The following is a 137,360-nucleotide window of genomic DNA, read 5'->3' as shown; positions in this document are numbered from 1 at the left end:
ATATCTGTATGTCCTGCATTGTGCTCTCCCCCTATATCTGTGTGTCCTGCATTGTGCTCTCCCCCTATATCTGTATGTCCCTGCATTGTGCTCTCCCCCCCATATCTGTATGTCCTGCATTGTGCTCTCCCCCCCATATCTGTAATGTCCTGCATTGTGCTCTCCCCCCCTATATCTGTATGTCCTGCATTGTGCTCTCCCCCTATATCTGTGTGTCCTGCATTGTGCTCTCCCCCTATCTGTGTCCTGCATTGCTCTCCCCCATATCTGTATGTCCTGCATTGTGCTCTCCCCCCATATCTGTATGTCCTGCATTGTGCTCTCCCCCCATATCTGTATGTCCTGCATTGTGCTCTCCCCCTATATCTGTATGTCCTGCATTGTGCTCTCCCCCCTATATCTGTATGTCCTGCATTGTGCTCTCCCCCTATATCTGTATGTCCTGCATTGTGCTCTCCCCCTATATCTGTATGTCCTGCATTGTGCTCTCCCCCTATATCTGTATGTCCTGCATTGTGCTCTCCCCCTATATCTGTATGTCCTGCTTGGCTCTCCCCTATATCTGTATGTCCTGCATTGTGCTCTCCCCCTATATCTGTATGTCCTGCATTGTGCTCTCCCCCTATATCTGTATGTCCTGCATTGTGCTCTCCCCCTATATCTGGTCATCTCTCTGTGTCCTGCATTGTGCTCTCCCCCTATATCTGTATGTCCTGCATTGTGCTCTCCCCCTATATCTGTATGTCCTGCATTGTGCTCTCCCCCTATATCTGTATGTCCTGCATTGTGCTCTCCCCCTATATCTGTATGTCCTGCATTGTGCTCTCCCCCTATATCTGTGTGTCCTGCATTGTGCTCTCCCCCATATCTGTATGTCCTGCATTGTGCTCTCCCCCTATATCTGTGTGTCCTGCATTGTGCTCTCCCCCTATATCTGTATGTCCTGCATTGTGCTCTCCCCCCCATATCTGTATGTCCTGCATTGTGCTCTCCCCCCCATATCTGTGTGTCCTGCATTGTGCTCTCCCCCCCATATCTGTATGTCCTGCATTGTGCTCTCCCCCTATATCTGTGTGTCCTGCATTGTGCTCTCCCCCTATATCTGTGTGTCCTGCATTGTGCTCTCCCCCCCATATCTGTATGTCCTGCATTGTGCTCTCCCCCTATATCTGTATGTCCTGCATTGTGCTCTCCCCCCATATCTGTATGTCCTGCATTGTGCTCTCCCCCTATATCTGTATGTCCTGCATTGTGCTCTCCCCCTATATCTGTATGTCCTGCATTGTGCTCTCCCCCCATATCTGTATGTCCTGCATTGTGCTCTCCCCCTATATCTGTATGTCCTGCATTGTGCTCTCCCCCTATATCTGTATGTCCTGCATTGTGCTCTCCCCCTATATCTGTATGTCCTGCATCATGCCTTGTGCTGTCATCCCTTCTGTGTCCTGCATTGTGCTCTCCCCCTATATCTGTATGTCCTGCATTGTGCTCTCCCCCCTATATCTGTATGTCCTGCATTGTGCTCTCCCCCTATATCTGTATGTCCTGCATTGTGCTCTCCCCCCTATATCTGTATGTCCTGCATTGTGCTCTCCCCCTATATCTGTGTGTCCTGCATTGTGCTCTCCCCCTATATCTGTGTGTCCTGCATTGTGCTCTCCCCCCCCATATCTGTATGTCCTGCATTGTGCTCTCCCCCTAATATCTGTATGTCCTGCATTGTGCTCTCCCCCTATATCTGTGTTCCTGCATTGTGCTCTCCCCCCTATATCTGTGTGTCCTGCATTGTGCTCTCCCCCCCATATCTGTATGTCCTGCATTGTGCTCTCCCCCCATATCTGTATGTCCTGCATTGTGCTCTCCCCCTATATCTGTATGTCCTGCATTGTGCTCTCCCCCCCATATCTGTATGTCCTGCATTGTGCTCTCCCCCTATATCTGTGTGTCCTGCATTGTGCTCTCCCCCCCATATCTGTATGTCCTGCATTGTGCTCTCCCCCATATCTGTATGTCCTGCATTGTGCTCTCCCCCTATATCTGTATGTCCTGCATTGTGCTCTCCCCCTATATCTGTGTGTCCTGCATTGTGCTCTCCCCCTATATCTGTGTGTCCTGCATTGTGCTCTCCCCCTATATCTGTGTGTCCTGCATTGTGCTCTCCCCCTATATCTGTATGTCCTGCATTGTGCTCTCCCCCCCATATCTGTATGTCCTGCATTGTGCTCTCCCCCTATATCTGTATGTCCTGCATTGTGCTCTCCCCCCCATATCTGTATGTCCTGCATTGTGCTCTCCCCCTATATCTGTATGTCCCTGCATTGTGCTCTCCCCCTATATCTGTATGTCCTGCATTGTGCTCTCCCCCTATATCTGTGTGTCCTGCATTGTGCTCTCCCCCTATATCTGTATGTCCTGCATTGTGCTCTCCCCCTATATCTGTATGTCCTGCATTGTGCTCTCCCCCTATATCTGTATGTCCTGCATTGTGCTCTCCCCCTATATCTGTATGTCCTGCATTGTGCTCTCCCCCTATATCTGTATGTCCTGCATTGTGCTCTCCCCCTATATCTGTGTGTCCTGCATTGTGCTCTCCCCCCCATATCTGTGTGTCCTGCATTGTGCTCTCCCCCTATATCTGTGTGTCCTGCATTGTGCTCTCCCCCCATATCTGTGTGTCCTGCATTGTGCTCTCCCCCCTATATCTGTATGTCCTGCATTGTGCTCTCCCCCTATATCTGTATGTCCTGCATTGTGCTCTCCCCCCCATATCTGTATGTCCTGCATTGTGCTCTCCCCCCATATCTGTATGTCCTGCATTGTGCTCTCCCCCTATATCTGTATGTCCTGCATTGTGCTCTCCCCCTATATCTGTATGTCCTGCATTGTGCTCTCCCCCTATATCTGTGTGTCCTGCATTGTGCTCTCCCCCTATATCTGTATGTCCTGCATTGTGCTCTCCCCCTATATCTGTATGTCCTGCATTGTGCTCTCCCCCTATATCTGTATGTCCTGCATTGTGCTCTCCCCCCTATATCTGTGTGTCCTGCATTGTGCTCTCCCCCCTATATCTGTGTGTCCTGCATTGTGCTCTCCCCCTATATCTGTATGTCCTGCATTGTGCTCTCCCCCATATCTGTATGTCCTGCATTGTGCTCTCCCCCTATATCTGTATGTCCTGCATTGTGCTCTCCCCCTATATCTGTATGTCCTGCATTGTGCTCTCCCCCTATATCTGTGTGTCCTGCATTGTGCTCTCCCCCCTATATCTGTGTGTCCTGCATTGTGCTCTCCCCCTATATCTGTATGTCCTGCATTGTGCTCTCCCCCCCATATCTGTATGTCCTGCATTGTGCTCTCCCCCTATATCTGTATGTCCTGCATTGTGCTCTCCCCCTATATCTGTATGTCCTGCATTGTGCTCTCCCCCTATATCTGTGTGTCCTGCATTGTGCTCTCCCCCTATATCTGTATGTCCTGCATTGTGCTCTCCCCCCCATATCTGTATGTCCTGCATTGTGCTCTCCCCCTATATCTGTATGTCCTGCATTGTGCTCTCCCCCTATATCTGTATGTCCTGCATTGTGCTCTCCCCCCCCTATATCTGTATGTCCTGCATTGTGCTCTCCCCCTATATCTGTATGTCCTGCATTGTGCTCTCCCCCTATATCTGTATGTCCTGCATTGTGCTCTCCCCCCCTATATCTGTATGTCCTGCATTGTGCTCTCCCCCCATATCTGTATGTCCTGCATTGTGCTCTCCCCCTATATCTGTATGTCCTGCATTGTGCTCTCCCCCCATATCTGTATGTCCTGCATTGTGCTCTCCCCCTATATCTGTATGTCCTGCATTGTGCTCTCCCCCTATATCTGTATGTCCTGCATTGTGCTCTCCCCCCTATATCTGTATGTCCTGCATTGTGCTCTCCCCCCATATCTGTGTGTCCTGCATTGTGCTCTCCCCCTATATCTGTATGTCCTGCATTGTGCTCTCCCCCTATATCTGTATGTCCTGCATTGTGCTCTCCCCCTATATCTGTGTGTCCTGCATTGTGCTCTCCCCCTATATCTGTATGTCCTGCATTGTGCTCTCCCCCTATATCTGTATGTCCTGCATTGTGCTCTCCCCCCATATCTGTGTGTCCTGCATTGTGCTCTCCCCCCATATCTGTATGTCCTGCATTGTGCTCTCCCCCCATATCTGTATGTCCTGCATTGTGCTCTCCCCCTATATCTGTATGTCCTGCATTGTGCTCTCCCCCCCATATCTGTATGTCCTGCATTGTGCTCTCCCCCCTATATCTGTATGTCCTGCATTGTGCTCTCCCCCTATATCTGTATGTCCTGCATTGTGCTCTCCCCCCCATATCTGTATGTCCTGCATTGTGCTCTCCCCCTATATCTGTATGTCCTGCATTGTGCTCTCCCCCCTATATCTGTGTGTCCTGCATTGTGCTCTCCCCCCCCATATCTGTATGTCCTGCATTGTGCTCTCCCCCTATATCTGTATGTCCTGCATTGTGCTCTCCCCCCATATCTGTATGTCCTGCATTGTGCTCTCCCCCTATATCTGTATGTCCTGCATTGTGCTCTCCCCCCCATATCTGTATGTCCTGCATTGTGCTCTCCACCCCATATCTGTATGTCCTGCATTGTGCTCTCCCCCTATATCTGTATGTCCTGCATTGTGCTCTCCCCCCTATATCTGTATGTCCTGCATTGTGCTCTCCCCCTATATCTGTGTGTCCTGCATTGTGCTCTCCCCCTATATCTGTATGTCCTGCATTGTGCTCTCCCCCCCATATCTGTATGTCCTGCATTGTGCTCTCCCCCTATATCTGTATGTCCTGCATTGTGCTCTCCCCCTATATCTGTATGTCCTGCATTGTGCTCTCCCCCTATATCTGTATGTCCTGCATTGTGCTCTCCCCCTATATCTGTATGTCCTGCATTGTGCTCTCCCCCTATATCTGTATGTCCTGCATTGTGCTCTCCCCCCATATCTGTATGTCCTGCATTGTGCTCTCCCCCCATATCTGTGTGTCCTGCATTGTGCTCTCCCCCTATATCTGTATGTCCTGCATTGTGCTCTCCCCCATATCTGTATGTCCTGCATTGTGCTCTCCCCCTATATCTGTATGTCCTGCATTGTGCTCTCCCCCTATATCTGTATGTCCTGCATTGTGCTCTCCCCCTATATCTGTGTGTCCTGCATTGTGCTCTCCCCCCATATCTGTGTGTCCTGCATTGTGCTCTCCCCCCTATATCTGTATGTCCTGCATTGTGCTCTCCCCCTATATCTGTATGTCCTGCATTGTGCTCTCCCCCTATATCTGTGTGTCCTGCATTGTGCTCTCCCCCTATATCTGTATGTCCTGCATTGTGCTCTCCCCCTATATCTGTATGTCCTGCATTGTGCTCTCCCCCCCATATCTGTGTGTCCTGCATTGTGCTCTCCCCCCATATCTGTATGTCCTGCATTGTGCTCTCCCCCATATCTGTATGTCCTGCATTGTGCTCTCCCCCTATATCTGTATGTCCTGCATTGTGCTCTCCCCCCCATATCTGTATGTCCTGCATTGTGCTCTCCCCCTATATCTGTATGTCCTGCATTGTGCTCTCCCCCTATATCTGTATGTCCTGCATTGTGCTCTCCCCCCCATATCTGTATGTCCTGCATTGTGCTCTCCCCCTATATCTGTATGTCCCTGCATTGTGCTCTCCCCCTATATCTGTGTGTCCTGCATTGTGCTCTCCCCCCATATCTGTATGTCCTGCATTGTGCTCTCCCCCTATATCTGTATGTCCTGCATTGTGCTCTCCCCCCCATATCTGTATGTCCTGCATTGTGCTCTCCCCCCTATATCTGTATGTCCTGCATTGTGCTCTCCCCCCTATATCTGTGTGTCCTGCATTGTGCTCTCCCCCTATATCTGTATGTCCTGCATTGTGCTCTCCCCCCCTATATCTGTGTGTCCTGCATTGTGCTCTCCCCCCATATCTGTATGTCCTGCATTGTGCTCTCCCCCCTATATCTGTGTGTCCTGCATTGTGCTCTCCCCCTATATCTGTGTGTCCTGCATTGTGCTCTCCCCCTATATCTGCATGTCCTGCATTGTGCTCTCCCCCCATATCTGTATGTCCTGCATTGTGCTCTCCCCCCCCATATCTGTATGTCCTGCATTGTGCTCTCCCCCCATATCTGTATGTCCTGCATTGTGCTCTCCCCCTATATCTGTGTGTCCTGCATTGTGCTCTCCCCCCCATATCTGTATGTCCTGCATTGTGCTCTCCCCCTATATCTGTGTGTCCTGCATTGTGCTCTCCCCCTATATCTGTGTGTCCTGCATTGTGCTCTCCCCCTATATCTGTATGTCCTGCATTGTGCTCTCCCCCCTATATCTGTATGTCCTGCATTGTGCTCTCCCCCTATATCTGTATGTCCTGCATTGTGCTCTCCCCCTATATCTGTATGTCCTGCATTGTGCTCTCCCCCTATATCTGTATGTCCTGCATTGTGCTCTCCCCCTATATCTGTATGTCCTGCATTGTGCTCTCCCCCCCATATCTGTATGTCCTGCATTGTGCTCTCCCCCCATATCTGTATGTCCTGCATTGTGCTCTCCCCCTATATCTGTGTGTCCTGCATTGTGCTCTCCCCCCCATATCTGTATGTCCTGCATTGTGCTCTCCCCCTATATCTGTGTGTCCTGCATTGTGCTCTCCCCCTATATCTGTGTGTCCTGCATTGTGCTCTCCCCCTATATCTGTGTGTCCTGCATTGTGCTCTCCCCCTATATCTGTATGTCCTGCATTGTGCTCTCCCCCTATATCTGTGTGTCCTGCATCCTGCTTTGTGCGGTCACCCCTTCTGTGTATCCTGCATAGTGCTCTCCCCTCATATCTGTATGTCCTGCATCCTGCTTTGTGCTGTCACCCCTTCTGTGTGTCCTGCATTGTGCTCTCCCCCTATATCTGTGTGTCCTGCATTGTGCTCTCCCCCCCATATCTGTATGTCCTGCATCCTGCTTTGTGCTGTCACCCCTTCTGTGTGTCCTGCATTGTGCTCTCCCCCATATCTGTATGTCCTGCATTGTGCTCTCCCCCCATATCTGTATGTCCTGCATCCTGCTTTGTGCTGTCACCCCTTCTGTGTATCCTGCATAGTGCTCTCCCCCCATATCTGTATGTCCTGCATCCTGCTTTGTGCTGTCACCCCTTCTGTGTGTCCTGCATTGTGCTCTCCCCCTATATCTGTGTGTCCTGCATTGTGCTCTCCCCCTATATCTGTGTGTCCTGCATTGTGCTCTCCCCCATATCTGTATGTCCTGCATTGTGCTCTCCCCCCATATCTGTATGTCCTGCATCATGCCTTGTGCTGTCACCCCTTCTGTGTGTCCTGCATTGTGCTCTCCCCCATATCTGTATGTCCTGCATTGTGCTCTCCCCCCATATCTGTATGTCCTGCATCATGCCTTGTGCTGTCACCCCTTCTGTGTGTCCTGCATTGTGCTCTCCCCCATATCTGTATGTCCTGCATTGTGCTCTCCCCCTATATCTGTATGTCCTGCATTGTGCTCTCCCCCATATCTGTATGTCCTGCATTGTGCTCTCCCCCCATATCTGTATGTCCTGCATTGTGCTCTCCCCCCCATATCTGTGTGTCCTGCATAGTGCTCTCCCCCTATATCTGTATGTCCTGCATCATGCCTTGTGCTGTCATCCCTTCTGTGTGTCCTGCATTGTGCTCTCCCCCCATATCTGTATGTCCTGCATCATGCCTTGTGCTGTCACCCCTTCTGTGTGTCCTGCATTGTGCTCTCCCCCATATCTGTATGTCCTGCATTGTGCTCTCCCCCCATATCTGTATGTCCTGCATTGTGCTCTCCCCCCATATCTGTATGTCCTGCATTGTGCTCTCCCCCCATATCTGTATGTCCTGCATTGTGCTCTCCCCCCCATATCTGTGTGTCCTGCATCATGCCTTGTGCTGTCATCCCTTCTGTGTGTCCTGCATTGTGCTCTCCCCCTATATCTGTATGTCCTGCATCATGCCTTGTGCTGTCATCCCTTCTGTGTGTCCTGCATTGTGCTCTCCCCCCATATCTGTATGTCCTGCATCATGCCTTGTGCTGTCACCCCTTCTGTGTGTCCTGCATTGTGCTCTCCCCCCATATCTGTGTGTCCTGCATTGTGCTCTCCCCCCATATCTGTATGTCCTGCATTGTGCTCTCCCCCCATATCTGTATGTCCTGCATCATGCCTTGTGCTGTCATCCCTTCTGTGTGTCCTGCATTGTGCTCTCCCCCCATATCTGTGTGTCCTGCATTGTGCTCTCCCCCCATATCTGTATGTCCTGCATCATGCCTTGTGCTGTCACCCCTTCTGTGTGTCCTGCATTGTGCTCTCCCCCCATATCTGTATGTCCTGCATTGTGCTCTCCCCCTATATCTGTATGTCCTGCATTGTGCTCTCCCCCCCATATCTGTATGTCCTGCATTGTGCTCTCTCCCCCCATATCTGTGTGTCCTGCATTGTGCTCTCTCCCCCTATATCTGTATGTCCTGCATTGTGCTCTCCCCCTATATCTGTATGTCCTGCATTGTGCTCTCCCCCATATCTGTGTGTCCTGCATTGTGCTCTCCCCCCCATATCTGTATGTCCTGCATTGTGCTCTCCCCCTATATCTGTATGTCCTGCATTGTGCTCTCCCCCCTATATCTGTGTGTCCTGCATTGTGCTCTCCCCCTATATCTGTGTGTCCTGCATTGTGCTCTCCCCCTATATCTGTGTGTCCTGCATTGTGCTCTCCCCCTATATCTGTATGTCCTGCATTGTGCTCTCCCCCCCATATCTGTATGTCCTGCATTGTGCTCTCCCCCCCATATCTGTATGTCCTGCATTGTGCTCTCCCCCCATATCTGTATGTCCTGCATTGTGCTCTCCCCCTATATCTGTATGTCCTGCATTGTGCTCTCCCCCCATATCTGTATGTCCTGCATTGTGCTCTCCCCCCCATATCTGTATGTCCTGCATTGTGCTCTCCCCCCCATATCTATATGTCCTGCATTGTGCTCTCCCCCCCATATCTGTATGTCCTGCATTGTGCTCTCCCCCCATATCTGTATGTCCTGCATTGTGCTCTCCCCCCATATCTGTATGTCCTGCATTGTGCTCTCCCCCCATATCTGTATGTCCTGCATTGTGCTCTCCCCCTATATCTGTGTGTCCTGCATTGTGCTCTCCCCCTATATCTGTGTGTCCTGCATTGTGCTCTCCCCCTATATCTGTATGTCCTGCATTGTGCTCTCCCCCTATATCTGTGTGTCCTGCATTGTGCTCTCCCCCTATATCTGTGTGTCCTGCATTGTGCTCTCCCCCTATATCTGTGTGTCCTGCATTGTGCTCTCCCCCTATATCTGTGTGTCCTGCATTGTGCTCTCCCCCTATATCTGTGTGTCCTGCATTGTGCTCTCCCCCTATATCTGTGTGTCCTGCATTGTGCTCTCCCCCTATATCTGTGTGTCCTGCATTGTGCTCTCCCCCTATATCTGTGTGTCCTGCATTGTGCTCTCCCCCTATATCTGTGTGTCCTGCATTGTGCTCTCCCCCTATATCTGTGTGTCCTGCATTGTGCTCTCCCCCTATATCTGTATGTCCTGCATTGTGCTCTCCCCCTATATCTGTATGTCCTGCATTGTGCTCTCCCCCCCATATCTGTGTGTCCTGCATTGTGCTCTCCCCCCCATATCTGTGTGTCCTGCATTGTGCTCTCCCCCTATATCTGTATGTCCTGCATTGTGCTCTCCCCCTATATCTGTGTGTCCTGCATTGTGCTCTCCCCCCCATATCTGTATGTCCTGCATTGTGCTCTCCCCCATATCTGTATGTCCTGCATTGTGCTCTCCCCCATATCTGTATGTCCTGCATTGTGCTCTCCCCCATATCTGTATGTCCTGCATTGTGCTCTCCCCCCATATCTGTATGTCCTGCATTGTGCTCTCCCCCTATATCTGTATGTCCTGCATTGTGCTCTCCCCCTATATCTGTGTGTCCTGCATTGTGCTCTCCCCCTATATCTGTATGTCCTGCATTGTGCTCTCCCCCTATATCTGTATGTCCTGCATTGTGCTCTCCCCCCATATCTGTATGTCCTGCATTGTGCTCTCCCCCCATATCTGTATGTCCTGCATTGTGCTCTCCCCCTATATCTGTGTGTCCTGCATTGTGCTCTCCCCCTATATCTGTGTGTCCTGCATTGTGCTCTCCCCCTATATCTGTATGTCCTGCATTGTGCTCTCCCCCTATATCTGTGTGTCCTGCATTGTGCTCTCCCCCTATATCTGTGTGTCCTGCATTGTGCTCTCCCCCTATATCTGTGTGTCCTGCATTGTGCTCTCCCCCTATATCTGTATGTCCTGCATTGTGCTCTCCCCCTATATCTGTGTGTCCTGCATTGTGCTCTCCCCCTATATCTGTGTGTCCTGCATTGTGCTCTCCCCCTATATCTGTGTGTCCTGCATTGTGCTCTCCCCCTATATCTGTGTGTCCTGCATTGTGCTCTCCCCCTATATCTGTGTGTCCTGCATTGTGCTCTCCCCCTATATCTGTGTGTCCTGCATTGTGCTCTCCCCCTATATCTGTATGTCCTGCATTGTGCTCTCCCCCTATATCTGTATGTCCTGCATTGTGCTCTCCCCCCCATATCTGTGTGTCCTGCATTGTGCTCTCCCCCCCATATCTGTGTGTCCTGCATTGTGCTCTCCCCCTATATCTGTATGTCCTGCATTGTGCTCTCCCCCTATATCTGTGTGTCCTGCATTGTGCTCTCCCCCCCATATCTGTATGTCCTGCATTGTGCTCTCCCCCATATCTGTATGTCCTGCATTGTGCTCTCCCCCATATCTGTATGTCCTGCATTGTGCTCTCCCCCATATCTGTATGTCCTGCATTGTGCTCTCCCCCCATATCTGTATGTCCTGCATTGTGCTCTCCCCCTATATCTGTATGTCCTGCATTGTGCTCTCCCCCTATATCTGTGTGTCCTGCATTGTGCTCTCCCCCTATATCTGTATGTCCTGCATTGTGCTCTCCCCCTATATCTGTGTGTCCTGCATTGTGCTCTCCCCCCATATCTGTATGTCCTGCATTGTGCTCTCCCCCTATATCTGTATGTCCTGCATTGTGCTCTCCCCCTATATCTGTGTGTCCTGCATTGTGCTCTCCCCCCCATATCTGTGTGTCCTGCATTGTGCTCTCCCCCTATATCTGTATGTCCTGCATTGTGCTCTCCCCCTATATCTGTATGTCCTGCATTGTGCTCTCCCCCTATATCTGTGTGTCCTGCATTGTGCTCTCCCCCCCATATCTGTGTGTCCTGCATTGTGCTCTCCCCCTATATCTGTATGTCCTGCATTGTGCTCTCCCCCTATATCTGTATGTCCTGCATTGTGCTCTCCCCCTATATCTGTATGTCCTGCATTGTGCTCTCCCCCTATATCTGTATGTCCTGCATTGTGCTCTCCCCCTATATCTGTGTGTCCTGCATTGTGCTCTCCCCCTATATCTGTATGTCCTGCATTGTGCTCTCCCCCTATATCTGTATGTCCTGCATTGTGCTCTCCCCCTATATCTGTATGTCCTGCATTGTGCTCTCCCCCTATATCTGTGTGTCCTGCATTGTGCTCTCCCCCTATATCTGTATGTCCTGCATTGTGCTCTCCCCCTATATCTGTATGTCCTGCATTGTGCTCTCCCCCTATATCTGTATGTCCTGCATTGTGCTCTCCCCCCCATATCTGTATGTCCTGCATTGTGCTCTCCCCCCCATATCTGTATGTCCTGCATTGTGCTCTCCCCCTATATCTATGTGTCCTGCATTGTGCTCTCCCCCTATATCTGTATGTCCTGCATTGTGCTCTCCCCCTATATCTATGTGTCCTGCATTGTGCTCTCCCCCTATATCTGTGTGTCCTGCATTGTGCTCTCCCCCCATATCTGTATGTCCTGCATTGTGCTCTCCCCCCCATATCTGTGTGTCCTGCAAATAAATATTGCTTAAGATTTTTTTTTATTTATTTATTTTTTTTTTTTTGGGGGGGGGGGTATTTTTATTGGAACTTGTGGGGTACAGGAATAAAAGGTGCTTAAGAATTGCTATACAGAGAGATACTCACAGACCTGGTGACCTTCAATCATTAGCTATAACAGTAATAAGCAACAACAACATGTATTAAAAGCTTGACGATGCAAACATTGTATGCAAAGCTGCTTAATAAAAGCAACGTACGGAACTCTGTCTTTGCGCCATCTTAGTTAGTACTATCGACATACCACTTACGCCATTCACCATGGGGTGGTGCTGGAGCTCAATATTAAACCCATTTTGGAATTCCTCTGTATCTTGGCTATTAATTTGGCTGAATAGGAGGGGTATGGGATCTTACAATTGCTGTGGTGAAAATTATTTAACTATTTGTCAAAAACTTCATTGTGTAAATTGTTAAACTGGTATAATCACAGTTGCCCTTATACTTATTAATTTATGTACATCTCCCAACAGCGGGAGGTTCCAAATGGTCACGCCCCTTGGGTGTGACTATATCATAGTGGATGTGGTAACAGAAATAGTAAATTATTTTGTTGCACGCAGGGGAGGCATTGGCGGGGTATATACCTGCTGCCAGGACATTGGGATGAAAGTGCTGACCGCAAGTCAGTCCCCACAGATCGGGACTTTTACGCCATAAATCGGAACGGTTGGACGTGTTGCTTTAAGTACCTACCACCAGCCAGGCCTATAATGCAGTATCCAAGTTAATAATGTAAAGAGAAACAATTGATAAGGTTTTTGAGAGAGATGCAATAAACTGATATTTACCTCAGAAAACAATCACTAATACTAGAAGTAAACGCTAGGAAGTGAAAGGAACATGGTCACCAATACACAGTACTGGCAGCCATTTTGTGGAATGTACCAATGTTCATTAGAATGTAACAGCCACCATCATCACTACCCATAAGGCACCAGCTCCTTCTGCATTTATAGGCTGAGTTCCCATGAACATTGGTACCACCAAGATGGCTACCTCCCCGCTGTGTGACAGGCTCTGGTACGTTTCAAAGACAACGATAATTATTTAATGTAAGAGGAACCTGAAAGACTGTATAACACACAGAAACAAAAGATAGTTGATAAATGTATGTTTTTCTAGTAGGAATTAATCTGAAAGTACAGTATATTATAGTGGAATTCAAAAAAAAAAAAAAAAAGGAGGGACTGAATGCTATATCGTTCTGACGCCTAATAAAACAATGGGCTTCTATTATATACAATTTAATTTTCTTATACAGTTAATTTATGTAAAGTCAATGACCGTCCATCAGAGCCCCCTGCCCCTGAGATAATTTCCGTCAAGCAGTACGCTCCCTCCTACTGTCTTCTTTTCCTCTCCTCTGCATTCTAGTATTATACCTTTTGTTATATACTATGTTTAGATTTGTATTTTACTTACACCTACTATATATTATGCTTAATGTATTGGCAATATTGTATTTATGCTTTTGGAATATTCTGTATTTTGCTAATTGAACCACTATTACCCAACTGTATACCAGTGCGGAATTCTGAAGTCAGAGTATTAAGCCCTCTAACACTCGGCAACGTACGAGTAGACAAATTAAATTGCATTAACTATAAACAGATCAGATTTAAAGGGACTTTAAGTTGGAATAGTAGTGGGACCAAAGTATCAGAAGCAGGAACTCTGCTGTCGAGTGTCAAGAGTGCATTAGCGCAAAACAATGCCAAAATTACCTATGCAGGGGTAAAACAAAGTGTATAACTTACTGTACCTTACCCCAGATGTAGTACAGCCACCGAGTGCCACTCCTGTGAGTGAAGGACAAGAACTTGCCCCTGTAATGGAATAAGGAACAAATACTGGCTGATAGGAAAACATGGCCAGGTCTGTGATTTCCCAGTTCCGTGCGGATATGAGGAATATCATACATCAATCCTGCCGAGTGTCCATCACTGCGGGCTAGCAGGGTACTGGAGCGGGTTGAGGTTTGGATGCATGCATTGGCCACGTGCGATGAGGAAAGTACACGATATCTGGACATCTTCGCCCATCAAACACATCCCCTCATGGCTACAGAGCAGCCTTTTGCAACACTTCATTTCAGAAGTTCAGAAAAGTCCATCAGTGGCTGCAGGAACGTGACAGCGGATCCATCCTAATGCAGCGACATTCCCATACTCCTCCAATCATGACCGCTCAATCCAATCCAGCATGTGTGAGATATGGAAGAAGCTAGTCGGAGCTTAGTATGGAGAACACCATGGAGAAGACATGGGTCAGCAGCACTGTGCTGGACCTTATAGACTGTATGGAACCCATGACCTTAAGAATTCAGGCTGAGAACAAGTGAGTAACTCACTAATGAGAAGGTGACTAACTGAGTGGTCACCAAGTCTGTATGAAGCTATGAGGACCAGCATTTAAATATCAACAAGTAGATCAGGCTTCTGATATTGTTTTATATTAAGAGTTATATTTTTAATTCATGAACTTTTAAAATTCTTGATAAAGATGGACGATTTTGGCTGAGTACATTAGCAAGTGCTTAATAAATACAAATAATGGAGATTAGCTTTCTCACAGCTGACAATCACCAAAAGCGGCACCTTTATCCTTCATGTGCAAGTCACTAAATCTATATAATTATCCACTATGGTCTGTCCTGTCTCCAACATGCCTGCACTCCACCAACGGCTCCCACTGCAGCGAAAGATGGCGCAGACCTGGAGGGGTGATCGTCCTGTGTTGGGAAGGATTAAGTATATACAGCGGGGAGGGAGCAGGACAGAGCAGGAGGCCGGACTGAGGTAAACCCGGGTCTGATATACTAGTAAATTAAGAATTTCCTTAAAACCAGCACTGTCTTCTCATTTTTGCCTGAAGAAACAGTAAGGACGGAAAACCTCCTGCCCGGGGTCCTCGGAATCATTTGGTCGTCTGGCCCTCTGAGCTTTTTTCTGCTAGCCTCATCTGGCTAGCAGGGAGCCTAGAATGGCATCCTGTAGCCAGAATCTATGCCGCAATGCCGACAGGAGCATCCTCAGGACGCTTCAGGCAGTCACACCGCTGCCCTTACAGCTCCCCGAAGCATCTTCAGGATGCTCCGGGCATTGCTGTAATCACTGGCGATTGTGGTCCCACCCCCAGTGTGATGTCACACGGAGGGGGCGTGGCCTGCACCAGCCAGCAAATAAGGTTATATATGGCAAAATGGCCCACGGCATTCTAGGGGCCCTACCTGGGACATGAGCGATTTCTATATACTACACTGAATTGTATTCACAAATATGAGGGTATTTGGGGCCCTTGGATTGCTTCTTCCCACTATGTTGCTGGGGGGGGTGGGAATTCAGACGCTGATGGATTGGCACCCGGCGGGGCGGCACAATGATAATTTGGCATTCTGCATCTGTATTTGTAGTTCTTCTGCTGTTTTCTATGGTTCAGAGGTATTGCGCAGATATTTTAATTATGATTTTATTCTCAAGAGATTATATGATAATGGATGTATAATGCAAATGTTTTGTTTTTTTTAAGGTTTATGGGGGATTATGTTTTTGTGTATTGGTACTGTGTTTTGTTATGGAAACCAATGTTTTTCATAAATAAACTCAATTTAAAAAAAAATAAAAATGGCCCACGGCATAAAAAAAAAAAGGTTCCCCCCACCCTTGCTGTAGGCCTTCCCATGTATACTTTTTGTATGTACCTTCCTTGCCCACCAGGGGGCGCTGCAAGCCAGGATTTCAAAGGACAGAATGAAAAGCACAAAGCAGCAGGTTTTTACGTCACATTTTACTCTATTAAAAAAAAAAAAAAATCATGCCTGATAACAGAATAAAGACAATGGTTTAAAAATAATACACATGTAATGGTTACGTAACAACTATGCTCTTAAGCCCTCTGAGGGAATATCAATATAACAGGCGTTCTCTTAGTGGCCGATTTCATTTGCCATGTGGGACTGTTTCTGTGCGCAAATGCCACAATTTGCGAATATGAAGACATCGCTCATTTTCGTCTGTGCCCCAGTGAGGCGTGAGGATGAATGCACAAAGATTATTACCTAGAACTTTGTGCAGTAACACAGCCGTCGGGTGACTACAGAAGCTTGTGGCTAATCGGACCGGCACCACAGAATACAATGTAATAACTGTCCAAAAAGGGATGTTTGTCCCGTATCACAGTACGTCAGGACCACCATAAACTATGCATCGTAACTGTACATCAGACAGTCAGTGCAGGGTAAAACAGGTCATGGTGCTGGAACTGACTCTTATTGTTTAATTAACAACCACAGAATGAAAAAAAAAAAAACTACAATATGTTGCTATATCTACAGATGTCTGCGTGCCGCAAGCCGTCCTCTCTCAGTAGCGTTCCTGATGTAGGTAGAATGTGACCTGGAATGAGAGTTTGAGAAGAGATTGTCAGCTGCAGCAGGGCGCTCTCATAACGTCATTACTACAGGTTCTCTCAGACACTGGTTACCAGTTATGGCACACGTTCTCCGGCACTGGTCACCATGTTAGGCAATGTTGGAGAAGGTGTGCCATAATAACTGATGACCCTGGTAGCCAATGTCCGAGAACGTGTGCCTTAATAACTGCCGGCACTGGTAGCCAATGTCAGTGCCCCTGAATGTGTGCTATAACGATGGATGACCCTGTTAGGCAATTTTGGAGAAGGTGTGCCATAATAACTGCCAAACAGGGTCATCCGTTGTTATAGCACACATTCATGGGCATGGACATTGGCTACCAGTACCGGCAATTATTAAGGTACACATTCTCGGACATTGGCTACCAGGGTCATCAGTTATTACAGCACACATTCACGGGCACGGACATTGGCTACCAATGCCGGCAGTTATTAAGGCACACATTCTCGGACATTGGCTACCAGGGTCATCAGTTATTATGGCACACATTCATGGGCACGGACATTGGCTACCAGTACCGGCAGTTATTAAGGCACACATTCTCGGACATTGGCTACCAGGGTCATCAGTTATTATGGCACACATTCACGGGCACGGACATTGGCTACCAGTACCGGCAGTTATTAAGGCACACATTCTCGGACATTGGCTACCAGGGTCATCAGTTATTATGGCACACCTTCTCAGAGCAATAATTTCACTGGGACAAAGCAGTTGGAATGGAAGAACCAGGGAAGTGCAGTCAGGGTAGGCAATCAATTTTATAGTCAAAACTCTGCACTGTCAGACTGCAGAGTTTTGATTATAAAATTGATTAGAATAATACAAAGATATTGATAACTTATAACTATATCCTTTGTATTAGTCTGATCGTTTTTATAGGCAAAACTCCACAATATTGCAGCACTCCCTATAAATACAGGGAGAGACGAGAGATGAGGCAGTAAGAGCTCAGCCTCACCTCTGATAGCTCAGACACTGCCTAAAGCTAGGGGCTGGGCCATGAAGCAGCTATTAAAACACAAAGAAAAATGGAGGCATGCCCCACTGTGAGGGGGCGTGTCTTGAGCTCTGATGGACACCTATGACGATCAGGCGCCTTTTTAAAACGCTTTTGAAAAGTCTTTTTAAATGTGATTAAAGCCTTCATAAGTGCGGTTTATCACAGTACGGCAGCGTACGTTATTCATTGTACCACATTGCACCATTGTTAGTATGTGTGTTTATTAAATTGTACCTTTTATTGTCTATTAGCGCTATGTAGGTTTTCCTTCTTCTTAGTATCTGCCAGTGGGTTGCGGATCCCACTTATTATTGCTGCTTAGATTAGACAACACTAACCCATCCACGCTGAAGACTGCACACCCTGCCCCTCTTCCTTTGATATTTTATTATACGGCAATGGCCAAAAGTTTTGAGAATGACACAAGTATTGCTTTTCACAACATTTGCTGCTGCAGTGTTTTTAGACCTGTGTGTCAGATGTTACTATGGTATACTGAAGTAACATTACAAGCATTTCATAAGTGTCAAAGGCTTTTATAGACAATTACATAAAATTTATGCAAAAGGTGTTGACCCTTCTTTTTCAAGACCTCTGCAATTCGCCCTGGCATGCTGTCACTCACCTTCTGGGCCACATACTGGCTGATGGCCGCCCATTCTTGTCTAATCAACGCTTGGAGTTTGTCAGAATTTGTGGGTTTTTATTTGTCCACCCGCCTCATGAGGATTGACCACAAGTTCTCAATGGGATTAAGGTCTGGGGAGTTTCCTGGCCATGGACCCAAAATTTTGTGCCTTAGACAAAGTTTGTGTACATTGAACCATCAAAAATCAAAGTTTTCATTATCTTAGTCATGCCAAAATAATTCCGTATTTCGGAATATTTGGATATGGGAGACTCAACCTGTATACCATGGTAACATCTGACACACAGGTCTAAATACACTGAGGCAGCAAACTTTGTGAAAACCAATACTTGTGTCATTCTCAAAACTTTTGGCCATGGCTGTACACTTTAGAACTCCACTATATTCTGTGCCTCATTCAGAACTCTTATTCCCTCTGTCTCGTCTGTCCGCCCTCTTCTTACGATTCCCTTTAACCCTGCGTCAGGCGCAGCTGGCCTGACAGGCGCCACAAAGCTGTTCTCGCTCACCTCTCCGCCGCAAGGGGGCGCAGGGGCTTGCCCCTCCTAGTACCTTCCTATCTCTAGGTGCTGTTTGAAACCCCCCTAGTCAGTTTTCCCGCCGCCTGCGTGGAGTGCAGTAGTGACCTTCCTGGCCTCTCAGGCTCATTTGCGCCCGAACTCGTCCGGCTTTTGAAGGTATGTATTTATTTTTATTTTCTCACAATTTTGTGTACTTTGCTCATTTTATGAATGAAAATTTACAAAGGTTGTGGGTATTTTGCGGCAATATGTAGGTTTGTCCAGGGTGGCCTCTTAGGCACACCGCGCCTCTTAAAATTTTGTACTTTTTGTTTTACTTGCTTTAAGGTTAATAAATGTGGTTTTGTGAATCAGCACTGCGCCCCAAACTGGGAGTCCCAGAGGTGTGCCTGACGCAGGGTTTAATAAAGGATAATATGAAAAAGAATAAATCACTTTCCATATACAGAATCAGAAACCATTACCGGAGGCGAGCTAAGATTAGAGGTGTGCGGACTCGGATTGGTTCGGATTTTCAAGCCAAATTTCGGGTCTCAGAAAGAGGCAAAATGTCATCTTTCATGGACTTTTGTCGAAGATGTTTGTCCATGAAAGATGAGACACGAAATTTGCAGGGAAAATTTGAATGTGGCGGGAACATTTGGACCGATCAGAGTCTGCACATCTCTAGTTAAGACGCACAATAACTTCATGGCGATGGGTCGGCTTTTAAAAATGTATCCCATATACGGGAATATTACAATCAAATGTTACTACTGTTGAAAGAGTACTTCTGGCCTGAAGTATTTTACCAGCCTGTCCATAGGGGCCTGTACAGAGCATTGGTTTACAGCACTTACACTATAATTAGACGAGGCCTGCGTTAGATGGGGAAGCCTGCAGGTAAACCTCTTCTGCCATCTCCAAGGCCTCTGGCGGAGAAGGAGCCGCCTCCAGGAGGAACCTGGTTGGGCCACTGGCCATGACGCACGTCAGATAGGAGCCCGATGGAGTCTGGAAGCTGATGGCTCCTGGGTTCTAAAAAGTATTATATAAAACTTTAAAGTCACATTTACATCATAGGATTCCGATTCTTCCTATAATCCAAATCACAAGAGGCCACACCCCTGTTGCAGCCAGCCACACCTCTGATTTGCTCATTTGTAATGGCCACGCCTCCTTTTCCCAGAAAAAAAATATAAAGTGACCATCCACTGTGGAGAGTGATAAACGACCAATCAATCAGCTCCCGTCATGTCACAGGCTGTGTTTGAAAAATGACAGTTGGGAGCTGATTGGTTGGTCGTTTATCACTCTCCACTTTATCACTTCCCAGAGCTTCATACATCTGCCCCCTTGTCTTCTCCAAGGCAGCCAGTGGCTGCAGAGGTCAGCGACATACCAGTGCCATCTGGACATACCAGTGCCATCTGGAATCCACACAGATACCATGACACCTATGTGTATGTATTAGACAGGCAAGTTTGCATTGAAAAGGACAAGGACAACACAATGCCAGCAAAAACAGAGCAGTGATGTGAGGACCCTCCATGCATCTCAACATGAAATCAGTACAAAGCATCCACCATGCTGCAGCTCTAATGCCCATACCGCCCGCTCATGTAATCCCACCCGCCATGTCCTGACACCCAATGATAATACATGACCACTGAAGATCACCTAATGTAGGAGGGCTGGCAGGTGCTGTAGAGCGCTAATATAAGGAGGGCGTGCACAGACCAAGCTGCAGACACGGCGATATTACAGCGCGCGTTACCTTCAGGCCGGCCTGCTCCTGGTCCAGGAAGCAGCCTTTGCTCAAACAAGGATCCTCGTTGGCCAAGCTGGTTTCCGAGGAGCAACGGATTTTGGCCAAAGTGAGATACGGGGTCTGTGAAGTAAGATATACACATATAACTTGCTTAGAAAAAAAAAAGATAAATTACAAAAAAAGATATAAAAAGTCGTATTCATGAAATGAAAATCCCCCCTCTCTCCCTAAACAATTTTGTTTGGTGCTCGAAGCACCCTAAGGGGTATATTTACTAAAGTGAGATTTTTTAGAAGTGGAGATGTTGCCCATAGCAGCCAATTAGATTCTAGCTATTATCTTCTAGAAGGTGCTAGTTACATTTTAAGTAGAATCTGATTGGTTGCTATAGGCAACATCTCCACTTCTAAAAACTCTCACTTTAGAAACTATACCCCCATGATTGTGCACAGATGATATAATCAAACCGACCAAGGAACTAAGTCACGTCTGATTAAGCATGGATATCCTTAAAACCTGGACTGTTAGGGTAGCTTGTGGACTGAAGCTGATCACAACTAATATTATTAATTTATACTTAGCCAGTTTTTGTGCATCTAGACTGTAACTGCCTGTCTGTGGGACTAGACTGTAACTGCCTGTCTGTGGGACTAGACTGTAACTGCCTGTCTGTGGGACTAGACTGTAACTGCCTGTCTGTGGGACTAGACTGTAACTGCCTGTCTGTGGGACTAGACTGTAACTGCCTGTCTGTGGGACTAGACTGTAACTGCCTGTCTGTGGGACTAGACTGTAACTGCCTGTCTGTGGGACTAGACTGTAACTGCCTGTCTGTGGGACTAGACTGTAACTGCCTGTCTGTGGGACTAGACTGTAACTGCCTGTCTGTGGGACTAGACTGTAACTGCCTGTCTGTGGGACTAGACTGTAACTGCCTGTCTGTGGGACTAGACTGTAACTGCCTGTCTGTGGGACTAGACTGTAACTGCCTGTCTGTGGGACTAGACTGTAACTGCCTGTCTGTGGGACTAGACTGTAACTGCCTGTCTGTGGGACTAGACTGTAACTGCCTGTCTGTGGGACTAGACTGTAACTGCCTGTCTGTGGGACTAGACTGTAACTGCCTGTCTGTGGGACTAGACTGTAACTGCCTGTCTGTGGGACTAGACTGTAACTGCCTGTCTGTGGGACTAGACTGTAACTGCCTGTCTGTGGGACTAGACTGTAACTGCCTGTCTGTGGGACTAGACTGTAACTGCCTGTCTGTGGGACTAGACTGTAACTGCCTGTCTGTGGGACTAGACTGTAACTGCCTGTCTGTGGGACTAGACTGTAACTGCCTGTCTGTGGGACTAGACTGTAACTGCCTGTCTGTGGGACTAGACTGTAACTGCCTGTCTGTGGGACTAGACTGTAACTGCCTGTCTGTGGGACTAGACTGTAACTGCCTGTCTGTGGGACTAGACTGTAACTGCCTGTCTGTGGGACTAGACTGTAACTGCCTGTCTGTGGGACTAGACTGTAACTGCCTGTCTGTGGGACTAGACTGTAACTGCCTGTCTGTGGGACTAGACTGTAACTGCCTGTCTGTGGGACTAGACTGTAACTGCCTGTCTGTGGGACTAGACTGTAACTGCCTGTCTGTGGGACTAGACTGTAACTGCCTGTCTGTGGGACTAGACTGTAACTGCCTGTCTGTGGGACTAGACTGTAACTGCCTGTCTGTGGGACTAGACTGTAACTGCCTGTCTGTGGGACTAGACTGTAACTGCCTGTCTGTGGGACTAGACTGTAACTGCCTGTCTGTGGGACTAGACTGTAACTGCCTGTCTGTGGGACTAGACTGTAACTGCCTGTCTGTGGGACTAGACTGTAACTGCCTGTCTGTGGGACTAGACTGTAACTGCCTGTCTGTGGGACTAGACTGTAACTGCCTGTCTGTGGGACTAGACTGTAACTGCCTGTCTGTGGGACTAGACTGTAACTGCCTGTCTGTGGGACTAGACTGTAACTGCCTGTCTGTGGGACTAGACTGTAACTGCCTGTCTGTGGGACTAGACTGTAACTGCCTGTCTGTGGGACTAGACTGTAACTGGGGGCTTCTCACCTGGAGTCCACTGCAAATACTTCTCATCACTTTCGTTACTATTTTCTTTAATCAGCAAAATATGTTTCACACACTCAAAACCTGCAGGATCCTCCTCCCCTGCCACAAAAACAGGGGTCACGCGGAACCTGACCAAACTAATAGAGACAACTTGTTCTAAGAAAGCCTCCTCTCTCTTCTAACGGGCAGGCATGACTGTTGTGTTGAAAAACATAGAAGTCTTGTCGATGCTGCCGACAATCGACAAGTGTGTACGCTTCCGTCAGTGCGGCACTCCCGCCCGGGACCCCCCCGCGGACAACATCGTGCTGGGTGCACATCGTTAAGTGTGTACCCAGCATTAAAGACTGGAAGTTCCTGGTGGAAGAGGGGGTGAGTATAGGGTGGAGGAGCCTATTTGTTACTTCTCTGCCTTACGGTCTGGCTTAAAAGGAGTATTCACTTTAAATATACCACATGCTAAACCTCCCTCCCCTTCAGAGTAACAGGGATGTTCGCTCCACTTGGAAAGGTGATCAGCAGGTGTCCGGGCTGTATATTAGTGCTCATTCCAGCACCCTGCACCTGTTAGAACCCGTGCAGTTCCTAATTCCTGCCTGGGGTGTCGCTCTCTGATCTGGTGCTTCTAGCACACTCAGCTGATGCAACAAACCTCCGAAGCTACAGACCAGAGTGTGCTAGAAGCACCAGAGAGCAAAACCCCAGGCAGGAAACAGGAACTGCACTGGTTGTGACAGGTGCAGGGTGCTAGAATATACACTAGTACATCAACGGGATTCTGCTAAATAGAGGGAGGTACCCACAAAGTACTAGTATTGAAATGTAAAGGGTTCATTCATCCTTCCAAATGGCTACTGGAGATCAATATGTATTCACGATGAGACATCCGGTGGATGTAATATGAAGTGTATAGGAAGGTGCTTGTAGTCTTTCCAGCCCATATTTTACCAGGGACTAACAGAGAAGTAATCGGAGCGAGGCATTTTCTGAAGGTTACTCTCATAAAGTAGTGTTGGCTAAAAGGTGAGTGGGACCTTCAGCACGTACAATTGACAGCAAGATCTGGCAAGAACAAAAAACTGAGTTTTTGCCTTTAGACTTGAACTCAATAACCAGTTACATTGACACCCTAAGTGATAGTGCAACAAGAAATTACCTCCAAGCAGGCCTGGTGCTAGGGATGGTGCTAAGGATGGTCTAGATCCATCACCGTACAGGGAGCCGGATAAATGTGGATTTTGGTGGAAACGAGTGTCAGATTCTGTAAAAAGAACATAAATTATTTACTTTGCTCCACACAATCAGCCAAGCACTTCAACTTTGCTTCTGGTATCTGTGGTCAGTGCCTCAGAGTCTAGGAACTACATGGGATGAACCCTGGACTGATGAGACACTTTCAACTTTTAGTCCTTCACCTATCGAGACAAAAAACGTGCGACTTGTGAGAGAAGGAGCTATCCCACCTCCATAACAGCCCTCTCTGCAGGAGGCGCAGAAGGACGTTGGTGCACTACTGGAGATGACATCTCTAGTTATGCAGACACCTGGTCTAGTAGCCTATGACTATTCTCCTGAGGAGTGAAAGCTCGGGAAATAGTGAAAAAAGGCCATCACCTTCCTGTCATTCCTAGGGCTGATGTAAAGTTACCTGGGATGGTCGAAAATCGTCCTCTCTCACAGTGAACTCTAGAAACCTCTATGTCTGTTGGCATCATGCAGTTCATTTTAAGTGCAAAGCTTTGATGACTTTTTGAATTTTTTCCTTTTTGACAATGTGGGCTTTTGGGACCCACGCAAGATGTAAAAAAAAACCAAAAAAACAAACAAACACACACCTGACCTCTGGCACTAAAAATACATTTTGTAAAATCAAGAGCAATGTTTTTATTATAGGAAGATTGGGGCTATGACTTGAGATTCTAGAAGGGACTGAATACAAAAAGGTGGAGCAAATGGGTGTTCAAGGCCCATGGCTGTCTGTGAAACAAGGAAATAAAAGTAGAAGGGACAGGACAGCCAAAGCTTCGAGTTCCAATGAGAACTTTCCTTCCCTTGTGAGGGTCTTGAAAGAGAAAGAGATCGGAGCTATCCTCTAAATCCTTTTTTTGGGAGTTCAATGGAGAAAACTGGAACGTTGAAGTACACGCGGTATCAGGAGCTCAAGTCCCTCCCCCACTATACCTTGGAAGACTGTTGGGAAGTTTAGCATTTTTCAAACAAAGGCCGGAAAACCGAACAAGAGGGAGAGGAGTACACAACGTTCTCCAATAACCAACATCTCCTCCGCTTTCCACAATTGCTCTTTGATTATTTTCACTCCAAGGCCCATGCGGCCCTTAATCCGGCCAATGTGGCCCTTAATTCGGCCCCAACAGTGTGTTTCGACCAGCCGCTGCAAATCTGTCTACAGGGTACATGAAAGTGATGCCGGCTCCCAGGCAAACAAAGTAGGAAAGACAGAGGAAAGGTGGTTGTGGAGGACTTGACAAAGACAGACTGCCAGAAGACACGGGACACCCCAGTGCCCCGAACCTTTTATCTGAGGAACGTTACCACCTGGCTGGGAAGGGCCCTATCAGCTTTGAGCCCCCCTTCCCTGAAGCAGAAATATTCGAGGTGTGGCCAATAACGAGACTGATGCTTTAATTTATGCTTAATTATATGAAGTACATTTTAACTCTGTTCCCCTTCTGCATCCAGACACCGCTGCATTCTTATTTTTCATTGGTCAAAGCCGCGCTGCAGCTCATTATCCGTCACCTGTCTCAACCGCTCCGTCGTTTTCTTCATAACCTCAGTAACTGATACCAAATGGGTTCCCTTTGAGTACAGTTCTGACTTTAGGGAAAAGAAAGAAGTCACACAGTGCTAGGTCTGGCGAGTATGGAGGTTGTTCTAGCACTGCAATCTGTTTCTAGGTCAAACACTACTTCACAAAGTAGCTGTGGGGGCTGGTGCGTTGTCCTGGGGGAGGATGAAACCATTTTTCTACAACTCAGGCCTCTTTCTTCTAATTCTCTCCTGCAAAGTTGCTAGAACTTTTTTGTAGTAATGTTGGAGTCACTGCTGCTCTTTCTGGTACCCAGTCTTCCAAAATAACACCCTTGGTATCAAAGCAAACAATTAACATGGCTTTGAGTCCGCTTTGATGTGCTTTCTTCATTCTTGGGGATGACGGTGTTTTCCGGGGCATGAATTGGCATTTTGTCTCAGGATCGTTTTGGAAGATCCATGTTTTATCATAGGTAATAACTTTATAAAAAAAATGTAAAATAAGTGAATCCACTAGAAATTTGTACCAAAATGTCTGTACAAATTTGCTTCTGATCTTTCTGCTCGGCAGTGAGAAGCCTTGGAACCATCTTAGCACATACTTTTGTCACGTTAAGATCTTGATGCAAAGCTTGCCTAACAGTTTTCTCGGTCGATGTTTACCATTTCTGCCACTAGTCAATCTGAACAATTTTCTCAAATTTTTTTTTACACATTTTCATTTGTTTTTGATGTGCAAGGCCTTCTGGGACGTTCATCGTCTTCGACATCCTCACGACGGTCACCAAATATTTTGTGCCACTCAAACTCAATTGCGCGTGACTTGCAATCTGTCCTGTAAGCCTTGGTTAGCATGCGGAAAGATTCAGTGGGTATTTTATTCAATTCAAACTAACACGTTGCTCTACTTTTGAACTAAGCATTTTTACGACGCACGGGAAAAACACAACTTGTTTGAACGCTGTGTGACAGCAAGCTATCTGCTCAAGGGGTGGGGGGTGGGGGTGAAACTTGCAAATCCGTTTTGGGATAGTCCAATGTGCCCCCACTCTCTTTAAATGTACGCAGCATAGTTTATTTTTTACAAGTACAGTCTCACTCTACCTTAGCTATCAAACCATTTGAAAGTTGCAATGCTAAAGAATACCTGGATATCGGTCTGATATGGAACCAAGGAGCTGTCTCGGCTCATTCAAGGGGTCTTTGTTGTTCACCTGGGAGCTAAGAAATTGCTGGATTCTACTGGTCATAGTTTCAGCGGTCATAGTTGTACCTGTAAAGTTAACAACTACTTTATTAAAAAGATCTTTTGGTTTTGTAATGAACATAAAGATGAATACACAATACATATACTGCTTGCCTCTATTACAGCGCCATCATGTGGTTGGTAAACAGTACTGCAGGTTTAAGGGCTTTAGGACTAGAAAACAAAACTAAACAGATGTGTCCACATACACTACTACCGCAGTCGCGCCAAGCAAACCCTTCTCTGTGCGCCAAGTCCCATGTGACTCGTCTCACGTTGAGCATCTTTTTCGCTAAAGTGTGAGTTGTAGTCGCAATCCAATGTGACCGAACCCACTTAACGAGCCTGTGCTGATTAATTTGATATGTGACACTTGTACATCTGTGTGCAAATGAGTCTGGATCTGTATATGAAGCACTACGATGTAGCGGTTGCGGCTCTTTTTCACGCCAGATTCCGTTGTGCTTCATTGGCGACTTACATATTTAAAACTAATTTTTGTGCAATTAAAATCTTAGCCCGGTATCTGGTACAGACTGAGCGGTGTTTCACTGCATCTGCGGAGCGAGTAAGACGCAAATTTAAAGAAAAAGTAACTACACTGCTCGGAACTCACTGGCGTCTCGTGCCGCATCGTATATGGAGGCTTGGCGATTATAGATGCTGGTCTGCTATTTTAGTTTTTTTTATTTATTTGGTTAGGTCATAGTAAAATAGGCATAACAGCACACAGGTAAGAGGAAAATAATAATTAGCTTTACTCAAATGCTGGTAGAAATTAAGAGACAATGTCGACGTTTGAAATGCTGACATTCTGCACTGACTGGAGAGTTAGGGTTAGGCTGCGGGAATGGAGGTTTAGGGTTGGACTGTGGAAGGGTCAGGCTGCGGGAAGAGGAAGGGTCAGGCTGCGGGAAGAGGAAGGGTCAGGCTGCGGGAAGAGGAAGGGTCAGGCTGCGGGAAGAGGAAGGGTCAGGCTGCGGGAAGAGGAAGGGTCAGGCTGCGGGAAGAGGAAGGGTCAGGCTGCGGGAAGAGGAAGGGTCAGGCTGCGGGAAGAGGAAGGGTCAGGCTGCGGGAAGAGGAAGGGTCAGGCTGCGGGAAGAGGAAGGGTCAGGCTGCGGGAAGAGGAAGGGTCAGGCTGCGGGAAGAGGAAGGGTCAGGCTGCGGGAAGAGGAAGGGTCAGGCTGCGGGATGAGGAAGGGTCAGGCTGCGGGAAGAGGAAGGGTCAGGCTGCGGGAAGAGGAAGGGTCAGGCTGCGGGAAGAGGAAGGGTCAGGCTGCAGCAGGGGGGGGGGCTAGCGTTAGGCTACGGGACTAGAGGGTAAGAGTTAAGCTTGTTAGAATGGGCACAAAATGGTCAGTGAACAAATGCCACAAATCACCGTATGCTCGGAAAACAAGAGATATGGTAAGAACTTACCTTTGTTATCTCTGTTTCTACGAAGTCCATAGGGTCCACAGGGTTGACCTTGGGGTTATAGCTGGAACAGGATCCATGGGCACCACACAGTTAAGCTTTTAGCTCCCAGGATGCACTTGGGTCCTCCTCTATACCCCGCCCCCGAGCCACAGGCACCTCAGTTGGTAAGCAGCCTAGGCCGGAGGAGAATATGGAACAGAGAGAAGGAAGACTGGAACACACAAGAAACCATACTCACAGCAATAGGAGACGGAAAACCGGTGACCAGCCACACAGCCCATTTGAAGCCAGGTGCGTCAGGGCGGGCGCCCTGTGGACCCTATGGACTTCGTAGAAACAGAGATAACAAAGGTAAGTTCTTACCATATCTCTTGTTTTCTACTTCAGGGTCCATAGGGGGTCCACAGGGTTGACCTTGGGGATGTCCCAAAGCAGTTCAACTAAGGGCGGGGACGCTCCTGTGCTGAAAGGAGCACCCGGCGCCCAAAGGAAGCATCCTGAGAGGCGAAGGTGTCAAACGCATAGAACCTCAAAAACGTTTGAATAGAAGACCAAGTGGCCGCCTTACACAGCTGAACAGCAGAAGCGCCACGTCTAGCAGCCCAAGAGGGACCCACAGAACGAGTGGAATGAGCCTTAACAGAGGCTGGCACAGGTAAACCCTCTTGTGCATAAGCCTCACAAATAACGGAACGAAGCCAACGGGCTAACTTTTGTTTGTTGGCAGGCCAACCCCTCTTGTGAAAACCAAAGAGGATAAACAAGGAATCAGACTTCCTAACCGAAGCCGTCCGGTCTACATAAATTCTAAGCGCCCGGACCACATCTAAGGAAGTCTCACCAGCTGAAAGATCAGGGGACTGAAAAGCTGGCACAACAAGTTCCTGATTAATGTGGAACTTCGAGACCACTTTGGGCAAAAACTCAGGACGAGTGCGGAGCACCGCTCTGTCCTGGTGAAAAATCAGGAAAGGAGGGCGACAGGAAAGCGCCCCCAATTCAGACACCCTCCTGGCCGAAGCAATTGCCAGGAGAAAAACCGTCTTAAATGTCAGCCACTTGAGCTCCACCGCCTCAAGAGGCTCAAACGGAGGACCCTGCAGGACCCGTAGCACCACCGCCAAGTCCCAAGGAGCCACAGGAGGCACAAAGGGAGGCTGGATCCTGAGAACACCCTGGAAAAAGGTGTGAACGTCTGTAAGTATTGCAATCCGCCGTTGAAACCACACGGACAAGGCGGACACATGAACCTTCAGAGATGCAAGGCGTAAGCCGAGATCCAATCCTGACTGAAGAAATTCCAAGATCCTAGAAACTCGGAACACCTGAGGATCATAATGTCTGGACTCACACCACTGAAAGTAAGTGTGCCACACTCTGTGATAAATCCGTGCTGAAGCAGGCTTGCGTGCCCTGAGCATAGTACCAATAACCGAACTGGAGAAGCCCCGAGACCTCAAGACGGCTGTCTCAAGAGCCACGCCGTCAAAGACAGCCGACCCAGATCCGGGTAAAGGCAGGGCCCCTGAGACAACAGGTCCCGACGCTGAGGAAGAAGGTACGGAGCGTCGATGGAGAGGCTCCTGAGATCGGAGTACCAAGGACGTCTGGGCCACGCCGGAGCTACCAGCACGAGCATGCCGCCGTCCTGCTTGAATTTCCGCAGAACCCGAGGAAGCAGGGATAGCGGAGGAAACAGATACGCCAGGTGAAACGTCCATTTCACCGACAGCGCGTCCACCAGACTTGCGCCTGCGTCTCTTGTCCTTGACCCGTAAACGGGCAACTTGTGATTGTGACGGGAGGCCATCAAGTCCAGCTCCGGCAGTCCCCACCTGTCCACGAGTAGCTGAAACACCTCTGGGTGAAGCGACCATTCCCCGGGATGCACGTCGTGACGGCTGAGGAAGTCCGCCTCCCAATTGAGGACTCCGGGGATGAAGACCGCCGAGATCGCCGGAATGTGACCCTCCGCCCAAGTCAGGATACGAGACACCTCCGACATCGCTGCCTGACTGCGAGTTCCGCCTTGGTGGTTGATATACGCCACCGTGGTGGCGTTGTCGGACTGCACCTGTACCGCCCTTCCGTGAAGAGCGGGGCCGGACGACTGCAGGGCCCTGTATACTGCCCGCAGTTCCAGGATGTTGATGGGGAGAAGTGCTTCTTCCGCTGACCAACGACCCTGAAGCGACAAAGAGCCGGTCACTGCCCCCCAACCCCGGAGACTGGCATCCGTCGTGAGCAGGACCCAGTCCGGGATCCAAAATGGGCGCCCCTCGACCAGATGAGCTGTCTGAAGCCACCAAGCCAAAGATTGCCGAACATCCGGAGACAACACCAGTACCTGAGAGCGGATCCGGTGAGGTAACCCGTTCCATTCTGATAGAATCAGCCCCTGCAGGGGCCGGGAATGGAACTGGGCAAATTCCACCATGTCGAATGTCGACACCATGGACCCCAGAACTCTCATAGCCGAATGGATCGACAGGCGGCAACGGCTCAGGCAACTGTGTATCCGCAGCTGTAGGGAGGCGACCTTCTCCGGAGTCAGGAAGATCCTTTGCTGACGCGAATCCAGCAGGGCTCCCAAATGAACCATCCGCTGTGATGGAATCAGGGAGGACTTTTTCCAATTTATCAACCACCCGTGTGCTTGCAGGCAAGCGATCGTCAGGTGGAGATGTTGAAGCAGTACCTCCGGGGAGCTCGCCAGCAACAGGAGGTCGTCCAGATACGGCAGCAGCCGTACATGCTGGTTCCGAAGATGTGCGGCCATGACCGCCATAATCTTCGTGAACACCCTCGGTGCCGTGGAGAGACCAAAGGGTAGCGCCCGGAACTGATAGTGGTGTTGAAGGATAGCGAACCTCAGATACCGCTGGTGTGAAGATGCTATCGGAACATGGAGGTAGGCGTCCTGGATGTCCAGGGACACCATGTAATCCCCCGGTTCCATCGCCAGAATGATGGAACGTAACGTTTCCATCCTGAACTTGGGAACTCTGAGGAATTTGTTCAGAGACTTCAAGTTGAGGATAGGGCGATGAGAACCATTGGGTTTCTGCACCAGAAACAGAGACGAATAATACCCCGTCCCTCGTTGTGATAGAGGAACGGGAACAATGACCCCTGCTTTCAGCAAGGACTCTATAGCCCCCTGAACCTGTAACGCCTTGGCCTTGTCCTGAGAAGGACTTGTGCAGAAAAACTGGTGGGGTGGTCTGTGCCGAAAAGACAGGGCGTACCCCTGGGAGACCACTTCTCGAACCCAGGCATCCGTGGTGGTATTGTGCCAGCACTGGGCAAATAGAAGAAGTCGGCCTCCCACTCTGAGGTCCCCCAGAGGGAGGCCCGTCCCATCAGGCCGCAGGTTTATCTTCCTGCTTGGAAGAAGGGCGCCGAGCACTCCAGGCTTGCTTCTTGGGTTTAGAGGCAGTCTTACTCGCAGACTGTCTCGGGAAGGACTGACCTTTCGCCTTACCCTGAACCCGAAAGGAACGAAAAGCCGAACTCCGAACCTTAGCAGGCAGTGCCGCCGAAGGGAGGAAGGCCGACTTGGATTTAGCCAGGGTGTCCACTATTTTGTCCAAGTCCGGACCAAATAGTAATTCCTCATTGAAAGGTAAGGCCTCCAGACCCTTCTTTGAATCAGAGTCCGCTCTCCAGGACCGCAACCACAAGGATCGGCGGCCAGACACCGCTGCAGCCGATACCCGCGAGGTCAGCAGACTAGCATCTAAAGAAGCTTCACCAATGTAAGAAGCAGCGTCCCTCATTTGTCCCAACAACGCCCGCTGGACATCCGGAGCGTCGTCTGGGAAGGTATCTTCCAATGCATTGGCCCACCCCTCAATGGCCTTGGCCACCCAGGAGATGGCCATGGACGGTCGGGCCACCGCCCCGGAGAGGGAGTAAATAGACTTTAAGCAAGTCTCAACTTTCCTGCCCGTGGGATCCTTCAGCGAGGATATCGACGTTAATGGTAAGGTGGCGCCCCGAGTTAAACGGGTGACATGGGAATCCACCGCCGGTGGAGTTTCCCATTTTTTACAATGTGCCTCAGGGAAGGGGTAATTAGAAGCCAACCGCTTCTGAGGAAGGAATCTCTTACTGGGCGCCTGCCAAGCTACCGCCATATGATCCGTCAACTGATCCGACAGGGGAAACACCGCAGAAGCCACCTTAGTTTTTTTGAAACTAGGAAACTTCGACTTAGGAACCGGTGCCTCATCCTCTATAAGAAGAATAGCTCGCACCGCCCTAACTAGTGCTCGCACATTAATGGACGACTTGGTATCCATTTCCTGGACCGAGGCGTCCGAGTCAGTGTCATCAGGGACCTCCCCATCATCTGAGGAACCCTCTGAGTCCGATACCTGAGCAGCCCGTGTCATGAGTGGGCGTTTTGAAATCCTAGAAGGCATGTCAGTCTGCAACATTGACTGAAAAGCCGAGGAAGCGGCCGCCAAATTTTGCACGGAGTTGGAGAGCACATCCACCCATGGTGGAGGAGTCGCCATAGGGGCCTGAAAAGGTACCACAGGCTGCTGCGGCACAGGGGAAGCCTGTATATACATAGGCAACCCCGCATAGGGACCTACTGATTGAGACCCAGGAGGACTCCGCAATAACTGCGGGACACCCGGGGAATGGGGGATGGTCGGCTGGGGCACCGCCCTAGTAGGGAGAGCAGTCGGGACCGACAGACGGTCCGCAATAGACACCAGCACTTGAGAAAACATCGCCCACGGTGGTTCCTGCGCCAGAGAAGGTCTGGATGGGCCAGGAGCCACCTGGCATCGACTACACAGGCCATCCTGTGACAAATCCTCCCTATCTACTCCTGCAGAACAGCGTCCGCAGGAGGCCAACACCGGAGACACTGAGCGCTCAACCTCCTCGTCTGACATGACAGAATATATTATATATCTGGCACCAGGGTAGAAGTAAAACGCACTCACCGGTGTGCTGAACAACAGCCCACAATATGGCACTGAGTAGCACACAACTGTATGTGACGGACCTCACAAATACGTGATCTATATAAGTGAGGTCAGTAGAAACGCCCCTCCCCCACACACCTGTAGGGCTTGTAGGAGAAGTAAAGGGATAGGTATAAGCTGACAGTAAGCGGAAAATAAGCACAGACAGGCAGCACTAGCAAAAGTCACATACCATGCAGAAGTAATACTCACTGCACCTTTACACTACAATCAACCTGCCCAGATTCAGTGTCTGGGAGGGCTATAGTGCTGTGTACGCTGTCCTTAATCAGGGGAGAGGTACACAGGGGGACCGGTCCGCGTGCTCCCTGAGATCTGCGCTGCCACTGGGAAAATGGCCGCTGGAGACCTCAGAGGAGGAGTGGCCGAGTAGATGCAGCTCAGCGACGCCAGACTACGTGCTGAAAGGCACGCTGAGCTGAGGGGAGGAGCCGCTGACAGGGAAGGCTTCCTCCCCTGGCTGGCCATAACCCCAGGGATGCTGGCTTCCCGCTTGCCCCTTTATCCCTGGTGGTCTAGTGGTCCCACGGGTTATGGGGGGGGGCCCGCCGCCACTGCCAGCAGCCTCCGGTCTGCCAGGACCGGAGGCTAAAGGACTGCATTTAAGGCATTCCGCGCGCCGCCGCTAGCCAGCGACGCGCGGCTTACCTGAATCCCCGGCGACTCCGGCAGCAGTCCTGGGAGGTAGACAGAGTCCGGCTAGTACGGACTCTGCCCTCCCGCCGCGATCCCCAGATCAGTACTGGCGTCGCGGCGCCAGTCGGGGATCAGAGCGGCAGCGTGGGCGTCTGTACAGACAGCCCTTCGCTGCCGTCTGTAGTAAAAAGAGATTAAAAATAAATAAAAAGCTTCTGGGGGCTGCTCCTGCAGCCCCCCTGCGCGGTGACCGACTCCGGCCTACACTGAGGTGCCTGTGGCTCGGGGGCGGGGTATAGAGGAGGACCCAAGTGCATCCTGGGAGCTAAAAGCTTAACTGTGTGGTGCCCATGGATCCTGTTCCAGCTATAACCCCAAGGTCAACCCTGTGGACCCCCTATGGACCCTGAAGTAGAAATGCCCATTAATGCAACTAGACAAGTAAATGACCATACAATGTATTATCTTTAACAATGCTTTTCCTACACAGCCGATGGGAACGTTCTTATTTTCTTCAGAGCAATCATTTCCTATATACTGTTAATATAACAGGGTTTATTTTCATATAATGCTCCGCTAACGTTTACCTCCAGGTCTGTCTGCTCCAGTAACAAATAACTTTTTAAGCACGTCAAAATAATTTCCCGTATCCAGCGGATTGAGAAGAGACACAAGATCTGTAAGGTAACACACAGTTTATTTGTCTATGTACTATGAAAATCTAAGTTACGGGAAGGTTCTTTTAAATTAAAATTAGCTGACTTGGTAGCACATAAATCATATTTATTCCTGCAAAAAGATTTTCAGTTTATTTCATTTTTATTATGACCCCCCCCCCTCCCTCCCTAATGCCAGTGGCAGAGTATGGAAGGGGAGACAAGCAGAACAATGACTTTAAGAATCGGGTATAATGAATAAATGACTACCTTGAGGTCTGTTCATAGGTGACACAACAGATGGTCTTGCATCGGGAATGAGCCCCTTCAGATTAACCGGGAAGCCTGGTAATAGTTGTGGTTGGTTTGTATTCACTGCTGATACCATAGATAGATAATTATATACACATGACTGTACAAGCCCATCTGTTAAAAAGGCCGTTAGAGGCACGGAGAAGAGCTGCAGGGGTCTCGGGCTCATTGGGAGGACCTCCGTTAGTAATACATGGTTTCCGCACTACGAACAAGTGTACGCATCCTCATTAGGGGCCCAGTTCTCAGGGGTTGGTTATGCGATCACACAATGCCGGTCGCCGGAATCCCAACTCATATAGATAAGTAATCTAACCTTTCTACTAACCCACGTTTCCAGAAGCCTAACCATAACCTTCCCCCTAGTGCCTAACACTAACACTCACCGTCAGGATCCCAGCCGTCGGGATTCTGACACCAGAATTTTGAGCGCCAGGATGCCGAATACATCCCGTTCTCGGAGTTGAGCAATTTTTTGCTTCTATGAGTGCGCAAAAATGCCTAAAAACTGGTACGGTGCATGCGTTACACTGCGTGTACACACGGACTCGCAGGAGCAATTGAGGTGCACGGTGTGTGATTTGTAACGGGCACTCAAGTCTCGATGGTGCAATCGGTGGTAGCCTCCACAAATGCACTAAGTGGGCATTCCAATCCTTGCACAGTCAGGCCGGGTACACATTAGGCGATATATTGGACGATATGTGGTTTTGAGGCAAATTGGAATGTCCTATCGTTCGTAACGTGTGTGCGCTAAATTGCGCGTTGTCGTGTGCCGTTCATCGCATTCTCCCATCTGATGTGCTGCACGTAAGATGGGACGATGTAATGCAGAATGGATTAGCAGATTGCGCCATTATACATATAGCATAGAGCAGTGTGTACGGACGGCGCAGTGTATCGCTTCATGGCGTTGTCTAGTCGCTGGGTACACACGTTGTGTAGTCTGTACCTAGCCTTGGACGCACACTTGTACGCCAAGGGGAAGGCTTATACTAGCACTGGCATAAAATCGCAGACGCCGCTAAAGTGGATGGAGCAGTCTGCGACTCAGAACCAGCCCCGATAAAATTCAATTGAAGCGTTTTTTTTTTTTGCGGCAAACACGTATTTTGTAGCGCCTGTGCACAAAACAAAATCCATGGGTAGATTTAGTCACACATTGCTCTTAAGGCTCCTTAAGTCTAGAGAAACAGAACAGGGGAGTGAGGGGGCGCGCACGTGTTAGTCGATTACAGTCAGGGTGCGCACGTGCAAATGATAGACGCAAACGCGACAATCAGAAGATGCATATTTTGCAGGGGGTCAACCACTGGTGCTAAATACTAATGAGGATGACGGCAGCCACTTCTGATTGGCTGAGTGTGTCCTACATGCTATTATTAGTGCGGCTGCTGAGGCCTATTCGCCTTAGTTAACAGATCAGCGTCAGAACAAAAGATTTGCATCCAAGGGGGAAGAAAACTTACGCGTGTGTTTATTTGACTGTAATTAATACTTTTACTTTGTATTTGCATCTGTATTTACATAAATGCGACTTTACTTTGTTAAATAACACTGTCCAGACGGGATGTACTTATGAGACCTGCGATCAATCCAGACACAACAATGCCGGCAGAGGATTTAACATAGGCGTCAAAATACCGACGCCTATGTAAATTCCGACAGGACGCCGGACCGATTGTCCAGCGCCGGAGTAAGTAGCGATGTAGCCGGGGATTAGGTGGGAGGGGGGGGAGATAAGGTTTAGGGACCCCCCTGGAGGGACTTAGGGTTAGGCACCCCCACGGGGAGGGTTAAGGTTGGGCTAGGGAAAGGGGGGGGGTAGGGTTAGTGACCCCCCCCCCCCGGGAGGGTTAAGTTTAGAGTGCAGGTGGGGGAAGATGGGTGTAGGCACTAACTGGGGGAGGTTAGGGTTAGGCACCCCTAAAGGAGGGTTAGGGTTGGGGGGGAGAGGGGAGGGTTAGATTACTTACCTCCGCTGTCTGGATTTCATCCGCGTCGGGCTAGCGCTGTCGGGATTTGCACCGGCAGCTACGCAAACGCCGGCATTTCCATCGCATCCCAACCACACACAGCCCGTCTTACGTTTATCACATCTTATTACAGTACTATATTGTGCATAGTAAGTGTACTAGCACTGTGTATCCCTATCCCCGGCATAAACCCAGTGCACATACTAGTTTTATCCTAGTATCAACCTGGTGCATATATTGCTATTTACTCCTGCCATAAACCAGCGCATCTCATAGCGTACCGCTTACCCTACGCCTGCAGGTCTTTTTTCTTTAAAATGAAATATGCATGTTCACAATGTGGACGTGTGAAATGCCGACATTCTGCACTGACTGGAGAGTTAGGCTGCGGGAAGGGGAGGGGCGCCAGGCTGCAGGAAGGGGAGGGGCGCCAGGCTGCAGGAAGGGGAGGGGCGCCAGGCTGCAGGAAGGGGAGGGGCGCCAGGCTGCAGGAAGGGGAGGGGCGCCAGGCTGCAGGAAGGGGAGGGGCGCCAGGCTGCAGGAAGGGGAGGGGCGCCAGGCTGCAGGAAGGGGAGGGGCGCCAGGCTGCAGGAAGGGGAGGGGCGCCAGGCTGCAGGAAGGGGAGGGGCGCCAGGCTGCAGGAAGGGGAGGGGCGCCAGGCTGCAGGAAGGGGAGGGGCGCCAGGCTGCAGGAAGGGGAGGGGCGCCAGGCTGCAGGAAGGGGAGGGGCGCCAGGCTGCAGGAAGGGGAGGGGCGCCAGGCTGCGGGAGGCTTAGGGTTATGCTGTAAGAGGTGAGGGTTAATGTTGACAAAGTCAATGTCGACATTACAACCATTATGAATGTAGAGAAAATATACAGAAAGCCATTGTTCAGAATATTCCCTGTAAATCAGTGTATAATTGCATTGGTTTATAAGAACGCTTTCCTACTAATGAGCAGCAGATAAAATATCTGCATTACATCCCCGTATGTCAGAGACAGAGGGGATATCATAAGACTGAGAAATGCACATAGGGGTTGGGTTAATTACCATACTGAGAACAGAAATACAAGCGTCACCGACGCACAGTTACCTTGAGGCCGATTCCCTGCCGTCCCCAGCGCTGGCTGTGTGTCCTGCGCAGGCGCCTTCTGGGCCACTCTGGCGCTCAGCAGACTTGGAGGCTGGCTTACATTTGCTGCGGCTCCTAACGGGCAGAGATTTATATGAACGGACGGGACTATACTAGTGCTGATATGCAAAAATAAACACATTACATTGAAGAGAGAGGTAACTATCATCATAAAGAGCTGGATTTATATATAGTAACTGGACTAATAAGACCCACGGATGTGTAAAGGCTCAGCATTGTGCGCCCATTTATAACTGGGTCCTGCCACACCGGGGAGCAATAGGACATACCAGCAGAGGTTATTTAACCCCAACCATGGGCAACATCAGCCATAGGCTCAAAGCCTGTAAAACACATTGCTCTTGGAACTCCAAACAGTACTATAATATATACGGGACTATAATATATACGGGACTATAATACATACGGGACTATAAAAGGAGGACTGTAACTAAAGGACTCAGTAATACGGAGAGAACAAACAAATACCTGCAGAAACTTTTGAGTCCAGCACCAGGGACATTAAAGGTTTGGGTGCACCAGCGGGTGCGGTGGTTTTGGCAGGAGATTGTGACGGAGGATTGAAGCGAGAACTTGTAGCAGGAGCTGAAACGCAGAGCCGGTAACACACAGTGAGAACGTAAGGCGCTGGGAGATAGCACAAGCATGTACTAATTCACTTTATTTATGTTCCAAGCAATATGGAAGAGGAGGGGGGGTACACTGGTGGACTACTAGGAGCATGTTAGATCACACCACATTAGCCCACTGTACCTCATCTACTAAAATCGGCCATGCCTCATGCCTCAGTAGTTATTGCTTATCTCCCCAACCCTTCCATGCTGAATTATACATTATAAACCCATGAGTTTTAATCATCCTGTATTACCATGATGATATCCAGCAACATGTGTCAGCACCATTGCTATTACTCATTCCTATGCAGGACTGGCTGATCATGTCTTCCCCATACACATAACCGCACGGACAGGAATGTGAACGTACCATTTGTTTTGGGAGGTTTCACTCCACCCTGGGCTCCGGTGGGTTTGGGAGGACTTGGTCTGGAATGTGAACTAGGAGCTGAAGGTGAGAGAAAGTAACACACACAAAAGACTTATTAAAAAAATGGGTGTAACACACAGTAGGCAGGGAGAGGAGGTAACACACACTAATAGTAAGAGTAGGTACACACACACCCCCCCACACACTAATAGTGAGAGGAGATAACACAGTAGGCAGGGAGAGGAGGTAACACACACACACTAATAGTAAGAGTAGGCACACACACACACACTAATAGTGAGAGGAGATAACACAGTAGGCAGGGAGAGGAGGTAACACACACTAATAGTAAGAGTAGGTACACACACACACACACACACACACACACACACTAATAGTGAGAGGAGATAACACAGTAGGCAGGGAGAGTAGGTAACACACACAAATAGTAAGAGTAGGTACACACACACACTAATAGTGAGATGAGATAACACAGTAGGCAGGGAGAGGAGGTAACACACACACACTAATAGTAAGAGTAGGTACACACACACTAATAGTGAGAGGAGATAGCAGTAGGCAGGGAGAGGAGGTAACACACACACACACACACACACACACACACTCACACACTAATAGTGAGAGGAGATAACACAGTAGGCAGGGAGAGTAGGTAACACACACAAATAGTAAGAGTAGGTACACACACACACACTAATAGTGAGATGAGATAACACAGTAGGCAGGGAGAGGAGGTAACACACACACACACACACACTAATAGTAAGAGTAGGTACACACACACACACACTAATAGTGAGAGGAGATAACACAGTAGGCAGGGAGAGTAGGTAACACACACTAATAGTAAGAGTAGGTACACACACACACACACACACTAATAGTGAGAGGAGATAACACAGTAGGCAGGGAGAGTAGGTAACACACACAAATAGTAAGAGTAGGTACACACACACACTAATAGTGAGATGAGATAACACAGTAGGCAGGGAGAGGAGGTAACACACACACACTAATAGTAAGAGTAGGTACACACACTAATAGTGAGAGGAGATAACACAGTAGGCAGGGAGAGGAGGTAACACACACACACACTAATAGTAAGAGTAGGTACACACACACTAATAGTGAGAGGAGATAACAGTAGGCAGGGAGAGGAGGTAACACACACACACACACACACCCACACACTAATAGTGAGAGGAGATAACACAGTAGGCAGGGAGAGTAGGTAACACACACAAATAGTAAGAGTAGGTACACACACACACACACTAATAGTGAGATGAGATAACACAGTAGGCAGGGAGAGGAGGTAACACACACACACACTAATAGTAAGAGTAGGTACACACACACACACACACACACACTAATAGTGAGATGAGATAACACAGTAGGCAGGGAGAGGAGGTAACACACACACACACTAATAGTAAGAGTAGGTACACACACACTAATAGTGAGAGGAGATAACAGTAGGCAGGGAGAGGAGGTAACACACACACACACACCCACACACACTAATAGTGAGAGGAGATAACACAGTAGGCAGGGAGAGTAACACACACAAATAGTAAGAGTAGGTACACACACACACACACACACACACTAATAGTGAGATGAGATAACACAGTAGGCAGGGAGGAGGTAACACACACACTAATAGTAAGAGTAGGTACACACACACTAATAGTGAGAGGAGATAACACAGTAGGCAGGGAGAGGAGGTAACACACACACACTAATAGTAAGAGTAGGTACACACACACTAATAGTGAGAGGAGATAACAGTAGGCAGGGAGAGGAGGTAACACACACACACACCCACACTAATAGTGAGAGGAGATAACACAGTAGGCAGGGAGAGTAACACACACAAATAGTAAGAGTAGGTACACACACACTAATAGTGAGAGGAGATAACAGTAGGCAGGGAGAGGAGGTAACACACACACACACCCACACTAATAGTGAGAGGAGATAACACAGTAGGCAGGGAGAGTAACACACACAAATAGTAAGAGTAGGTACACACACACTAATAGTGAGATGAGATAACACAGTAGGCAGGGAGAGGAGGTAACACACACACACTAATAGTAAGAGTAGGTACACACACACTAATAGTGAGAGGAGATAACACAGTAGGCAGGGAGAGGAGATAACACACACACACACACACACTAATAGTAAGAGTAGCTACACACACACTAATAGTGAGAGGAGATAACAGTAGGCAGGAAGAGGTCACACACACTAATAGTGAGAAGAGGTACACACACACAGCTAGGGAGAGGAGGCACACACACATGGATAGTGAGAGGAGGTACACACACACACACACACACCTACACCTAGTGAGAGGAGGTACACACACAGCGATACTGAAAGGAGGTAAACACACAGAGCTAGTGAGAGTAGGTACACACATGTACACTAATAGTGAGAGGAGGTACACACATGCACACTAATAGTGAGAGAAGGTACACACGCAGCTAGTGGGAGGATGTACACAGGCACACTGATAGTGAGAGGAGGTACACACATGCACACTAATAGTGAGAGAAGGTACACACGCAGCTAGTGAGAGGACGTACACACATGCACACTAATAGTGAGAGAAGGTACACACGCAGCTAGTGAGAGGACGTACACACATGCACACTAATAGTGAGAGGAAGTACGCACACACAGCTAGTGAGAGGAGGCACACACACACGGATAGTGAGAGGCGGTAAACGCACAGCTACTGAGAGGAGGTACACACACACACACACAAACTGATAGTGAGAGAAGGTGCACACACACTGATAGTGAGAGAAGGTGCACACACACTGATAGTGAGAGAAGGTGCACACACACTGATAGTGAGAGAAGGTGCACACACACTGATAGTGAGAGAAGGTGCACACACACTGATAGTGAGAGAAGGTGCACACACACTGATAGTGAGAGAAGGTGCACACACACTGATAGTGAGAGAAGGTGCACACACACTGATAGTGAGAGAAGGTGCACACACACTGATAGTGAGAGAAGGTGCACACACACTGATAGTGAGAGAAGGTGCACACACACACTGATAGTGAGAGAAGGTGCACACACACACTGATAGTGAGAGAAGGTGCACACACACACTGATAGTGAGAGAAGGTGCACACACACACTGATAGTGAGAGAAGGTGCACACACACACTGATAGTGAGAGAAGGTGCACACACACACTGATAGTGAGAGAAGGTGCACACACACACTGATAGTGAGAGAAGGTGCACACACACACTGATAGTGAGAGAAGGTGCACACACACACTGATAGTGAGAGAAGGTGCACACACACACTGATAGTGAGAGAAGGTGCACACACACACTGATAGTGAGAGAAGGTACACACGCAGCTAGTGAGAGGAGGTACACACATGCACACTAATAGTGAGAAGAGGTTTCTGAAAGGTAGATACCTGGCTGTTTGCCTGGCCCAGATGTTCTGGATGCTGAAAATGAATAATGATGTAATCAATGTTAAACAAAAAGATAAAACAATTAACAAATATAAAAACAAGTGTTGGAACAGTTCCGGTTACATTACTGTAACTTATATTCCCTGTAACTCAGACATGTGGTTCTCTATCATCCATGTTACAGTCTGCATTTCCTATGAGCTTCCCTCACCTGTTATCCTATTTAGAAGAACTATCAATACAGATTGTATAACTGCATTTCTGCACATTCACTACCCAGTGACCTGTTTTTATATAGTATGTCCATGCAGCACCCTTATATATCACTCTACACACATACTGTATACTGATGGTGAGAGAAGGAAACACACAGATGTAGAGGAGGAGGAAACAGACACTGATAGTGAGAGAAGGTGCACACACACTGATAGTGAGAGAAGGTGCACACACACTGATACTGAGAGGAGGTACACACACACTGATACTGAGAGGAGGTACACACACACTGATAGTGAGAGGAGGTACACACACACTGATAGTGAGAGGAGGTACACACACACTGATAGTGAGAGGAGGTACACACACACTGATAGTGAGAGGAGGTACACACACACTGATAGTGAGAGGAGGTACACACACACTGATAGTGAGAGGAGGTACACACACACTGATAGTGAGAGGAGGTACACACACTGATAGTGAGAGAAGGTACACACACTGATAGTGAGAGAAGGTACACACACTGATAGTGAGAGAAGGTACACACACTGATAGTGAGAGAAGGTACACACACTGATAGTGAGAGAAGGTACACACACTGATAGTGAGAGAAGGTACACACACTGATAGTGAGAGAAGGTGCACACACTGATAGTGAGAGAAGGTGCACACACTGATAGTGAGAGAAGGTGCACACACACACTGATAGTGAGGAGGTACACACACACACTGATAGTGAGAGGAGGTACACACACACACACTGATAGTGAGAAGAGGTACCCACACAGCTAGTGAGAGGTGGTACACACACACACAGCTAGTGAGAGAAGGTACACACACGGACACTGATAGTGAGAAGGTACACACACGCACACTAATAGTGAGAGGAGGTACACACACACAGCTAGTGAGAGAAGGTACACACACGGACACTGATAGTGAGAAGGTACACACACGCACACTAATAGTGAGAGGAGGTACACACACTGATAGTAAGAGACGATAGACACACACACAGATAGTTAGCGTAGGTACACACACACAGATAGCGAAAAGAGGTACACATGCACACTGATAGTGAGAGAAGGTGCACACACACTGATAGTGAGAGAAGGTGCACACACACTGATAGTGAGAGAAGGTGCACACACACTGATAGTGAGAGGAGGTACACACACACTGATAGTGAGAGGAGGTACACACACACTGATAGTGAGAGGAGGTACACACACTGATAGTGAGAGAAGGTACACACACTGATAGTGAGAGAAGGTACACACACTGATAGTGAGAGAAGGTACACACACTGATAGTGAGAGAAGGTACACACACTGATAGTGAGAGAAGGTACACACACTGATAGTGAGAGAAGGTACACACACTGATAGTGAGAGAAGGTACACACACTGATAGTGAGAGAAGGTGCACACACTGATAGTGAGAGAAGGTGCACACACTGATAGTGAGAGAAGGTGCACACACACTGATAGTGAGAGAAGGTGCACACACACTGATAGTGAGAGAAGGTGCACACACACTGATAGTGAGAGAAGGTGCACACACACTGATAGTGAGAGAAGGTGCACACACACTGATAGTGAGAGAAGGTGCACACACACTGATAGTGAGAGAAGGTGCACACACACTGATAGTGAGAGAAGGTGCACACACTGATAGTGAGAGAAGGTGCACACACTGATAGTGAGAGAAGGTGCACACACACACTGATAGTGAGAGAAGGTGCACACACACACTGATAGTGAGAGAAGGTGCACACACACACTGATAGTGAGAGAAGGTGCACACACACACTGATAGTGAGAGAAGGTGCACACACACACTGATAGTGAGAGAAGGTGCACACACACACTGATAGTGAGAGAAGGTGCACACACACACTGATAGTGAGAGAAGGTGCACACACACACTGATAGTGAGAGAAGGTACACACGCAGCTAGTGAGAGGAGGTACACACATGCACACTAATAGTGAGAAGAGGTTTCTGAAAGGTAGATACCTGGCTGTTTGCCTGGCCCAGATGTTCTGGATGCTGAAAATGAATAATGATGTAATCAATGTTAAACAAAAAGATAAAACAATTAACAAATATAAAAACAAGTGTTGGAACAGTTCCGGTTACATTACTGTAACTTATATTCCCTGTAACTCAGACATGTGGTTCTCTATCATCCATGTTACAGTCTGCATTTCCTATGAGCTTCCCTCACCTGTTATCCTATTTAGAAGAACTATCAATACAGATTGTATAACTGCATTTCTGCACATTCACTACCCAGTGACCTGTTTTTATATAGTATGTCCATGCAGCACCCTTATATATCACTCTACACACATACTGTATACTGATGGTGAGAGAAGGAAACACACAGATGTAGAGGAGGAGGAAACAGACACTGATAGTGAGAGAAGGTGCACACACACTGATAGTGAGAGAAGGTGCACACACACTGATACTGAGAGGAGGTACACACACACTGATACTGAGAGGAGGTACACACACACTGATACTGAGAGGAGGTACACACACACTGATAGTGAGAGGAGGTACACACACACTGATAGTGAGAGGAGGTACACACACACTGATAGTGAGAGGAGGTACACACACACTGATAGTGAGAGGAGGTACACACACACTGATAGTGAGAGGAGGTACACACACTGATAGTGAGAGAAGGTACACACACTGATAGTGAGAGAAGGTACACACACTGATAGTGAGAGAAGGTACACACACTGATAGTGAGAGAAGGTACACACACTGATAGTGAGAGAAGGTACACACACTGATAGTGAGAGAAGGTACACACACTGATAGTGAGAGAAGGTGCACACACTGATAGTGAGAGAAGGTGCACACACTGATAGTGAGAGAAGGTGCACACACACACTGATAGTGAGGAGGTACACACACACACTGATAGTGAGAGGAGGTACACACACACACACTGATAGTGAGAAGAGGTACCCACACAGCTAGTGAGAGGTGGTACACACACACACAGCTAGTGAGAGAAGGTACACACACGGACACTGATAGTGAGAAGGTACACACACGCACACTAATAGTGAGAGGAGGTACACACACACAGCTAGTGAGAGAAGGTACACACACGGACACTGATAGTGAGAAGGTACACACACGCACACTAATAGTGAGAGGAGGTACACACACACAGCTAGTGAGAGAAGGTACACACACGGACACTGATAGTGAGAAGGTACACACACGCACACTAATAGTGAGAGGAGGTACACACACTGATAGTAAGAGACGATAGACACACACACAGATAGTTAGCGTAGGTACACACACACAGATAGCGAAAAGAGGTACACATGCACACTGATAGTGAGAGAAGGTACACGCACACTGAACGAGAGAAGGTGTACACACACACACACTGATAGTAGGCACACACGCAGACTAATAGTGAGAGGAGGTACACACACACGCACACTAATAGTGAGAAAAGGTACATACACTGATAGTGAGCGTACGTACACACAGATAGCGAAAAGAGGTACACATGCACAATGATAGTGAGAGGAGGTACACATGCACACTGATAGTGAGAGGAGGTACACACCCACTGATAGTGAGAGAAGGTACACACACACACACTATGAGAGAAGGTACACACTCAAACTGATAGTGAGAGGCGATACACACACACACTGATAGTGAGAGAAGGTACACACACTGATAATGAGAAGGTACACACACACACACTGATAGTGAGAGGAGGTACGCAGACTGATAGTGAGGAGGTACACACGCACACTGAGTGAGAGGAGGTACACACACGCACTGATAGTGAGAGGAGGTACTCACACGCACACTAATAGTGAGAAGAGGTACACACTGATAGTGAGAAGAGGTACACACACACACACAGAGAGAAGGTACACACATGGACACTGATAGTAAGAGAAGGTACACACACACACATAGTGAGAGAAGGTATGTACACCGATAGAGAGAGGAGGTACACACACACACAGATAGTGAGAAGAGGTACACACACACACACACTGATAGTGAGAAGATGTACACACACACACTGATAGTGAGAGAAGGTACACACACACTGATAGTGAGAGGAGGTACACACAGAGAGAGAGAAGGTACACAGACTGTTAGTGAGAAGGTACACGCACACACTGATAGAGAAGGTACACGCACACACTGATAGAGAAGGTACACACATGCACACTAATAGTGAGAAGAGGTACACACACTGATAGTGAGAAGAGGTACACACACTGATAGTGAGAGGAGGTACACACACTGATAGTGAGAGGAGGTACACACACTGATAGTGAGAAGAGGTTTCTGAAAGGTAGATACCTGGCTGTTTGCCTGGCCCAGATGTTCTGGATGCTGAAAATGAATAATGATGTAATCAATGTTAAACAGAAAAGTAAAGCAAATGACAAGTATAAAAAAAAGTGTTGGAACAGTTCCGGTTACATTACTGTAACTTATATTCCCTTTAACTCAGACATGTGGTTTTCTATCATCCATGTTACAGTCTGCATTTCCTATGAGCTTCCCTCACCTGTTATCCTATTTAGCAGAACTATCAATGCAGATTGTATAACTGCATTTCTGCACATTCACTAACCAGTGACCTGTTTATACATAGTATGTCCATGCAGCACCCTTATATATCACTCTACACTAAATGTGCAATCAGATGAGGTAACACACACACACACACACACACACACACACACACACACACACACACTGATGGTGAGAGGAGCAAACACGCACACACTGATGGTGAGAGGAGCAAACACGCACACATACTGATGGTGAGAGGAGCAAACACGAACACACTGATGGTGAGAGGAGCAAACACGCACACACTGATGGCGAGAGGAGCAAACACGCACACATACTCATGGTGAGAGGAGCAAACACGCACACATACTCATGGTGAGAGGAGCAAACACGCACACATACTCATGGTGAGAGGAGCAAACACGCACACATACTCATGGTGAGAGGAGCAAACACGCACACATACTCATGGTGAGAGGAGCAAACACGCACACATACTCATGGTGAGAGGAGCAAACACGCACACATACTCATGGTGAGAGGAGCAAACACGCACACATACTCATGGTGAGAGGAGCAAACACGCACACATACTCATGGTGAGAGGAGCAAACACGCACACATACTCATGGTGAGAGGAGCAAACACGCACACATACTCATGGTGAGAGGAGCAAACACGCACACACACTGATGGTGCGAGGAGGAAACACACACACACACACACTGATGGTGCGAGGAGGAAACACACACACACACACTGATGGTGCGAGGAGGAAACACACACACACTGATGGTGCGAGGAGTAAACACACATATACACTGATGGCGAAAAGGAGGAAACACACGCACAAACTGATGTAGAGGAGGAGTAAACACAGACACTGATAGAGAGAACAGGTAAACACACAGAGCTAGTGAGAGGAGGTACATACCCACACTGATGGTGATAGGAGGTACACACACACTGATAGTGAGAGAAGGTACACACACTCACACTGATAGTGAGAGAAGGTACACACACACTGATAGTGAGAGAAGGTACACACACACTGATAGTGAGAGAAGGTACACACACTCACACTGATAGTGAGAGAAGGTACACACACTCACACTGATAGTGAGAGAAGGTACACACACTCACACTGATAGTGAGAGAAGGTACACACACTGATAGTGAGAGAAGGTACACACACTGATAGTGAGAGAAGGTACACGCACGCAGCTAGTGAGAGGAGGTACACACATGCACACTGATAGTGAGAAGAGGTTTCTGAAAGGTAGATACCTGGCTGTTTGCCTGGCCCAGATGTTCTGGATGCTGAAAATGAATAATGATGTAATCAATGTTAAACAAAAAGATAAAACAATTAACAAATATAAAAACAAGTGTTGGAACAGTTCCGGTTACATTACTGTAACTTATATTCCCTTTAACTCAGACATGTGGTTCTCTATCATCCATGTTACAGTCTGCATTTCCTATGAGCTTCCCTCACCTGTTATCCTATTTAGAAGAACTATCAATGCAGATTGTATAACTGCATTTCTGCACATTCACTACCCAGTGACCTGTTTATACATAGTATGTCCATGCAGCACCCTTATATATCACTCTACACTAAATGTGCAATCAGATGAGGTAACACACACACACACACCGATGGTGAGAGGAGGTCACACACACACCGATGGTGAGAGGAGGAAATACACACACATACTGATGGTGAGAGGAGGAAATACACACACATACTGATGGTGAGAGGAGCATACACGCACACATACTGATGGTTAGAGGAGCAAACACGCACACATACTGATGGTGCGAGGAGCAAACACGCACACATACTGATGGTGAGAGAAGCAAACACGCGCACATACTGATGGTTAGAGGAGCAAACACGCACACATACTGATGGTTAGAGGAGCAAACACCCACACATACTGATGGTGAGAGGAGCAAACACACGCACATACTGATGGTGAGAGAAGCAAACACGCGCACATACTGATGGTTAGAGGAGCAAACACGCACACACACTGATGGTGCGAGGAGGAAACACACACACACTGATGGTGCGAGGAGGAAACACACACACACTGATGGTGCGAGGAGGAAACACACACACACTGATGGTGCGAGGAGTAAACACACATATACACTGATGGCGAAAAGGAGGAAACACACACACACACAAACTGATGTAGAGGAGGAGGAAACACAGACACTGATAGAGAGAACAGGTAAACACACAGAGCTAGTGAGAGGAGGTACATACCCACACTGATGGTGAGAGGAGGTACACACACACTGATAGTGAGAGGAGGTACATACCCACACTGATGGTGATAGGAGGTACACACACACTGATGGTGAGAGGAGGTACACACACACTGATGGTGAGAGGAGGTACACACACACTGATGGTGAGAAGAGGTACACACACACTGATAGTGAGAAGAGGTACACACACACTGATAGTGAGAAGAGGTACACACATGCACACTGATAGTGAGAAGAGGTTTCTGAAAGGTAGATACCTGGCTGTTTGCCTGGCCCAGATGTTCTGGATGCTGAAAATGAATAATGATGTAATCAATGTTAAACAAAAAGATAAAACAATTAACAAATATAAAAAAAGAGTGTTGGCACAGTTCCGGTTACATTACTGTAACTTATATTCCCTTTAACTCAGACATGTGGTTTTCTATCATCCATGTTACAGTCTGCATTTCCTATGAGCTTCCCTCACCTGTTATCCTATTTAGCAGAACTGTCAATGCAGATTGTATAACTGCATTTCTGCACATTCACTACCCAGTGACCTGTTTATACATAGTATGTCCATGCAGCACCCTTATATATCACTCTACACTAAATGTGCAATCAGATGAGGTAACACACACACACACACACACACACACACACTGATGGTGAGAGGAGGAAACACACACACTGATGGTGAGAGGAGGAAACACACACACACACACACACACACTGATGGTGAGAGGAGGAAACACACACACACACACACACACTGATGGTGAGAGGAGGAAACACACACACACTGATGGTGAGAGGAGGAAACACACACACACTGATGGTGAGAGGAGGAAACACACACACACTGATGGTGAGAGGAGGAAACACACACACACACACACACACACTGATGGTGAGAGGAGGAAACACACACACACACTGATGGTGAGAGGAGGAAACACACACACACACACTGATGGTGAGAGGAGGAAACACACACACACTGATGGTGAGAGGAGGAAACACACACACTCTGATGGCGAGAGGAGGAAACACACACACACTGATGGTGAGAGGAGGAAACACACACTGATGGTGAGAGGAGGAAACACACACACACTGATGGTGAGAGGAGGAAACACACACACACTGATGGTGAGAGGAGCAAACACGCACACACACTGATGGTGAGAGAAGCAAACACGCACACACACTGATGGTGAGAGGAGGAAACACACACACACTGATGGTGAGAGGAGGAAACACACACACACTGATGGTGAGAGGAGGAAACACACACACACACTGATGGTGAGAGGAGGAAACACACACACACACACACACACTGCTGGTGAGAGGAGGAAACACACACTGATGGTGAGAGGAGGAAACACACACTGCTGGTGAGAGGAGGAAACACACACACACTGCTGGTGAGAGGAGGAAACACACACACACTGCTGGTGAGAGGAGGAAACACACACACACTGATGGTGAGAGGAGGAAACACACACACACTGATGGTGAGAGGAGGAAACACACACTGATGGTGAGAGGAGGAAACACACACACACACTGATGGTGAGAGGAGGAAACACACACACACTGATGGTGAGAGGAGGAAATACACACACACTGATGGTGAGAGGAGGAAACACACACACACTGATGGTGAGAGGAGGAAACACACACACACTGATGGTGAGAGGAGGAAATACACACATACTGATGGTGAGAGGAGCAAACACACACACACTGATGGTGAGAGGAGGAAACACACACACACTGATGGTGAGAGGAGGAAATACACACATACTGATGGTGAGAGGAGCAAACACACGCACATACTGATGGTGAGAGGAGGAAACACGCACTGATGGTGAGAGGAGGAAACACACACACACACTGATGGTGAGAGGAGGAAACACACACACACACTGATGGTGAGAGGAGGAAACACACACACACACACACACACACACACACACACAAATAGGTTACTGAAAGGTAGATACCTGGCTGTTTCTCTGGCCCTGGTGGTTTGTAGTCTGAAAATGAATATTGATGGAATCAATTTTAACAAGAAAAAAGATACAACAGTAAAGAACAATGACAGCACATTCCCAATTACAACACTACTAATATAGAGAGATCGATGACATGAATAGCACATAGATCACATACTAACTTGTTACAGTTCCCTGTACACGGAATTACCTTTACTCTTCTTGGAGGGCGGGGGAGAAGTATGGCCTTTTTTCTGCTTTAGTTGTAAAAACGCCTAGGAGAAAGGACAGAGCTGGTTACATGTTATACAGGGGAGACACTGCCCAGTGCTATATGAGCCCCCATGTGTACAATGACAGACACCGGCGCAGAAGAAACAAAGCGCTTCACTGCGTCTGACATCGGCGGTGCGTGCCACTCAGTATCAGGCCCAACATCTACTGAATTAAGTGGAAAGTGACACAAATCTGTGGCCGTGGCCCCACTCATTCTAGCTGCACACTGATTTATTAAGGCAGCAGAATCCGAAAGTGAAGGGAACGTAATCAGTATATTGCAGTGTTTGGTATCGTTCTGGTATTACATACATTATCAGGGGGTAAATATAGCTAAGAGGCATCATGTGGATGAAACGCGTTGGTGGCTCTAAACAGAATTTTACTTTGAGATGAATTAATTTCTAGTTACCCCTATAAAATGTATGTATATACCTGTCTTATGTACATGAAATCCATTAGAGTATGCTATAGGTAAACCCCTATAGACTCATTAGTCCTCATTCAGAGATCCACGGAAACCCGATGGTTAGACCTCCGATGTTTAACTGCACGTGCGCAGGACCTGTAATGCGCATGCGGATCAGGTTCTGCGTTGCCAAATGCAGCACGGCTGCAGAAGTCAGGTGAGTGACAATCTGCAGCTGTTTGGGGGGAAGGGAGGGGGGAACATCTACAGAATAGGGTCGTGTCTGCCCCGTTTTGTAGCCATGCTAAGGCCAGGGTCTGCGTCTTCCGACGCAGCCTCACTGGCCCCGGCAGCATGGAAACACCGGCGATTCTGAGTACACGGGGGGTTGCTCAGATTCCCGATGTTCATGCAGACCTTATGCTGCGTTTTCGGACACAAAAGTAGATCACAAAAGCCGGCAGTGGGCGCCTTTCTACTAGACTTCTCCTGCTGCTTTTCCATATTTCGCACAGTCGCTGTGTATAGAGCGGACACTACAAAGAGGAAAGACGGTGAAACGCGTACAGCATGGACTCTGGGAGACCCATACCTGCTTTTCTTCTTCCAGCCTCTTTTTTTCTTCCATGATTCGTAGCTTCAAATCTTCGGTGCGTTTCTTGTGTCGTACCACAGCACAGGTCAGCATATCCGTCACTTTCCAGACAAAGTGAACATCGTCGTCATTTGAAATGCAGAAGTTTTTCTGAAAGAGAAGATGACAGAAGGACGTGGAGTTTTCATAGGTGAAGCGTAGCGTTAAAATGTACTCCATTGCATGATTGCAACAGTCACACAATTCCGGTCTTCATTCCCCACAATGATCCCGCTCTTTACCCCAGAGGCTACGTAAAGGTGTCACCGGTTGGTAGCTGGAAGACTCTACATGTGCCTTGTTCTCTGCTAGAGAAACATCATTCGATTTTGGGGAGGATGCAGTAGATAATAGGGGGTATATTTTTAATCCTGTGACATTTTAAATACAGGTATTTCAATTTTTTTTTAACGTTTTGAATATGAGAGGAAACGCGTCAGAATCCAATGGTTGACTTATTAGTCTTCATCTTCCTGTGGTCTAAAGAACCTGAGTGACTGCCTTTGATATCGGAATTACCAGGACCATACCTGATCAAAGTTTACCAAAGTTAAATCCACCTACCAAGAAATCAAACAGCTCTTCATTGCACCAGAAATCCTCCGGGTCACAATCACTAAACTCCTATAAGAAGACGAGAGAGAGAGAGAGTGGGCTTAAATGAACTTTACATCTTTCACACACTTTGTTACTAGAGGTAAATGATTGAAGCGAGAATGAAGCAGTGCCGTTTGCCGGAGCAGCATCATGGGAGGCCACCGGACTCGGTCGTGGAGAGCCAAGATCAGTAGGGGGCTGATGATCAGTCCTCCGTAACCCACTTCAATGTATGAAGGAGGTATCTATGGCCATTAGGGGTGATCTATGAACAACTGGTAGGGGGTTTGGATTAACTCAACATAGGGAATAACTGCTGGATAGGTGGGATTCTACTGCCACTGGGGTGGGGGGAGTAATTCTTCAATGGGGTAGGTAATGCCACTGTGGGGATCTATTGCCACTGGGACGGTGGGGATAATGTTACAATAAGGACCTATGGACGGTGGGGATTCTAGACACACTAGAGGACACTTTTTTGTCTGTACTAAAAAAATTTCAATACATTTTAAAAAATATATATATATTTTTTTTTTTACGTAATTATTATTAAACTTTTTTTTACTACGATGGGGAAAAAAAAAAAGTCAGATTAGTGGTTCCTACACTGAGTGAAACAACTTTGTCACGCGTTATAGCCTAGGTTTAAAACTACCTTTTTATAGGGATTAATTTATCTATAGAGTGTAATTTCTTACCATACTGCGTACTTCCATGTCACTGTCATAGTCCTTATCCTGAAAGGCACAAACGAGTTGAAACTCTTTAATGCATTAAATAAATAAATCCGCTGTGTGGTTCTAAAGTAAGATCAGAGGCAGAGCTAGGTTATGTGGTGGTTAAGTACAGTAGAGTAGTGTGATTATGCCTTTTAGGGTTTTAGATTTCTTACTGTATGAAACTCTAAAAGGATCAATATTGCGCGTTTCGCAGAATGTGATATTTGCGGGCCATAGAGTTTTCAGTAACTCCACCCCAAGATAATTTAGCATAATAGAAAAATTTATACTGGATACTACACTGGAAACACCTTTGAGTACCTGAAAGAGAGACTCTTGAAATCACCTGTTGAAAACTCAGAAACTCTCAAGCTGCGAATAACTGAAACTCATTAGCAACATCTGTAACTATGGCCACAGGAGAAAAAAAAAAAAACGTAAATGACTGCATGGATTGATTTCCTGGCCAAATTCACAGCATTCAAATTTAAATAAGCAATATGTTTAAGAGTTTTCAACCGGCAATTTCAGACACAAGTCCAATTTCAACTGCTAAGGGTTAATCCATTATTTCATAGTATCTAGCATAGTGATATTTGTTATGCACGATCATTTTTACCATTTAAAATAATATTACCCCCCCATTGTACATTGTACCTAAATCACAGCAATCTTTATGAAGGAAGATATTGCATTACTCACCTGCTTCATGCTATACCCAGGATAATTTTTGCTGTTTACAGGGGAAAAAAATATATATATTTGGGTTTACATCTGCCAATACAGGATTTAGCAAATTCCATCACAATCACAAGTAAAAACATACTTATTGCCAGTGGCTTCACCATGCAAACATGGGTGGAGAGACAGAAACTAACCCCATCTGGTAGGTTAAAAAGATAGAAGGTTGCTGGCACTGTAATTCTGGACAGTCCCTGAGACAAACCATTAATATTTCATAGACGCTAGGGGTAAGATTGCTTTGGCATGGCAGACTGGGTCCCAAAACGCTTTAAAACATTACTAACATAATTGCAACAGCATTATATAAATGTACTGCAAAAGGCACCATACAAGCAGACATACAACCCCAGGATTAATCAAACAAACTTTAATCACCAAAATGCAATATATACACTTACCGGATTTGTTCTCTTCTCAAACTGGCTTCATGAGCTGCTTTCAGTTCTGTATTGATAAAAGCCAAGGTATAGTTCATAAACAGTGTGTCAAGTCTTATCAGGGCTGTGCCCAGGACGCTAAACTGATGGGGCTGCTAAGTTGTTTGCCCTGGCGGCAACTGTCCAGCTTGTAGGGTGCTTGGGGGAGCACCCTTCTGCCTGGAGAGGCGCTGGGTCTGTCCATAGGACCCACACAGCGCCCATTTCTAGTCTAGTTTATCCAGGGACACAGGATTATGGTACAGACCCTGCCTCCAGGAGGCTGCATATCAAGGTTTGGCTAAACAGACGCACGGAGTGTCTGGGGGCGCAACATGCTGACAGTGGTTGCGTTCACAGACGCAGAGCCATTTACATAGGAGGACATATTCAGGCGGAGAAGCTGCTCTTTTAAGTTTCAATGGCGACCAATGGTGCGTCTAAATACAAGTCTTAATCTAAGCTAAATATTATATTATGGAAAGAGTGGAATGAGTAAATGATGAAGAATTACCTCGAAATGACGTGCCTCCCACACGCACCACATTTCGGACATCAATGTCACCGCAGTCATCTTTTACTGCTGCTCCAATTAGGCGCATCCTAGATCGAAGATCAACGTCACCACCTGGTGCGTCTGAGAAACGGCTGCGTTTCCTGGTTTTCTCCTTGGCGCTACCAGTGACGCTTTGAGACAATTCTAAACTTTTGCGGTTTAGAGTCCGAATATCAATGTCACCGAGGTGCTCTTGCATGGCTGCGCCACCTCCACCACCACGCTGGAAGAGCAGGTCAGCATCACGATTTAATAATCGATTTTCAGTGTGGCCACTCTGTAACGCTGAACCGCTTCCGCCAAAATGTTGATATGGGGGGACATCTCCAACTTCACGCTGATATGGGAGGCCCTCTCCAATGTCACGCTGAAATGACTGGCCACCGTCACGCTGAAATGACTGGCCACCGTCACGCTGAAATGACTGGCCACCGTCACGCTGAAATGACTGGCCACCGTCACGCTGAAATGACTGGCCACCGTCACGCTGAAATGACTGGCCAACGTCACGCTGAAATGACTGGTCACCGTCACGCTGAAATGACTGGCCACCGTCACGCTGAAATAGTGAGGCATCACTACTCTCACGCGGAATTAGCCTGCCATTGTCGTACTCCAAGAGGGGCCTAATTCCACTGTTGCACTGAATTGAGGGATTACCTCTGCTGTCATACTGAAATGGAGGGCCACTTCTGCTGTCATATTGAAATGAGGTACCACCTACATGGTCATAATTAAATGTAGGGCCACCTCCTACATCACGTTGACTTGTTGGGCCTCCTCCGACATCACGTTGAAGCGATGGGCCACCTCCGACATCACGATAAACTGTTGGGTCACTTCCATATTGAACGGTTGCGCCACCTCCACCGTCACGTTGCATTGTTGGGCCTCCTCCGATATCACGTTGAAATGATGGGCCATCCGCAAAATTACGTTGAACTGTTGGGCCACCTCCTACATCACGATAAACTGCTGGGCCACTTCCATATTGAAATGTTGTGCCACCTCCACCTTCATGATGCATTGTTTGGCCTCCTCCAACATCACGTTGTAGTGATGGGCCACCTGCAAAATTACTTTGAACTGTTGTGCCACCTCCACTGTCACGTTGAACTGACGGGCCACCTCTACTGTCACGTTGAACTGACGGGCCACCTCTACTGTCACGTTGAACTGACGGGCCACCTCTACTGTCACGTTGAACTGATGGGCCACCTCTACTGTCACGTTGAACTGACGGGCCATCTCTACTGTCACGTTGAACTGACGGGCCATCTCTACTGTCACGTTCAAATTTCAGCCTACCTCCACTATCACGTAGAAATGACGGGCTACCTGCACGATTCGTTGGTGCTGGATTATCCAGCTCATCCTCACAAGGCCAAAGGTCTAAACACAGAAACAAACAACAAAAAAAATTACATTTCACATATAAACGGGGATCTACATGAAACAAATTTAACTGCACTCACAAAAGCAATGTTAAAAGGAAAATTTAACGAGCCGATGTGACGTATGCTATAAAAAATAAAAGAACAGTGGACAAGTCATTCTTATAAAGGGTTAACTGAAATAATATAATTATATAGTGTTAGGAAATATAAAAAGATGAAAGGAGGAAACATATTTTTCTTGCACTAGGATACTTAAGTCCTCCAAATTAGGTGGTAAAGTGGAGCAGGACTGGCTTGTGAGCCTTTAACATCATTGGAATAAACTCCTCCAGGAACACGTCTTGCCCTCAAGATGACAGCCTCAACAGCCACACTGTTAAATGCATTCTATGTAAGGCAGGGTGGACAAAGGGCCCTTGATGAGGCTCTGGATGAACAGCAAGAGGCCAGGGGTCGTTTATCAATAGACTTCGAAGGGCTGAGTAACACACGACCACCTCAGTCAGTCCGACGCAACCAGAAGAATAGTCGCCCGTTCCTGTTTGGTGGGTTTTAGAACCAGAGGAGGAAGCGGAAACATGTAGATCCAGCAAAACGTCCACAGAACCATAAGTGTGCCCACTGCAAGAGCTCTTGGAGCTCTTGTCCTGGAGCAATAAAGTGGGACCTTGTGGTTTAGCCGAGACACCAAATTCTGAAAAATATCCAGGTGAAAGGACCACTCACAGGGATGAAGATCCTGATGGCTGAGGAAATCTGCCTCCCAATTTTCGACCCCGGGAAGGAAGACAGCAGAACTGGCCGGAACGTGACCCTTCACACGACGAACGTCATCTTCTTCGTGGCCAAGAGCTCTTCGTTATTAACTGGTAATTGATAGAAGCCACAGCCATGGCGTTGTCCAACTGGACCTTCACCAGACACCCCTGCAGATGCCGAGCTGCAAACAGGCCACTGAAGTGTGCGAGTTCTAGGACATTTATGGCAATATGGAGAGCAATGCCTCCTGAGGAGACACCAAATCCTGAAAAAAAGTCCACGATAAAGTGCCGTTTTTTACCACCTAAGTGGCGAAAACAAATAGGATCCGCAATAAGCTTATCGTGGACCTATGTGTTTTCAGGAGAATTATTTTATTTTCGCCCCTATCCTATTATTTTGGACGAAATAATAGGATAGGTAAAAAAAACAAACATCAAAAATTGTCGAAAAACGGGGATAATCTGCGAAGAATCCCCGATTTTCGCAGATCGCGGCTAATTGGATAGCCCCACAAAAGTGTTGCTGTTACTCATAAAAGTCTTTACTGTGTCACAATCTGGGGATTATGACACCGCGCTAATCTGGGTGCTTATCCGGAACCCGAAATCATAACCACAGTCGTGTTCCTCTGTGATAAAGCACTGTAAGCGACGGGTACGAATGCTGGGTCACAGTGTTACTAGGAACTATCGTCAGGATGAGAAATCTTGGCCCTCCGAATCAGAGCGGCACAAGCTAGCACAATCAAAATTATATTCTACTCCATAGGTCTATATGGTGGTGTCACTGCTGAGTACTGATGTCACTTCTGTGAAATACATCCTAATTTTTAGTATCCGTGATGTCACCTTCATTCGGAAAGTGTCCTGTGAGCATGTATAGAAGCTACATATATAATGCCCCTTATACAATCAAAATGTTTGAGTTAAAATTTGAAGCTGGTGCATAAAATAAATATAACTGAATTATCCAGTGTAAAATCCACAAATTATAGAATAAAAGTGTAAACGTGAACCTACCTTCAGTAAACGATTCAAATTTTTCATTGTCTGTGTCCTGAGCAAAAATGGCATTCACAACCTAAAGCAGAGGAAAGGCACAAACATTAATTCGACAAATACTTGTGTATAATTCAGACAGCAACTCAAAGTAAAAATAAAAACAAAAAAATCCCCTAGAATCATTATACTTACTACCAGGATATCTGGGAGGGTGTCCAGTGTCCCCAGTACACCCCTCTCCGTAAAATAGAAATGGAGATGGTTTTAATACTAAATTAAAGTGATGCCAATCTCTGAGCCAACAGAAACTTCATTGGACTCTGCAAGGGAACGATCCTGTCGACTAGGTGATGTCCATGGACACCATGAACTTTTTCTGTTCCATGCCGTTTATAGCAAACCTCAAGGCCACCATATGGAGTATGCCACCCAAAGCTGAATTAAGAAGAGAGTGAAATAAAAACCCATCCACCTTCTGTGCTTCCAGTACTATAATGACTAGCCCAGAGGTTCCCGAACGCGGTCCTCAGGGCTCCCCAACAGTTCAGGTTTTAGAGATATCCATGGTTGAGCACAGATGGTTAAATCAAATTGACTGAGGTACTAATTAAGTCACCTGTGGTCAACCATGGATATCTGTAATACCTGAACTGTTGGGGAGCCTTGAGGACCGCGTTTGGGAACCTCTGGACTAGCCTCTTAACAGATCAATTAATGGCTTCCCATAGAGAAAAACCTCTTCTTGTGTCTCCAGGAGGTCCGATGTGAGAGACCATCTGGGTGGTGACATCAAGGAATCTATAAATGATTCCCCGATTCATCTCACCAAGTTGTCTCTGGTTTAATAGAACCACCAGTCTGAGTGGTTCCAATTGCTTGTCTGAGGGATTGGGAGCTGGACGTTTAATCTGCCCAAGCCTTTCCTCCTCTGTCGACTTACAAGAGTAGAGGATATCTGCCCTCTGGAGGTCCGATTCCTAATCTACCTAGAAAAAGCCAACATAGGAGGCCCCTGCTGCAATGTAAATGGACCATGGGTGGTTTCAATCTGGTCATCAGTGCTCTTAATGTAGCAGTACTCAAATTAGAACATTGGTGGTCTTAAATAGACATACTATGAAAGCATTACTCTTAGGTCTGCCAACTGAGGGGAAGGAAAGAAAATGCTTTTTAAGAGGAGGAAGAAACTGACTGTTGGAAACCCCCAACTCATCGCGGTCTTCAATATCTAGTCCTCGCACTATTGCCTCCACCCTCTGCTGGAGTCCTCAAGGCACTAGGGAACCACAGGTTCATAATCAACTCACCTTCCTCCTGGGAGGACAATGTGGAGTCTCATCCCTCCCAGGGCTCAAAATCCACCAGAACCTAATGTAAAGTCGAAGTTTTGGCAGATTCCATGATACTTGCCAAGGAAGATGAAACCTTGACCATAACCCACCCCCTCCGCAATGACTTTGTGCCCAAGATGGTTCATGTGGTACAGTAGGGAAGGCCACAGTGACGGAATTCCACCAACAAGAAGGTGCTGACCTTACCCGCTACACCAGGGATGTTGCTCCTACTACAGGGTTTCGTGTCGGGGGGATGACCGTAACTGTAGAGCCTGCTCCCTCCTCTAAACAGAGAGGGAAGGCACTAATCTTTAAGCTGCACCTCTGGTGCAGGGCCTGGATGGCACTGGAAGCACAGGAAATACAGGTCACTACCTGTGGTGGCAGGGACTGGTTGCCCTCAGAGGTGGCCAGAATCGACAATGGAAGTGGTGGGTGAACGTAATTGGCAGCAATACTTCAAGCCACCGCACAGCCCTGACGATGCCAGTAACAGTGAAAAGCACAAAACAAATAAATTAATTAATAAAGAATGAATTGTCACTGAAGTTAGTGCCCAACTCTGATGGGTCTTAAAACAAAAACAAACAAACAAAAAAAAAAAACAACAAAAAACTTATGATCACTGCAGGCTCCGGGGGTTGAGATATGAAGGAGTTTGGACTTTTAGACAACAATGTACAAGTCTACAAATAAAACAAAGATGCCAGTGTTAAGCCTGCATGGATGGAAGAGAAATAAAAAAATTATTATGTGGTGGCTAAAAAAAGAAAAAAAAAAAAAAAAAACAACTAAAAAAAAACCTTTGTAGTGTGAACCAGGCTATTCCTTATAAAAATGAGAACTGAATGGTCCAGTTGCTGGTTGCACATCTCAGATTAGCCCGAGCTGACGTAGTAGTTGGCTATGTATGCCAGTGTGAAAACTTACATTTATTTTCTGCTTTTTGTGGGTTTGTTCAATAGCGAGAGCATTGTTTTGCAACTTCCTAAAATCTGTCGTGGTCCTTACTTGGTGATTAATTTTTATACCCATAATGGGATGATGCTTGCTCTGAAACACAAAACAGTATCAGAATGAAATCAGCAGTAACAGCATTACCCTGGCAAATGGCATTTTCCAAAAACATCAGCGTATTACAGGGCATTTATTACAGGTACATCAGCCACGGAGTATTAACATGGGCAGGTCATCCGCACATAGCGGAGGGAGCTGCACCAGTGCTCATCAGAACACAACCAATCAATTCACTAGGCGACCAGTAACATCACTAAGGCGCAGAATCTGCGTCTCAGTACAGTTACCAAGGCTGCATTCTTATGGTGCATACACACGGGACGATCGACAGCGATATCGTTGTACGATCTCCCGGGTGTGCTGGATGTTGGATATCGTACATCCAGCACACCATGAACCCACCAACGATGGCCAACGACCCATGATCAACGATCGCGGGTCCCTATAGTAATCTGGTCGATATTGACCAGGTTGGTCTGCATGCACAGCCGATGGACAATGTTATCGTCCATACGTGCCCGCCCATCGCAGGTTGTTGGCCACCGAAAACTGCACGGTATGAACGATAACGATATGATCGATATCGTCCATTTAGGATTACTGGCTGAGCTCACCAAATGACCGTAGGCAAAGGAGAAACATTATTAGCATAGTAAAAGGACTATTTCATGTTGGGTACATCTGGGCCCCTCTACACCAGCCAGATGAATGAATGTATGTTCTGTCTTTTCAGAAATTCTAGTCTAATGCACCTAATTGTTCATTTACAACACTAGTTAAAGCCTAGACATGACCTTGTACTTTCTACTGCAGGGTCCATAGGGTATCCACAGGATACCTTGGGGATAGGCGATGGCTCTGCCTTCAGGCACCACACAGTTAACTCTTACCCTTACCCTCCCCGATGCCTGAAGCGAACCACCCCCCTAGTGCCTAAACCTAACCTCCCTGCACCCCAAACCTAACCCTTCCCCCTTAGTGCCCAACCCTAACCCTCCCTGCCGGCGGTCAGGATTCTGGAGCCGGGATCCGGACAGCTGTCGGTATTCTGGAGCCGGTATTTAGACCGTCGGCATCCAGTCTGCTGGGATGCCGACTACATCCCAAATGAACTATGTACTTCAATGAATATGTAGACATTATATAGACTTTCAGAATGTTGACTCCAGCATTTCGACAATAACATATCGACATAATGGTCATGTCGACAAGAGCATTATGTGGAAACTGTGAATGTAAACAGTCACATCGACAGTACATGTCACTGTTAGATTTAGGCTTAGGTTGCAGTTAGGGTAGGGCTAGTACTCCAACACTAGAAAACCGCTATTCATTAAGACCATGTAGACATTCTGGTGTCAACATTACATACCACATCCCTTAAATAATTGATCGCCTAGATCAGGCCTGGCCAAACTGTTACTTCTCCAGCTGTTGTGAAACTACAAGCCCCAGCATACCTTCCTACTGATTCGCTGGTAAAGCATGCTGGGATTTGTCGTTTCACAACAGCTGAGGGGCCACAGGTTGGCCCATTCCTGCCCTAGATTTTGAGAAAGAACCTTTAAGCCTCTAAGAGGGACGATGGAAAATTCCGCAAAGACCAGCACAGGTGTTGCAGTTGGCAAGGTAACGTACAACAGTGCTAATAGTGGGCCAAAGCTTAGTGGTAAATACAGATAAGCAAAGTACTTACCAAGTATAAGATCCTATGTCGCATTCCAACAATATGACAGAAGATGGAGTCATTTTTGAGGATGCGGTCACACAGTTTGCATTCGTACATGCGGATGCCACTTGGATCTTCTGCATACTCATAGATGTATTCAAGGCCTGGTTGAACAGAGGAAACGTTAATACAGCTTTTAATATTTCACATTGACGGGTCCAGACAACCGCACATATCAACAGCTCGCTTAAGTGATCCTGAAACTGGGTGTGTAAGAGCTTTCAGAACGTACACAAGAGTGGAGGACGGTGCGACTTTAGGATCAGTTATTGCATGCTGGGAAGTGCAGGTCAACTGGAGACGGAACATTCAAACAAACCCAAGCCAAGCATCATATAGGATATATTTATAGTGGGGCCGTAACCTACACAGGAGTTTGTGTCTGGGTTCCCCATCTCCCACATTGTATTTATATCGATGACTCAGTGCTCCTTGTGTATGTTAATATAAATTCAGAAAATATATTAAAATGCATACAGGGGTATTCAATATGAAACGTTAACATCACTGTCGAAGTTAACGTTTCATATCGGAGTTTTTTTTCTGCGTTAAGGTCTGGTGCGCGCTCCCACGTATCCCCGTATTCAATATAAAATTAACGAAAACGGGAAACTCCGAAGTGGGATTTGCGTAAAGTTACGAATTTTTCCTAAAATAATTGTAAGACCCCCGTAAAGTTGTAAAAACATGGGGGAACACTATGGGTACCCCTGTTTTAGCCTTTAATTGAAAGTCGGGGATTTAAATAGCCGCAGCAGATGTTTTTTCCCAACATTGAAGAAGTGATGCAGAAGAGCACTTAGGTTATTTTTTTCGTTTTTTTAAGTGGTCCCATCAAATTTTAGGTACATGAAAATGGGTACTAGCATATTTTTAAGTCCCTAAAGTAATTTTTTAAAAATTCTGCATTTGTGCACCTGCCGCTATAAATCTATTCTAGAAAACACCTGCCGCTAATAACCTATTCTAGACTACACCTGCCGCTAATAACCTATTCTAGAATACACCTGCCGCTAATAACCTATTCTAGAATACACCTGCCGCATACATGCAGAATAGCCCTGAACCTATTTCCCTATTGTTAAACATTTTTTTCCCATTTTTTTTTTTTCACCCCAATTTTTAAATTAATTTTTTGGGGTGTCCCTATTTTTTTTTTTTTACTTATTTTGACACAGTTCTTTTTTAAATGTCATTCCCAGGGGTGCAGGCTATTTTTTTTGAAGCCTGCACCCCTAAACCCCAACTCTGCACTTTTTTTCGACACCTATTCAATGGTGAAAAGTTATCCCCGTTTTTTATCAAAGACTTTTCAAAACTGCGATAAGTCTTTGAAATTGAATACGGTGTAAAAGTCAAACCTGCGATAATGACGTCAAAAGTGCGATATTAACGCAAAAATGATGTTATCGCACCCATGTTGAATACCCCTGATACTGTTCGTTCTAGCACCCTGCCCCTGTCACAACCCGTGCAGTTCCTCTTTCCTGCCTGGGTTGTCGCTCTCTGTTCTGGTGCTTCTAGCACACTCTGGTCTGTATCTCAGCATTTCTATTTTTATCAGCTGAGTGTGCTAGAAGCACCAGAGGAGAGAGCGACACCCCAGGCAGGAAAGAGGAACTGCACGTGTTGTGACAGGGGCAGGGTGCTAGAATGAACACCACATATATTTCTGATGCATGACGCTCCCATTGACTCTGTATATTGGTATATTGCTATTTCCAGTCTCTGTTAGGGCATTTCATCACCTTTCCACAGGATGGATGCATTACATCACTTAGTTAATGACACTGGCCAATAACACAGCTGCACACACACACAATACCCTATCCTTATGTCTGGTTAGCGGAGTAGAGAACTGTGCATGGACACAAACTCTCCGCCATTGACCATTCAATTATAGACCAGACTGGGCGGATCAATGCCGATTGGCCGCCCTGCTCCCATCACCACCTATGATTGGCCCAGTTGTTTAAGTGTTTATTGGAACTTATGGGAAGTGTGGAGGCAGAGTGCCTGTACCCACCACTTTCCCGTGCCCAACAGATCTGGAAGTAATTAGATAAAATACAACTTCTAGCTTAATTTGTGACAAAAGTGAAAGAAAATACCTACAAGCGACATTAGAATAGAAAACGCACACTTTCTGGAACACATAACTGATCAGGGAAGTTTATCATGTACTAATATTCAAGACAAAGTCAACTTTAATGCAAGGTTTCAGTATGCTTTCCCTCATTAGGATATTTCCTGGGGTCTGCTCCCGTTGTAGGCGACAGCTGACCAACCCGTTTGCTTCCCATCGGACTGGACATAACCCTTCTCGGCTCCCCCTTTGTGGAAGTTCTATATCAACAGGGATCTCCTGAGCTCAGATAAATGGGGAGGGGAGTGGGGGGGGGGGGGGGGGGGAGGAGCACCTGGGTCGCAAGGTGGGCTTCGGGCACCAGTAATTGAATGTAAGCCCGCTCAGGACTCTCTCGCAGAAGGTTCCATGAACATAACCCATAATTCCTAATACTTATACAGTTGGTTACATGAATCTGTATTACAGAAATTACATACCTGGTCACCATTGTCGGACACAAGAGGAGGAGGAGGATATCCGATGGACGAGAGCAAATCAGGATACACGGGGGCCGAGAGCGAAGTGGAGACATTTTCCATCAGTGGATAAATAAGAGGAGATAACCGAGCCCTCCCCCGCCATACTGTACTATACAGCTATTATGCCCCATGTTTACCTGGCGTTGTCCCCTAGGAGCAACTGCCCATCACTCTGCGGGGTGCTGAAGTGGCAGCGAGATGCCACATGCCCTATAGGCAAACCCTGCTACCCAAGCCCAGCCAGTGGCATCCTCTTCCCATGGGATACGACATCGTTAGCTGCAATTAATAAATAACAGATACCGGACATGTGGGAATGGCTGGATTGGGGGAATGGCTGGGGAGAACTGTTCCCTATGGTCCATTCCACCTGGGGAAAAAAATATTTTGTGCCAACCTAGGTAAAGGCAAAATTGGTGCCCATCCGTAGGTTTTGCTTTCAGTGTGTGTCCTTACAAGACCAGAGGATACCCGCAGGCCTGTCAGGGAACAGGATCAAGAACTTCCAACCAAGGGGCCTGTAGTCATAAGTCTTCCGATTCGTATCCCCTTACGTGTTCGCTTGGATACATATGGTTATTTACCATATGTAGCAGTGCATGGCATAGTGCTGTTGCGTGATAAATTATTGCTTCATAATTTAGGGAGTTCCTACCTGCGCTGAGGCACCCAGGGACCCTTCCACCATATGCCCACACTAAGGTCGGGAGGGGCAGAGCTGTCCTCAGCGGTCACTGTAGTGACCTCTTCCCGAGAACTTCCTGGGATAGACCAGATTGCCCCCCTAGGTATAGCAATGTACCCTTACCACTTTGAGATATAGGGGTCTATGTACTAAGCCGTGGAGAGAGATAAAGTCCATGGAGATAAAGTACCAACCAATCAGCTCCTAGCTGTCATTTTTTAAATCCAGCCGGTAAAGTGTCAATCAGGAGCTGATTGGTTGGTACTTTATCTATCTCCAAAGCTTAGTACATAGACCCCATAGCAACCACAATCGCATTTTACCATGTAGGACCAATAGGGACTACAACCGATGGGGCGCTGTTTAACATAGAACGGTGAAGAGTCCCTGCCTGGTTGCCCATGGGGGAGGATGGTACAGGATGCCAGTTTACAGAATAACGTTGCAGTTTGAGATGAGCCCCGGGATATATACCCCATCTTACCGATTATAGGTTCCTTTTTTCCAGATGCTTGGATTTTCTCTTCCAGTGTTTTATACTGTTCCGTGTAAGACAACTGTGCTCGTATCAGTCCCTGTAATCAGAGTTGTTATATCAAGCGGTTTGCATCTAACAGCCACAACCCATGACGAGCTTCAGTCTCGCAATAATGTAGGTGATGGGTTTTTTACCTGCTTCATCTGTTAACATATAAAACATTTAACAATAGTGACTTCATATCAGGATGGACTTACCAACTGCGACAAGCCTCCAACCTGCACATGCTGCGGGAACGGTTGTATGTACCTATTGCTATCTATCATGCAGGAACCGCGAGTCTTGTAAATATGTGGATGTATTTATTGATGTTTTCAAAAAATGCAAGTACTTACCCCAGCTGTATAATGTGTGAATCCAGTGGCATTAAAAGCCACTGTTGCAATTCCAGTTCACAAGAACCGGAGCACAGTGGTGCTGGAGAGACCCTGTCCCCAGTAGAAGGATGGCTGCAGTGGTCCCAGGTAAGCCCAAATGCGTTTTGGACACACTGCTGTGGTCCAGAGCTAGGGGACCACAGAACAGTCACTCCAGAGGGGCTTTCAGTAACTTTGTTGGCGCCACTTTGGTCGACTCTGTTAAAATGCTAATTACAGTATTTTGGCGTTGTCGGCAGAATAACGCTAAACATGCTGCCTTCACCTTTCACAGTAGGTTTACAGTTATATTCCCCGACAGTGGGCCTGATTCAGACCCGGTCGCAAGCGATGAGCGCTCGCAACCGGGTCGATGATGGGCCAGTGAGAATGCGCACGACGGAGCAGGCTCCGTCGTGCGCATGCGCGAGACCCGGATAGTGACGGGCACTCCGTCGCTCCGGGTCTCGCAACAAAGGTGGCGAGCTGTCGATGTTGAGTGACAGCATGCCCCCTTTGGTGGGCGGGCCGGGGGAGTGGCTGCCCAAACAGGAGGCGTTCCCATGTGAACGCCTCCGTTTGGGGGCGGCCCCACTGGCATGACGAGTGATGTCAGTGGGAGAGATTTCGGCTCTGTTAGAGCCGAAATCTCTCTGGGCTTGCGCCAACGAGACCTACCACAAGGGTCTCGTTGCAAGCCCGATGGTCGCGATGGTCTTGACCATCGCGACCATCTTCCTGGCCGCTCGATATAGCTGTGGGTGGTCACCCAGAGCTATGCGAGCAGCCAGGAGGCCGTTCTAAAAAAAAAAAAAAAAAAAAAAAAAAGACCGGCCCTGATTCAGAGCGAGCGCTCTGTCAGAGTGTCCGGCTCTGAATCAGGGCCAGTGTTAGAATACTTTAATTAGCATTTTAATGGGGTCGACAAAAGTGGAGCCGGATTAAGGTGCAGACAAGGACATAGTCTACAATGTTCTTGCCAACATAACATACCAAACCCAAACTGTTTTGGAGCCTCCGCAGCCTCAGTAGAAGCAGCAGAAATACTGCTGCCTCAGGTCTGACAACTCAGAGGTGGCGCTAGACTCATGGCGTAGAAGTTAGGATGGGTGGGAGATATTAAATCTCACAGCCCAGACTCAGTGGTACCAGGATGGAGAAGTGGGATTAGGCACTACCTCCCCTGTCCTGACTGCGAACCGCACAGCCGCTGAGATGAGTAAACAACATTAGCCATAAGCACAACTGACCCTCATTGCAGAGAATCAATTGAGACTGGTTAAAAAAGGACAGGGGGCTGGTTCCCCCTTGTGCCAGCATAGGGTGTCAAAGTAGTATAAAAGAAATGGCTATCAGCCCGTAAAACATCTGTAATATATTCACTACCTTAAATGTTTTAATGTGCTCTCCTTTAAGAGTTACCTCCAGGCAAAAGACAATGCTCTGTTCCTGTAAGACACCTGTGCTCCTGTGACCTAGAGATCAGAGCTACCACCATAATCTATCCACCGGCTATTCTGGGTTGAGACGAGCATCCTGTTGCCCAGTCCAAGGTCAGGAGAGTCCAAAAAAAAGGTTCTACAGCAGTTATATATCACCCAGAAGGAAGCTGCTCCAAGCGCCAGTAAAGGAGCCTGGTGGTGGTGGTAGACAAAGCTTTTCTCCAACATCTGGATGCATCAATTTGTTGTGCAGCTGTTCTAGTCGGGAAGGAGCAGATTTGGCCAAGCAGCAACCCATAGGGTTGGACAATAACAGCAGCAGTTTGGGTGAATCCCAAACCATCTGTAAAACACTGGTGGCAGAGTAAGCTCAGCCAGTCATTCCATTAGGGACCTTTCTCAAAGGCTATAGGAGAACAAGAATGGAGTTCTACTTCTCATTATAACCTCCCTGCTCCATCTCCAGTTCATAATTAGACCAACAAGGACATAAAAAACAAAAGTAACACTTGCATTCTTGGGTAAGCAGTATGTACAGCATTGAAGAGAGGGATTTAAAAGCAAATTTTTGAAAAACAAAAAAACTTGATTTGAACTTACACAGTAGACAGTGAGATGTAACAAACCACCCTCAATGAGAGGGGGGGGAGAACATCTTGGACTGAACAGATACCTGAAGGACATTCCTACCAGAAGGCGGCAATGGGACGAATATGTGGGCATTCTACTCACATCGTCTGCCGATGGCACATGACATCCGGCCCTAAAAGGACTGACCAACCGGATGGAGTGAGCCATCAGTCCAGTGGTTGACCTGCCATATTGCCTTAATGATCCAGCGGGAGACCAACTTAAAGAAGACACCACAAACTTTCTACTGCAACTCCTAAAGTAGAAAGCGGGCACCAAAGATGGCTCCGCACCACATCCATGGAGTGTACCACTGGCTCATTAAAACCTTTGGAAAAAGGGTACAGGAAAGAATGCCACTACTTCCGGGTAAGGGTGAAAACCCATAATGACCTGGACAAAAGCAGGACTTCATAAGGAGACTCATGAGAAAGAGCTGGCAGGTGATCTTGTTCAATTTATCACTTTTTTCAATATTATTTTCATTTTGAGGTTTCATTTTAGCTATAGTTATTGAAAACAATATATATTTCAATACTGCCTCCTGCACGCATTACGGTCTCCAGTTGCGCCCATGGACGCAGCATCGGAACATCTGCGTGATCTTCTGCCGGCTCGAGTGACCATGGGGTCACTCAAGACGGCGAACGCAGTTGCTCAGAAGAAGCCAGGAAATCTCTGTCAGCGAACGGAGATCCTGGCCTCTTCCCTCCACCCAAAAGGCGGCGAGGCGACATGCCTCAGCTTGGGTAAATGGACACCGTCACCACCCCCTTTCTGCCCAGAAATGGCAGCAGACTGTCAATCACTGACAGTCTGTTACCACTCTGCATACGATCATGCAGGACCTGTACTGCCCATGCGCAGTCCGGGTCTTACGTCGGCGCAGATCGACACAATCAGAGATGTGTGCTAACCATCGGGTTAGCGCATGTCTGAATTAGCCCCTATGCCATCAAAGTCAGCTCTGAAGGGACAAAAAAGTGCGACCCGGAAGGTGCTGAGGATGGCACAAGACTGGCACAATAACCTGCCAATCGGAGAACTTAAAGCATGTGCCCCTTGCTGCCTGACCAACTGTAGGATCCGAGGAAACAACTTGGGTGAGGTGGAAAAGGTAGATTAACTGAAAGTGCCATTGACCTGCCAGTCCCATGCCAGAGTACAGAAGAGGGGCATCTTGGGATTTTGTCAGCCTCGTCCACCCCTGGAATTTAGGTCACGGATTGGTGCCATACACTTCAGGAAGAGTGGTGCACCCCCCAGGCCTGGGGCCTGCAAATGCCCCATCTGATGGTTCAAATAAGACACCATTCCGACATTGTCTGACTGGACTCTGACTGCTTAGTCTTTGGCAGAGATATTGCAGAGTTCTAGAACATTTATCAGTAAGATGGACTCATGGGTGTTGAAAGAGTTAAGCGTTAAACTGAATATTGGTTTGTTCAAATTTATGTTGACATGGAGACACAGGAATTTGCACCTGCTGATAAAGAGTTCTATGCGCCTATTGTGGGAAGTAGCGGAGATGTATCAACAAATGTTGGAATGCAAGGTCATCGTCTTCATTTTCAGAAATAATGAGCAGAACCTCTTAATTATGAGTCAAGAAATATTTAGCATTAGTATTTTCTTATTAATAATACAATGCTGCCCCTGCTGCTAACACATGTAATAGCTCCCAGTGTATACGTGACTATTACTCAAATCGTTAACCATTCCGCATGCTCAGAAATTCTAAGATGCCAATGAAGAAGCTATATAAAAATGTTTGACACGTCTAGTAAAGGTTAGAATATTGTCCGACACCATTGTTGCGTGTCTCTCCAGTTACTCTCAGGCTGTAATTAACCCTCTCCTCTCCAGAATTGCTTAGAATTAGAGGCTGGGAGCTATGGCTAAACTATTTTGAACATAATGCTGATAAGTATAGCCTTACCCTAACGATGTCTTTGTTGTTGGATTTTTTTTTTTCTTGACACACATATACAAAAAAGTGTACATTTTATGTTTACAGCTCAAAAGTCCTGTGCCCACAGGCAGGGCATTGGAAAAAGTTGACAAAGGAGCAGAGGGTTTATAAGGAGCAGGCGAACGGGGTGCCTTGAATCGTGGGAGTGATTGATACATAACCCACCGCAAAACAAAAAAATAGATATATTTTATTTTTTTTTGTCCAGTCCTGGAGGTACTGCAATACCAGGTCAATGCATGGAGTAAGCAGAGCAAGCTCTTCTTCCATCTCCCTGTATATAAATCCATTTAACATGTGCTGCCGCCTCCCCCTCCCCCCCCCAAATAAGGGGCGTCAGATATTACAATGATAAGAACAGATACTACACTTGGGACCTCATTCAGAGCCGCTCGCAAAAAGCTAGTGCTTGCTCTGAATGAAGGCGGCAGCTTTTCTTTTGAAAGGCGGCCTCCTGGCCGCTTGCTAAGCTGTGGGTTACCACCCACAGCTTTAGTGAGTGACTAGGTGATGGTCACGATGGTAAAGACCATCGCAGCTTGCGACGAGACCCTTGCGGTAGGGTCTCGTCTACGTAAAGCCACAGGTAGCTTCCAGCTCTAACAGAGCAGGAGGCTCCCTATTGACATCACCTACTGACATCCTTCAGGAACGCCTCCGTTTGTCCAGCCACCCCCCCACTCCGCCTACGAAACGGGGCGAACTGTCGATCAACATCGGACAGCCGCCCCTTTTGTAGCGAGCCCCGGAGCAAGGGCATTTGTCACTCGCTCCAGGGCTTGCGCACGCTCAGTGCGAGCGCTGCGCGTGCGCAGGCCATCACCATCGACCCACTTGCGAGCGGGTCTGAATTAGGTCCTTGATCTTAGCCAAAAAGCAGAGAGGCCAAATGTGAATTCGGAGGTTAGTTCTCCTTTAGTCCCTGTAAAGTACGAAAGTATCCTGAGTACAATATTATTAATTGTTGCTTTATTTAGGAACAGTTTTATTCCTTACATTAGATATTGGGCCTGATTCAGAGACGGACGCTATTTGCGCTCGCTCGTTCAGAAAAAGGGGCCGGCTATTTAAATTGAGCGCTCGCTCTTTGCGGTCTGTTGACGCCTCTATGTCTGAGCGAGTGAACGAAACATGCACTCGCTATTTTGTAAAGACGCCCCTTGGCCGCTCGCATCATACTTCATCTCCGCTATTTATTAGATTAATCGAGTACATCAAAAGGCGTCTGAACTGCTTGCTGTGCTTGTGGTTGGATTTTCCTACCGCAATCACTGCAAGCAGTTCAGGCTAAGAGACAACCAAGTGACGTGGCCGATGACGCTGCTTTGTTAATTATGCACACCCTTAAAACGCCCGTTTTGACCGTTTGGCACGCCTGCGTTCGGATCTCCACTCCTGTTTTCAAGCACCTTCCCCTGTTACCACCCACAAACACCTCATCCTGTCACTCAAATTAGCAGGCACTCGCTATTTTGCGAACACACGATTTCCGACCGCACTGACTGGTTGGCGCATGCGCATTACGACCCATACGCATGCGCAGATGTGCGAACATCGCTCGGAGCGAACGAGCGGCCGCTTACGAGCGGCTCTGAATCATGCCCATTACTTAGGAGAAGGCTTATGCGAGAGGAATTAGTTGAGCCGAGTCACAGTTCAGTGTTACCGACGATCGATGGATGGATCAGGAGATTTGATAGAACCTATGGAATCTGTTCAGGATTCCATGTCCTAATGCTACTTACTTTTTTCGTGGGCTATTAAGCTGTGTACATACCCTGCGCAACATCGCTGGCAACGGGACCTGGCAAGTGCATACACACTTGCCTATGGTTGGTCCGACAGGGAGGGGGGGGGGGCATCATTAGGGACATCCCCCTGATGCATTAACGATGCAGCACGGCATCGTTAAAGACATTCCTTGTCGGCCCTGGGGAAGACGGGCGATGTCGCCAGCAACCTGCGGGATCGCGCATATCATGGGTACACACTAGACAATACACCCAATCTGACGGCATATCGTGTGTACCCAGTTTTAGCCACTATTTACAAATAAACAAAATAAAATTTACCGCTTGCAGCCCAGTGAAAACTGACCTGGGCAATGAGACTGAGGAGAAAAGCTACAGGGATAACAGATGCAGCTGCAAATCTACTCCAATAATAAGCAATGCAAAATGACGCAGCAAAAATTAGGACTGATCAAAATACTATGCACGTAGTATAGAAGTTATTCATGGCTTAGTATAGACAGATAGAAGTGCACATTCCGTACTGTGTGCGTATAAAAGCATTGATAAAACTTCTCACCATCAGGAGCTGGTGTAGTGCGTTGGTATGATGAGCTTTAATCTCTCTCGGAGACAAGGAGTATATGTTGCAGGCCTGTAAAAACCAAGACAAAACCGTTATTCATATCTTAAAACAGTATCCAGGACCAAACAAATAAAAAATCAACACTCATTAATCTTACACATCTATACTTTACACTGCACTGTCGCTCTTTTTCCATTTTTCGTGTGATGCCCTGGGGGGGTCTTGGGCTGGACGTTTTTTGGGGTGCACTGCGAACCCGGACGTGAACCTCCTAATGTTAGGGACTGCTAGTTACAGAGAAGCCGTGACGAGGCCTAGCAGCCTCCCATGTATTTGCAAATGCATGCAACTAATATCTCTGAATTTCTATGACCATATAGTCTTCATATATTGTTGCAGGTATTATTCAGTGTGCTGAGGAACAATAGGGGGTTAAATCCCCCTCCTTTTTCTACTTAGTGTCCAGGACCAGTTGAATTTTTAAAAGAAAGACTCATCCCATTTTATAAAGCTGCAGTATCACCTCGTGACAGGAGAGCAGACGTTTTTCCTGGGGTTCCCCTGTTCCTCTTATAGGCGCATGTACATCCAATTTGGGGACCAGGTTGTAGTTAGGATTCCACTCAAAACTGAACTTTCAGCATTGTGTGATATCACCCATTTTAGTGTTCATTCTAGCACCCTGCACCTGTCAAAACGTGTGCCACTTCCTCTTTCCTGCCTGGGGTGTTGCTCTCTGCTCTGGTGCTTCTAGCACACTGGTCTGTATCGCAGCAGTTTGTTGCATCAGCTAAGTGTGCTAGAAGCACCAGAGCAGGGAGCGACACCTCAGGTAGGAAAGAGGAATTGCACGGGTCGTGACAGGTGCAGGGTGCTAGAATAAACACTACATTTATCAATACAGTGTGTGCAGTTTATTTTTTTTACATCATATACATAAACTTACAAAAATTGTACTTACATTGCATATGTTTCTCGGCTTCTTCCCAATCCTATCTGAAGAGGATGTATTCATATTTATTTTTCAGACCTAACAAAAAATAAATAAATTCTGACATTAAATAGACATATTTATTTTATAATAATTTATATGGCGTAGCATTTTAAAAGTTTTTGATTCCACTGTAGTTGCTGGTAGAAGACTTTCATATCTCAGGGTGCCCGACACTCTCGTGTTAGTATCAGCTGATTGGACACTGGCGGCAGCCAATCAACATGCTTTTCACTACACCAGCCCTGGGAGTCAAGAACATTCTGCCAAGTGGCTGAAGAATGGACCATTAGCAACGGAACCCTTGCAGCTTAGTTAGCGATGGCAAGGGGGTAGAGGAGGGATAGATTAATATTTACTAGAGACACCCGAGTTCACAATTTATACAGCATACTGGCTGAACTTACAGTCTTGGACTTTGGTACAGAAGTAACGACATGGCTGTGATAATATTTGGCAGAACACCTTGATGCCACTCTCCCCTAAAAGGCTAAGCCATTTTCACCAGGGCTGTCCTACTGGAGGCAAGTAGGCTTCAATGCGACCAAGTCTTTTTAGTAGCTCCCACCTTCCCAGAGATTAACAGACTGTTATATGAAATATTTTTTTACAGTGTTGTACACATGGGCACAGCTGTAATATTAATGTAGCCATATTATCGTACAGCTCTGGTGTTCATCACTGGATGGCATGCTCACCACAGTATGACTAGTCAAAGCACTAAGACAAGTGATGTGTGACTCCCCAGCCATTGACCTCACCGCACATGGCGATGGGTCTCAGTGCTGGGAGCCTGTCTCACCACCTACTCACTGTAACTCTCCCCTCACTACACGAAGCTTCAGTGTCCACTGATTCTCCTACCTGCTGGCCACATAACACATCCAAGGTGTCCATCAGTGCTCAAGGCACCCCCTTCCTCCCCCATACTCAGAGGCATGCCTCTATCAACTCTCTTTCTGTGCAGCTTACTGCCCGTGGTGTGGCCCAGCCCCCAGCGGTGTCTGACTATACAGCAGCGAGGCTGCGCTGTTGCTGCCTCATCTGGTCTTCCTGCAGCCCCAGGGAACTCCACAAAGCTGGAGAGTGTTAATATAAAAATTACTACAACAAAGATGATATTTAAAAGTTATAAATATTTTATTTGTATTATTCTAATCATTTTTATATCAAATCTCAGGAGTATGACAGGGGAGACTAATACTATCACAATATCAGAAGTCCCACCACATCATTCTTTTGCAGCCCATTTAAAAAAAACAAAGCACATTGCAATCAAGTTATGTTTAATGCAAAGTAAGGATAGATATCGATGGGCGATGTTTGCCGACCATCAATGTTTTTCTTGTGATGTTATTTTTTCCATTCGATGGCAGCATTCCAATGTTTGCCACCATCAAATGCTAATGATTCAATTGTGTTGTGATGGTTACGTTTTTATTTTTTTTAATGCAGTGAGCTGCGCTGTCCCTCTCAGCATTGCCCTCCGATCCCACCCTGCCCCAGGACGGTATACAATCGGGATACCGGCAGCCAGCTTCCCGACTGTCATATCCCGGCGAGGGTGAAATGCCGGGTGTCTAGATGTAGACGCCTGACAATTCTCAGACGCCGGGAGACAGGCGCCCGGCATCCCGATCGAAAAGGGATGCCGGGCGCCGCGAGCAGACAGCCGTGGGGGAAAAGGATTAAGTTTATGGCACCCGGGGGGGACAGGGTTAGGCATCCCCCCGGGAGGGTTAGGCACTAGGGTTTGGGGGAGGGAGGGTTAGGCACCCCCGGGGGGAGTTTAGGGTTAGGCACCCCGGAGGACTTAGGTTTAGGCAGCGGGGAAGGGAGGGGTTAGGATTAGGCACTTAGAGGGGGGATTAGGGTTAGGCACTTACAGGGGAGGTTAGGGTTAGGCACCCCTAAGGAGGGTTAGGTTAGTTTATACTTACCTTAGCGACGATCAGGACTTCCAGCGCGGTTGGGCTTCCGCTGCCGGGAATCCAACCGCCATGCGGACGGCGATATTTTACACAGATACCCCCAGGACAGTCCCCTGCCAGCCACAAAATAGGGCTATTGTGCATGAAGGGTATTTTGCGCATGCAAATACCAAATTAATAGTTTTTTTTCATCTAATACTTTTGATGAGATGGTTACTTACCATCACATCGAAAGTTTTGATGGTGGAAGCCCAGCCATTATTTGGCTTCCTTTGTCCATCCCTAACGCAAAGGCATAACGCCAATAGTAATAGGTGGTGCAACACTATTGCGCTTATTTTCCTGGACAAGACCTCACGTACTTATGGGTTTCGTTTGGGGTATTTTTCAACCTTGGACTGTACAAGGAGCCTTATATAATGGGGACAGTCATTTCTAGTTAGGCCCCTGGTTTGATGCATGCCACAAAATTGCAATGCAGCAACATGAGATGCATTTAATACGTATTACATGACCAGGCAAAAGCGAGTAGCCTGCGTATACCTATCTGACGCAGGTCCTACACCACGGCCCCTAGCACCAAGTACCCTGCTCCCAAACCACACAGTTACATGGCTGCACTCATTTATTAATAAGAAGGATGCTCTGCTAAACAAGGTTCCTGATTCAGCCCTGGCTGCTGCAATAGGGGAACAAGTGGGCAGTATGTGATCAGAGGGTCTGACCAGGATGGGAGAGATCAGCCTGATAGAGCTCTGCATCTTACAAAGTGCTTCCAATGCCACAGCAATAGGGAGACCCCTGGTGCCCATACACTGCTGTGATGCAGGCCCAGACCACCACTAGGGCAATATCCAGCCCCTGTGCCCCAGTTACTCACCTTTTTACCCTAAGAAACCAAACGCGATTTTCCCCTCCACTCTCCTAGTCCGCAGCCACTCGCATCGGCAGAGCTCCAAATGCGACCCACAGGACTACATCATATAGTTGTCCGCTATAAAAGAGACATTTTGGCGAAGCCAATTGCCTTGGTCGTTATACGGCTTGAGCTTTAAGAAAATGGAGGATGAGCGGTCAGGAGGAGGTCACGAAAGGAGACAGTTTTTTAGAAAACACAGTGGCTGCTCTCATTCTCTGAGATAATCATTTCCGGTGGTGACGTCATCAGAGGGAGCCCGTCTTCAATGTCGCCCACTGAGGGTTCTGCCTTTTTTTTTTTACAAAATTTAAATCTAACATAACTTATATGTCTGACAGAAAAACAATCTCTACTGGCAAAATAAAAACATTTTCAGAACTTAAATAAACAACATGAACCATTGTAAAAAAAAAATGCATATATTGATATTACTGTATAAACAGATCCTGGATTTACTGTTATAAGGAATATCAACATAAATAACTCACTAGTAATTATGTTTCCTATTCCCCAAAGCCACCTGTTTTAGGGGGGTAACAGCAAATATTCTGGATCCCCCAAAGGTAAAATGGGCGACATAAAATATATCCAGTATCTGCCAAAGTCCCTCCATTTCTGTCAGCTGAAGGAGGCTTTAGGATTTGCTAGGCTGTTGGATTTACTATGCTCTTGAATGTAAAGCATTCCTGAACTTGGGGGGGGGGGGAGATTTATCAAAGCTTGGAGAGAGATAAAGGACCTCATTCAGAGTCGGTCTTTGCTGCCGCACGGTCGTACGCCACCGATGTTCGCTATACCGCGCATGCGTAAAGTTCGCAATGCGCGTGCGCAAACTAGCTGCTACGATCAGAAATTTCTCTCTCCTTGAACACAGCCAGGTCGGTAGTTTGAGTGACAGAATGAGGCGTTTGTGGCTGGTAACAGGGGAAGGTGCTTGAAAACGGGGGAGTGGAGATCCGTACGCAGGCGTGCCTAATTATGCGATCGGCGTTTAATGGGAGTGCATACTTAACAAAGTAATGTCATGGCGCACGTGACATGGGAGGTTTATACACTGACCTGATCGTAGAGCTTAAGAGAGGGTATGGTCAACCTTAAGCTCTACGACCAGTTCCGATGGTTTCCGATGCTCGCGATTAATATCCCGATACTCATATCCCAGGAGATGACGTGTGTGGTCAATGAGAAGGGGGCGTGATTTAGTTTTACGGCCGCTTCTTACCCTCGGTCCTTCAGCTAACGATCTCATCTTAGGACCGCAACTTGTGATCTCTTATTTTGCATATCCGGCCCCTTTCCCCTACGACCGTGCGGCCGCAACGACCGACTCTGAATGAGGTCCAAAGTACCAACTAGGCCAATCCCGGACCATTTTTTTCAATCCCGGGATTTAATTGTATTTAAATCTAGCCGCCCTCCCCCTTTCAGAATGAAAAAAAAAAAAACTTACTGTTCAACCCAGGGATTAAGATTTGCATAGTAGTATTTTATTTTTGGGGCCGGGCAGTGCTGCTGAACACTAGCCCTCGGCTCAGCGTCAGACGCTGAGGTGACGCCGCGCACAGTCGAGATCGGGCAGCGTCTGATGTCGAGCGCTAGTGCTCAGCAGCAGCCCCAAAAAATACAATACTACTATCCAAATCTTAATCCCGCGGATTGAAATCCTGGGGATTTTGGCCTCAAATCCCGCCGATCCCTGGATTGGCCTCCCTAGTGCCAATCAGCTTCTGTCATTTTAGAGGATGTGTTTGAAAAATGACAGAAGATGATTGGTTGGTACCAGAGCCGTAGCTAGACGTTTTGGTGCCCTGTGCCAGAAAGAGCATTGGTGCCCTCCTAATTTTTCAAAGGGACATAATGCACCCAAAAAAGGGGAATTGCCTCATGGGAAAGAGCCAGGGAGGAGATAGGGGAGGCCAGGAGATGCTGGGGATGAAATAAGAGGAAGTTATAGGTGAGAATGATAATAAACAGAAATATGACAGGCCCAAACAGTGCCCCCTGACCTGTGGTGCCCTGTGCGATGGCACCGGCCGCACTACCCTAGCTACGGCCCTGGTTGGTACTCTCTCTCCAAGCTTTAATAAATCTCTCCCTAGGACTCAGCAGCTACCACCATCTTCAGACAGCCCCGGTAATTACAGCTCTGACCGTGCATCCAGTGGCACTGAAGCAGCGATACTGGTGGTGGGGAGCCATTCCAGGCACCCTGCTAGCCAGATGCGGCCCACTGGGCACTGTGCTCTGTGCAGTGGTACTGCTCATACACCCTTAGTTACGGCACTGGGACTAGCTACACCGTTTTCATATTATATGTTACACAAATGGGATTATCTGACTAATGGTTAGGCGCACGTAGCAAATGTTCTGCATTACAATTTGTAGCATTACATGTAGAAATGGGAAATCACCTGGTCTAGATTAACAATGGGGCATATAGGAGTATAGCCTCAGGACACCACATAAATAGGCCCATCGTCATGACAGCATGATGACGACCAGCCGCCCAAAAATGCTTGTCCATAAATGGTAAATATTCAAATGTTATTTCTATTTTCCTCACAATATTTTGCAATACATTGGGGATGATAGTGTACGTGGTGTACATGCCCACATGGCACTGGCCGCACCAACCGCTCCAATTTTAGGTAGGAGGGCCCTGATTCAGAGCGAGCGCTCTTGTCAGAGCGTCCGGCTCTGAATCAGGCCCTCTGTTTTATATGAGTAATACTGTAACTGAGTAATCAAATGATTCTAAATAGCGCTGCACCAAAGACTGGGCACTGCCTCCACTGGTCGATAGTGACATCCAGTGGCAAAGAAAATGCTTGTGGTTATCTGAATTGCAACATTGTTGAGCAATTAAGAAAATTGTTATTTATTCAACGTATTGTTTCACAAGCATTAATATTCAGAGCTGGACCAGAGCACTTTATATTTGCTGTAATAATTGGATCTTTCACAATAAGATTCCAGCTTAAATGCAGAGCATAATGACAATGATGAGTAAACATATGATTTGATAGATATTATTAATTGGGACACCAGACACAATCACTTATTTAATCTAATTTTATTACATACAATATTTTTGTCATATTTCACGTTATGAGTTTGTTTAATTTTTAGCTAAAGGAATAAAAGTTATATTTTAAATTAATCTCTAGTGCGCCAGCAAAACAGGACATTCTTCTTTCTTTTCGTGTTGTCACAATAATTCAATATTGTCCTTGGCAGCACCCCCATCAACCTTACAAATAATGACATTTGACAATTGTTAAGTTGGGGCGTTCTTGTTATTTGATCGTCATATACCTACTAGTGCAAAAGTTTTCCCATATTCCCTTTTATACCTATTTTCTTTGAACATAGGGCCTGATTCTGACCCGCTCGCGAGCGCTGAGCGCTCGCAAGCTGGTCAATGGTGCCCAAGTGCACGACGGAGGCGGCTCCGTCATGCGCATGCGCGAGACCCGAATAACGACGGCCAAGCCGTCGTTAAGGGTCTTGCACCAAAGGGGGCGTGCTGTCGATGGTGAGTGACAGCACGCCCCCTTTGGTGGGCGTGCCGGGGGCATGGCTGCCAGACGGAGGCGTTCCCATGGGAACGCCTACTGTCTGGGGCCGGCCCCACTGACATCACTAGTGATGTCAGTGGGAGTGCTTTTGGCTCCGATAGAGCCAAAAGCACTTTTGGGCTTGCGGCAGCGAGACCCTACTGTAGGGTCTCGTCGCAAGCCCGATGGTCGCGATGGTCTTGACCATCGCGACCATCATTTTGGACGCTCGCTATAGCTGTCCAAACAGTCACCCACAGCTATGCGAGCGGCCAGAAGGCCGCTCCAAAAAGGAGCTGGGACGGCCCTGATTCAGAGCGAGCCCTCTGTCAGAGCGTCCGGCTCTGAATCAGGGCCATAGTGCCTTTTTTACCTTTTTTATACATGGTGAGTGCTGGGAAATGTTCTAATTTTTCAGGCATGCGCAGTCGGCCGGATTGACAATGGTAAGTGTCACTAGGGATTGCAGGGACAGCTGCTTTTCAAAACAATACTGAAATCTTCAATAGTTAAGTATACACTGCAGCAACTATTGGCAAGTTGAATACTTAATTGTTCGGGGTCCATCTGGCCCCAATGATGAATAGGCCCCTATATCAGAAGGTTTAATGAAGGGCTAGGCATCAAGTGATAGGTGCGTAAACTAGGCAGCTTGATGTACACCAGGCAGTACTATAAGGAAGACTAAAGACTTGAAATGAATAAAAGGATCGGTTGTAAGGTAGGTTGGTTCACATACGGCGGGTGTGGTATATTTTGTCGGAAATCAGAATGTCAACATTGGGAATGTCAACAGTGGGCATGTTGACTATGGGGTTTCCGTTGAATCTTACTGTAAGCCTAATGTTGGGTACACACTGATAGATATATTGCCCGCTCAATGGATAGATCTGTAGTGCACTGGCGGGTGTGTACAGGTGATATGTACGTGAACAACGTTGTTCACAGACATCGCATCTGTCCTGCAGCACAGCTGATTCCGATATATCTTGCAGATATATCGGCACGTCTGGTTGTGTGTACAGGCGACCCGCCGACCACCCGTACACTGGCTCCAGGGACAGACCAGTGACTGACATCTCAACTGGGCGGGCAATAGAAATGCCTGCCCATTTGTAATGTCAGCAGAGACCCATCGGCCCAAGGATTGGAATGTGTGTATGCCATAGATGCACCTTCTGGGAGGGGGCAGCCAGATCGACAAAATCGGTGGGGGCGTGGTCTGTGTTTGTGGGCGGAGCAGAGGTGTGGCCACACAATTGCGAAATTTTGGCCGCAGGGCTAAAATGATGCGATTCGGTGTGGGTCTCAAACAATCAATCTCGGGGGGGGTAGGGGTCGGTGACTGCCGGGAGGCTTGCCTGCCTTTTCCGGGGGTCTGGGAGCAGCATGCGATTTTTGGGAGGCTCCCAGCCAAATCGTTGGGTAGGTGGCCGGATTTGACCCATCGGCCAGGTGTGTACTCAGCTTAACCCCAACCACAGCCTAACCTAACCATGACAACAACCCTAAAATTGTGTGTCAAAACTGTGTCTGTCTCCATTCTCAGTGCCAACATTCTGTCAGTCTCCTCATGATAAATGTCGATATGTTCAATGTTGTCATTCTGTACATGCCGACATCCTGAATGTTGACAAATTGACTGCATACCGACTGGGAAATCCTTAGGCCGAATTCTGCTAGCAAAACGTGCAACATTGTGCGGCCAAGGGTGGAAAAAGACAAATCATTTGCTGACTATCTGTAAAAGTGTTTCTCATCTCTGTATAGATGAAGTGATGTAGACTGCTGATACTTTGCTTTAATTGATCTCATGCTACAAAGGGCGTCTTATTTGTTTGAATCAGTACTGATATGACAATTTATCCGGTTCTTCCATATTTACAAAGTTTAAAAGTAATTTCTGATTTCTTTATGAAATATTATTGTATAAGTTTCATCTACAATTTTTTTCTTTTCTGTATTTAACACTTTGATCTATAGGTTGAAGTTTTAATACAGTGCACTTGCCCCTTATGTGATTCCATTGGACACATGATCATTTCCACATTTTGGATTACTATGGCAGAGAGAATTCCCGACTCTCTTTTTTTCTAGACCTGAGGAGCGCCCCTGTTTGTGACAATCTATTCTCTTTGGTTAAGCTGGGTACACACACACTTTGCAGATCACATCAATGCTTGGAGCCAGGGCCGGTTCTAGGGGTGTTCGACCAGTGCGGTCGCACAGTGGCGCCACCCGTAGAGGGCGGCACCCCTCCCCAGCATCCCGATTTCAGTGGGACAGTACTGTCCCTCTGTTCCACCCGCGGGCCGAAGTGGCCAAATCGGGAGGCTGGAGACCCCTGCGGCTGTGCCGGACCCCCGGAGACTGCAACCATTCACTGACGGGCACGCCTCAAAATAACGTCACGCAGGGGGCGTGGCCTATGGTAATTAGGCGTAAGGTTAGGGTGCTCTCTGAAGAGCAGGCACAGGGTGCTCAGAACCCTGTAGCCAGCCCTGCTTGGAGCTATTACCTGATCAGTCTGCTTCCTGCACTTACTAAGCTATTTTTATCTCAGATTGTGTTTTCTTCAAGGGGGAGGTCAGGTATCATCATTTTTATGCCGGGCATAAAATACTGACCTCCCGATCCGACCGTTGCAGGAGCGTTTGGAACCGTTTATCGGCTAACGCTCCTGCATACATGCCTATGTGATTAATTATCGGACCATTCAGCCTATACTGTGTACCCAGCTTTACAGTAGTGACGCAACTATTACCCCTCACTTTCCTCCTACCGATAAATATGACAAGACACTTTGCTTATAATCCCAGATATATTCTAGAAACCTAATTGTACAACACACGGGCCTGTGCAGAGAGTATGCCACCGTTATAAGGTGAAGGGGGACTAGCCTGCTATTACTGGGCTGGGTAATTCTCCTTCGACCAAAGGTCCTATATCTAACCTCCTACCACAGTTACGCATAATTGCCGACTATCTGGCTGCTCCTTCCGGGAGGGAGCAGCCAGATCGGCAGGGCAGGGGGCGTGACCGGCAAAAGGGGGCATGGCTGGGCAGATGTCATTTTCGGGCGTGACGGGGGGTGGGGCCACGCGATCGCGTCATTTTGGCCCAGTTACACAATGCCGATAAAACAGGCATTGTGAAGCAGGGGGCGGGGCCGAAATTACGCGGTTCAGCGTGAATTGCGTCACTGCCCCCCCCGCTGCGGGGGTTTAACAGGTATTCGCGGGTGAGGGGGGCGGGGGGGATCGGCGGCAGTCGGGAGGCTTGCCTGCCTTTCCGGGGGGCCGGGAGCTGCACCCGTTTATCGGGAGGCTCCCGGCCAAATCGGGAGGGTAGGCAACCATGCAGTTACCCATAGCAACCAATCAGCTTCTATCATTTCGTAGAATGTACTAGACAAATGCTACCTTGCAGTTGATTGGTTACTTTGGGTACCTTCTCCACTCGTCCTCTGTCAGAGGTTAGAAAAATCTCCTGTCCTTAGCTACAGATGACTGTGGGCCTGGTTCAGAGATAGAAGCAGTAGCACAGCCTCTTCTTTCTTGTACGCAGCGGCTGTGCTAAAATATGCAAAAGCCGCCGGAGGCGTTGTGTAAAAAAGACGCCCGATGCCTGCTTCTGTGATGACTGTGTGAACATCTGAATAAAGCTAGGTGCACACCATAATGATTTTGCATATGTGCGGCCGCAAGGAGAATGACGAAGAGTAAGGAAAAGTTAGGAAATACTGGCAGATTATCGAGAATGCACACACATTGCGATATATAATAATGTTTAGTAACCATTCATATACACTTACCTGTCCGGTGTCCTCGGGCGCTGTCCGGCCCCTCTGCGATCCCTGTCCGCAGTGAGAATACAGACCTATCGGGAACCCGATAAGCCTGTATTCTTACTGCGCATGCGATGGCGTCCGAGAGCAGCAGGTCAGGTCTGCTGCAAAGGATGCTGGGGAAAGGGGGCGGAGCCTGCGCTGGACACACAGCAGGGAAGTATGCTACTTCTCTGCTCTGTTCGGCTTTTGGTACAGATAACGCCATCCTAAGATGGCGTTATCTGTACTGCAGTAGAGGAATGGAAAGTTGAGCTTTCCGTTCCTTCATGAATCGCACTCACCATAAAAAAGTATGGTGATGTGATTCATACACGAAGCGGGGGTGATGGTAACCAGCCTCTATGAATTGACGAAAGCAGTGAAAAGCCCTTTTTTTCGGCTAAACAGGACTTTTCATTGCTTTATGAATAGACCCCTTACTGTCTTGGTCGACTGGAGAACTGAAGGAATGTGTTTGTGGATGTTTTTTAACCGTTTTAATGGCAAAACGCCCATCCCTACACACTATACAATAAATCAGGCCGATCACCCGATTATTGGCAAATCGTCACAATAATTGTATAGTGTGTACCTAACTTAACGATAGTGTCTAGAATAGATCATGGTTGCCGACTTTCTGGTTGCCCCTTCCGGGAGGGAGCAGCCAGATCAGGCAGGGGGTGTGTGGCCATCACAAGGGGTCGTGCTCGGAAGTCATTGTTATTTGTGGGTGGGGCGGTGCCACACAATTGCGTCATTTTGTCCCCGCCCCCGTTACACAATGCCGATATTACAGGCATTGTGAAGCAGGGGGCGGGGCCAAAATGACGCGATTCAGTGTGAATCACGTAACCAGCCCCCTACGCCGCGGGGGTTTCACAGTTAATCGCGGGGGGGGGGTCGGGGGCGATCGGCGGCCACCGGGAGGCTCGGCTGCCTTTCCGGGGGGCTGGGAGCGGAACCCGATTTTCGGGAGGCTCCCAGCCGAATCGAGAGGGTAGGCAAGTATGGTCTAGATGCCCTTTACGGAAAGGACCCTGACGTCATCAGATACTGTCCAACGTTATTCCCCACCATCCACGTGGACATGGAGGGGGAATATAATCTTGTGGCGAGTGAAGCAAGCCACCGAGCCTGAATCGTGGTGAGCTAAGCGAGCTTACGAGGGCGACAAATTTCTTTTTTAGGTGGACCGCCCTCACTCATGTCACTTCCTGGTCCTTTGCATGAAGAGGAAATAAGCTCTACCCTAACGTAACCCTAAGGATGGTCATTGCACATCGATAGTTAACAACCAATGGATGGCTATCTACTGATGACTAATAGTTTTGACATTGATGGCAGAGATCCAATAGTTCTCCACCATCAACGGCAGACTAGGACCCAATGGTATTTTTATTTTTCCGAAGGCACAGAGCTTAGCCCCACCCCTGATTCTGATATAGCGGAAGTCAGCTGCGCCCCCCAGCAGCGGTGGCCATCGAGGGGTGCAAGTATGGTTCACAGATGTTCCCAAATGCGGTCCTCAAGGCTCCCCAACAGCTCAGGTTTTAGAGATATCCAGGGTTGAGCACAGGTGGTTAAATCAAATTGACTGTGGCACTAATTAATTCACCTGTTGTCAAGCATGGATTGTCCACTCACGATGCGCGTACCCGCTGGTCGTACATCGCATCATCAGGTCTTGCCTGCTGCAGGCAAGATCTGCCAATCTTGGACACGATACTGCGGCATATCGTACAGTGTTTATGCCTGTACGATATGTCGTTCGGCTACAATGCTTGCAGGCATGGAACAAGGAGTTCCGTGCTGCAAGCTTGAAGACACAAATGCATGGACGGATTTCCGAGAGCAACCAGCCCCGGGCATTAGTGACCCAGTGCTAGTTGTGCAAAATACGGGGGACAAACGATGTAGGGATCCCCCGCACTTAAGCACAACCAGCACCGGGCTAGTCAGAACCAGCCCTGGTTGCTAAAATATGGGGAACAAATGACGTAGGGGTCCCCCGTACTTTGAGCAACCAGCACTGGGCTCTGTTCCGGTCCTGGAAATACAGGGTGGAAAAAATGAGTTGGGTCCCCCTGTATTTTCCAGAACCAGCACTGGATTTTTTCTAGCAGGGGGCTAATGCCACAGCCAGGGGAGCCCTTTCACCGGGCCTCCCAGCTGAAGCATTAACCCAGACTACTTATCAGCCCAGGCTGGAGAGCTGGGGACCCCCAGGCGCGCACGCAGGGGGGGTTTCCGAGTACCTAGAAACGCCCCCTGCCCGCCGATCCATCGCCGCGCAGCTTAATAAGGGACCCGGCGGCAAATTTGTCCACTAACGCCAGTCGCGCAAGCCAATCATGGCTCGCGGACCGGCATCCAATCAGGAGCGGCCACGTGGCCGCTTCTAATTGGCTGTTGTTCCTCACGGCCGGCAACCAATCAATAGTGGCCACGTAGCCGCTCCTAATTGGCTGTCGGTCAGCACGGCCGGCGCACTATTCTAATGTGCCACCGGGGATCCTGAAGGGAAGGGTGCACACCACTGCGGCGAAGCGAGTCCTGAGAGAGCGGGGCTATGTGCAGAAATGCCGGTGAGGTGGCTGTGTGTATGCCGATGATGAAGGGGCTGTGTGTACTGTGTAAGCAGATGGTGTAGGGGCTGTATTACACAGCCCCTTCACCATCTGCATACACAGTATACACAGCCCCTCACTATCTGATCTGCATACACACAGCACCTTACATCTGCTCTGCATATACACTGTACACACAGCCTTTTCATCATCTGCATACACAGAACACACAGCCCCTCACTATCTGATCTGCATACACACAGAGCAGATGTGAGGTGCTGTGTGTATGCAGATCATTTAGTGAGGGGCTGTGTGCACTGTGTAGGCAGATGGTGAGGGTCTGTGTGTACAAATGGTGAGGGGCTGTGTACAAATGTTGAGGGGCTGTGTGTATAGGTAAGGGGAACAGAGTGCTGTGGCGATTGCTGAGGGGAGGGGTGGTGTGAGGTGAGTGGTGAGGGGAGAAGTGAGTGCTGCAGTGAGGTGAGGTGAGTGGTCATGTGAGGAGGGGTGTGCTGCTGTGAGAAGGTAGGTGTGAGGAGAGCTGAGTGCTGTGGGGAGGAGAGGTGAGTGCTGTGGGGAGGTGTGAGGAGAAGTGAGTGCTGTGGGGAGGGGAGGTGTGAGGAGAGCTGAGTGCTGTGGGGAGGGGAGGTGTGAGGAGAGGTGAGTGCTGTGGGGAGGGGAGGTGTGAGGAGAAGTGAGTGCTGTGGGGAGGGGAGGTGTGAGGAGAGGTGAGTGCTGTGGTGAGGGGAGGTGTGAGGAGAGGTGAGTGCTATGGGGAGGGGAGGTGTGAGGAGAAGTGAGTGCTGTGGGGAGGGAGGTGTGAGGAGAAGTGAGTGCTGTGGGGAGGGGAGGTGTGTGGAGAAGTGAGTGCTGTGGGGAGGGGAGGTGTGAGGAGAAGTGAGTGCTGTGGGGAGGGGAGGTGTGAGGAGAGGTGAGTGCTATGGGGAGGGGAGGTGTGAGGAGAAGTGAGTGCTGTGGGGAGGGGAGGTGTGAGGAGAAGTGAGTGCTGTGGGGAGGGGAGGTGTGAGTGCTGTGGGGAGGTGTGAGAAGTGAGTGCTATGGGGAGGGGAGGTGTGAGAAGTGAGTGCTGGGTGGAGGTGTGAGGAGAGGTGAGTGCTATGGGAAGGGGAGGTGTGAGGAGAAGTGAGTGCTGTGGGGAGGGGAGGTGTGATGAGAGGTGAGTGCTATGGGGAGGGGAGGGGTGAGAAGTGAGTGCTGTGTGGAGGGGAGGTGTGAGGAGAGGTGAGTGCTGTGGGGAGGGGAGGTGTGAGGAGAGGTGAGTGCTATGGGGAGGGGAGGTGTGAGGAGAAGTGAGTGCTGTGGGGAGGGGAGGTGTGAGGAGAAGTGAGTGCTGTGGGAGGGGAGGTGTGAGTGCTGTGGGGAGGTGTGAGAAGTGAGTGCTATGGGGAGGGGAGGTGTGAGAAGTGAGTGCTGTGTGGAGGTGTGAGGAGAGGTGAGTGCTATGGGAAGGGGAGGTGTGAGGAGAAGTGAGTGCTGTGGGGAGGGGAGGTGTGATGAGAGGTGAGTGCTATGGGGAGGGGAGGTGTGAGAAGTGAGTGCTGTGTGGAGGGGAGGTGTGAGGAGAGGTGAGTGCTGTGGGGAGGGGAGGTGTGAGAAGTGAGTGCTGTGTGGAGGGGAGGTGTGAGGAGAGGTGAGTGCTATGGGGAGGGGAGGTGTGAGAAGTGAGCGCTGTGTGGAGGGGAGGTGTGAGGAGAGGTGAGTGCTGTGGGGAGGGGAGGTGTGAGTATGAGGAGAGGTGTGTGTTGCAGTGAGGAAAGGTGAGTGCTGTGGGGAGGGGAGGTGTGAGGAGAGGTGAGTGCTGTGGGGAGGGGAGGTGTGAGGAGAGGTGAGTGCTATGGGGAGGGAGGTGTGAGGAGAGGTGAGTGCTGTGGGGAGGGGAGGTGTGAGCATGAGGAGAGGGGTGTGCTGCAGTGAGGAAAGGTGTGCTGCTGCAAAGGGAGAGGAGCAGAGAGGGAGGAAAGAAGACTTCCAGAAGAAAAGAAGAAGGAAGAGCTGGCCAAGAATAGGAGGCGCTGCTGGCCAGGATGGACCTACAGCAAGAAGCGGAGGACCGGAGAGTGCTGCAGTGGTGGAAAGGAAAAGACCTAAACGAATCTCCCCACTGCAGCCTCTCCCAGTGCCATGGTAGGCGGCTTCGCCCCACTTTCACTTATTTAATCCTCCCTAGACCACCAGGTTGTTGGACACTAGGCCCATGGTGGGCATATCCTGAGTGCATATAATAAGCTCTAAGCATAGCTCAGTCTCATACAATCAGATACAGGCAGCGCTCTCCTCGGGTACTCAGTAATCCAGGCTTATTAATCCATTTCTGTGCCACTTTTCAGATGCATTTATTACATATTTTGTCAAGGCATCTGAAAGGTTGCACAGTAATGGATTAACAAGCTTGGATTATTGAGGAGGAGGAGGAGGAGTGCTGCCTGTATGTGTTTTAGATTTTTGCCATTGGTTTTGTAACCAAGTATTGGAAACCCCCCTTTCAAAATCTGCGTTTGCCACTGACCCCCCCCAATAAAGGGGTTCTCCTCTCCAGGGCACTCCAGGCCCAGGCTGATAGCCCGGGGCTATGGGTGCCGGGTTCATTATGTAGTGTGGTGCATTTGACAGTTAAAAATATTGTCTTTTGCTGTGGAACTACAGGTCCCAGCCAGCCTCTCCCACATGCTGGTACTTGGAGAACCACAAGTACCAGCATTTGGGGAATTACGGGCCCGCTGGTACCTGTAGTTCCACAGCAAAAGCAATATTTAAATAACAAAGGACACACACACCCTACACAGTATAAGTTTATAAAACATACATGCACTCACACATGTACACATACTCACCTATGTATCCCTGTAGCATCGGTCTGTGCAAGCATCTGCTATCCTACACGATCTAAAGTTCCTCCCTAGACCACCAGGTTGTTGGACACTAGGCCCATGGTGGGCATATCCTGAGTGGGCATATGGTGGGCATATCTAAAGTTCGGCAAATCTTTAGCTCGTGCACGATAGATCGTGTGACACATTGTGCAGCTTTTGCTACACATTGTGGCCCTGATTCAGAGCCGTCCCTGTTTTTTTTTTTGTGCGGCCTCCTGGCCGCTCGCATAGCTGTGGGTGACCACCCACAGCTATAGCGAGCGGCCAAAAAGATGGTCGCGATGGTCAAGACCATCGGGCTTGCGACGAGACCCTTGTGGTAGGGTCTCGTTGTCGCAAGCCCTGGAGTGCTTTCGGCTCTATCAGAGCCGAGAGCACTCCCACTGACATCACTTGTGATGTCAGTGGGGCCGGCCCCAGACGGTAGGCGTTCCCATGGGAACGCCTCCGTCTGGGCAGCCACGCCCCCGGCATGCCCACCAAAGGGGGCGTGCTGTCACTCAACATCGACAGCACGCCCCCTTTGTAGTGAGACCCGGAGCGACGGCTTGGCCGTCGCTATCCGGGTCTCGCGCATGCGCACGACGGAGCCGGCTCCCTCGTGCGCATGCGCACTGGGCCAACATCGACCCGCTTGCGAGCGGTTCTGAATCAGGCCCTGTGTCCTTAAGTGCCGGGGAGAGTTCAAGGGAAATCGGACAGGATATCGGATCGTGACCAAGCAGTGGTGGCGAACCTTGGCACTCCAGCTGTGGGACTACACGTCCCAGGATGCACTGCCAGAGTTTTGCTATTAGAGAATGCGAAAACTGTGGCAGGGCATGCTGGGATATGTAGTCCCACAGCAGCTGGAGTGCTAAGGTTCGCCACCTGCTAGCTAGTATGTAGGCACCTTCAGATGGTTTTTGTGTCATCGACGGTCATTACCGATGGACCTATAGTTAGTATAGGTAACCATAGATGGCCATCCCACCGATGGCTGTCCCCCCTAGTACACTGTGGACGTGTGGGTGACGTCACGCGCAAAAAGACACTTCCGGGCTAGCCAGGGGGCGGGCTGTTCTCCAGGCTGCATGCTCCCTGCACTTCCGGTTCCGGTCTGACGTTGGGTCTCCGTTAGTCCCGGTGGTGCGGTGTACGAAGGGGGAGTACGGTCACCGTGAGTAGGTGAGCGGGGATAGGATAAGGCGGCATTACCGACTGACTGTGACCGGGCGTGTAACCGCAGGCCGCAGAGTCCCCGGGCTGGAGTACGAGCTGCTCCCGGGTGCCACCTCTCACCAGCAGAAAGCGGCATTTACCTAGCTGCTGGAGGGAAGGTATTGGAGGAGTTAGTGTTACACCATGGAGCTCCCCCCTCCTCAATCCTGGTACCCCCTATAGGTGACTGCTGAGGAGTTATCACATGTGGTTCGGTACTTAGTGCCCTGGGCTCCTGACATTGGGCAGTGTTTACATGTGAGTCCTGCAGAGGAGGACTATCACACTCATCACTCCGGGGGCTGACCCCATGGAAAGGTCGTGCTAAGGACTGTGTCCCCCCAGGGCAGGGAGTGCTGAGGACCCCCCACAAACACACCTTCCCATTACAGGGTGCGCTGTGGGCCCCACCTCCCCGGGACGGGGTGCGCTGTGGGCCCCACCTCCCCGGGACGGGGTGCGCTGTGGGCCCCACCTCCCCGGGACGGGGTGCGCTGTGGGCCCCACCTCCCCGGGACGGGGTGCGCTGTGGGCCCCACCTCCCCGGGACGGGGTGCGCTGTGGGCCCCACCTCCCCGGGACGGGGTGCGCTGTGGGCCCCACCTCCCCGGGACGGGGTGCGCTGTGGGCCCCACCTCCCCGGGACGGGGTGCGCTGTGGGCCCCACCTCCCCGGGACGGGGTGCGCTGTGGGCCCCACCTCCCCGGGGCGGGGTGCGCTGTGGGCCCCACCTCCCCGGGGCGGGGTGCGCTGTGGGCCCCACCTCCCCGGGGCGGGGTGCGCTGTGGGCCCCACCTCCCTGGGGCGGGGTGCGCTGTGGGCCCCACCTCCCCGGGGCGGGGTGCGCTGTGGGCCCCACCTCCCCGGGACGGGGTGCGCTGTGGGCTGCTCACCCCAAGAGGAGGGTCAGGGCACGCTGAGGGCTGTCATTCCTGGGCAGGGCTCACTGAGGACTATTTATTATTCATATCTTGAGGCTCCAGGGCCATATGATTTCCTAGATGCTTCCACAGGAAATGTCTCCTAAATATATAGGATTTGCAGCCATTCCCATACTTTTCACTTTATGGGGCTAATTAAATGAATGTGCTCTTATGCTGCACATACTGTTTCCCCTATATCACATATAATCACCATGTTTAGGATGCTGTTGCTGGTGTTTTAATGGCACATCACCCCCAGCTCATCACTAATTGAATTGACCCCTATGTCTTATGTACATATCTGTGGAGTGCTGAAATAAATCCGTTTACGTTTCTCTTGCAGCTGTAGGATAAGAGCCAGTCCTTCTCTTCCTTTTCTGCGGGAACATGTCTCTTTCCAAGCGGGACCTGGATGACCTGAAGCCATGGATAGAGAAGACTGTGAAAGGTGTTCTGGGGTTCTCTGAGCCCACCGTGGTCACTGCTGCACTGAATTGCGTCGGGAAGGGAATGGATAAGAAGAAAGCCGCTGGTAAGTCTTCCTGATCACTGTGAAATATTAGCAGTACTGGGTCCCCTTCTTAATAGAACTAGTCTGGTCAAGTGTGGAAATATTGCTGTTTCCTGATTCAGATGGCGACGTTCTTCTAAGTATACATCCTCCCATTCCTACTTTGAACCATATAAAGTACTATCAAACGTATGTGCATGTTTAATTTAGCAGCACTTAGTTTATTATAAAAGTAGACTCATTCTAAATGTACTCAGCTTTCTATTTATGCCTGTTTATAACATGGAAGGTTTATATTCTCCTTGGCATCCATGCTCTCCTTTGTATTGGTAATGTGTAATATGTCTATGAGAAACTGTTCCGCAACAAGATGGTGTCTAGAAAAAAAATAAATCAGAATTCGTAGATCAAATTACTAGGATTTTACATATTTTTTTATGTGTGGTGCTCTTTGCTGTGACCCAAGTATATCTGCAGAGAGTATGGAAGGGCGTTGTTGTATTTGAGTGTATTATATGGCTGACTCAGCGAGACACGAGCTAGAAATATAAAACAACTAGATGAAGTTCTAGGCACCCTGGGTCAAAGTTCTGCCCAGTGCACACCGCCGTGAGGTCCGACCGGGACCCCAAACGCTCCATTTGGCATCCCCGACCAATTGCCTCCCCTCTCTGAAGTTTTCATCCAAATCCATCCAGTGGAAGGCTCAGAACAGGCTCCCTGGGTCAAAGTTTTGCCCAGCATACACCAACAAAAGGTCCAACCGGGACCCTAAAACCTGTCCAGGATTCATCTGGACCACCTCGCCTTAGTTTCATCTCAAGCGGTGCTAGGGTGACCAGACAGACAGACCAATGAATTTGATATATAAGATATATTTTTCAATAGTTGAATGAGAAAAGTTAGAAGTCAGTAAATAAGTGACTGAGGACATCCTCTTTTATACTTTCCTACTGTCTCCTAATGTATATTTAAAGCTGCACAAACAGCTAGTACATATGCCTAGTTGTGTTAGACCCCGGCGAAAAATGGCTGCATGGAGGGCACATTAGTGGAATGTTACTAGGTGTTGGCACAGCTTTACTTCGAATTGGTGTCTTTGTCCCCTACTTTGGAGATTATCGTATAATTAGCACAAAGAGTATATAAAGCTGTTTGGTTTCTGTACATGGTAATAGAATATAAACATACAATATAAAGTTACTTCAGACTCATTAGTAACATCACTGTTTCCCTGCAGACCACCTAAAGCCATTTCTAGATGACTCCACGCTGCGCTTTGTTGATAAGCTGTATGATGCGGTGCGGGAAAGTCGAGGCTCCAGGCACTCCAGATCCAGCAGCGACAGAAGCCGAAAGCGCGAGATAAAGGTATACCTTATATTAGGACTGCCTGCATAGGGATCAGGTGGGGTCATTATTGGAGGGGAATTCAATTATACACCATGAACGATATATTGTCATCATACGTCAGGTCGTGTAGTGTGCACACAGACAAGATATATCGATATATCGTTACATCGTATCAGACTGTCAATAGATTGATGCGTCATTCAAGTGCGTACCCAGCTTTAGTGTGGTCGTAGCCATTAATGGCGGATAACATGAATTAGCTTTCTAGTTTTTATATACATGGAGCTTTTTATTATCATGGTCCTGCTTTGGCCATTGGATTGAAATGTATTTTTATGTTGGACATCTGCCTCATGGGTGAAAAGATCAGAGAAGATAAAGCAGCAAGCCAATGCTCCAGGTACAAATGGCATTGAGGAACGCAAGCAAATAATTGACGGCGGGAATTCAATCGTTTATTCGCGTCCGCAGCTCCCGTCTAAAGTGACTGGAGCTATTCAGTTTGTTGGTGCCGCTGGGCGCCCATTATTTATGCTTGCACTCTCCTGAGGTGTCCAGCAGGAATCTGCCCACAGTTGGACTTTTGGGCACCTGAGCTACTGTTTGGGCAGCGTGCCCAGTAGTTTGCACGGGTTTAGCCCCTCTACTCATTTGGGTGCAGCATCCTCGATAAGTAATGGACGCCTACGGAACAATCCATTGAAAATCGCCTGTCGCTTAGTGAGCTGTGGCCGATGTAACACATTTGAATTTTGCCCTATACGTTATTCCAGGTTTTCTTAATATAAAAATGTTGCCATTTTTGTGTCAATAGAAATAACCCCCCTAACGCCTTCCGTCCGCTGCTCATTGGATGCAGGTTGCAACTCCCTACAGACCTCTGTGTAACGATGGATGCTCGCAATACGACTTTTTGTTAAGATCTAGCAAACCAAGCCATGTCCTGTAAACCAGTAGTAACCTGTTAGCTTTCTTGCTTAGATCTGACTGGCTGTTAGAGAGTGACCGTGGACCAATCAGTTATGGAAAGAAGCTGGCTACAGATAGAGAACATCTATAATATCATATAGAAATGTATATACATGAATAATATAATATGTATTATACAGCAGGTGCAGCATACCCCCTCCCCCAGACAGGCCGGCCAGCATAATTCATAAGCTGCATAGTGTTCATTCTAGGTCCAGCGCCGGACCTAGATAGGGGCACTCCTGCACGTTCCTGAAAAGGGGGCATGACCACGAGAAAAGGGGCGTGTCTTTAAGACACACCCACTTTTCATCACTCTTGGGGGTCGTGTCCTGCAGGCAGTTTTAGCGGGGTGCTGCCAAGAGGGGCAGGCCGCATTGGTGTGCACCCACCCTTGCTGAGAGTGAGTATTTATTGAAAGCTATAATGTGATGTGTAATACGTCTAGCACACAGGCATTATGAATGCTTAAGGTACATGAAGCAAGCTGGAAACTGTGGCGGGATGATCTATTGTCTGGGGCATTACCTATATATTATTTTCATTTTTTGTCATTGTTTTTGAGATTTACTGTTCTCTCTCACTGTCTGCCGGGGAATATTGTTGTTCCATACAGATTGTGCATAATTCCTGGCCGGGCAAGGAACATATATTAATGTTCATTCTACCACCCTGCACCTGTTACAACCCCTGCAGTTCCTCTGTTCTGCCTGGGGTGTTACGCTCTGGTGCTTCTAGCACACTCAGCTGATGCAACACTACTGGGATACAGACCAGAGTGTGCTAGAAGCACCAGAGCTGAGAGCAACACCCCAGGCAGGAAACAGGAACTACATGGGTTGTGACAGGTGCAGGGTGTAAGAATGAACACTAGGGGGGGAATTCAATTTTGTTTTTTTTCGGGGGGGTGGGGGGGGGGTCTCGTCTTAAGTAATGGGTGTTTATCGAAGCAATTCAGTTGTTTGTCTGATGCCCAGTGGCTGCAGCAGACAATTTTTTTTTCTCACAGCTTCCTGGGGTGCGAGAAAACAAATGTGCGCAAAGTCCATAGTTAGGGCGTCCAAACGAGGACTTTGTTTAGTCGGGTTTAGCTGTTTTGAGCGTCTAAACCTGGTGCTTTTTTCTGCTCGTTAAACACTAATGGGCGTCTATCGGTGAAACAATGGAATTGCTCTGATAGACGCCCATTAGTTAGTTAAGAGTTAAAATAAAAACAATTGAATTCCCCCAGATGTATATTAAAAACATCATATGGGTAGAGTTGCTAATGAAGTCACAGACTATTATATTCAGTTGTAGCTGCCAAAGGAGGTACCTGGTGACACCCTGTCCTGTTGAGCCACCAGGTACCTCCTTTGGCAGCTACAAGTGAATTTAATAGCCTGTGACTTATTGGCACTTTCTCTGTTACATACTTTTAATATAGCTGTTTACTGAAGAAGCACAAACAGTTATTTTATAGCTGCTCTTTCAGTGACACAATGTTACCAAATTGTAAAAAAAACCTTGTTACTTTTGATCGGATGATTCTTATTTATGTTCTGTTGCTATTTATGTTTTGCTATGATGTGTATACCCAGCACAAGAGAGATTTAGAAGCGACTAGTAGTAAGTGCTATGTTTCCATGCATTTTTTTTTTTTTTTTATTGATGTGATAAGTGTTTTTAATGATTTTTATGTGTGTATGTAAGTGGAATTGTCATTGCACCAACACAGATTTGCTTTCTAGTTTGTATATTTATGTGAGATTAGCAATACCTCTGCTGCAGGTGTGACTTAGAATTTGCACTTGCCGTCATATCTGGGTGTAGAGCAAGCGCTGAGTGTAATGCTGGGTACACACCTGAGCGTAGGATCGCCCGCCCGATGGACCAACCGATCCAACGATTTGCTAAGTGCTATGCACAAATGGTATTGTGCATACACTCTTACCAAAACACCGCACGACGTGCCTGGCCACAGGAACCGTAGTGACGTCATTGTCGTATGGGTTGGTCGGCCGTACAGACAGTCTGATGTACCAATATATCTGCAAGATATATTGACATTGGCCGTGCTACAAGGCCGACCTTATATATCTGTGAACCACGTCGCCCAGTCATCTTCTGTACATACCTGCCGATGCACTAGGTGATGTAATTCGTCGGTTGATTGAGCAACATATGGCATAGTGTGAACCCTGCATAAGGATGTTCAGCCGTGGCTATTTATCTTTGGCTCAGTGCATAGGTAATTGGTTCTGTTCTGTTATTGGTGCCTTTAAAGGATTCTGTGACACTAAGGGAATCCGATTTAACTGCAGCCACTGCAACACACTTTCAGGTAGCAAATACTGCAAAGAAAAGGCGCAGGAATGAGTTTCTATCAGTAGCACCAATCACATTACACGGCACTGAAGAGTGTTTATTTTTCATGCCAGTCTTAGGGGTCAATTCGGTTCTCGGCGATGTGGGCTGTGCACATCATAGAGTATTACAGTACCCCAACATTGCACATTTTTCTGTACGCCTTTATGTGGTGCTAGGGCTATTGTGCGCGGTGCTGATCTTCTGCCCATTTCTCCAGCATTGCTTTCTAATGGGAACTTTGCTTTCAAGGAGCAAGGGAATGGAGAAGGGTCCGGAGGAGAATGGATCCCAGAAGAACACTCATGGCTGCCACCTAGTGCATTTATATACACCTATCTCCAACAAAAATATCTTTATCAAACAATGTACACACACAAGCAGGCAGTCTTTTCCTGTTTACTTTCCTTTACTCCTGATGATTATAGGTACAAACCTTTTGATGTTAGCGTCTCTCTTAAGTGAACAACTTTAACTGTACTTGATATACGTGATTGTTTTTCCTCCCATTCAGGAAGTGTTTGGGGAAGATCCAGATCTCTCAAAGGATTCTTCCAACTCGAAGAAAAAACGGGTGCCACGCTTTGAGGAGGTAGAAGAACCGGAAGTGATTCCAGGTCCCCCGTCTGAAAGCCCGGGCATGCTGACCAAGATGCAGGTAATGCCCGTCAGCATGTGCACTGTATCTACATTGTGCTGCCCAATGCAATTAGCATCCTGTGCTGCTGAGAGACCCTGTGACCTCCTTTATCAAACTCTAGGGAGTGTTCCAGACTTAAAACCAGGCTCCTGATCGCTGTAATTGCCATTCAATGGGGTTGGAGTCACAAGATCATCAGCCCTACTGCGGTATCACTGCAAGATGTAGATGGGAGGAGCTCCATGTTTTAGATTATATTATGTGGTATATTGCTATGTGTATATTAATAGTAGGATTTTAGACAGGTGTTGCCCAACTTCGGTCCTCAAGGCACACTGTAACAGTCCAGGTTTTCAGGATATCCGTGCTTGAGCGCAGATGGTTAAATCAAAATGACCTGAGGTACTAATTAAGTCATCTGTGCTCAAATATAGCTGTCCTTAAAACCTTGTCTGTTAGTGTGTCTTGAGCACTGAGCTTGGGAAACACTGTTGCACAGTCTGGAGTATTGATGTACTATGTCTTCAAGCCTGTGTATCACGACCATGAACCATTTCTTTCCACCATTCTATAGTATGTGAATTGTTTTAATTTCTTCTGTTCTATTTTATTCAGCTCACCTAATTTTTTACATCTAGTTGCATTTCTTGCTCTTGAAGCAGGGCTGGACAGATAAGAGCCTGCACTCCAGATTCCACACTCCTTGCACTAGAAAGGAGCTTTCCCTATATCTCTGGACTTATCACAGCTGGTCCCCCAGACACTGCATTCAGTGTAACATTGTGTCATCACGCCAGCGGTCAGCTGTCCCACACTAGCTGAAACCCCAGTGAGGCCATATGCCCACATGCGATCTGTCACAGAATTGTTATTGATGTTTTTCTTGCCTATGCCTTGCTTAAAATTGTATGTGATGTAGTCATCCCATAGTGATGGGCCTGTCTGTATTGCAGATTAAACAGATGATGGAAGCTGCAACCCGGCAGATTGAAGAGAGGAAGAAGCAGCTGAGCTTTGTCAGTCCTCCTTCAGTGGTAAAGTTGGATTGTTAAGATTTTCTATTTTGTTAGAGCTGGTATCCTATATTTCTGCAAAATAATCATATATGTCTCTATATACTTTAGTTTTATAGCCAAGAGAACTTGTCATTCATAGCCTTTCTCCCAGGACACTTTGGGTTCTGCCATTGCAGTGCCAGATGAGCTGGCTTCGGTATAGCTCAGGTAACATTTTCCATGACCATGGTTCTCACAAGTCTAGACCGGAGGTAGGCAACCTGTGGCACTCCAGCTGCTGTGGAAATACACATTCCAGCATGCTTTGCCACAGTCTAGCTATATAACTGTAGCAGGGTATGCTGGGAAGTGTAGTTCCATAGCAGTTGGAGTGCCATAGGTTGTCTACCCCTTGTTAAGACCAAGGGTGGTTCTGCTTCTGGCGGTCCTCCAGACTTGGGAAGAATCTGATTTTACCACCCAGGAGGAAGGTGAGGTGGCCGGAGACCCTGACACTGAGGTTTCCTTGTGTCCCGTTGAGGACTCCAACCTGAAGCTTGGAGGGGGGGAGATGTAGTGTGTGTTGTCAGTCACTTTAGACAGTAAGGACAGTGAGAAATGTAGGATGAAACTAAGACGGACTCATTCTTCCCCACGCCTTCTGCTTAGTTGGAGGATCTTCTCTATCTAAGCCTGATCATAGATTACATGCTCTTTATCCACTCCCTAGAGAGCATATGGTGGAGTGAGACTCTGCACCTAAGCTAGATGCTCCCACAACTCGCCCATCTTAAGATCCATACCATTTCCGACCCCAAATTCTGCCAGCTCACGGCATACCAAGCATTGTAACATCAAGACTAATGTTTAGATGTGTAGAATAGGCAGAATAAAGGGATAAAACCACCTACTTCTAAATATCCATTCACAGCCAGTCAGCAAATCTTCCTCCAACCAGTCCTCCGAACGATCCCACATCGGGAACACTATCCAGCCGTCCCAGGCCGCCACCTTCATGAACGATGCCATTGAAAAGGCCAGGAAAGCTGCCGAACTGCAGGCGCGCATCCAAGCACAGCTGGCCCTGAAACCCGGACTTATAGGAGCTACAAACATGGTCGGCTTGGCCAATCTTCATGCCATGGGAATCGCCCCTCCGTGAGTATTCTGTGCTCCCCACATCAAGCTGCATTTTTAGACCCAGTAATCGGACGCTCCGTCGAAAATTTGCGCCTTCCTCATGCTAGGAGCAGAAACTCCGTCAGAGTACGACCTCCAATGTAAGCGACTCAGTGTCTGATATCGCAACCAGTTATGCGATCCGCACCTAATTGCCCCATAAGCTGGTGCGTCTCCGTGCGTTTGAATAGCCACCTCCCAGGATGCATAGCACATTTTCAATACATTTGGGGCAGTGCGTCTCAATCGCCACTGCGCCTGTGCGTACACACAACTGGGCGCTTGGACTGACTTTTTAGCGACTTTGATGCAAGCGCAGTTGAACATTGAACATTTGCGCGGATATCGGCATTGCGCACGACTCAGGCACTTAGACTTGATAGTGTTATAATGACCAATGACATATCGCTATGTTCACTTTATAAACCTCCCTTTAATTATCTTAGAACTACCCACGTCCTAGCTATTGCACGAGCTGTTGGTGGTTCTGTACATGTTTGACCTTCCGCATTGAATCACAACAGGGGTTTTTCAGAATACTAGTGTTGCCTAATTTACTTTTTTATTTATTTTTTGTAAAGGAAAGTAGAGCTGAAAGACCAGTCAAAACCCACCCCTCTTATCTTGGACGACCAGGGTCGCACTGTAGACGCCACCGGCAAAGAGATCGAGCTGACTCACCGCATGCCCACGTTGAAAGCCAACATCCGGGCCGTGAAAAGGGAGCAGTTCAAGCAGCAGCTGAAAGAGAAACCTTCAGATGACCTGGAGTCAAACACCTTCTTTGACCCTCGTGTCTCAGTCATGCCTGCCCAGCGCACGAAACGTTCCTTCAAGTTCCACGACAAGGGAAAATTTGAGAAGATCGCTCAGAGGCTGCGGACGAAGGTGCCTCCCTCTATTTCCGAGCCTCAGATTAACCGCTGTGCAGGCGACAGTGCTTGATAATTGTATTAATACAGTGAAACGTTTCTCTGTTGAACAGGCCCAGCTGGAGAAACTGCAGGCCGAAATCTCACAGGCCGCCAAGAAAACCGGGATCCAGACTTCCACCAGGCTAGCACTCATTACCCCCAAAAAGGAGATCAAGGAAGGAGAAATTCCGGACATCGAGTGGTGGGACTCGTTCGTCATTCCCAATGGAATTGAACTGTAAGTGTCTGTTTCTACAGTGTGTCTTAAATACAGATGTGTCCCCATACACCTGTACTCAAATAGTCCCTTTTGGTGCACCACCGACTCTGCGACATATGTCCTGCTAGAGACACAAAATATGCATCTTAAGGGGCACATCCACTAGGCGATATTAATACGACATCGTAATCGTGCAATCGCTCATTAATCGTGCACTATAATGTTGGAAACGACCAGCGATGCGCACTCCCGCTGGTCGTTTCCGACATCAATCATCGCCCAAACATGCTGGTCAATCTGCCGATAACGATAGATTGGCCATGTTCGGAGATGATTGAGGGTGCCTACACTGATGGACTAATTGTTCAGTGTCGGCACTGCAGGGGATGGGGAACGACTGTACGATTACGATGTTGCAATCGTACTGTCTTTCCCTAGTCGGCATGTGGATGTGCACCTTAAGTTCCATCACTAATTGCAGAAAATTACAGTGCAAGGTTACCCTGGACACTGGCTATGGCATTGCGTACAGCTGCTGTGTGCGACTCGGACACTAACCTGGGTAATAAGTCAAGACAGATGTGTCCCCATTCACCTGTACTCAAATAGCACCTTTTGGTGCACCACCGACTCTGCAAAATATGTCCTGCCAGAGACACAAAATATGCATCTTAAGGGGCACATCCACTAGGTTATATTAATGAGCGACATCGTAATCGTGCAATCGCTCATTAATCGTGTACTGAAATGTCGGACACTACCAGCGATGCGCGCTCCCGCTGGTCGTTTCCGACATATATCATCGCCCAAACATGCCGGTCAATCTACCGATAAAGACAGATTGGCCATGTTCGGGGATGATGGAGGGTGCCTACACTGATGGACTATAATCGTTCAGTGTAGGCACTGCAGGGGATGGGAAACGACTGTACGATTACGATGTTGTAATCGTACTGTCTTTCCCTAGTCGGCATGTGGATGTGCGCCTTAAGTTCCATCACTAATTGCAGAAAATTACAGTGCAAGGGTACCCTGGACACTGGCTATGGCATTGCGTACAGCTGCTGTGTGCGACTCGGACACTAACCTGGGTAATAAGTCAAGACAGTGGACCGCTACAAGTGTGCTGCATCGTTCTGTTTAATATGAAACTTTGAACCAAGGCCCTCATTCAGAGCCGTTCGCTATTTGCGTTCGTTCGTTCAAAAACAAGGGGTGGCTATTCAAATGATCCGTTCGCACATTGCAGTCTGTTCACACCTCTAAGTCTGAACGAGCGAGCAAAACATACGCTCGTTTATTTGTTAAAAACGCCCCCTGGCCGCTCGCACCATACGTCATGTCCGCTATTTATTAGATTAATCGAGTACATCGAACAGCGTATGAACTGCTTGCTATTCTTGGGGTTGGTTTTTTCAACCGCTATTTTGCGAGCAGTTCTGAGTTAAAAAAAAACAAGTGACGTGGTCAATGACGCTGCTATATTGATTATGCACACCCATAAAACGCCCGTTTTGACCTTTAAGCACGCCTGCGTTCTGATCTCCACTCCCCGTTTTCAAGCACCTTCCCCTGTTACCACCCACATACGCCTCATTCTGTCACTCAAAATAGCAGGCACTCGCTATATTGTGTACAAACGATTTTCAGCCGCACTGACTGGTTCGCGCATGCGTACTAAAAACCGTACGCATGCGCAGATGTGCGAACATCGCTCGGAACGAACGTACTGCCGCTAGCGAGTGGCTCTGAATGAGGGCCCAAGTCTTTTGCAACAAAAACACTGCTCCTGGTGCTTAGTACACTATAAGTGACATTGCAGGGGGCTACCATGTAAATAAGAGGCTTCATTTAGAGCAGGGCTGAGGAACCTTTTTCTGTCGAGGACCATTTTGATATATATAACATTATTCGCGGGCCCGGTCCAGGCCACGCCCCCACCGTGCGACATCACATGGGGTGGGGTCACAATCATCGGTGATGACCGCAATGGCCAGAGCATCCTGAAGATGCTCCAGAGAACTGTAAGGGCAGCGGTATGACCGTCTGAAGTGTCCTAAGGACGATCCAGGCGGCACTGCTGCACAGATTCTGGCTGCAGGGGGCCATGTTAGGCCAGATGAGGCTAGCAGAGAAAAGTTCAGAGGGCCAGACCAAATGATTCAGAGGGCCTTATACGGCCCCTGGGCCTGAGGTTCCCCATCTCTGATTTAGAGAGAAGTACAAATTTTCTGGAACTGCAACCCGTGGAGGAGCGTCTAAGTCACAACTTGCGTCCCGCGCCCTATGGGGCAAGAAGGATAGGTCTATGAGGACACATCTATATTCACTGGCGGTGATGAGCCTGCTAGATATGTCAACTTCGCCCACTTCATCTGCCAGATATTTGTGTACTTTACTATGTAAGGCACCTGTTCTAACTGAGTTAAGCTCTGTTAATACTGAGTTTATTCTTCTTCCAGGAGAGCAGATACCTTAGCACAACGGAGAGAATTCCACGGTATCACGAATCTCGTTGAGCATCCAGCACAGCTCAGCCCTCCAGGTGAGTTGTTGGTGGAGGGTTGTGTGTTGTATACTGCTTGCGTTTTAAGAGCAAAGTATTATGGGCCAGAAAGTGATTATTTCCATGGATCTGGACCAATTAGGATTTTTGCAGGGTATATAGGACATAAACACCGGCTGTATTTTATGGCGCCTTTCCGGTCACAGCCACAAAAACAAAAAGAGAAATGATTGCGTTAGCTATAAAGACTTTTCTGTCTGTATATTTTTATACATAGGTTCTGTAATGCTGGTTGTAAGTCTGTGTCTAATGGGAAGGAATGTGTCCTGCTAGTGAGCAAAGACACTAAGGGGGGTATTCAATATGGGAGTGAAAAGTCCGTGCTGGACTTTTCGCTCCACATCGGAGATTTTTCTGGGATAAAGTATCGGACGCGCGCCCGCTTTATCCCCGTATTCAATGTAAAAGCTACGAAAACGGGACCCGGCGAAGTAGGATCGGCGAAAAAAAACAAAATTTACCTGGAATAAATTGTAGGACCCCCCTAAAGCTGTAAAAACATGGGGGATCACTATGGGTACTCCCGTTTTAGCATGCAAATGATAGTCGGGGATTTAAATAGCCGCTGCAGGTGTTTTTTTTTCCCGACATTGAAGAAGTGATGCAGAAGAGCACTCAGATTATTTTTTTCGTTTTTTTAAGTGGTCCCATCAAATTTGGGGTACATGAAAATGGGTAATAGCATATTTTTAAGTCCCTAAAGTCTTTATTTAAAAATTCTGCAAATATGCACCTGCCACTAATATCCTATTCTAGAAAACACCTTCCGCATATTTGCAGAATAGCCCTGAACCTATTTTTAAACACTTTTATTTATTTTTTTTTTCCCATTTTTTTTTTTTTTTTTTTTTTCACCCCAATTTTTAAATTATTTTTTTGGGGTGTACCTATTTTTTTTTTTTAACTTTTTTTGACACAGTTCTTTTCTAAATGTCATTCTCAGGGGTGCAGGCTATTTTTTTTTAAGCCTGCACCCCTAAACCCCAATTCTGCACTTTTTTTCGCCACCTATTCAGTGGTGAAAAGTTATCCCCGTGTTCTTTCAAAGACTTTTCGAACCTGCGAAAAGTCTTTGAATACGGTGTAAAACCAAAACCTGCGATAATGACGTCATTGGTGCGAAAACACCGCAAAAACTGAGTTTTCGCTCCATACTGAATACCCCTGTATAGGTTCAATCAAGATGATATTAAGTTTAGTAATTGTAATTATAATGAACGTGTTATGCCATGTGGCTGTGCCAATGTTTATAATGGTTGTCCTATGGCTTTTGTGGCTAACAGGTAAGGTATAGCCAGTTAGTTTGTCAGAAGTGCAGACTTGTGTGTGCAAATGCCGAGTCTGTAATTGGGCCAGACAAAGCCACCTTGTAATATAAGTAGTGTTTATCCTAGCACCCTGCACTTGTCAACCCGTGCAGTTCCTCTTTCCTGCCTGGGGTGTCGCTCTCTGCTGTGGTGCTTCTAGCACACTCTGGTCTGTATCCCAGCAGTCTGTTGCATCAGCTGAGTGTGCTAGAAGCACCAGAGCAGAGAGCGACACACCAGGCAGGAAAGAGGAGCTGCACGGGTTGTGTGACAGGGGCAGGGTGCTAGAATGAACATTATATAAGCTGAAACTTTGCTCCAGCAGTCAAAATAAAGTATCTTCGTTATATGATGAGACCCACGTAGACTTCAGAAAGCCATTCCGAGTTATGTCATACCACTTTGTCATTCATCGCATACTAAAGAAATCTAATAATGGGTGCAGATAGGACATTAATTGCAATCATGAGGCCAAACCAGGAGTCAGAATATTTGGCTCACAATTAAAAGACTTCAAGTAATTTTGAATGACTTCAGTTTAATGTTAGTTTTTTTTTTTTAGACTTTCCCTTTAGAAGCTCCTTGTTTTTGTTTTTCCCATTAACCCAGTTGACACAGATGCTCCAGTGACCCTAGGGATTTACCTAACCAAAAAGGAACAGAAGAAACTGCGACGTCAGACCAGGAGGGAGGCGCAGAAGGAACTGCAGGAGAAAGTACGGTTAGGACTCATGCCTCCACCAGAACCCAAAGGTAGGTTTGAGTGTATCATTTCCTTATTGTGTTGCTTTATAATATGTTTCTGTAGATTTCGGTATTCTCCTATTTTGGCAATGGTGTAGTTGCTGCAAATGTCTTTGTAAGTTTTTTGAGACAAGAACTGTGGTCTCACAGCATTGGCCGGCAGCACTTTGCACCTGTGCAGGCTTCCCTTGGTGAGCGCTACGCCTTCCTGATTACATCCGATAACTTCTTCTGTGTGCGGTCAGTGCTGCATGAAGCTCAGAGTGTTGCTTGCTCAGGGGTGAATTTGATGTAGCAGTAATGGGGGGATTGAGGCCATGTAATGGGGGGATTGAGGCCATGTAATGGGGGGATTGAGGCCTGTAATGGGGGATTGAGGCTACTTCCCGAGACGGGAAGTGGCCAAGTGCTGGGAGATGAGTCAGTTGCTTATAAGCGATGAGTCTTTTTTTTAAAACATATTTTTATTGTAAAACCGTAATAAACAATATAACATATTGATCAGAAAATGACAAGACATCAACAGGACCACAACAGTAATGTGCAATACAATGGATCCATGAGGAACGTAACAATACAGGAATTAAAATGGTGGTTCACCTGAAGCCAAGGTTTCTTCATTATACCAGGCTGTGAGTTGGACTGCGGCACGGAGCGTTTTTAACCTGAGGTGTTAATGTGTGAACATACGGGAGCCAGATATTAAAGAACTTCTCTGCTTCCTTGTCTTTATTAAGGGATAGTTCTAGCCAATCCATATTAAATAGGTATGTAATTCTAGGTTGTAAAAGACTGAGCGTTAAAGTGTCAGTGGAAATCCATTGAGATAATATTGTTTTTTTCGCAGCTGCTGCAATCTTTGCTAGTAATAGACGGGCACCTCCAGGGGCACAGGATGACCCAGATGATGGTACAATATCCCACATAGCCCACTCGGGTGTTAGTTCAAAAGCAATTCCCAACTTGGTGGATATATAGGTGTGTACCAAGGACCAGAACCTCTGTACCTCCGCACAGTGCCACATACAATGCATTAGATCCGCATCAGGTTGACCACATTTAAAACAATTTGAGTCTGTGGAAGTACCTGTGATGAGTCTTAATTTGGGGGTGAAATAGGCACGATGCAATAATTTCTACTGCATTTCCGCGTATGAAGCCGAAATTAATTGCTTATTAAGTCTAACAAAAGATTTTAAAATGGTGGATAGGGGTATGGTAGGGAATGTGGAATGCCACTTGGCAAATCCCACCGTCTCCACTTCCAAATTTATTTCCCGGCGTATATAGGTGTATAGCATAGAAGTGGAAAATGACATAGAGAGGCAGCGAGACAGCACATCATCCAAACCATTTTTCCCAGGTATAATGGGAATTTTAGGGAGTAAAGTATTGACATAACTACGTATTTGGAAATATATAAATAAAGGGATTTGGATACAGGGAAATTTTTCCTGTATTTGGTTATGAGAGTAAATAGTCATTGTGGAGAGATCCAATAATTGATATATGTAACGCAATCCCTGTGTGTTCCAGGTTTTGAAAGTCTGTGTTAGAAAACCAGCATCAAACCCTGGGTTATGGCCGATAGGAAGGAACAAGGAGACATTGGGAGGGACTCTCATTTGAGTTCTGGCTCGGCGCCAAGCCAAGCATGTAGTATGTAGTAGTAGATTTTGTGCTACGTGAGGTGGAAAGGACAAGGGTCGTGTGTGTAGCAAACTAGCTAATGGCATTTCAACACTAAAAGATTGTTCTATTAGCGTGTCAGCAAATCCATTTGTTCCTCTAATCCAGTCAATTGCGTATCGGTAATTTGACGCAATAGCATAAGATTTTAAGCAAGGGAGATTAATTCCGCCTAAAGCAGGTGGTTGGCTGAGTTTGAATAGTGAAATCCTGGGTTTTTTGTTCGCCCAAATGAACTTGCTGATCGCTTTGTTAATCAATTTTAAATCAGATTCTAAAGGAAGCAAGGGGAGCATCTGAAAAAAATATAAAATCCTAGGAAAAGATATCATTTTAATTAATTGACATCTACCGAGATATGAGAGTGGGAGATGTTTCCATTTTTTAAAATCTAAAAGTGTACGTTGTATTAAAGCAGGGAAATTGACTGAGTATAGGGCGGAGGGATGTGCCGGGATATTAAGGCCTAGGTATTTTAGAGTTGTTTTGGCCCATTTAAATGGGAAAGAATTTTTCCAGTTTTTTGTGACGTCCGAGTGTAGGGCCAAGGCCTCTGTTTTGTTATAATTTATCAAAAAACCAGAGATAATATGGAAGTCTTTCAGGATATGAAGGAGTTTAGGTATGGCAGAATGTGGGTTCTCAAAATACAGTAATAAGTCATCCGCATACGCGGAGACTTTCAAAGTGTTATTTCCGATATTTATTCCCTGCCATTGTTGACATAGCAAAAAGGTGCGGATAAGAGGATCTATAGCCAGGTTAAATAATAAAGGGGATAGGGGACAACCCTGTCGGGTGCCCCTATGTAGTCTAAGGGATGGAGTATTCAGGCCGTTAACTGTTAGGAATGCTATAGGAGTGTGGTATATTGTTTTGAATAATGTAATAAATTCGGGACCAAAATTTTGTAGCTGGAAGATGCGCAGTAGGTGGTTCCACGACACCCTATCAAAGGCCTTGTCAGCGTCGCAGCTGACAAGGAGCGTTTGGTTATTTCTCATTTGGTGAGATTTAGTTAATCCTGCAATCAAATGTCGGACGTTGATCACTGAGTGTCGTCCTTTCATAAACCCAGTTTGTGCGGTGTGTATGAGATGTGGCAATACTAATTGTAAACGTTGAGCGATAATACCAGTGAGGGTTTTAAAATCCTGGTTGAGCAGAGATATTGGCCTATATGATTGGGTCAGCGTGGGGTCTTTCTCAGGTTTCAAGAGAAGGATAATTCGGGCCTGGTTAAAGTCTGGTGGTGTTGAGGCTCCCTTCAATATTGAATTAAATAAGGAAACTAAATGAGGGGTTACAAGTGGATTTAATATTTTGTAGTACTCGGCACTAAGGCCATCTGGGCCGGGTGTCTTTCCGTTGGCCAGGGATTTGATAGTTAGAGCAACCTCCAACTCCGAAACAGGAGTTGTTAGAGAGTCGCGGGCCTCTTCAGAGAGGGAAGGTAGATTAGCCTCTTTCAAAAAGTTCATCCCCAGAACAGGGTTATCATCCTGTGCGGAGTATAAGTCTGTGTAATATTGTAAGAAAGAGGCCGCAATGTCCTCGTTGGTATGTAATGATCCTAGGGGACCTTTAAGAGAAAGAATGGGAGAGGATGTTTTCTGACTTCTCACTATATTAGCTAGCAGTTTGCCCGCTTTATTTCCCCAACGGAAATAGCGATGTTTCTGGAAATCTAGATAATATTGGGCTCTTTCAGTGCACAATGTGTCATATAAATTTTTGTTATTCAAATAATTCCGCCGTGTCTCTGTGTTGTTATTTTGCAGCATAATGGTATACGATTGTGATAGGGCTTTACTCAATTCCGTGAAACGTGTGTTAAGTTTACGGCGTTTATGGGAAACATATCCCATAATATGCCCTCTCACTACTGGTTTAGATGCGGCCCAAAACAATGATATGTCGCCAATATGAGAAGCATTATCATTATTATAATTAAGAAATTGTTGTTCTAAGTATTTTTTGAAGTCTGGAGAAGTGAATAAGTATGAGGGGAATATCCAATTGAAGGAAGATGTTTTGGGGGTAGATAGTTGTAACGTGAACCATGTAGGCGCATGATCGGAGATGACTGTTTTCTATATGAGATGTTTGAATCCTATTAATTAATGAGCTTGAGACCAGCCAGACGTCCAATCTAGCTGAGGAGTGATGGGGGTGGGAGTAAAACGTGTAATCACGTGCTAAGGGGTGGAGGTGTCTCCATGGGTCTACTAGGGCGAGGGATTCAATTAGAAGTTGTAGCGTTGGAGATGTGCTGCCCCGCCACTCACCGGATGCTCCCGTTCTGTCCAGACTAGGAGAAAGAGTAGTGTTGAAGTCTCCTCCTATGACGAGGGCGCCTTCTGCCCAATTCTGGAGTCGGGCGTAGAGATCGGAGAAGAATGCATTGTTGTGACCTGTGGGAGCGTACAAAGTGACAAGCGTGATTAATTCACCTTCTAAATTCAGTTTAAGAAAGAGAAATCTGCCCTCGGTGTCCAGGATCGAGTCTACAACTGTGTATTTTAAAGATTTATGGAAAATCACCAGCACCCCTCTTTTGTTAGATGTGAAAGATGCAGCTGTATAATCTTTTATCCATGAGTCTCTAAGAGTATTGGGGTCACCCTGTCTCCAATGGGTCTCCTGTAGCACTGCTATGTCAGGTTTAAATTTTTTAAGTTGTTGTAGTATTTTACGCCGTTTAATCGGGGTGTTTAAACCCTCTACGTTCCAAGTTAAAAATCTTATGTTTTTTTGTGTTTTAGTGAGATCAGCAATAGAGTGAGACATTGTGTTATCCTATACCTGTCCTGCAGACCAAAAAAGTGAACCATCGTAAAGAGACCATCACGCTCTCAGTCCCAGCACGCAGAGAGCGCCTGCAGTAAAACTTTGAAAGTGCCATTACAGAAATACACATAACACAAAAACAAAAACATGACCTGCAATAATATATGGAATATAACAAACATAATGCAGTCTTACAATTTTTGAAAATTTTAAGAACCAAAAAATAAGGCTCTACGGGCCTATTTAAACCCAGTGAGGTATAAAAGTATCGATAATTGAAAAAAAGAAATAAAAGAAAATAAAAAAGGGGATATGAAAGAGGAGGAATGGTAAATGTGCAAAAGGAAGGGGAAAAAACAACAAACCAGAGATTATCTTGACAATTCTGCCGTTGACGTTTAGCAGTTGTTGAAATAACCAGAAATCTTGAAAACAAGCATAAGATATATATTTCCAATAACAAACTCTCCATGTTTGCGATAGGAGACGGATTTGTACAATTAAATGTATCTTCTTAAGTCACGATATCATTTTGAGGAGTGATTTGGTCAGTTAGAGAGTCCAGAAAAGTCTTTGCAGACGATGGAGAATCGAAAAAGTGTTGTTTGCCGTTATGTAGGACTTTCAGCTTCGCAGGGTACATTAATGCAAATCTCAGTCCCAGATCAAATAATGCTTTACAAATGGTAGAATATTCCCTTATTTTCATTGCTACTTGATACGAGAAGTCCTGAAACAACAACAATTTGTGCCCCTGATAGGTGAGGCCTTCTGATTTGCGGTAGGCGTCCAGTATGCGAGTTTTGTCTAGGTAGTTCAACATTTTCATTATGACAGGCCTAGGTCTTCTCTGGTCAGAAGCACGGTCAGGGCCTATGCGTTGAACTCGTTCTATGATGAGGGTACTGGAAGAAGCCGAGCAATTGAGCTCAGAGGGTAACCATTTAGAGACGAAATCCATGAGATCTCTTTGCTTAACAGATTCCGGTAGGCCTATTAACCTTAAATTGTTGCGGCGATTCCTATTCTCTAAGTCTTCCAATTTTTCCTGCATAGCAGAGATCGCTGATTCCTGTGTACGTATTACGCTTTGTGCCTCTGTTAGCTCATCTTCAACATTGGAGATACGTTGTTCTGCTTCCGTAAAGCGTCGACCATGTTCCTTAAGTTGCGAAACTGCTGATTCTATAGCTTCTTTGAGGCCGGACAGTTTTTTGTCAAGCAAGGGAGAAAGAAGCTCGGATATTTCTTGGGCTTTAGCTATTGAGGCGGTACTAAATTGAGTCGAGTTAGAGGCTCCGTCCAGGATATTGTCAGCTGGAGGTGAAGTAGGAGAGTCAGGAGATGATGATGGAGCTACATTTTTGTCTTTCCCTTTAGTAGTTTGACCTTTAGGTGCACGCTGTGGTCTGGCCACAAACTTCTCCATGGTATAGGGATGTGACGTGCGATTTAATCAGGAGCCACTAGGGGGAGCCCCAGGTGTTCAGGATATATATGACACTGGGTCTGTAAATTAGAACCTATAGTATGGCTTGTGAGCACTATCTTTGGACCAGACAAGACAAGATCACAGTATGAGGACCCAGCAACACCACCCTGCTCCCTGGTATGAGCAGCAAATAGAGAGGATTGTGAAAGGAGGTAAGCGCTGGCTGCAGCAACTTGTTCAGGTCTCAAAAATGGCGGCCGCGGGTGATGTGTGGCCAGCGGGGAGCTTATAACTGAGGAACGTCCCTGAAACGGTGTCCAGGCGTCCCGCTTGTTCCTCGGGTCTAATGGTAGCCCCGGTGGCTGTTGCTGGAGGTGGGGAGGGGAGAGATTATGCCCGGCCGCGATCCAAGATGGCGGCCGCGGGCAGTGCCGCTTTTCCAATGCGGCTGTACTCCGGTGTTGTGGGGCAGTGCGGGGGGCCGGGGCATGCGCCGCTCTTACCCGCGTTATCCTAGAGACCTCAGGGTGGCTTTAGGTGAGGCAGTGAGTCTCTCCGGCGGCGCTATGTCTCGGCTATATGGAGCCGGCTTGGGAGCCCATTAAAAGTGCGGCCAGGTCGTTTGGTCCGCCCACCGGAAGTTCATAAGCGATGAGTCTTCTCTTTCTACAATTGAAATGATGTTAATATATAGCCATATCAGTGTTCTCCCCATGCTTTATTTGTCAGGCGGTCCGCCCGGCAAAAATCCCCCACCGCCCGGCAGTTGAGCTGCACTGAGAACTAGCGGCGGTACAGCCGGTGCATTGCACAGGGGCCCGCACCCGCCGCTAGTGTCCCACAAGTGTAGGGCAGAGCGCAGTGAGTAGCGGTCTGCCCTACACAGAAACAAACACACAGGCGCCAGCGGCAGCTGTGTGTTTGTCATAGCAGCGCAGCCAGCCAATGAGAGTCAGTACAGACTCTGGCTGCTGCGGCCACGGAGGTAGCCGGCTAGAGCTCACTCATGGGCTCTCATTCCGGCTCCACCCACAGCGGTTGATGGGAGAGACGTCGTGATGTCTCTCCCATAGTGCAAAGCGGGCCCGGGAGCAGCAGACAGCGGCGGTCGTCGGCTGGAGCGGGGATCAGGTAAGTTGTCTTTTTTTTTCTTTGTGAGTATGCGTTACTGTATAAAGGGGGCTGCTACTGGGGGCACTGTATCATGGGGCTGCTACTGGGGGCACTGTATCATGGGGCTGCTACTGGGGGCACTGTATCATGGGGCTGCTACTGGGGGCACTGTATCATGGGGCTGCTACTGGGGGCACTGTATCATGGGGCTGCTACTGGGGGCACTGTATCATGGGGCTGCTACTGGGGGCACTGTATCATGGGGCTGCTACGGGGGGCACTGTATCATGGGGCTGCTACGGGGGGCACTGTATCATGGGGCTGCTACGGGGGGCACTGTATCATGGGGCTGCTACGGGGGGCACTGTGTCATGGGGCTGCTACTGGGGGCACTGTATCATGGGGCTGCTACGGGGGGCACTGTATCATGGGGCTGCTACGGGGGGCACTGTATCATGGGGCTGCTACTGGGGGCACTGTATCATGGGGCTGCTACGGGGGGCACTGTATCATGGGGCTGCTACGGGGGGGCACTGTATCATGGGGCTGCTACGGGGGGGCACTGTATAATGGGGCAGCTAATGGGTTGGGGGCACTGTATGATGGGGCAGCTAATGGGTTGGGGCCACTGTATCATGGGGCAGCTAATGGGTTGGGGCCACTGTATCATGGGGCAGCTACTGGGGGGGGGGCACTGCCCCAGACTGGCCCCTTATGCAGTATTTAAGCCTGGGGGCACTACATAGGGACATTACTTCAGCCTGGGGGCACTGCATAAGGGCAAAACTAATCTACAGGGGGCACTGTTTAAAGGGCATTTTGATTGAGAGCCAGTGGGGGAGCAGCCTGAGACCTATCGGGCTGGATTGGCAAGGGAGATACCCCTTTTCCCGGCGCGCATATTGCAAAGGCCCCCACCCGGCTACTTTTTGATGCCACCCGGCTGGAAAAAAATTCTGGGAAGAACACTGCATTTAAATACCATTTTACAGAAGCACAAAACAAGCAATGTTAAGTTATTTATGTATTTAATTTTACAATTGGTTGACATTTTTTTTTTTCTATTTTTATTCCTGCGTTTGTATTTTTTTTTATTTTTTTTATTTAAATCCCTTTTATATGTGCAGCATCCTATAGCCAGCACTTTATATACAAATAGTACAGCGTGCTGAGGAATGTTGTTACCAGACATTGTAGTGTGCAGGTTTGTTCAAACATGGAGAACCAGTTGGAACTTAAATATTGACACTGGCTTTTTATTATATGAGGGTGATTCAATAAATAAGGTAACAAGACTGACTCTTTTTTTTTTTTTTTTTGAGGTGTATCTGGGAAACGCTAGTCCCTCAAATCATGATCATCTTTGCTTTCTGGCTACAAAATCAAGTGTGTTCACAAATAGGATGGCAGTGATGGCTACCCTTCTCCTGTCTTTATCTGGACAATGTGCTAATTTAAGTTGATTCCTCAGTCTTGCTGCAGAGCCATGTTCGGCAGACAGCCCAGACCTTAGTAAATCATGGTTGGCTCCTCAATTGCAGAAAAATCCAGGTTAACACCTTCATAGTGAGTGGTTTCCTTAGGGCTGCTATTCCACACCCCAACAACAGACGGTGGTGTTGTCTGTGGACAAAGCTGTTTTAGTAGAGGAACTAGTAAAGTCTCTGTAAGCTCACAGAATTCTCCTTCATTCACTGAGTGACACTGGAGGCATGCTGGGGTGATCAGTGGTGTGTGGAGCCTGGAACTTTAAATCTGAATTGATTTGAAATAGTGTGCTGTTCTAACCTTTATACTCCACACTAAAAACGGGTATTGTTTCCTTTACCTTTTTCATGCTCCCTACCCTTTCATCTCTGTCTGGGAAGGGCAATGCTGCGGGATCATGTCCAAAAAAAGTGGCATGGTACAAAGTCTTTGCCTGTGCCAAATCAAAACCAATTTTCCTCATGCACGGTCTGACTGGGGAGCAGTTTGCGATGTTGAGGCCCGTGACGATGTAGCATCCGAAAGCTAGTCGTCTTCAGTGGATACGCCGGTTTGGTTGGTGATGCCGGCTGGTGCTATGGCAGAACTATCGCAACAATTAGCGGCCTCCAGAAATAAACCCTCCTCATTTCCTTTGTCTGGGTCCTCGGTGGCACTTTGTCCTCGGGAACCGTCTGGGGGACCTTCTTCTGCGATTGTCCCTGAAGGTTAATCCGTTTTTCAACCTTCTCTGTTGGTCGATTTACCCTGGGCCCAGGGGTTAGCTTGCTCTGTTCATTTTGGTACAAGCCTCCTCTTCGCTTGAGAAACTCCTGTGAGCCGTCCAGACACAGTGATCCTAAAAAATGGAGGCAACCAGCTATCTTCCAATCATGTGAAAAATCAACCTTTTGAAGTTTTGTCTCAGGGTGAGGAGAACCATCTGGAGGACTCTGTTTTAGATCTTTCTTCAGTAATTAAAGATGGCGCCTCTGACATACAATAGGTGAACGCCTTAAGGCTGTCCACTAGGTGTTAAACATATCTGACATGGATCCTTCAGAGTCATAGGTTTTCTCTTGAAAAGAGATACTACTTAAGTAGCCTGTTACCCTTTCCTTAGTCTCCTCAGTTGAAGGACATGCTGGCAACAGTGTGGGTGCAACCAGAGCGTAAGTTCTAGGTAGACAAACTCATGATCTCTTTACCCGCTGCGGTGAATTCCAAGTGGGAAACACCCCCCTTTTGTGGATCCTTCTGTCTCCCGGTTAACCAAAAAAGTACCAGGATCTACTTTATACTTGGAAACTACTGATCGTAAACTGGAATCTACCCTAAAATTGATTTATGTGGCTGCAGGGGTGGGAATTAGGCCTATTCTAATCTCGGCTTAAGTAAATAAGGCAGTAGAAAAATTAGCATATCGTCTTGCAGATGGCCATCGCTCTAAGGGATCCTACGGTGGGGGTGCATCTTATTCATTTTCAAACAGTTTGGTTTCAAACTTGTTCCGTTGCCTGGGTCAGACGTACCCTCTTGGTCAGATACAAAATAAAATTTTGGGGCCTCCTCCTCAGAGGCTCTTTCATAGGTCTCCGAGCTTTGCGCCAAAAACGATCGTCCTTAAAAGTAAAGAGTCATCGTCCCAGTTCCGATGGGACAGAGATCCATTTGAAGTACCAGACAGCTCTGTGCTGCCTATACTAAACCTAAAAGCCTTAAATGTTAATTTGCCATTTCATAAATTCAAATCTCTTCGATCTCCAGCATGGAGGCAGGATAATTTTTGCCATTTGGGATGCCTATTTACACATTCCCATATGGGATCCACATCAATCTTATCTTCAGTTGGTGATACGAGGTGCCTGCTTCCACTTCAAAGCCCTTCTTTTCGGACTCTTTTCTGCCCCCTCCGATCTTTACAAGTTACTGGTGGGAGTGACAATTATCCCCTAATACAACATTCTCTTGATAAAGGCCCCCTCCTCTGAGAATCTTCTCTCATGTACAGCTAACCCATCAGATGCTCATATGTCACGGTTGGATTGTGAATTTCAAAAAGTAAATTTTGATTCCACCGCAGAGACTGCTTTTCCTAGGATTGTTATTGAACACATCCTTAAAAGGGATTTTTCTTCCACAGGAAAGTTCCTAACCCTCCAGTTGTTAAGACTAGTTCTCGAGAAACGGGCAATCTCTGTTCAGCGCTGCATGTGTCTCCTGCGGAAACTTGCCTCCTCCTTCAAGGCAGTTCTGTTCGTCAGGTTCCACTTCAGGGTTCTACAATTTGACCTCTTCAAGGGGGACGGGTCTCACCATCACCTGGCTTGAGTCATTTGTGTCTCCCCTCATGCCCGCCTATCCCATATGGAATTGGATATCGGTCACCTCTTATGCCAGGCTCCGAGGCTGGGGCACCGTGGTTCTTTGGTATCAGTTCCAAGGTATCTGGTCTCAACAGGAAGCAGTGCTACTGATAAATATCCTGGAAATCTGCAATCCTTCAATGTGTTCTTGCCAGTTCAGCAGCATCTGCAGGGGCATCCGGGAAAGGTCCTGTCAGGCAACGCCCCGGTGGCGTATATTAATAACCAACGGGGCACAGAGTCCCTTGCCCATGAAGGAGATGACACGCATACTCTGGTGGACAGAAAAGCACATTCCAGCTGCCTTCATTCCTGGGGTTGAAAATTGGGAAGCAGGTTTCCTCTGCCTTCAGGGTCTTCAGTCGAGTTAAAGTACTTGACTTGGAAGACTGTTTTCCTCCTGACGATTGCCTCCACCTGGAGGGTGTCCGACCTAAGTGTCTTGTCCTTTTGTTCTCCTTATATGGTCTTCCATGAGGACTAGATGGAGCTGTGTACCAATCCTACCTTTTTGCCGAATGTCGTTTCCAAGTTCCACATAAATCAACCAATTGCAGTTCCTAACCCTTCCCAGCGGAGATTCTTCCTTCCACTCATTCTTTAGATGTGGTAAAAGCTTTTTGGTCTTACGTTCCGCAGACTTTGGCCTTACTCAAGACGGGTATTTATGATGCCCACAAGTGGGGTTGGCTGGCTTAGAAGAAAACTGTGTGTCTGACTTTGTGCAGTTATTTGACCAGCTTATTTTGCTGGTGACCAACCTGTGCCCTACAGGGTTTCATCTCATTGAACTTAGTTGGTGGGCGCTTCGTGAGGCAACTGCTGCTCAGCTGTTTCGTGCCGCCACCTGGTCTTCCGTGCATAACTTTGTAAAATTGTACCGCGTCCAAGGAGGCCGGTTTTAGGCACAGGGTGCTTCGTGCAGCTACAGTGCGCTCCCATCCGTGAGGACTGCTTTGGGACCTTCCCAGCGTAACTCCAGTGGCCCCCAGATGAAGGTAAAAACTTGATTTTTGTACTTGCCAGCCAAGTCCATTTCTTTGAGAAGGGACTACCTTCACAAGGGTGACATGGTTTGGAAGATCTAAATTTCCAAGTGCAAAGATAATCTGTTTCCTACCTTTTTTTTGGTTGTATTGGTTGTTGTTCCTGCAGCCCTTTCAAGGTTGGAGGGGCTTTATCCTCAAAGAAATACTTTTTAAGGTCCTAGCACCTACGCTTTCAACACCACCCCATGGTCCACCAAATGGAGAATTTACTCCTGTCTCCACTCCAATCCATCCTCAGCGCTGCTGCTAACCTTTCCTTTCAGCTGAACTGCTTTTGTCTCCCCTCTTCGCTGGACCGTACACAGTCTCCCCTTCCCCCTTCTGAACCCAAATCAAACTACTCGCCTATAAAGTGTCTCCTCCTCTCTCCAAAGCTTCAAAAACGGGCTCTCCAAACATTTCTATATTGAAGCCTTCCAGCTTTCATCTTAACCCACCACTCTGTTTCTCAACCACTATCTCCACCCTCTTTGTGACTGGCCCCATACATCAGACAGCCGTTTCTCCAATCCAACAGGAACTGCCGATTTATGGCTCGTGATCAGTCAGGGAAATTCTTCATGTTGAAAACTCGATATGCCGATCCCGAACCCTTCATCTCGGGTTCAGGAAATTGCGGCAATCCGTCGCTGATGTATGGGAGTTTATACTCTGGTCTGCCTGCTACTCCCATTTCAGATTGTAAGTTTTCACAGGCAGGGCCCTCTTCGCTCATGTGCACTTCCCTTCCTCACTCATGTAGTCGCCTCCTCCCCTATGTCAGCGGCTAAAATAAACCTTTGTGTTCAGTCCGCTTCTCTGCTTTTCTTGGTATGGCGACTACATGAAGTAATGTTTAATATGGCTTGTATACTCCTATGTCCTACAATGTTTTGAACTGAAAATCATTTTTCACTTTCTTTTGTTTGCGCGTAATTTAAGCACTTTGTAAGGCGTGTGTGGGGGGCTCTTGTGGCACCATATAATTTAAGTTACATACAAAAAAATCAGTATTGGTAATTTATAGGAAACTAAGGACTGTAAAATTATGCTTTGCAAAAGGCTCAAGAATTAGGTGAAACGCGTCAGTACATACTTTGTGGTGAGAGCTGGAGCTGCTTGCTAAAGATATTATATTGTGTCATTTTATTGTGTGGTTTGGTTCAGCCAGTGAACGAGAGAGGGCCAGACTTCCACAAGTAGTCAGGACAGTGTAAAGAACAATAGATGTTGAACTTTTTTTTCCCTCAGACGGTTCTTTTGTTAAATACTTGAGTGCAGGATATTTGGATGGGTGTTCCATTACTATTTTAATTAGGATGTTTTCTATTTAAAGGAGTTTTTTTATGTTTCATGCACGATTTATGTATTGTAGTTGTGTATTGTGAATGCATGTTATGTTATGTTCTATTTTATGTAAGTATTTGGCTTGTAGTTAACCGGAGCTAAATTCCTTGTATGTGGTTGTATTCTTGGCCAATAAAGTTGATTCTGATTATACAACTGGAGGAGGGAATCCTGTGATTAGTAATTAAGTCTCTAGTATTTGAGGCTTTCTTGTTAATTTATCTTGTAATATCAGTGGGTGCTTCTTGGGTGGCATGGCATGGTCCTCCGCCGAGCAGCTGTTCCAAATGACCACATGGTCTAACCCTAGCCCCTACTTCCCTTCGGAATGCCGGCGTCGGGGTTCCGGCACCAGTATTCTAAGCGCCAGCATCCCTTGCATTGGTATACTGAACGTATCCCTCCCAAAGTGGTCCCTGTGTTGTATTTAAGTTTTCTCCTGAGTCCTAGGAGCACACTGGGTGCCTTCCCTTTTATTGTCTATTCTTGTTCATTGTATTCGTGAATTTTAAGAAAAATAAAGTTTTCAGGCAGCCAGTGAGGTTATAGAGGGGGAGGAGTTGAGATTTTGTCTGTAAAGTTAAAGTGCCAAAGTTCCTGCCACTACAGGCTATATAACCCCTGTGTTTCTGTGTCCCCCACTGGCTTCCGAGATAAGGATTTAGCCTAAACCTGGGTACACACCTACACAGATTTATCTGCAGATGATGGTGGTTCAACCATCATTTGTCCTCTGGCCGCAGGTCGCGCTGGCCAGGGGTCGTCGCTCCCCCCTCCCTGCGGAACACAGCACGATGGACAGATATATCTGTCCATCGGTTGTGCGATACAGCCAACGCGATATGTCTGTGAACTACATATTTCAGACAGATCACTGGTACACACTGGCCGGCGGGCACACGATACATTGGCCGATCAAGTTGAAAAATGTATCAAGAGAAGTGCTTCAGCTCAAACCCTTAAGACAGTGTTTCCCAAACTTTTTTGAATCACGGCACCCTAGAGTATCAGCATTGGTTTCACGGCACTCCTGTTTAGGTTTGTTATAGAGAAATTTAGAAAAAAATCTAGTACAATAGTAAAGTGCAGTAAATTGTGCTGACCGGTCATCCTTAGGTTCAGTTATGTGGCGGTGGACAGGTTTACACTTCTGTTTGTTCACATATTTACATTACAATTGCCATAAATAATTTTGATTTGGTGCTGGACTACCTACCTGAGGCACCCCTGCAAGTGTCTCAGGGTGCCACGGCGCACAGTTTGGGAACCACTGCCTTAAGACAAAGCACCTATACATATATTGTAATTATGCCGTCAATTCCTCTTTGGGTGACGAAGTCTAATGATCTTCGGGAACATAAATGAAATTGCAGAACCATAATGTTCCTATTGGTTGTTAGTACCTCTACTTGGACTCAAGTGAGAACAAGTAAGCTTGCATTTAGCTCGTGCTTAGTCACCAAACGTCTTTATCTAACAGTGCATGCAGACATCATGTAGAACTAGATTATAAGGTGGTATTTGCTAAATAAGAGTGTTCATTCTAGCACCTGCTACAACCTGTGCAGTTTCTCTTTCCTGCCTGGGGTATCTCACACTGCTCTGGTACTTCTAGCACACTGTGGTCTGTAGCTCAGCAGTTTGTTGCATCAGCTGGGCGTGCTAGAAGCACCAGAGCAGAGAGTGACACCTCAGACAGGAAACAGGAACTGCACAGGTTGTGACAGACGTAGGCTGCTAGAATGAACACTATAAGAATGGAAATAATATACACGTATAGACTTTAATCATATAGGATCATAGTGATATATTGGAAATGCATCTCCTGTCAGTGTTTGATGATACTAATCCTGGTCCTATTATATTCTTCAGTGCGGATATCCAATCTGATGCGAGTTTTGGGAACAGAAGCAATCCAGGACCCCACAAAAGTGGAGGCGCACGTCCGAGCACAGATGGCAAAACGACAGAAGTAAGTAGCCAGATGCCTCCTATCAGTCTGTGGGCCTGCTCCATCTGTTGTCAGTGTTCAGTAACCTGAGCACCTAAAATATTGGTAATAAATGTATGCCATGCCCAGGCCCCCTCCTTGGGAAGATCGGTGCTGTACGGGATTATCTTGTCCTTGTCACATCACCCCAATAAAGGGTTGAGTGATGTGTAAATGTAGAGGGGGAATTCAGGCCAGGAATGGTCACTGTAGGGTTCGTGTACAGGGCAAAGTTACTTCTTACATTGTCAGATTACTAGTCGATGACATTGGCTTTGACCCCAACATTCCAAACATCAATAGTCTTAAATGCAAAACCAGGCGCCAAGAATCAGTGGCTTTGGGTGTTCTGGGAGTCAATTAACAGAATCGTTCACACAATTACAAGTTGCAGGCAGTGATGTTCTGCTCTCACAGACCCCTATCTATGCATCTATATCCCATCGCTGCACTATTAATAACTATAATGTATGTTTTCCCTTTCAGGGCTCATGAAGAAGCCAATGCAGCCAGAAAGCTAACCGCAGAACAGAGGAAAGAGAAGAAAGTAAAAAGGCTGAAGGAAGATATTACACAAGGCATCCATGTAGCTGTATATAGGTAGGCACCCATGTAGCTGTATATAGGTAGGCACCCGTGTAGCTGTATATAGGTAGGCACCCGTGTAGCTGTATATAGGTAGGCATCCATGTAGCGGTATATAGGTAGGCATCCATGTAGCGGTATATAGGTAGGCATCCGTGTAGCGGTATATAGGTAGGCACCCGTGTAGCTGTATATAGGTAGGCACCCGTGTAGCTGTATATAGGTAGGCACCCGTGTAGCTGTATATAGGTAGGCACCCGTGTAGCTGTATATAGGTAGGCACCCGTGTAGCTGTATATAGGTAGGCACCCGTGTAGCTGTATATAGGTAGGCACCCGTGTAGCTGTATATAGGTAGGCATCCATGTAGCTGTATATAGGTAGGCACCCATGTAGCTGTATATAGGTAGGCACCCGTGTAGCTGTATATAGGTAGGCACCCGTGTAGCTGTATTTATATAGGTAGGCACCCGTGTAGCTGTATATAGGTAGGCATCCATGTAGCTGTATGTAGGCAGGCACCCGTGGGGCTGTATGTAGGCAGGCACCCGTGGGGCTGTATGTAGGCAGGCACCCGTGGGGCTGTATGTAGGCAGGCACCCGTGGGGCTGTATGTAGGCAGGCACCCGTGGGGCTGTATGTAGGCAGGCACCCGTGGGGCTGTATGTAGGCAGGCACCCGTGGGGCTGTATGTAGGCAGGCACCCCTGTATATGTGTGTGATACATAGAGATGGCATATATTGTTTTTGTGTTTATTCTCAGAATAGTACATTAGGGAATGCTCCCCTTAGTTGTATAGAGCAGGGTTCCAGCACTTCCCATACAGCATTTCGGCAGGTTATAAAATTAGAGAGAGACTTTTTTGTTTGTATTTTTAGCACTGAAGATGTTGTGCGTTTTGTATTTTATAGTATTCGAAATTTAAGTAATCCATCCAAAAAGTTCAAGATTGAAGCAAACATCAACCAGCTGTACCTGACGGGGGTAGTCGTACTACACAAAGATGTTAATGTGGTTGTAGTGGAAGGAGGTAGGTACAAGAGCTTGCAGTTGCGTTATTATGGGTGTAATGCTGTACATGTGGGGGCACCGTGCCCAGGTCATGAGTCACTTACATAAACATGGAGGGAGAAGCTGCACGTGGAGATGGGAGGGGATCTGGCCTGCAGGCACCTAATGTAATGCCATGAGTCAGTCTCTATTCCCCCGTATTGCTGCTGATCCTTGCTGCATCCCTGGCCGCAGCCCCGGTGTCACGCTGCAGCCTGACAGTCGCATCCCTGGCCACAGCCCCGGTGTCACACTGCAGCCTGACAGTCGCATCCCTGGCCGCTGCCCTGGTGTCACACTGCAGCCTGACAGTCGCATCCCTGGCCGCAGCCCCGGTGTCACACTGCAGCCTGACAGTCGCATCCCTGGCCGCAGCCCCGGTGTCACACTGCAGCCTGACAGTCGCATCCCTGGCCGCAGCCCCGGTGTCACACTGCAGCCGTACAGTCGCATCCCTGGCCACAGCCCCGGTGTCACACTGCAGCCGTACAGTCGCATCCCTGGCCGCTGCCCCTGTTTCACACTGCAGCCGGACAGTCGCATCCCTGGCCGCTGCCCCGGTGTCACACTGCAGCCGGACAGTCGCATCCCTGGCCGCAGCCACGGTGTCACACTGCATGCTGACAGTCGCATCCCTGGCCGCAGCCCCGGTGTCACACTGCAGCCTGACAGTCGCATCCCTGGCCGCAGCCCCGGTGTCACACTGCAGCCTGACAGTCGCATCCCTGGCCGTAGCCCCGGTGTCACACTGCAGCCTGACAGTCGCATCCCTGGCCGCAGCCCCGGTGTCACACTGCAGCCTGACAGTCGCATCCCTGGCCGCAGCCCCGGTGTCACACTGCAGCCTGACAGTCGCATCCCTGGCCGCAGCCCCGATGTCACACTGCAGCCTGACAGTCGCATCCCTGGCCGCAGCCTCGGTGTCACACTGCAGCCTGACAGTCGCATCCCTGGCCGCAGCCCCGGTGTCACACTGCAGCCTGACAGTCGCATCCCTCGCCGCAGCCCCGGTGTCACACTGCAGCCTGACAGTCGCATCCCTGGCCGCAGCCCCTGTGTCACACTGCAGCCTGACAGTCGCACTCGTTGCCTCACAGTTTGTTTTTGGTGTTTAAGGGCCAAAATCACAGAAGAAATTTAAACGGCTGATGCTTAGTCGAATCAAATGGGACGAGCAGACGACAAATTCCAAGGCACATGGTGAGTATGGATGTGTTATAGATTGTAAGAGAATGGCCAAATCTACTCTGTAGCAGTGCTGTGAAATCTATGCGCCATATAAATAATTTCCAATAAATGATAAACTCACCCTGTACAGTTTTATACATTTGACGTCCTCTATGGACATCTGGATAATTTCAGATTTCCGGATTATGCACTAATATATTAGATGTATGTATGTAACAGACTATTATGTCTGTCAGAGAGGGTGTAGTATATTTTGCCAACATTCAGAAAGTTGACATGATTTAGAATGTCGACAAAACATCCCTGGTGGTCTAGTGGTGACTTACATGGTAAGGTGGTGCTGATGATGATCTTCTGGCGGTGAGTATGCTGAGCACTAGTGCCTAACTCTAACCTATCCTCCTACTGCCTAACCCAAAGCCACCCCCTAGTGGCGAGAGCCGGCAAGCCTCCCCCTATGGCGAGAACCGGCAGCCTCCCCCCTCAAGCCGTAGCCTAACCCTCCGCTGTCAGTCCGTGCAGATAGTCTGTGTATCACATGCCGCCATTGTGCATGTTAGAGATGAGCGCTACAGCCCGTTAAGTGGCGTGCTCTTATATAAGGGTTGTAAGGTCGACTTAAGCTTCCCATATAAATGTCATGGCCACTGTGTGTCCCGGTATGCGTTTATGATACCGGGAGTCGCTATGTCGACCGCTGGCATCTCCACTACAGAATCCTGGCGAGGGTTAATTAACCTATGCCGGGAGACCGGCGCCCGACATCCCGACCGAAGGGATGCTGAGCGTGGACAGCCGCGGGGGGGAGGGTTAGGTTTAGGGTTCTGGGAGGGGATTTGGGGTTAGACACCCCCCCCCCCAGAGGTTAGGGTTAGGCTAGGGGGAGGGAGGGAGGGTTAGGATTAGGCACCCCCCCCGGGGGACTTAGGTTTAGATGGCGGGGAAAGGGGGAGTTAGGTTTAGGCACTTAGAGGGGGGGATTAGGGTTAGGCACAGGGGGCGAGGTTAGGGTTACGGGGTAGATTAGGTTACATAATACTTACCTTTCGGGCGATCGGGATTTCCTTCCACGTCGGGCTGGCGCTGCAGGCGGTGTAACATATGTATTCCGTGTGTCCCTTTTTAGAATGAAATATTTCTCCTTACAGATGATGATGAGTCAGATGAGGAGACGGTAAAGAAGTCTAACAAGTGCTCATTAGTGTGGGAGGTGAGTCCATGCTATCAGTGTACATATTTTGAATTATTTTATTGTAGAATATAATTGCCTGTAGATAATTAACCAACTACATTATGGGGTTGATTCAATCGGGGGCGTGCAGCCCCTCCTCTTGTCCCCATCTCACCCCAGACTTGGAGATTTTTGTACACAACATTATGGGAAATGGAAACCCGCGAGTCCTGGGCTACTGTAAGTGCCGCATAAGCCGCGATTACTCCCGCCAAGAGCCGACTTGCAGCTAATTGATTTGACACTTGCGTATCCCCTCTGTATGAAGATAGATAACCAGTTCTCTTTAATAGCAGGCAACAGAAACATCTTCCACACCTATCACTACCCTTCTGCCTACAGACCGGTAAATATAGATGTGTAAGCAGAGAGGAAACTATCGATTTCAAGCAAGGAGACAATTATCTTGTGACATTGCTGGAATTATGCAGACACTGGGGTATATGGGGTAGATGTACTAATCCTTTGGAGAGAGATAAAGTACCAACCAATCTGCTCCAAATTGGAGCTGATTGATTGGTACTTTGTCTCTCCACTTGATCTTTCTTTAAGGCTTAGTACATCTCTCCCTATGTACTAGGCTTTGGAGAGAGATAAAGTGGACGGAGATAAAGTACCAACCAATCAGCTCTTAACTGTCACTTTACAGGCTTTGATTTATCTCCGCCCACACTCCCCCCTCCCTCTCTCCCCCCTCCCTCTTTCTCTCCACTCCCTCCCTCTTTCTCTCCACTCCCTCCCTCTCTCTCTCCCCTCCCTCCCTCTCTCTCTCCCCTCCCTCCCTCTCTCTCTCCCCTCCCTCCCTCTCTGTCTCCCCTCCCTCCCTCTCTGTCTCCCCTCCCTCCCTCTCTGTCTCCCCTCCCTCCCTCTCTCTCTCCCCTCCCTCCCTCTCTCTCTCCCCTCCCTCCCTCTCTCTCTCCCCTCCCTCCCTCTCTCTCTCCCCTCCCTCCCTCTCTCTCTCCCCTCCCTCTCTCTCTCTCCCCTCCCTCTCTCTCTCTCCCCTCCCTCTCTCTCTCTCCCCTCCCTCTCTCTCTCTCCCCTCCCTCTCTCTCTCTCCCCTCCCTCTCTCTCTCTCCCCTCCCTCTCTCTCTCTCCCCTCCCTCTCTCTCTCTCCCCTCCCTCTCTCTCTCTCCCCTCCCTCTCTCTCTCTCCCCTCCCTCTCTCTCTCTCCCCTCCCTCTCTCTCCCTCCTTCCCTCTCTCTCCCTCTCTCCCTCTCTCCCTCCCTCCCTCCCTCTCCCTCCCTCCCTCTCCCTCCCTCTCTCCTTCCCTCTCTCCCCCCTCCCCCTCCCTCTCCCCCCCTCCCCCCCTCCAAGGCTTAGTACCCAGCCAGAATCTATGCAGCAGTGCTGCCTAGAGTGTCCTTAGGAAGCCGGTCACATCGCTGCCCTTACAGCTCCCTGAAGCATCCTCTGGCCCTCGGCATTGTCGTATAGAAAGTTACTAATATTTCACTTTTATTATGAATACATAGAGAAAATTGAGGCTTGTCACTTATTGCTGAAATGGTGAATTATGGACCAGTGATATCAATGAAATAAACAAATAGACATAACCTAGACAAACGGACATTACATTTATATTTTAAACTTACTTGCGTGTTCCTGCCTGACCATGTTGTTTTTAAGTAATCAAATCATCAAGTAACATTCGTATTAAATCTCAACAGTACCCCGCTGTAAATCCACTTATTAGTAGTGAGTGGTGGTAAAGAGAAGCGGACAGAATATCAAAATTGTATATACATGAGACAAAAGGACGCGTCCCACCTCATCCTCCAGAGCGGCAGTTACAACACTAGTTTGGAATGGTTACCTTTCTGCTTACACACTGTCCAATCATTGACCCTATCGGGCTGATAAAGTGTATTGCTGCGATGGATCAGTAATTGGACTCTGGGAAGCGCTGAAATCGTCCAGTATGTCCGATAGACCCGCTAATTGGCCAGCCGCATCTGACAGTGTATGTTCCTCCACGGTTCTATATGCACTGTGAAATATCTTGCAGAATATGGCCACGATATCTGCAGGGTTTTAAGCTGTCCGATACAATGTCTGTGGGCCTGGCACTGTTTGTCTAGCTTAAGATAAATGAATAGGTGGGCAGTAGTTAGCAATGTGCAGGCAATCCTACATACTGTATAATTGGTTATTTATGCCACCTTTATAACATCATGGTATATGCAAATTTCCGCAAGAAGATGTATATGTTGCAAAGTGACGTTTAGTGAAAGAACATTAATTAGCATAAAATACTAACGGTGGCCTGACAATGTCTTGAGAAAGAGATGTAAGGCGCAATCTGTGTTCACTGCATGTTCTCATACAGTCAGGTCCATAAATATTGGGACATTGACGAATTTTCATATTTTGGCCTCTATTCACCAGCACAATGGCTTTGAAATGAAACAAACAAGATGTGCTTTAACTGCAGACTTTCAGATTTAATTTGAGGGTAATTACATCTAAATCAGGTGAACGGTGTAGAAATTACAATGGTTTCTATATGTGCCTCCCACTTTTTAAGGGGCCAAAAGTAATGGGACAAACTAAACAATCCTAAATCTAACTTTCACTTTTTAATACTTTGTTGCAAATCCTTTGCAGGCAATTACAGCCTGAAGTCTGGAACGCATAGACATCACCAGACGCTGGGTTTCATCCCTGGTGATGCTCTGCCAGGCCTCTACTGCAAATGTCTTCAGTTCCTGCTTGTTCTTGGGGCATTTTCCCTTCAGTTTTGTCTTTATCAAGTGAAATGCATGCTCAATCGGATTCAGGTCAGGGGATTGACTTGGCCATTGCATAACATTCCACTTTTTAGCCTTAAAAAACTCTTCGGTTGCTTTTGCAGTATGCTTCGGGTCATTGTCCATCTGCACTGTGAAGCGCCGTCCAATGAGTTCTGAAGTATTTGACTGAATATGAGCATATAATATTGCCCGAAACACTTCAGAATTCATTCTGCTGCTTTTGTCAGCAGTCACATCATCAATAAATAAAAGGGAACCAGTTCCATTGGCAGCCATACATGCCCACGCCATGACACTACCACCATCATGCTTCACTGATGAGGTGGTATGTTTTGGATCATGAGCAGTTCCTTTACTTCTCTTCTCTTCCCATAACTGTAATGGCTTTTTTAGATGTTGTTTGGCAAACTCTAATCTGGTCTTCCTGTTTTTGTGGCTCACCAATGGTTTGCATCTTGTGGTGAACCCCCTATATTCACTCTTGTGAAGTCTTCTCTTGATTGTTGACTTTGACACATATACACCTACCTCCTGGAGAGTGTTCTTGATTTGGCCAACTGTTGTGAAGGGGTTTTTCTTCACCAGGGAAATAATTCTTCTGTCATCCACCACAGTTGTTTTCCGTGGTCTTCCGGGTCTTTTGGTGTTGCTGAGCTCTCTGGTGCATTCTTTCTTTTTAAGAATGTTCCAAACAGTTGATTTGGCCACACCTAATGTTTTTGCTATCTCTCTGATGGGTTTGTTTTGATTTTTCAGCCTAATGATGGCTTGCTTCACTGATGGTGACAGCTCTTTGTATCTCATATTGAGAGTCGACAGCAACTGATTCCAAATGCAAATGTCACACCTAGAATCAACTCCAGACCTTTTACCTGCTTAATTGATAATGAAATAACAAGGAAATAGCCCACACGTGTCCATGAAATAGCTTTTGTGTTGATAGTCGCATTACCCTTAAAAAGTGGGAGGCACATATTGAAACTGTTGTAATTCCTACACTGTTCACCCGATTTGGATGTAATTACCCTCAAATTAAATCTGAAAGTCTGCAGTTAAAGCACATCTTGTTTGTTTCATTTCAAAATCATTGTGGTGGTGAATAGAGGCCAAAATCTGAAATTCTGTCAATGTCCCAATATTTATGGACCTGACTGTATATGTGTCCTACACTGCAAACCAGCATTGCTTGTCATCTTATCCAGGTGTCTTTTCTGCTGAGAACGCTTTATAATATATCTGCATTCAGATGCAATATAAGCCACCGTTAGTTTATGGTAATTAGATGAGTATGTTCTTTTACCAAGGGGAAATGCAATTAGCTGCGGGCTTTGCCGCGTTGCTCAAGCTCCTGGGTACAGTGCTCCGAGCTATTCAGTTAGCGGCCGACTAGTAGCCACAAGTCAGCACTTATCGCCGGTTTCTGCCTCAGGGCTAGTTGCAGGCTTATCGCAGGCCGCTATTTGATTATGTCTGGGCACTTTATCCAGGAGCTTTAGATGTGCAGTAAAGCCTGCAGTTAGTTGAGTTTTCCTCTAAATGTCAATTTGTTTATATAAGATGTAATTATTTATTTTTTTAATATTCTTGTTTTCTTCTTCAGGGTCCATAGGGCTCCACAGGGGAGACAATGAAGTATAGGTGGTGTTTAAGAGAACTGGACACCAACTGTTAAAACTTTTCTGTCCCCGGATGCCCTAGTTACCCCCCTCCAATATACCTTACCCACAGCTTGGGCAATTCAGTTTATTGTTGGTGTCCGACAGGAGCTGGATTCACTGTTTAGCCAAGTTTTATTTTATGGTCTCTCTGGACATTCAGGACACTACCTACATGTACCTATAGCGCCCTCTCATCAGCCATATCTCCGGTTTGCTGTCCTACAGCAACATTTCCAATTTCAAGCACTGCCTTTTGGGCTTTCTACAGCTCTGCGGGTCAGACTACTCCCATACTTGGACCTCTTGCTCTTAGCACACTCTCCAGAGGTCCTTCACCACCATCTTCAGATAACCATGGCCTTTCTACAAAATCACGGATGGTTGATCAACTGGAAAAACTCCTTCTCAAAGAATGGTACATCTGGGAGCCCTTCTGGATTCTTAAGTTCAGAAAATCTTCCTGACAGCAGACCTAATCTCCGCACTGCAGCAACGTGTGCGCAGGTTACTCCACAGTCGCCGAGTGTCAATTCACTCAGCAATGCAGACCTTGGGGTACATGGTATCCACCTTCGACATGGTGGAGTTCACTCATTTCCACCCCAGGCCCCCTACAACACCTAATCCTCTTTAGAATGGCCTGCCCCATCTGATCAGATCCCAGACGATAGTCCTCTCTCCGGAAGTTCGTCTATCTCTCTCCTGATGGTTACAGATGTCCTACCTAAAGAAGGGTTGCCCCTTTTGGATCCGCTGGTGGGGCGCTGTGACCGGCCAGCACTCCTTCTAAGGTGGTTGGACTCACACCGCGGGGGTCCTACCAATCAACGTCCTGGAGCTCCGAGCCATCTACAGAGCTCTCACTCTGGCTCAGGACATTCTTCAGGGCAGGTCAGTACAAGTACAGTCCGACAACGCCACAACGGTGGCCTACCTCAATCACCAGGGAGGCACTCGCAGTCGGGCGGCAATGGCAGAAGTGGCACGCGTTTTCACATGGCCGAACGTACTCTCCCGGCCATCTCCCCGGTGTTTGTTCCGGGGATTCTCACTTGGGAAGCGGATTTCCTCAGACATCACGACGAGCACGCCGGGGGGTGGTCGCTACACCCAGAAGTCTTTCAGCTCCTGGTGGACAAATGGAGTTTACCGGACGTGGATCTCATGTCCTCACGACACAACCACAAGCTTCCAGTGTACGGGTCCAGGTCAAGGGACACCGAAGCAGACTTCGTGGACGCCTTGTCAGTGAAGTGGATCTTCCATTTGGCATACCTCTTCCTCCAGTCTCTCTCCTTCCTCGGGTCATTTGGAAATTCAAGCAAAAAGGAGGCACGGTTCTGTTGCTAGCTCCGGCTTGGCCCAGACGCCATTGGTATTCTGATCTTCAAAGTCTTTCTATAGAAACTGTTGTCTCAGGGTCCCTGTCTACATTCGGACCTGGGCAGTCTCTTTGACGGCGTGGCTCTTGAGACATCCCTCCTAAGGTCCAAAGGGCTTTCTCGCTCCGTGGTCCAGACCATGCTCAGATCAGAGCGCGTAAGCCGGTTTCCGCCCGGATTTATCACCGGGTGTGGCATACATACTTCCAGTGGTGTGCTACCAGAAATTATGACCCTCAGGTTTTTTGGTTTCGGATCGTTGCCTATCTTGGACTCCACATGGCCTCTCTGAAAGTGCACGTCTCTGCTCTGTCCATCTGGTTCCAGCACAGAATTGCTCCACTGCCGGATGTTCACACATTCCTTCGGGGTGTCCTCCGTATACAACCTCCCTTTGTCCCTCCTGTGGCTCCGTGGGATTTGTCAGTGGTTGTCCATGCACTTCAGGGACCTCCGTTTGAACCCCTGGACTCGGTAGACGGCAAATGGCTCACCGCAAAGACTTTTTTTTTTTTTCTTCTGGATATCTCGTCTGCGTGTAGGGTGTCAGATTTGGGGGTGCTCTCCATTTCTAATCTTTCATCAGGACAGGGCTTTTCTTCTAACTCACCCAAGGTGGTCTCTCGTTTCCACATTAATGAGGAAATTGTAGTTCTGGTCTTCCAATCACCAGACCTCTCGGTAGATGAGGCCGCCTTAGATGTGGTCTGTGCTCTGAGGGTCTATGTGGACCGTACTAATTCCATCAGGAAAACTGATTCCCTCTTTGTCCTATATGGATTCCACAAGAAGGGCTGACCAGCTAACAAACAGACTCTGGGCAGATTGCTTCGCACGACTATTTCACAGGCTTACACGCAGGCTGGCCTTCCTGTGCCGGATACCCGTATCTGCCCATTCTGCTTGCTCTGTGGGTTCCTCGTGGGCATGGTGCTTCTGCCAAACAACTATGCAAGGCGGCCACGTGGTCTTCTGTCCACACCTTTCTTAGGTTCTATGCCTTTGATATATTTGCCTTTCAGGATGCTTCCTTTGGTCGCCGGATTGTCTTCTCTGCTCAGGAGCGTCACCGCCCTTGAACTACTGCTTTGGGACATCCCCTGTGTCTCCCCTGTGGAGCCCTATGGATCCTGAAGAAGAAAAGGAGTGTTATGGTAAACTTACCTTTGTTAACTCTTTCTTCGAAGTCCGTAAGGTCCACAGGGTGCCCGCCCTGACGCACCTGGCTTCTAGGGGTTTCTTCTCTTGGTCATCTGTCTCCTTCTCTGTGTGAGAGTGATTCTTCAGTGTACCAGTTTTCCTTCTCTCCTATCCTGCTCCTGCTTTGGGCTTGTTGATGAAACTGAATTGCCTCAGGCTGTGGGCGGGGTATAGGGCTGAAGGACCGGAGCATCTTGGGACAGAAAAGCTTTAACTGTTGGTGTCCAGTCCTCCTAACCACCACTTATACCCCACTCTACTCCTGTGGACCCTATAGACTTCGAAGAAAGAGCATTAACAAAGGTAAGTCTACCATAACACTCCTTTTTTTTTTTCATTACGCAGTTTTATAAACTACAGACCTCACTTTTTGTATGTATTCATAATTAAGTACTAACAACCTTTAGTATATTTGCAAGAAGCTTTTTTCACTTTCTCTGTGACCTGTAAGACTGCACTGGCGGTTTTTAAACGAGTCTTCACATATTTTTAATGCATATTCTGACTATAGAAGCCGTTGCCATGCCTGCTGGGATTTATATACAGAACACGCTTCTTTGTGTTTGCTTTTAGCTCATGTAAATGCATCAGGGAGTCAATAATGATCTTGTAGAGTGTCACAGTAACCTTGTTTCATGTGCATCTATAAAAAGTCAAGCGAAAGGCAGGTTGGACAGCGCCATTAGCCTGTAAATGCCTAAATTAATGAAGGAAGGGGACATATTAAGAAAGTAATATAAAATATAAGCCTTTCTGGGGAATGTCCTTAGGAATAAGTGTACTTTTATCACCTCTCCCAATGTCTAATGCTCCGTAATAAACAATACTGCTTAATGATTTTCAGGGTACAGCCAAAGAACGCAGTTTTGGAGATATTAAATTTAAACAGTGCCCCACAGAGAACATGGCTCGGGAACATTTTAAGAAGCACGGTGCTGAGCACTACTGGGACTTGGCGCTGAGTCAGTCTGTTTTGGAGACTGCAGACTGAGCCCCACCTCCCTGGCTATACGTCAGGTGTTGAATTACTTACGCTGCACTTCCTACAACTAAGAAATAACGTCCGAGTTTGGATACCGCCCCAGATGTTACATGACCTGTTTAGCCCTACCACCGGACTCCGGCACCGGAAAATAAAGCAAAATACTGGTCCCTCTGAATACTGCTGCAGACTGGATATTAACCCCTAATTGTTTGAGTTGTCTGAACCACGCTACGTTTGAGGCTCTACTGGTAGCAACAGGTGTTAATGAGTTTGTAAATGTTTAACCTAAGTAGCAATCTACCTGGAGAGAGAGAAGTGATTATCGTCTGAATTGGAGATCATCGGTTGTTTTCAGAAAGCAAATATCTTGTAAAGTTATTTTCTTCTTTCTAGTAGAGTGAGATGAGGGAATTGCAAACTGCGCCACGCTCAGAGGCTGGGCAGAGCAGTTCCGAACTGTACTATGTACTAAGGAACCTCTCTCAGCAGCTTGGGTGGCTAGGGGAGAGCCTTACAAGGTTTGTGTTTTCAGAGAACAATTTATAGTCCATTGTAAATTTTAGAAATAAGGCTTAATTTTTTTTTTTTTTTTATAATGTCCAATTTAGCTTTTCACCCTCTTACGGGGGTAAAGGTAAGCCTTATTTGTAATGCAGAGAGTTCCCTTTATTCTTTCATGCAAAAAAACAAATTAAACACAAAACAAAAAAAGACAAAACTTGTGTGAATAACCTATTTACTTCAGCACCTCTAATGTTGGGTGAATTTTCAGTGTGATTCCATTATGTACTTGTGTTACTGCTTAAGGTTGATCTTCACATGCATACCTAGGGGTCAGTTGAATTTGGGGGCGATGCCCTCGATGTGCCCCGTAGGACTGCGCACAAAATTAAAAATCCCAGGGCTACCGTAAGTGCCGACATCGTCCCCCAATTGAATAGGTTTCTTAGAATATGACTTCTGTATTGTTGATGGAGAATCTGAGAGTGTGTTTTTATTTCCTTAACGCTTCTCTACCACGTCTGTAAACTATTTTGGAAACCTGCCCACCCTTCCCTCCTCCTGCCCACCCTTCCCTCCTGCAGAGTTCTGCTATGTACAGCACCTTATTCTATGGCAAATGCACAACGCCATTATTAGGTCGCCAGCTTTATAAATGGGGTTTCTCTGGAGCTGTTTAAGGATCAGATCTCTGCATGTATGGCTGCATGTAACATCTAGGGCAGGGGTATTCAACGTGCGGCCCTCCATCTGCTGGGGAACTACACATGCCAGCATGCCCTGTCACTAATTTAGCATGCTTTAATAGCAAAACTGTGGCAGGGCATCACAGCAGCTGGAATGGCGCTTGTTGAATACTCTAGGCAGTGGGGAGGCATTGGTGACCTCTATTACGTAGGTGGTAATGTGGCTTTAATGTCATGACCCTGTTTTCTATGTTTTAAATCCGAGGAATTTGGCGTTTATTGGAGAATTGTTTGTTTAGAGCTACTGAAAGAGGCTTTATAGTGCTGAGTGTAGGAGAGGCTGTTTAAACCCACGTCCTGTAACTAATAATAAACTGTTATTTTTATAACCAACATGATTATGTGGTAAATTAGGGCAACGGATAAAAATTAGTTAATTATATCGGAGTGCTTCCATAGTCTACGTCAGCGTTACTCAAACTCCGTCCTCATGGAACCCTAACAGTGCCGTGTGTTTAAGGTATCATCAGTAATAATTAGTACCACCTGTAGATCGAGTGCAGTATATTTTGTCGACATTCATCATGTTATCATGGTCGTAATGTCGACATTGATGAAATGTCGACATAACATCCCTGTGGTTTTAGTGGTCACCTACCTGGTTCGGTGGTAGCGTACTGATGCCTGGCTCATTGTACACCGCTTCGGGCGGGGAGAGCAATAACCCTTCTAGTGCTTCAAACTAACCCTCCCTGTAGTGCCTAACCCTGACTTCCCTTCCCATAGTCTAACACAAACCCTCCCATCCCGTGGCCTAGCCTTCCTCCTAGTGCCTCACCCTAACCCTTCGTGCCTCATCCTAACCTCTGCTCCCATAGCCTAAACCCTCCCATTTTGAAGCCCAACCATTCCCCTCGTGCCTAACTCCTAACTTCCCCTTTCTTCTTCAGGGTCCATAGGGGGTCCACAGGGATCACCATGGGGAAATGTGGTTGGAGTGATCCAGGCACCAAACAGTTAAGCTTTTAGCTCCCAGGATGCCTCGGGTCCTCCTCTATACTCCACCCCCGGCCATAGGCATTCAGTCTTTTGTTTGGTGCAGCAGGATCAGTTGCACCTTCTAACCGGGGAGAGTGCTTAACAGAGCAAGTAGCGCTAGGCATCCTCATGGATGCAGATGCTGCTGCTGCTCCATCTACGTCCGCCTGGCGCCGCAACACCAGTAACCGGGCTGGTGATTTTGACGGGCACCAGAAGAGCTCAGCTGCCGGAATAACGGTGATGCAGGTAAGGCACTCGTGGGAAACCACATGTGGCAGTCCGTACCTCCGGCGGTGGAGACCCGCCAGAGGTCGCTGTAGTGGGGTGTCCACATCCCCACTAAGACCACCTGGGCATATCTGGCGTTGGGGAAGATAGTAGCGGTTGCTACGGGATACCAGCGGTTAATGCAGCATAGGGGAGGTAGGCTCTTCCCGGAAGCCCCTCCTCCAGTCCAGGCGGCGATCCATCCAAGGTTTTCCCGCATCTGGGTTGCTCCTCCTACCCTCCTCTGTATATGAGACGCCCAGAGACCACTTGTCAGTGCTCTGCTGAAGCTGCTGGTCTCAGGAGGTTTGGGTCTAGTCTCCCTGTATATCTCTCCCCAGAGGCCAGGTTATTCAGTGCTCAAATCCTACCAAGCCTTGTGCTTTAGTTTATTCAGAGCTCATTGCAAGTATATTGTATATGCATTGTGTGTGACTTTTATGCTAGCTCTGCTATGTTGTTACTGCCTTTATTTTCTGTACTGTCAGGTATAACTATTACTGCTATTTCTCCTCCCTTTGCTACAGGTATGTGGTTTTTCTTTTTCTTTGGTCTGTTGTACTACACATGTATTGGTACTTGTGAAGGCGGTCACATTTGCGCCTATGTCTAAAGGTACAGGTAAACAGGCCGCTGAGGCCCCGGTGCTGGTTTAATGTAAAAGCTGTTTGGCGGGCTTGTCCCCTCAGGACTTTATACTGGATGGTTTGTGTGCTATTTGTTATAAAGAACCACCTCAACAGTCCAGTCTACCAGCCCCATTACAGGGGCCACCCTGGGTGTCCTCCTCGTCTCAGGTTATAACGCAGCTAGTGGACTGTTTGGCTGCTCCCACGCTACCTCCCATAATGGAGTACCCACAACAGTTTCAACCTTCTATGTTTGCCCCCCCTATACATCCTTCCTGGATGGATGTTTATGCCTACTCAAGTCAGAGTACGGCTCAATCAGCTGCTGCGTTTCAGCAAATGTTGCAGTCAAACAGACCGGTAGCCATTAAAGCGGACGGTATGATCTTATCAGTCCACCTAGCTTGTAGAGTCAGATGATGCGTCTGGTTCTTCTCCAGGATTTCTCTCAGGAGAGGAGGACCATCTTACAGTGGATGTCCCTTCCTTGGTGAGGGCAGTCAAATCAATCATTAATATAGAGGATGACTAGCCAGCTCCTAGACCTAAGGCTCTGGTGTTTAAACACCAGACAGTGGTTAAAGCGGAGGCTGAGCAGCTCACTGAGCTCATGGGGGAAACATGGAGTACTCCTGATAAACTGTTCCATGTTACAAAAAGATTAGAATCTTTTTGTATCCTCTCCCACCTACCGAATGTACTAAGTGGGAAGTCCCTCCTACTGTGGATGCTTATGTGACACATTTAGTCAGGAGTGCTACGTTGCCTATACCGTCCGCATCTTCCCTTCAAGATCCCACAGATAGAAGAATTGAAACCTGTCTTAAATCAGTGTTTTCATTGTCTGGAGCTGTTACCCGGCAGGCTATGGTTGCGACCTGGGTATCCAAGGCCGTTGAAGAATGGACAGGGGCATTGGAAGACACTCTACCAGATGCTACCAGAGAACAGCTGACATATATCTCCCATATCGGGAAACTGCCTCTTATTTGGGAGAAGCTTCAATAGATGCTGGACTCCTGGCTTCTAAAGCATCGG

At 47.5% G+C, this 137,360-nt stretch overlaps 2 protein-coding genes and 1 pseudogene across 16 annotated transcripts; 1 reads left to right on the top strand and 2 right to left on the bottom strand.

The window, feature by feature from the left end:
* Positions 1 to 15,837: 15,837 nt before the first annotated feature.
* Positions 15,838 to 77,367, bottom strand: LOC148532619 (uncharacterized). 14 transcript variants are annotated; one of them, XM_088467673.1, is made up of 28 exons: positions 77,195 to 77,367; positions 74,354 to 74,422; positions 73,387 to 73,461; positions 66,623 to 66,713; positions 62,814 to 62,950; positions 61,031 to 61,153; positions 58,785 to 58,845; positions 55,565 to 56,998; positions 55,033 to 55,078; positions 54,593 to 54,623; positions 53,870 to 53,908; positions 53,139 to 53,198; positions 52,533 to 52,685; positions 51,467 to 51,530; positions 51,265 to 51,297; positions 49,528 to 49,560; positions 48,275 to 48,307; positions 44,414 to 44,446; positions 38,693 to 38,770; positions 38,177 to 38,293; positions 37,649 to 37,762; positions 34,557 to 34,664; positions 34,218 to 34,307; positions 26,471 to 26,596; positions 23,708 to 23,812; positions 20,451 to 20,564; positions 19,534 to 19,711; positions 15,838 to 16,483 (listed from the first exon to the last, which is right to left on the bottom strand). In XM_088467673.1, the coding sequence occupies exons 2-27, from the start codon at positions 74,405 to 74,407 to the stop codon at positions 19,557 to 19,559; spliced, it is 3,507 nt and encodes a 1,168-aa protein (XP_088323799.1). In that variant the 5' UTR covers positions 74,408 to 74,422; positions 77,195 to 77,367; the 3' UTR covers positions 15,838 to 16,483; positions 19,534 to 19,556. The 14 variants fall into 14 exon arrangements, with proteins under 14 accessions (XP_088323799.1, XP_088323797.1, XP_088323796.1 ...); XM_088467671.1 differs by lacking the exon at positions 44,414 to 44,446 and adding an exon at positions 42,177 to 42,209; XM_088467670.1 differs by lacking the exon at positions 48,275 to 48,307 and adding an exon at positions 42,177 to 42,209.
* Positions 71,272 to 71,482, bottom strand: LOC148532620 (U2 spliceosomal RNA; annotated as a pseudogene).
* Positions 77,368 to 91,108: 13,741 nt separating the features above from the next.
* On the top strand, positions 91,109 to 134,730 carry PRPF3 (pre-mRNA processing factor 3). 2 transcript variants are annotated; one of them, XM_088467668.1, is made up of 16 exons: positions 91,109 to 91,247; positions 92,547 to 92,735; positions 93,955 to 94,085; positions 97,897 to 98,040; positions 98,976 to 99,056; positions 99,949 to 100,175; positions 100,778 to 101,084; positions 101,182 to 101,348; positions 103,793 to 103,875; positions 105,813 to 105,956; positions 121,052 to 121,151; positions 121,656 to 121,769; positions 122,666 to 122,784; positions 123,921 to 124,004; positions 125,141 to 125,202; positions 133,058 to 134,730. In XM_088467668.1, the coding sequence occupies exons 2-16, from the start codon at positions 92,591 to 92,593 to the stop codon at positions 133,202 to 133,204; spliced, it is 2,055 nt and encodes a 684-aa protein (XP_088323794.1). In that variant the 5' UTR covers positions 91,109 to 91,247; positions 92,547 to 92,590; the 3' UTR covers positions 133,205 to 134,730. The 2 variants fall into 2 exon arrangements, with proteins under 2 accessions (XP_088323794.1, XP_088323795.1); XM_088467669.1 differs by lacking the exon at positions 91,109 to 91,247 and adding an exon at positions 91,278 to 91,399.
* The last annotated feature ends 2,630 nt before the right edge of the window (positions 134,731 to 137,360 follow it).

This window comes from Taudactylus pleione, unplaced genomic scaffold (assembly GCF_031769625.1).
Source record: "Taudactylus pleione unplaced genomic scaffold, aTauple2 ptg000073l, whole genome shotgun sequence".
NCBI lineage: Eukaryota > Metazoa > Chordata > Amphibia > Anura > Myobatrachidae > Taudactylus > Taudactylus pleione.
This window is presented reverse-complemented; position numbering and strand designations above follow the sequence as displayed.

Excerpts from the sequence above, each read along its gene's own strand:
- PRPF3 (XM_088467668.1), top strand. The coding sequence starts at position 92,591 with ATGTCTCTTTCCAAGCGGGACCTGGATGACCTGAAGCCATGGATAGAG. Across the intron at positions 94,086-97,896 it reads GCCGAAAGCGCGAGATAAAG|GAAGTGTTTGGGGAAGATCC; the intron begins GTATACCTTATA and ends CCTCCCATTCAG. Across the intron at positions 105,957-121,051 it reads GCCTCCACCAGAACCCAAAG|TGCGGATATCCAATCTGATG; the intron begins GTAGGTTTGAGT and ends TATATTCTTCAG.
- LOC148532619 (XM_088467673.1), bottom strand. The coding sequence starts at position 74,407 with ATGAATACATCCTCTTCAGATAGGATTGGGAAGAAGCCGAGAAACATA. Across the intron at positions 49,561-51,264 it reads AGGGCCAGAGAAACAGCCAG|CATCCAGAACATCTGGGCCA; the intron begins GTATCTACCTTT and ends ATTCATTTTCAG. Across the intron at positions 34,665-37,648 it reads GGCAGGGAATCGGCCTCAAG|CAGTGAATACAAACCAACCA; the intron begins GTAACTGTGCGT and ends CTATGGTATCAG.